Source organism: Pimephales promelas, chromosome 3, assembly GCF_988280905.1.
Source record: "Pimephales promelas chromosome 3, fPimPro1.hap1.1, whole genome shotgun sequence".
NCBI lineage: Eukaryota > Metazoa > Chordata > Actinopteri > Cypriniformes > Leuciscidae > Pimephales > Pimephales promelas.
In genome coordinates, this window is record NC_142771.1 from 41,512,407 (window position 1) to 41,656,585 (window position 144,179).

At 39.3% G+C, this 144,179-nt stretch overlaps 2 protein-coding genes across 8 annotated transcripts in view; both read left to right on the forward strand.

Moving 5' to 3' along the window:
- The first annotated feature begins 12,668 nt into the window (after positions 1 to 12,668).
- On the forward strand, positions 12,669 to 85,553 carry LOC120466836 (uncharacterized). The gene is given in 12 exon segments (XM_089128922.1): positions 12,669 to 12,745; positions 13,348 to 14,074; positions 20,061 to 20,171; positions 20,720 to 22,660; positions 23,525 to 23,698; positions 47,032 to 47,205; positions 49,343 to 49,516; positions 51,293 to 51,466; positions 60,282 to 60,455; positions 85,048 to 85,094; positions 85,168 to 85,369; positions 85,371 to 85,553. Coding segments are annotated over 11 exon segments (3,936 nt in total). The 5' UTR covers positions 12,669 to 12,745; positions 13,348 to 13,397; the 3' UTR covers positions 85,459 to 85,553.
- Positions 85,554 to 94,859: 9,306 nt separating this feature from the next.
- LOC120466852 (NACHT, LRR and PYD domains-containing protein 3-like) overlaps positions 94,860 to 144,179 on the forward strand; it is a 54,960-nt gene continuing 5,640 nt past the window's right edge. The window contains exons 1-10 of one of the 7 annotated variants that reach the window (XM_089128915.1): positions 94,860 to 94,967; positions 96,112 to 96,652; positions 100,338 to 100,448; positions 100,999 to 102,939; positions 108,443 to 108,616; positions 111,938 to 112,111; positions 114,814 to 114,987; positions 116,763 to 116,936; positions 119,340 to 119,513; positions 130,034 to 130,207. In XM_089128915.1, coding sequence (XP_088985041.1) covers positions 96,159 to 96,652; positions 100,338 to 100,448; positions 100,999 to 102,939; positions 108,443 to 108,616; positions 111,938 to 112,111; positions 114,814 to 114,987; positions 116,763 to 116,936; positions 119,340 to 119,513; positions 130,034 to 130,207 — 3,590 coding nt within the window. In that variant the 5' untranslated portion in view covers positions 94,860 to 94,967; positions 96,112 to 96,158. Of the gene's footprint in view, positions 94,968 to 96,111; positions 96,653 to 100,337; positions 100,449 to 100,998; positions 102,940 to 108,442; positions 108,617 to 111,937; positions 112,112 to 114,813; positions 114,988 to 116,762; positions 116,937 to 119,339; positions 119,514 to 130,033; positions 130,212 to 144,179 lie in introns of those variants that run through there. The other 6 variants (XM_089128919.1, XM_089128916.1, XM_089128917.1 and 3 more) reach the window with 6 other exon arrangements.

The following is a 144,179-nucleotide window of genomic DNA, read 5'->3' on the forward strand; positions in this document are numbered from 1 at the left end:
ACAGCACAAAAACGTAACTTATTTACGTATGAACAAATCCACCGACGTACACATTGTACGTATCACAATTTATGCATATTAATATCGTAGCATTATGTTTTGACTCTATTGCATCCCACTGTCTTATTAATGAAGTTTTCAGTCGCATTATTGATATAATACTCATAAATATTAACATTTTGCTCGTTTCGCCTGCATGGTGTTAAACAATACACTATAAAACCTTTAAAAATACATTCTTTAACGTTACTCGTTCAACCATTTTGTAAGTTTATTTACCTTGAGACACATAAAGCGTTTTCTCCTATAAAACACAACAAAAATTCACAAAAGACATCAATTTTAATAGTTTGATGTAATCCAAATCTTTAGAATCCATAGTTGTTTGCAAGAAACAACTCCTAATTCAGCGATTTCAGCCTCTTATTCAGAGCTCCATTCTCAGCAGCGACCGTAACGTTACAAGTCAAAGTCAAACCCCGCGCTGGTGATGAATTCAAATTCAAATATTGCGCCCATACGTCATCTTTTACGGCAGCGATATCAAACGTTCATTGGCTCTTCCCTGCTTCGTCACAGTTTGCGACATGAAGGACTGTAGACGGTTGGTTAGTTTAGTTCATTTGAATTTTGAAATGGAGAAGCGCGAACCAAGCCGGATTAACATTTTCATTAGTAATTTAATTTCTGCTCTGTACTTCATACAAAACTATTACAATACTGCCAGAGAGAAGACTGCGACTGCAACGCTTCATCATGTGAACGGCTTTTGGTATCGGTTTTGACATTTTCGCAATAAATAAATTATTGTGATTATACTTGTCTGTTAGTTATGTTTTTCTTCATAATTGTAGTTTTTTACGTAGTTTTAAGGAATTGTTATGGTAGGTTTAGGGGTAGGAGTAGGATTGGTGTCTCAAAATATATTTTAATGCTATATTGTTAATAAAACTGCCCTTTCCCAACACCTGTCTGTTACGTTTTATCCTTTTTTACATTAAGTATAAAATGGGTATGTTTAGGTTTGGGATTAGGGTTACGGGATCTTACATTTATCTATAAAATAGTAAAAAGGGAAATTATCCATATATCTTTATGATATAGAATATACGTAAATAGTTTACGTTTTGTAGCTGTAAAAACGTAATAATGTTACGTTTAAATGTTGCAGATACGTCTATATTATACGTTTCAGCATCTATCCAAACGTACTAAAAAGTACGTTTTCTATCTTTGCAAAAACGTAAAATAGCTACGTATTAACAATGAGACCAGGCTGTGTTCACACTGATAGAGAGATGTATAGATATGAATCAGCTTCACACTTTGTTCAACCACACTGTATCGCTATTTCTGTCTTACAAATATTCATATAATCACAGAAGTACTGGGCTAAAAGTTTATGTCTCGGATAAAAACACTGACGTCTAAGGTAAATATCAAAATAAAGCCAAGCACTTTTTGATAGTAACCTGGCGCTTAAAATAACGATTATATCAATTAAATCATCACCAATAGGTGGCGATAAGTGACTGTGAAAAATGTATTTGTCATTGAATCATTCATTCAATAGATTTGTTTAAAAAAATGCTGATTCATCCAGTAATGAAACAAGTGAAGCATTTATGAGTGAATCATTCATTCAAACCGAGTTTTAAAAAATAATAAAATTATTTAAATATTTAAAAAAAAATAATAGATGGCAGTAATTAACATTTTTCCAGAACCTTTAGTAACTTACACTTTATGTTGTTTTGTTGTCTATTCATAATCGTGGGACGATCTCTATTTGAAAAATAAAATAAAATCTTGATCCCCCAACTCTTCCAGAATCGTGCAAGCTCCAAATAAATAAATAAATAAAATACAGTAAACCTGTCTCTTGAATTACAGCCTTATCGGAGGGTTACCTACAGTGAGCTGATGTAAGGTATTGTGTTTGCGTTCTGCGAGAGCAATATGTCCTAAACACTCCCAGAAGGGGTTATTGGATATGGGAATATAGTAATCCAAACATCCCGCCATTAATGTGTCCATCTAACAGTAGCCTCTCTCCCCTGTGGTTTTCCAGGGTTTTCCTCTCCTCTCTGCATGGAGTCCCATAAGGTAACGTGGCTTTAATGGCAGGAGTGGCCCGTCATTAGCGGGAGTGTTGGGGTGGAAGAGGCCGTCGAGAGCTGTTTTCCACTGATGGAGCAGATGCTGGTGTTGGCTTACGACTGAAGATCAGCAGATCCTGTGCCAGCTTCACACCAGCTACACCTAAACAGCCTGAGAACAGTTTACTCCAATATAAATTTGGGAAGAAAGGATCAGGGGCCGGTTCCCAGCAGCAATTTTGCGTTTAAAAGACTTCTACTAGCGGTCCAAACACAGCCCTGACGTCTAGGCTAAAACAAGGCCAAATTTGGGCTATGGTTAAAATTGAATAGATGTCTAAACCATCGCCCAACAATAGACTAGTCATCAATTACATAACATGTCTACGGAATGAAACCCAGCAGCTTGTAATGATAGTTGACTTCGCTAACATGACGGAATATCATACGTCTCGCAAGTTATTTTGGTAAAAACGACGTGTAACCAAATTCAAGGTTATTTTAGCTAGAAGTGTGTTCCTCGCAGCCATAATCAATAAATGTTATTTCCTATGTTTTTTTGTATCATTACTGATTTATTTATCCTTATAAATTCGTTTTAAATACAGTTTCTGATTGTTAGTTACATATAAAAACACTTACGCTATTCATGATCAAGTGTCGTATTTAATGGAAAGGTATCTATACTGTAAGTTTAGTGAGGGAAAAGATGTTTGAGTGAAGGATAAACTGAAATTCTCAGCATTTAAACAACTTCTGCTCATGTATTTGAAGGCTGCTATATGACCATCACGGCTAAACGTCATACAAGTAAGTTACAACTAGCTAGTAGTTTCTAGTGTGGACTTTACAGGTGCAGCCCGACCCTGTTTACTAGAGCTAAACTCTTAAACACTGCATATGGAAAACAAATCTACTTTTAATTTTCTTTCTTTTCAGTTTAACCCTCAGGTGCTCTTCGGCCATTTCTGACCGAAAAATGTTCTGTTTTGAAATTTTAAAAATCACAGCTTCATCGGAATGTCACGAAACTTGGTGACTTTTATGGCATTGGGTATGTGAACAAAAAAAAAATTGAGGTCATGATCCGAGCAGGCTAAGTGGTCATAAAAAAATAGTCACACTTGTGCTCTTCGGTCAAAAATGACCGACCATAGGAAATGAATGGGAAATTGACAAAAACACAAAAACTTTGAGAATTTTTGTGTGTACAATCTACAAATCGGCCACGATGCAGAAACAAAGTGCTCAGCATTGAAGGGGTGACACTCTAAAATATCAACACACACACACACTTTTATACACAAAAACACCAATAAATTGTGATTAAAGAAATCTGTTTTGAATATTTAAAAATCACAGCTTCTTCAGAAAATTACGAAACTTGGTGACTTTTATGGCATTGGGTATGTGAACACACAAAAAAAATGAGGTCATGATTCGAGCAATTTAAGTGGTTGTAAAAAAATGAGTCACACTTTTGCTCTTCTGTCAAAAATGAGCGACCCATAGGAAATGAATGGGAAATTGACACCCAAAAAAAAAAAAAATTCTCTGAATTTTTGTATGTACAATCTACAAATCGGCCACAATTCTAAAAAAAAAAAGTACACCGCAAGAAAGGGGTGACACTCTACAACATCTAGAGTGCAAAACAGACAAACCCACCAACACACACACACATACAAACACACTTTTATACACGTACACACCAATAAATTTTGATTACAAAATGTATGTTTTGAATTTTTAAAAATCACAGCTTCATCGCGATGTTACGAAACTTGGTGACTTTTATGGCATTATGTATGTGAACGCACAAAAAAATTGAGGTCGTGATCTGAGCATGCTAAGTGGTCTTAAAAAAAATAGTTACACTTGTGGTCTTTGGTCAAAAATGACCCCATAGGAAATGAATTGGAAATTGTAAAAAAAAAAAAAAAAGAAAAAAAAAATTGTGAATATTTGTTTGTCATTTTTTTATAAGAAATAGTTTTTGAGATTGTTTCAACTATATATACAAATCCACCAACAAAAAAAATGTGTTCATAAACAGCTGGGGAATTCACATGCCTCTCCATAGAGAGCTGTACATGCCATCTAGTGGTTACACCATGACTCTACGCTTTTTCTCTATACTGTAACCAGATGGTGCTAATTTTCTTCAACAAATATTTTTTTTCTGAAGGCCTAGACTCTATATTAAACTAAAATACTGCATTAATATTTTTTGGAAAAAAATAAATATATATATAGAAAATAATATATATTTTTCCATGGCAAAAATAAACTATAAATATTGCATAAATATGAATAAATTCATTTAAATTGTCTCAAAATACTAAATTAAAAAGAATAAATATTATAGAACAAAAATAAATTGCATTGGTTTTACTGGGATGGAGAAAGTTTCATTTTTAGATGTCCGGTCACTTTTGAACGGGAAGATAACAAGTGTGACTCCGAAACGAAGAGCACCTGAGGGTTAAAGTTGGCATGAAATTAAAATTCACCATTTCTATTTTATAAATTCATAAATTGTGAACAAATCAGCCATGATATTCAACACGGAGTGATATCAACGAGTGAATGGATGGTGGAGGGGTTGAAAAGTATACGAGACGTCACGTCAACGGAACAAAGTCGTGTCAGAGTTGTTGACTTTATAATATTGTGCATTGAAGCAAGAATGAGCATTACGAAAGTAAATAATCACATGCTGATGTCATGTTGACTTGAAACGGTCCAGATCTGAATATGCACGCAGGCCTTATAAACTAAACTCACATATTCTGGATCTCATTTCAGGAACGGGACAAGGACCAAAAGCGGGACTCGAGTGTAACCCAGATTTCAGTGGTAAAAATAAGATACCTCCTGAACAAGGACAACTGATTTAACTCTCTCCCTCCTCCCTGCACTTTATCACAACACACGTGCAGCATTATTACTGGAGCATTACACACATTTTAATAAGTGATTCCTATTCTCTTATAATATTACAGATCAAGTAAGAGTCTGGCTATACTTTATATCAATGGTCCCCTTTAGTCATTCTACTTAATATAAGTAACTCGTCAAGTACGTCAACTAACTCTAATTGTAGTATAAGTTTAATATTCATCAATATTATTGATCTCCTGCATTGACAGCATTATATAAGAACTGAACTGAGCTGGACGATGACATCGCTGTTTCTCCAGAGCGGATATATGTAAATTAACTAAATTAATAACTTTTTTACAACAGAAATGAACCATCACTGAACTTACTTAAGCTGGACTGTGACACTATTTTCTTCTAGACGCAAACTTTGTTGATTTTCCTGTTATCTCTGTAAAGCTGCTTTGAAACACTCAGTTGGGGATCATCACAATAAAGAGTTAGCAGATATTAAGCAGAGAGACTACTAATACTCTAATGAGAGTTAATTGACATAAATGGAAAAGTACTTAATATTGGTAGTAACATTTCTAAAGTAGACCTTCCAATAAAGTGTAACCAACAGGTTTGACTTGAAAAAGACAACTGCTCTGCAAATTGTCACTCACTTGCACATTGGATTTTAAGAGTTTGCTGCCATCTACTGGTATCCATTATGATGCTTTTAGAAGGGCATGAAAGTATAGCCTATATGTGATAAAACCCTTGATTTTACCATTAAAGATATGACTAAAGTCTCCACATATTTTTAAATTCTAGTGAAAGACTAGCCATGAATTTATTAACTCACATGTTACAACAGTCTTTTTTAAAGATTCCCCCAATTACAAATGTCACTGCCGAACGACCATTTTCTGTGAATAAGCTCCATTGTGGTGGAGATGTATTTGCTTGCTCTGACATCTATATTCAGCCCTTTATGGATTGTCTAAATGAATTAGCACTTACAACACACAAAGCCTGAGAGTAAAAGGAGGGTGTCTCATGTTTAGCTTGAGGACAACATGATCCTTAATGTGAAGTCACAGTTTATCTGGGTGATATAAAAGCTGTGTAAATGACATATTATAAACTATACGATTTGAGATGATAATAATTTGTCTTGTTCACACTGTAAATGCTCAATGATTTAAAGTCCTCCTGTAGTCAATATTTTGATCCCTTAAAACTCATAATTGATCACCAAAATAAATGTTTTTTCCTTCTTCATACCTTAAAATATCTCTAATGTAACTCGACACCCTTGCCTCATTTAGTATGTGGGGTTCTATGAATATGCGAATGAGCCCCGCCTCCACTCACTCTTTGAAAATCTAGTGAGTGTCGATTAAAGGAGAATATATTCCCAATCTGAGTATCTTAGTCTTCAGAAGACTGATGATAAACTGATCCTGGGTCATTTGGTACTCAATTAATAATGTTGGGTTAAAAATAACTCAACGAGTAACCCACCACCATATGGGGTGGCATAGCACCTTGGTAAAAAGTAACCCAAACAGTAAAGTTAACTATTTTTATGCATGACATTATTGTAATAAATAAAATACACATTGTTTTCAAATGCAGACCGTTTATTTGTATGAAACAATAAATATGTCTCACTCTCAAAAAATATATATATTTAAATTAAAAACTAAATATCGGGGAGACAAGAACTTAGTGTACATAGTAGGCCTACTTAAAATTCCAAATAAACAAGTGAACACGCAACATGCGTATTTAACCCAACAGCTAGGTTATTATAACCCAACGATTTAAAAAAATGACCCAACATAGTAGCCCAATACGTGTAACCGTTATTTTGTTATTTTGTTTTTATTTTTTTACTGTGTCCACATCTATTGTGCGCTTGCAGAGAAGAAGGGAAGGAAGGCCTGTGTTTTCAGCAGGATCTGTAATGAGGACGCAGAGACGGGGAGCCGTTCTTACCAGAGGCGAATTAATATATGTAATCTGTTATGCAGCCCAATGTGACAAGACAAGGACATGTAGTGCTCTAATTAAAGTGACCTTTTCCCACAACTCCTCGAAGCACAGGCCATCTCTCATTAACGCCTGGTCTGGCACTGAGATATAATTCACTACACATCCAGAAAAGGCAGATTTCCCCTCTCTCTTCTCTGGGATATGTAGTGAATGCAGCAGTGCAGTCACACTTTTCCCCCAGTCATTTCTTCCATAAATAAACATTTGATTCGAAGCATTTGATTAAAAAATCCGACAGAAAGACAAAGATGCATCACTATGAAGTCTTTTCATATGGTAATTAATAACTCATCAGATGAAGCATTACAAATCATATCAGAAATGACCATTTACAATGTAAAACTACAAGTCATCATAATGTAAGAGGCTGTGCTTTACATAGCTGGCAGCTTTTGAGTTTAGCTTGGAGTGAGATTTTTGGATTTGGGGGGACACGGTGTAAAAAATAAATAAATAAATAAATAAATAAATAAAAACTAAGTGTTGGCTATTGTGGTTGTCAAAACATTTTGTAGCCTAAAACACATTTTATTAAGTTTGGTGACAGCATGGTGCAATAATTGGTATAGGACTTTCTGCACACTTCTTTGTCAAATTGTATCCTATTTTCCATATTACAGTCAACTACGCGCAGTGATATGGAACTGTAATGCGTTTAAGACCGGCTGGAACTACTTTAGCCGTGCGTTTCCCAGAAAATAATTGATTCAAGCATTCAACGGCCCTGTATGGGGAGCGCGGGGCACAACGTAACGACAGGGCTAGTTGTCTTGTTTTTAATACTTGCACACATGCTAGTGTGGTAGTCAAGCTTGTTACCTTCCCTTATAATTATATGAGGATCGTAGGCCAATTGGCTGTCTCCAGGAGTAGGGGGAGGCTGCAGACCTGGAGCCGGCAGTTTTACGCCCCTGACAGTTTTAAGCCCCTGTCGTTCCTGATGCGTCCAGTAGGGGGAGACTACACTAATGACGTTATATGAGCCTAGTCCTATTTCATTACAGATCGAAGCGACATGAATTGAGGTATTTTAAATAATCTGCTAAAGTTATTATTGTTGATTGAATTGTAATGATACAATATTGATGATTTCTAAACGATAAGCTAGATTCGATGTCAATTCAAAAGATAGGTCTATAATTTACAGTTTTTTTACAATCACTTTGCTATTTTCAGAACCTTGATGTCATTTTTCAAAACTCTAGACACAAAACTCAAAACGGTTATCACTTGTAACACAGGCTGTCTAATGTTCAAAACATTGCATAGTGCATTCACATCTTTAAAGAAATCTTGCACTTGCACAATCATTGGTTCAAAACACAAATTTACTGTGAAATAGGCCTAAACAAAACTATCACCCACACACAAGCAACCGATAGTTTCACTGTCATTTTTCGTACAATCATTAAATGTTGTAGAACAAAATAGGTGATACAGGTTTCATTATGGCACTACATGTACAGTAAACAACACATCTCTGTAAAGCAGTACTGCAGTAGTAGAGAGAATACACACATAGTGGAATCATTCAACAAAGTGTGTGATATATTGATGCAAAACACTACAATCACAACATAGGTTTATTGAATCTCATTATCTTGAAACTTTCATGATTTACTGTAAACATGGAAGATTGTGTGTCATGCATTAAGAGTAACGCAGCAGTTATTTATCATTTTGAGCAGTTCTATCATTTGATAGTTAGATCATTGTAAGGAAATGAATAGACACTCATTTGAAATGTAATGTGTGAATTGCCTTTTGAAATAGTACTTTGATGTTAAGTTGTGTCATATTGAACAGGTGATTTTTGTTGAATGAACAAATGATCTAAGTTTTATGTATATTGTATCCAAGCAATTGAGAAAAGGGTTAGAGTTTTTAAAATGTGCATTTTGATCATTGGTTGTGAGTTTTGTGTCTAGAGTTTTGAAAAATGACATCAAGGTTCTGAAAATAGTAACAAAGAGATTGTAAAAAAAAAGATTGTAATAAAGTCTATTATTTCGAGAGACAATAAAAGTAGGCATGGTCAGGTTGATGTTCTGTCTGGCTCAAAGTCAAACTTAGCAAACTTAACCACATATAGGTTTAAAGGCTGCCCTAGTCTTCCCTTTATCTGCTCGGTCTCACTCACTTTTAAAATTCATTTCATTTTTATTTTTATCTTGTCTGTCTTTACCTTGCGTGACATGGCATCTACTGGTAAGACCCAGTTTACTCCCTGCATTTAAACATAGCCTACTACTCCACGTGGTTTCTGGAGCAACATCACATTGGAAATGTGTTAATTACAGTTTATGATGTGTACAAAAAACACATTTATAAAAGGCATGTATGTATGTATGTATGTATGTATGTATTTGAATGAAAATCTCTCTAAGTAAAGATTCAAACGGCACACTCACATAATACATACAAATATAATGCATTATAAAGCCCACATTAAAAACTTTGGCCCATATGGTTTACATGTATATTTTGGTTTAAGTTGTTTTTTTTTTTGTTTTTGTTTTTTATATAAATGAGATGATCTAATTTTCTAATGTATATCATACAGTTTTCTTAAAATAGCTTACTGATCTGGACTAAAATGTATGTGCACTTAATGTGTGTTTTATCATACTCTGTCTTTAGTTCTTCTTTTTAACTTGTATCTCATTAAGGTGTGTGTCTGCTTTAGCTACTTAAAGGTGCCCTCTGGGATAAAAAATCAAATCATACACCATATTCCATACCAGATGGAGGCAGTATTCCTCCAGAAAAATATCTCCGCGGCCGCGCGCACTCATGTCTTCAAACAACACGGGCGAGCCGGGGCTAATAATTTAGCATGCTAATTTAGGTTATATCTCGGCAGCACTATAACTTGCCAGTTTTTTAATGACATCATTGCACTTATTTCTTCTCATTCTTTTGATGTGTGTAGCTCATTTTTTGGATATTTTTACCTCAATTATTCCATATGGCACCTTTAAGAAAATTAAAATCTCTGTCTCTAAACTTTTATAAACACCCATCTTTTGAACCCCCCAAAAAATCAACCATGACATTGTGCCATTATTTTATAACAATTGTTTCTACCACTATTCAACTTTAGCTTCTTTTATAAATAAATAACCTTTTTTGTGAAAAAAATATTGTCTCTTTCTTTTAAATGGCCCTTGGAATTTTAGAAAATGGTTAAATTGTGTTTGTCTTCATTAAATGTTATGTAGGACACTGTTCTAGCTGTATGATGACCAATTGTAAATATTTCAGCAGATATTTCATTAAGGATCCATATGATTAAGCATATATCAAGGCTAAATATGGTACATAAATGTAACTTTATATACTTCACAACAACATATATCAGGTAGTTTCCTGTATATAAAACAGTTTAAAATAATTATGTCTTCAGTAGGTCGGTCAAATATCATTACTTTGTCCATCTGATTCAAATATGTGTATTAGCCTAATATTTTCAAAAACAAATCTTTGGCTGAGTGAAGAGTGAAGCCCAACTGAACATCTGGATGTTTTAATCCTTATAGTGCAGATAAATCCACGGTCTATAACGTTTATTTAAATAAACAAATACATAAAAATTAGTTGAAGTCTAGACGGTTATTAATGTGTTTGTTTCCAGCGTCGTTTTACGTTATTTCGCCATATATCCTTCTCCCCCTACTGGACGCATCAGGAACAACAGGGGCTTAAAACTGTCAGGGGCGTAAAACTACGGAGAGCCTTGGCACTTCCTATTAGCCCCGTTGTGTATTATCTTGGTTGCAGTTCCATTAGAATTCCACTGGAGGTGATCGCGGGCGAGCGCAGAATGAATGGGAGTCTATGGGGCTAAACGGCTAAATGTGTCTCTTTCACCTGCTTGTCGTTAAATCAACAAAGATTTTATTGTTGATTCCGCAAGTTCAATATAGATTATAGGCCAAAAGTCGAATGAACGAGTACTTATGTCTTTTCGATGTCTCACAGGTTAGGCTGTTGTTGGCTGGAACACGCTAGCATTCTGCTATTGTGTGACGTCATCACATTTTTGAACGGATTTCTAGAACAGATAAGTGAACTTAAAATGCAATTTTCAGCTGAGTGTATTTTCTTAGCCCTCCCTTTTGAATGCAACTTTCAAATTACTTGACAAAAAATTACATCCTGAGAAAAGTGGATTTTTGGGGGTGAAACCCCATTGACTCCCATTCATTCTGCACTCGACCGCGAGCGCCCCCGCATGGACAGAAACGCGTTACTGCAGCCAGTCCAGAACCCGGAAGTAACCAGCCAGGAGCTCTCCCCATAGATATACATTATAATGTCTAGATGTCTCGTCCGCGCTGCTGGCCAATGGAAGTCGACGTCTTTTTTTTTATTGCAAATTAAAGAAACATACAATAACAGAGATCAGAAGAGAAAAAATAAAATAAAATAAAAAAAATACAATAACAATAAGAGAGGGGTTACAGACATCAAAATAGATTGCATTAAGTTATACAATACAATATAACAATTTGTTAAAATAGCAAAATTAAAGGTTCTTTACAACAGGCTCAATAATATTTAACCTTTAGTGTTTAGAGGTTTCGAAAGATTTTTAAAGGAAGAAAAAAGGGACTTTATATCTGATGAGAACATTTTAAAATCCGGCTTACAATGGTTCTGGCTTTGGAGGTCGACGTCTTGTCACAGGCAGCTTGCTAAACAACCATAACTTGCTAAATTTTCTACCGATTTTCAAACGGTTTGGTTTGTTATAAACGTCAGAGATGTTAAGACACTGAATACTTATTAATAATTAATGGACTTCCATATGAAAATGCAATAAATATACGCACGCACAGGTATGTTATTTATGTTATATATATATATATATATATATATATATATATATACACACACACTTTTATAATATGAATATTACTATTATAATTTAAATAATTTACATTTTTATTTCAGGATTATTTGATGAATAGAGAGTTCAAAAGCACAGCATTTATCTGAAATAGAATCTTTTTGTAACATTAAACACCACCGTTAAAAAGTTGGGGTCAGTAAGAATTTTTAGTAAGCTACTAAAAGGTCCTCCTAAAATCCTCCTAAATTCAGTGATGGACCTAAATGCAATCTCAAACTTTTGAACGGCAGTGTGTGTCCATAAAGAAATGCTGCGCTCACAGTTCTTGTTATTAGTCAGCTAATAACTACAACCACATCCACAAAGATTGTAATTTAGACAAAAGATTAGTTTTAAAAACCTATATATAATTGAACAGCTCGATTGTGGTCAGCCTTGATAACGTGCGCAAGTAGCCACCCGTGACACAACTGCACGATTAAGTCGGTTTTTTTTTTTCTTTTTTCGAAAAGAAAAGCTGCAATTTTAACATGTTCAAGCATCCAGAATTATAACCACCTTAATAAAATTTGTAAGAAACAAAACCGTTTGTAAATCCGTCAAGATTTCAACGAGATAAGAGGATTTGTGTTCGTGCAGATCACTGGACTTACATCAGGTAACACAGAGCACGCCAGAAAGCTTGCCTGTGACAAGATGGCCGCCGGTGATTACGTTTGAGACTCCGCCGTAAGAAATCTAGTCTTTATTATGTAATCTATGGCTCTCCCCATATCTGATTCAGACTTTCTAAAATTGAAACCGAAAGCAGACCGACGCCTATTCGGGAGATAGAAAATCAGCAATCGCTTCACATGTGACTGTAAGTTCGTTAAACTTTTCATATCTGTATTATCCATGGATTATTTACGACCAAACAGACATAATGACGACATTGGAAAATGATAAAGTGGAAAATTACTTTTATGATCACTTCTACTGTTAACACTCATTAAATGGCCGAAAATGGTTAAACTTACATTTTTTCCCTTTAACATGAGCATTTAAGTTTAACGTTTAAATCTTTGGTTGACTTGAAACAATTTCATTATTTACAATCTAGCTAGCTATAGGCTAATGTGTGTTCAGAGTGACGCAGTAAGACTGGTGAAAATAAATGTAACGTTAGGCCTAGTCGCAGAATACTCTCATAAACGCGTGAAAATAACCTCATATTTGCTTAATTCGAGACGGAAAACGGATTGGGAAAAACACCTGCAAGAGTTCAGCAGTGTTATTAAAGTGAATCCAGTGTTTTTAAACGAGGCTGCTGTGTTTTAAAGGTGGCCGACATGTTGCTGTATAAACCAACATTTACAGTAACTAGAGAAAAACTGTTGATGTTATTAAAGTAAAGTAAATGCTATTTAAATGAAATGTGTCAATTCAGTGAGTTCTGTGCATGTTTTCTGTGTCCACACACAGGTCTGGAATCAAGTCTCTCTTATATTGAGGAAGAGATCCGGACCTGTAAAATGAGTGTGTGTGAGGAGAGAGAGGAGGAGGCGTCTGTTCACACTCAGAGAGCAGAATCTCCAGTATCCAGCTGTGTGTCCATGAAGAGTAACATCTCCATGATTATTCCCCCTGAACTCAGTGGTCGGCCATCTTCACGATTCAGCTGTGTGTCCATGAAGAGTAACAACTCCATGATTATTCCCCCTGAACTCAGTGATCGGCCATCTTCAGGATTCAGCTGTGTGTCCATGAAGAGTAACAACTCCATGATTATTCCCCCTGAACTCAGTGATCGGCCATCTTCAGGATTCAGCTGTGTGTCCATGAAGAGTAACAACTCCATGATTATTCCCCCTGAACTCAGTGGTCGGCCATCTTCAGGATTCAGCTGTGTGTCCATGAAGAGTAACAACTCCATGATTATTCCCCCTGAACTCAGTGATCGGCCATCTTCAGGATTCAGCTGTGTGTCCATGAAGAGTAACAACTCCATGATTATTCCCCCTGAACTCAGTGGTCGGCCATCTTCAGGATTCAGCTGTGTGTCCATGAAGAGTAACAACTCCATGATTATTCCCCCTGAACTCAGTGGTCGGCCATCTTCAGGATTCAGCTGTGTGTCCATGAAGAGTGACCACTCCATGATCATTCCCCCTTTGTTCAGTGATGGACCTCCTGTGACCTCTTACCCTTTGTGAGTATCATGAAGTTCAAGGCCGGTCTAGATTCTGTTGGCGCCCTAGACAAGATATTATATTATATTATATTACATAGTGGTGCACTGAAATGAAAATTCTGGGCCGAACCCGAAACCGAAAATTTTGGATGCACTTGGCCGAAATCCGAAACTGAAGCTGAAAATGGCTTCTTTTAAAAACATATACTATTTATATAAATATATATATATTTAAATTGTATGAATTTAATGGATCTGAAACAAAACAAAACCTAAAAATTTTTTAACAATAAATAAATATAAATAATAATACCAAATAATATTATTCTTTAAGTTTTATGTTCCATCAAATAAAATTGTTTTAACAGTTGTGCAAAAAATATCCACAATTATCTGAATTAGGGCTGCAACAACTAATCAATAAAATCGATTATAATCGATTGTGAAAATCGTTGTCAACGAATATCGTTATCGATTAGTTGGTCTGATTACTTCACAGGGATTGTTTACATGCTACATGCGCTTCATGAGGCACACACACGTAAGATCTTTCTCCCTCGCGCGCAACACGGACGGTTTGGAGCACATTATCTTCTGTCTTCATGCGCGCTCCTGATTCCGTGAGTTTGAACTAATTTGCGGGCATCAGGAAACCGCTATCAATATGCCGCATACATGAAAATCACTCAACTTTCGGCGAAATTCGCCGTTTTGAAACCAATCCTGTATACTTTATACTATATGAAGCCATACTATAGTATAATGTGAGATAGAAATGTTGACGAAAGCTTTTCCCTCCGCTGCGGCTGTCAGCAGTGGTGTAGTCTAGTTTTTTGTAGTGAGTATACTGTGATATACCAGCAGCCCCCCCCACACCGCCGCCACCACCACCCATTTGCGAAAAATTTTCAAAATTTGTGTGCTATTCCTTTAAAATTCTGTTTCAATAGATTTGATTATTATTTTAAAAATTATATTTTACTATACAATTTTTTTCATAATTCCATCGAGTTACTTTATTTATCTCTATAAACTGTTGTAAATTAAAGACATTTGAGCTTCTGTGTGTTTTAATAAACTATTATTAGTATTATTAGGCCTACTTGAAGGCCTATAATCTACTGTGCAATAGTAACATATTTCTTTTATATTTTCTTCAAGTGATACAAAACGTTGATTTTGACAGGTTGCATGAAGCAGGGGCGTCATAGGATTTTGATCATCACTTAGGATTTTTTCTAAAAAAAAAAGACAAAAAAAGGTAACACTTTAGTTTAGGATCTAATGCTCACTATTAACCAGTTTCATTACATGCAAAGGCAGGGTTTTATAATCACTGTTGTCCCAAATGTGAGGTAGGTCAGTCATGGGGGTTCAGGGTTTCCCTGAGAATGTTTATTTCTCTGATCTACATATGTGCATTTTAGGATGTTTTAAAGGCCAAAAAAAAAAAAAAATAGATAACAGCTTTAAAACCGTGTCAGTGGGCACTGGGCAGCTGATTATTTCTCTCTCCTCATCAGCATCACCCTCTTTTTCTCTTTGTTTTTATCTTGCCCTGTCTCTTCCCCTCCTAAAGCTGAGCTTTGACTGATATAGGCTTTTCATTTTTATCAGTCAGTGAAGACAGTAAACATGGGGTCAACTAATAGGTGGATTTTCCCTATGAATAATTTTTCTCGGACACGTTTATTCACTGAAAGCTACTAAAGCTAGGTAATTAAGTTTATTAAATGCACATTCATTATTGATCTTATGACTACAGGGCTGTAGACAGGGCTTTATAATCAAAGAGGTCCTAAATTTGAGGTTGGTGCTTCAATTTTTTTTTTTTTAATTTCTCTGATGTGCATTTCAAGACGTTTGAAGACCAAAAAAGAATAAGAAATAGCTTTAAAACCATGTCAGTGGGCAGTACATTCTCTTCCCCTCCGAAGGCTGAGCTTTTTTAATGTACTAAAGGCTGCAATTTTTATTATATTCTCAATATGTACACATTCATTATTATTCTTGTGGCTAAAATGACGAAAACTGCTTTGTTAATGTTTCTTGTCCCCTCGTAATGACAGTAAACTATTAAATTGCATGAGTCACGTTACAGGCCTATTTATTTCAGTTCAAAATGGCAAAATTAGACAAAACAAAACTATATTAATTTGCCTGTTTTTTTTTTGTCATTCGTTTAACATTTATGACCTAAAAAATTTAAAATATGAAGTTAAGCCACTTGCTTTCGTGCTTTCAGTGAATGTCCTCCTGACACACACACACACACACACACACGAGGCTCAGAAAGACGCGCGCCAGTATCGTTTTCTTTTTCGTTCTCTTGAACGAACAATAACACACACATGTATGCCATATTGTCTGTTTTGTCGAGTATCCTCTCAAGAACAGTCTTAAATGAGTTAAATAAAATCTTAAATGGAAGTAAATAGTAGTGAGAGAATGAAATGCGTGAGATCCTGTCAGCAGCGGCAGATCTTAAAGTGACAGGAGCCATTAATTCTGTCAGTAAAGTTAACCTAAAGAACAGAGGGAACAGAGAAAATTCTTGACCAAAGACCGTTTGTAGCTTTGATAAGGATTAATCTATATTTCATTTATAATTTATGCAGTGCGAACTGTTTTATAACCTTATTCAATTTCTTTATGGTACAGTTAAATATGACACTTATTATGGGTTTAATGAGGATTGTCTTAAATTAAAAGTTTTTATAGTTTTTGAAGCCTAACGTTTAAAATTTTTGGGAAAATCATTTGCATCGAGATATCACTAGCTATAATATTAGTAATACTGGCTTTCATTCATAAAAAGATGCCATTAAGATACAGATGAAAACCATTATTTTCTCAGTAATGCCGCATGCTTTGGCACTATCATCTTCAAATTTCTTAGCCTTTTCAAAGAGTGTGGCCACCGAGGGTGTTTGTGATGAAGTTGAGGTACTTTTAATCAATGTTGTTTTGCGGCACTCCTCATGTTCAATAGGATATCGTGATTTCAGGTGGTGTATCAAACCTGTTGTTGAAAGGTTTTTTGGCACCGCACCCCCTCTTGAGATTTTTGCTGAACAAATGTTACATGTTGAAACTTTGGTGTCCTCATCTAAAACTTTAAAATACTTCCATACCGCTGACATGGTTAATCTTTAAAAGGCAGACGCGTGATAACAGCTCAACCGTGAGTGAAACCTAAGCGCTTGGACACGGATGGGAGGGGTGGGTGGGTGACATTAATTTTCGATATAGTTTTCAGCCGTTTTTTTTTTTTTTTTGCCCTGAAACCGATAATGCCATTTTCGGTGCACCCCTATTATATTATATTATATTATATTATATTATATTATATTATATTATATTATATTCACTGCCCCTAAAAACAACAATACTGGAAATAACACACAGAAACACAAGTGTGTGTATGAGTGCACAAATAGTTATTAAAATAAAGGGTAAAAAGGCTATATATGTATCCAAATTGAATATATATAGATGATAGTCTTGGAATCCAGAGAAGCATCATTAGCCTCTCTCCTGGTGACCCTATTCTTGAACATAGACTGGACAATTATCCAAACTTATGGTTGCTGAACTTAATGTGCTGCATACATTTATTTTTATTTTCTATTAATATTAAATCTGTGCCTGGACACCCAAAGCTGCAAGTCAAAGTAGTAAATCCAACCAAGTTGTCTTTGAAATTTGTCTCAAACTATCAATATCTGGGAGTTTTAGGCGCAGTAGCCAATATGGCCGCTAAGTGACATTCAAAGTCTATTTAGTGATTTAAAACCTTTAAGGATTTTATTTCATGAATGCTTTGGGCTACTGTCCTCTTTTGATAAAGACACTTAGGATTGTATTGCTGAAGTGAAAGCAATCAACAGTAAAAGTCAAAATAAAGTTTTACACTCAACTTGCGTTATTTGTAAATAAAATGTTCCGTTCCAGTTGAAAAATTCTAAAGTAGCTCCTCAAAATATCAAATAAACATCAATGACTCACAAATTGTAGTTATAATTCTTACTTCTATATTGTTTTTTTTTTCTGCTCTTCTTTGCCTCAAGGCCGGGATTGTCTAGCCTGGTAATACCAGACTGCTACTTCACTTTGCTTCGTAGACTGAGTCTGGAATGGCATAATAGAGAAGTGTTTTCTCTCATGCAAAGGGTTTTCTCTCATGAAGTATAAAATCATTGGTTACCTGTAAGCCAATCAGATGAGTTTATTTATGACGTATGTTAAGCGCTGACACAGCCGCATCGAACCACAGACATTATGCATCAAACTCGAATCTATGATCGAACTTCCTCTGTAAACAGGGAGCGGCGCTTTTGTAAGGGCTGCAAAATGTGTGTCAACCGGGAATGAACAATTCACAAACTAGGTTATTTATATGAATTACTGAGTTGCGGCCGCCCGCAGCATCGGCGTGCCCTGCTCTCACGAGTCATGACTGATTTAGCTTCCGCCGCCCCGCAGCGCCGCGAGGGCGAGACCGAGCCGCTGCTCTCGCGAGTCATGACTGGTTATTAGGAAGTTCATTTTACTGACTCTCTGAGTCATTCGAGTCATTTCGTTTATTTAAGTGGCTTTAAATGTTATAATTTTAACAGCCAAATTCCCCGATCACATCCACCTACGCAATGTTGATCATATTCTGAATTAAGAAATCATAATGCAGTAAAAAATGATTTACAGGGAACATAAATAATCACTTTACCTTCCGAGTCTTACATTCATTTGTCACGTGACATTCACAATGAACAGATCGTTCATGAATCACATATCTGGGACTAATGCAGCAGGATGTCGATACGAAATATGGTGGATTATTATTATGATAATAATAATATGATAATAAGAGCGCACCAGGAGTGTTCACAGCCGAGGAGACCGACTTACTTGTCATGGCTGTAAAAGACGGAGAACTGACGTTGAATGGGGGTAAGTTATGTCCTTAGAGTTATGCATATAGTTATGGCCAAACAGGTCTGATCCGTCATTACTACAATTAGCCTGAAAAAAATTGGGTAGTCTGAATGCCTAAGCTTGAAGTGTTAATATTTTTCCTTGTTATAATGATTTGCAAAAATAAAAACGGCTGCATCTGTGTTGATGAGAGAATCAAAAGTGTATGCGCGTTGTGCAAGCTACATAATGGCCAAGCATGCTGTTTTTTGCTGGTATACGTTGCAAATAGAGGGGCGGCTAAATTGTTTTTCGCCTACAGCGGCAGAAGTGCACGCGCCGGTCCTAGCTGTAAACACTGATGATGCGAGGGAAATACCGGAGTGAACATGGCTGTAAACGACCTTTGCTTCAGTTTGCAGTACCCCGGAATGTTCTCCATAACAGAGCGAATTGCATCCCGTGTCTTGTTTCCCATTTCTGCGGTCGTTTCGGTTTTCGATTTCTCTAACCTGCAATGTAAAACTCGGGCTTGGCGCTTAGCGTCTACGTCACGGCTCTCAGCCCGCCCTCTGTTCGTTGATTGGCCGGCTGTTTACAGACCGGTGGAAAACTGAAAGATAGGCCGCTATCTCAGACTCACTACAGGAGCGAAATGAAATTAGCGGAAGTAGGAAGTCTGACGTAGTCAGGCTAGGGATTGTCCATTGTCAAGGCAGAAAACGACAATTGCCCTTGTTGTTTGTGAAACAAACAAACAACACGGGCTTTCATTCTGCTCAACTTTTAATTCATAAACTTTACCCACTTATATTATAATTTCTATAAGAAAACATGTAAAACTCGATTTAGTGTGCTTGTGAGGGCCCTAACCAGGTAAACTTTCAGATGCCTGCTGAAAATCATCAGGATGACCTCTGAAATTAAAGCTTATTTCTAGGAAGGTCCGTTCGAATGAAGGAGAAATGGCAATTAGAAAATATTTTCAAAATGCTCCAATATATTTTTTTTAATTACATGTTTTACGGTCAAGCACTTTGTGACTTATCTATAATAAACAATTAAAAATATTTTTTTTGTTTTTCCTCAGTATCAACATCATGAAGAGAAAGAGAGCAGCTTCTCCAGTATCCAACTGTGTGTCCATGAAGAGGCAAGAGCCCCCACAATTCAGTGATGGAGCAGTAACCTTTGACCCTGTGTGAGTATCATCATGTAGACACATAAACACATATTTCATATCACTAAAACTCATTAACATGTATAAAAAGTAACAAGTGGAAGTCAAGATGCAAGACTGCTCAAACCAGACAGTGAGAGCAAATATCAAGGAACCTTTAAAAAGCAGGATTCATATCAGCTGATCAAAATAAAATTAAATCTGTGATTAGTATAAAATCTTTTTTTTTTTTATTTCTAAAGGAAAGTGGCAAGTTAATCTTCTCTGACTTCTCTGTCAAATGCTTCACTTGTGGCAAAGGGGACTTTAATGTGCAACTAGGAAATGCGGAAACAAACTGAGTTTGCAGTCTCTTATAATAAATCATCTGTCATCAGTCTCCATTTAGATGCTAATTAATTACATGTAACCATATCACACTACAGTAGATATACAGTTGTCTGAAAGAACAAACACTTATTTCTACATGTGGTATAATTTTCATATTAAACATATTTAAATAGTTTCTTTATTTTCACAAAGGTCTTTTCTGTTTTTTTTTTTGTGTCTCTGTCTTAATGTGTTTCCAGTGGTAGGATAGCTGAGCTGATCCGATATGCGTCGTCTCAGACCAGCACATCCTCCTCCTGTCAGAAACACATCAGTCATCATGACACAGAAGCAGGTCTGCAGCTCGATTCTCACCAGCCAGTGCATGATGATCTGCAGAGAGTCAAAGACCAGCACAAAACCAGCATGAAGAACAGATATGAGAGCGTATTTGAGGGAATCAAACTACAAGAGAATCAGACTCTCCTGAACAGGATTTACACACAGCTGTACATCATAGAGGGAGAGAGTGAAGGAGTGAATGAAGAACATGAGGTGCTACAGATGGAGAAAAGTTACAAGACCCTCCAAGACACTCCAATCCACTGCAATGACATCTTTGATCCTTCACCTGAACCAGGATATGAGGAGAAGAAAAGAGAGAAGAAAGACAAAATCAAGACTGTTCTTACTAAAGGCATCGCTGGAATCGGGAAAACCGTCTCTGTGCAGAAGTTCATTCTGGACTGGGCCGAGGGAAAAGCCAATCAGGATGTAGATTTCATGTTTGTGCTTCCATTTAGAGAGCTGAACTTGATTAAAGATCATCAGTACAGTCTTCACAGACTTCTGCTGGACTTTCATCCTGAACTTCGAGATCTGGACTCAGAGATGTATGATGAATGTACAGTTGTGTTGATCTTTGATGGTCTGGATGAAAGCAGATTGACACTGATGTTTTCAGACAGTGAGAAAGTTTCAGATGTGACTGAGTCTTCATCTGTGGGTGTGTTGATGTCAAACCTCATGAAAGGAGATCTGCTTCCCTCAGCTCTCATCTGGATCACCACCAGACCAGCAGCAGCCAATCAGATCCCCTCCAAATACATCAACCGTGTGACAGAAATTCAGGGATTCAATGAGCCTCAGAAGGAGGAATATTTCAGGAAGAGAATCAGTGATGAGGATCAAGCCAGCGGAATCATCTCTCACATCAGAAGAGCAAGAAGCCTCCACATCATGTGTCACATACCCGTCTTCTGCTGGATCTCAGCCACTGTGCTTCAAAACATCCTGAAACAAGATCTCAGTGCAGAAATCCCTCAAACTCTGACTGAAATGTACATACACTTCCTCCTCATTCAAACTCATATGAGGAACCAGAAGTATGAAGAGAGAGATCCAGAGAAACTCCTGCAGTCCAACAGAGACGTGATTGTGAAACTTGCTGAACTGGCTTTCAATCAGCTGATGAAGGGCAATGTGATGTTCTATGAGGAGGACCTGATTGAGAGCGGCATAGATGTCACTGACGCCTCAGTGTATTCTGGGATTTGCACTGAGATCTTTAGGGAGGAATCTGTGATTTATCACAGGAAGGTTTACAGCTTTGTACATCTCAGCTTTCAGGAGTTTTTTGCAGCACTGTATGTGTTTTTCTGTTATTTACACAAAAACAGTGAAGTTCTGAAAATGTTCTTATCAGGAAAGTCCAGAACCCAATCTGGAAATGTTTCGCTCGATGTCTTTCTGAAGGGAGCAATGAATAAAGCCTTGAAGAGTAAAAATGGACACCTGGATCTTTTCCTTCGATTCCTTCATGGCATCTCGCTGGAGTCCAACCAGAGACTCTTACAGGATGTGCTGATTCACACAGAGAACAACCCAGAGAGTCTCAAGAAAATAATCCACAACCTCAAACGAGGTCAAAAAAACAATGTCAGCCCTGAAAGATGGATGAATCTGTCACACTGCTTGATGGAGATGAAGAATAATTCTATTGTTGATGAAATTCAGACATTTTTAAAATCTGGAACAAACGACAAACGTCTTTCTTTTGCACAATGTTCAACTTTGGCAAACATGATCCTGATGTCAGAGGAGGTGATGGATGAGTTTGACCCTAAAACGTACAAGTTCATATCTTCACAAGAGGGTCTAAGGAGACTGTTACCTGCTCTGAGGAACTGCAGAAAAGCTCTGTGAGTGTGAAAATATTAATATAATATAAACTGAATTGAGCATACTACCCCCATCATTATAGATTTCCTGTGGCACTGTAATGGCAATTTAAAATGTTTCATTTATTTACATAATTTTGAAGTGTCCACAGATTAAAAGACTGAAAGTGTATCATTTCGCGGATGCAAACATTGCAATATCGATGCTGAAATGATACATACTACACACATTTATACTAGTAGCCCTAGTATAAATGTGTGTAGTATGAATGGAATCCAGACGAACTACATTCGCCATGTTGTCATTATTATGTGACCTACAAGCGTCAGTTACGTCGCTTCACTGCCATTCATAAAACCTCTCCCTTGCCAGAAGTAATAGGACATCTGTTTTTCAAGTATTCAGACATACTGCTCTGTTAACATACAGTTTTGGCATACTATATAGTAGGGAAGTGTTCGATTTCAGATTCTGTGTTTCTGTGTCCATATAAAGCATGTGGATTTGAGGCACTCGATTGGCCATCCATTTCTAATATCTAGCCGTAACATTCTAACACTGTATCGTGTCACACTGTGCAAGTGTGGCACTGCAATGCGGGGTGAACTCTAATCCTGCAAAACCCACTTCTAACTTACAAGTGAGAAATATTTCTTTACCCAGAGTTAAAAGCGGAGTTTAGAAAGACTATAACCAGTGGTTAATTTTAGTGTGAAAAACCTTGTAAGAACATGTATGTATATGTAATGTAAAATAAAAGTTCAACCCAGGCATTCCTGATCTCTAACATCTCTCCAATGCTCAGAAGCTTGTGCATTATTAACACAGGACCAGTATCTCATGACTGATCGTAACCTTTTAACCATAGTCATCTCTTTTTTCAGATTAACAGACTGTGATCTCACTGATCAGCAGTGTGAAGTTGTGGCTTCAGTTCTACAGTCATCAAACTCCTCCCTGAGAGAGTTGGACCTGAGTAACAATCACTTGCAGGATTCAGGACTGAAGCTGCTCTGTGCTGGACTGAAGAGTCCAAACTGTGGCGTCAACATACTGAGGTTTGAGTTTCACATTCATTCTGTAAAGTAGAAGAAAGCAGTTTCTGAGAAACACTGTCAATATTTGAAATCGACACCCCCTCCCTTCATTGCTCCACCCCTGAAAATAATTAACTCGCATGTCACATGTGCATAGGGTGACCACACGTCCTGTTTTTCCTGGGAAAGTCTTGTATTTTATCTCTCTTTTAAATGTCCCAAATTATTGTCACGCGAGAATAGCCTAATCAAAGGCAGCCAATCTCATCATTTTGGAGAACAAAAATAACATCCTATCACAATTCGTAATCGATTAACTTGCAGTTGGTGAAGGCAGGATATTAGATAGAGTGAAGGAGATCAAGTAAGACGTGAAGATGTCAAAGAAGCGTGTGTGTTAGGCTTGGGCGGTATTACGGTAATATCGTATACCGCGGGATCTAAAAATAGCAACGGTATCATTTTCAATATCGTCATACCATTTTAAATACCGTCATAACGGTATCATTTTCAATATCGTCATAAGTGCAATGTTTTAAATAAAATTTATTTAATGGCTAAAATGCTTATATCTGGTTCTCATGACGTGACAGTGTGGTGATGAGAGAGTGGGGGAGAGAGGGCAAAGATTGCAAGTTGCGCACCGAGTGACTTGGTCTCGAAGAAGAACACGACTTCTGCAGTTTGGCAGGGATGGGCATTTCAAGCAAAAATAATATTAAAAGATTGCCTGGTATTATTCGATTATTATTTGAAAATTGTGCCCCACCACCACATGCACGCCACATGCATGTAGTCTACAGCGGGACGGACCGTGTGACACTTAAATATAAGCTAGGTTTGAAAAAAAACGTATTCCTTTCATATTTTTTTAATAATATGATGTTTTTCTATGTATGTTGATTTTATGAAAAGGGAACTTCATGAGATGACTAAGATAAGATCATAAAATGCGCAATATCGGAAAACATTTGGAATGGGTCAGTCAGACATGATTATGACCACTTATTACGTTTTGTTTTGTAGAAATCCTTTCTTTAAAACGAATTTCGTTTTGAATAAATTGCATCTTCATTTTATTTTTTTTTCATCAACGAATTGCCTGGATTAATTAATAATAAGCAAATATAGTGATCAGGACACGCGCCGGCGCGTGACTGGAGCGCGACTCATACATGAACTGAACCTCGCATATAAGAAACAAGATCTGAGAAGTGTGTATATATATAGTAAGCTTGAAATGTCTTCTTTAACAATCTAAAAGAAATTGGCTGCCCTCTGCTTATGTTTAGGCTAATTCATATGAAGTGTGCATTACTCTTTATTCGCGTTCACTACCGCGAAGATGCGAGTTTGCATGCAATCTTTATCTTTGCAGCAATTGACATAAAAAAAAACGTTGGGTCAGTCAGACATGATTATGACCACTTATTACGTTTTGTTTTGTACAAAGCCTTTCTTTAAAACGAATTTCGTTTTGAATAAATTGCATCTTCATTTATTTATTTTTTTCATCAACGAATTGCCTTGATTAGGCTAATAAATAAAAAGCAAAGATAGTAATCAGGACACGCGCCGACGCGTGACTGGAGCGCGATTCATACATGCACTGAAACTCGGCATATAAGATACATGTCTTAATGATCTGAGAAGTGTATATATATGTAAGCTTGAAATGTCTATACTTTTAAACAAAACAATTACAAGCTAAAAGAAATGGGCTGCTCTCTGCTATAGGCTTATTCATATGAAGTGTGCATTAGGCTACTCTTTATTCGTGTTTTCATACCATGAAGATGCCAGTTTGCATCGTCAATGCAATCTTTATCTTTGCAGCAACTGACATAGAAAACACTAGTTTATTAATAAATAATTTTATCTCGGCTCCACTCGGCTCGCGTCGAGAGCTCGTGGCGCGTGATCTTCAGAAATGCGCTGCTCTCTCTAGAGGAAATATCACCACTCTGCTCACATTCTCTGGTGTGAGACAATGTGTATCTCCTGTTTTCTAATAGTTGATTGACAGCTTTTAGATGCATTATTGGAACCGACACTCTCTGGTTGAACGTGGCATCACGTGTGATGCCGTCTGAGCCTTGATCTCATCATTTTTAATTAGTCACCGTAATACCGTATACCGCGGTAAAATAGGGAGGAGGTTTGACGGTATGAAAATTTGGATACCGCCCATGCCTAGTGTGTGTACATTTAAAGAGGATCTTCAAAAAGAGTTATTATGTGGAGTAAGTTTTGAAAAAAGAACTCAATGCGGTATCGTGCTGAATGACACACCAGAAGTGCTCTCTCAGACAGTGCACAATCCCAAATCAGGGTTTTTATTACATTGAAGATTTTTTGCCTGTCTCCAAAACGATTTTTTTGTCTTTCCTGACATAAACCCCACTTTTAATAAACAAAAAAATCGCCTCGGGTTACGACTGTAACCTTTGTTCCCCGAGAAGGGAATGAGACACTGCGTCATCGTTATGACACTTTGGGGAATGCCCCAGCGTAGCGTATCTGAAGCATGAATGAAATCTGTCCGATCCTGATTGGTGCTGCGTCACGATGTAGTAAATGACGGCATAACCGGAAGTTACAAAGGGGACGCTGACATAAACAACACCAGCTCTTTTGCGATGAAGCAAGCGCTCTGATCGCGATAGGTGTGGCGATGAGACGCAGTGTCTCGTTCCCTTCTCGGGGAACAAGGAAACTCGCGGTAACCTTCGAGGGAACTCCCACAGCGTCATCGTTATGACACTTTGGGGAACGAAATGCCCACTATGCCACACCAAAATCATGCCCGTCCTAATATAAAGCTGGGAGACCAGGCACACTTAGGACGCGAGCACTCTAGCGCCAGGCGTCACGGGGAGTTGCAGACTGTAAAAACGTATGAAGGTGTGCGGGGTGGCCCACCCGGGCACATCGCAGATCGCTAAAGGCGAAACGCCAGAAAGGAGGGCCATCCGAGGAGGCCATGCCACCTGGTGGAATGAGCCCTCACAGCCATAGGTGGAGGCAAATTGTGCACCTGATAAGCCGCGGCTATAGCCTGGACAATCCAATTACTGATTGTCTGTTTAGATGCAGGCAGCCCTTTCTTGGGTGAACCAAAGCACACCAATAACTGGTCTGACTTCCTCCACTGGGAAGACTTCTCCAAGTAAACCCTTAGAGCTCTGACTGGGCAGAGCAAGTGAAGTCTCCCCTCTTCCGCCGTCTCATGAGGTGGAGGATGAAAGGCCTGAAGAACCACTGACCGTGCCGCACTGGATGGCACCTTGGGTACATAACCCGGTCTAGGATGTAAGATGGCCTTAACTCCGCCAGGGGCAAACTCCAAGCAAGTTGGCGATAAAGCCAAGGCCTGGAGATCCCCCACTCTCCTCAGAGAAGTTATGGCAAGGAGAAAGGCCACCTTAAAGGTCAGGTTCTTAGCCTCAGCCAACTCCAGTGGCTCAAAAGGGGCCTCAGCCAACCCTTCAAGAAACACTGCCCGGCCCCAGGTTGGGACTCTGGAATGAGCCGCAGGCCTCATCCTCCGAGCCCCACGGAGGAAACGTACAACCAAATGGTGCCTGCCCAACACCTATAGGCGAGTGGAAAGCCGCAATGGCAGCCACATACACCTTAAGTGTGGATGAGGTAAGACCGGCGGAGATACGATCTTGGAGGAACTCCAGCACCGAAGCCACTGGGCAGTTAACTGGGTCCACCTCACATTCTCTACACCAAGTAGAAAACACATTCCACTTTGGGCTGTACAGTCTCCTGGTAGAAGGAGCCTTGGAGCTAAGTAGGGTCTCGACAACACCTGCTGACAGGCCAGCCTCTAAGTACCGAGCCCCCTCAGGGGCCAGACCCAAACGTTCCATTTTTCCTGGGAAAAAACTCCTCAGAGCCTTGTAGACCACCAGCATTTCCAGGCAATTGATGTGCCAGGAAGAGTGCCAGGTCTCCCACAGACCTCTCGCAAAGCGGCCGTCCATGACCGCGCCCCAACCAGTGAGGGAAGCATCTGTTGAAACGGTTTTCCGGCAACATGACGCTCCCAACACCGGTCCCTGGGACAAGAACCAAGGTTTCCTCCATATGACAAGGGAACGAAGGCATCTGCGCGTTACCCTAATCATACGGAATGGATTTCCCCTTGGGGAAAACCCCTTGGCTCTCAACCACCACTGTAGGGGTCTTATGTGTAGCAGGCCAAAAGGTATGACACTGGACGTTGCTGCCATGAGCCCCAGCAGTCTCTGAAACTGCTTTCCAGTGAGGTTGTGGCCTAGCTTCACTCTGGAGACCATTGGCTGTATGGACTCCACGCGTGCGGGAGACATCTGTGTCCGCATTGTCGTGGAGTCCCATACAACTCCCAGGAACTTAGTCCTCTCGGATGGCGTCAAAACACTCTTTTTTGTGTTGAGTCTCAGCCCCAAGCACCTGATATGGGCCAGAATGACATCTTGATGCCGAACTGCCATCTCTCGCGACTTTGCCAATATTAGTCAGTCGTCGATGTAGTTGAGTATACAGATGCCCTGGAGTCTCAGCGGAGCCAGCGCCGCATCCATGCACTTGGTGAAGGTGCAAGGGGAGAGAGCTAGGCCGAAGGGAAGAACCTGATATTGGTACGCTTCGCCCCCAAAAGCGAACCTCAGGAACCTCCTGTGACTTGGAAGGATGGATATGTGAAAGTATGCGGCCTTCAGATCTATCGTGACGAACCAGTCCTTGAACTGGATCTGACTCACGATAGCTGGAATAGTGAGCATCTTGAACCTGAATCTCCTCAGAGAACGATTCAAGTGCCTGAGATCTATTATTGGACGTAACCCCCCATCCTTCTTGGGAACTATGAAGTATCGGCTGTAGAACCAGGACTCCCTGTCTGGCAGAGGAACACGTTCTATGGCCTCCTTGACCAACAGGGATTGAACTTCCTGTTCCATAACCCGAACCTGCTCTGGGCTGACCACAGTCCTGACCACCCCGTTGAACCTCGGGGGAGGGGAACTGAACTGCAGTCTGTAACCCCGCTCTACAGCACACAGGACCCATGCAGAAATATTCGGAAGGCAAAACCATGCGCCAAGATAATCCACTAAGGGAACCAGCCTCTCGAGGCTGGCCTCGGATGTTATTCGAGACTCGTTCCCGACCCCCTGAAGCCGCAGGTCTTAGTAGAGGTGGCTGGAGTGGAGTGCGTACGCGGGAAATCGGTGTGGCCCGAAGCGTACTGGACGGCGGGGACACAGCACTGATTCCCCGAGAGCTCCGGGGGGAAGGTGACCTTGATCGCTTCACCCCGGGGGGGACAGCTCTCAGCGGTCCGCCTGCAACTAGGACCACTTGGTGGAAGCATTCTTTGTCTGCAGGACGGTTCTCAAATCGACCTTAGGCTCAGAAGGCTTACCATGCAAGCGCCGTTTCCTTTGCCAGGCTCCCTCAGGAGGGGCGCGGGAGGCGACACTCTCCTTCTGTACATAACTGTTTGTCACACTTGCTACAAGCGGCTCCCTTGAGAGCCGCTCTAGCGTGCTGCACGCCCAAACAATGCACACACAGCTGGTGTGTGTCTGTGCCTGAAATATAGCGCGGACACGGATGCACACACTGTCTAAGATGCTCACTAGACATGCTTTCTTTTCAGTTTTTGAGATATAATGAAAAACAACAGTAAATAGCACAAACAATTCACACAGAGCGCTTAGCTGAAGAGCAAAAAAGCTAGTGTTTGTCTCAGCTTCCCCTTTGTATCTTCCAGTTGCGCCGTCATTTACTACGTCGTGACGCAGCACCAATCAGGATCGGACAGACTTCATTCATGCTTCAGATACGCTACGCTGGGGCATTCCTCAAAGTGTCATAACGATGACGCAGTGCGAATTCCCTCGAAGGGGAACTTATTAAGTGATGAAGTGTTTTCTGTGTTGAGACTAATCCTTTACAATTTCCTAACAGCCGGAATTAGCACACAACACGTCCACTAATGTCTGATTCGAGACCTAATGACTCATTTGAACCGATTTATTTTAATGAATGGTTAAAACAACTGATCTGTCCAACACTGAACTCACGAGACGTCACTGTCTGAATCGGTGTATAACAAATAATTTACTCAGAACACCTCTGAAAAATCTTAGCAAAAGTGTTTAGTAAGATTTAGCCTTAATAAGGCCACCCTTAAAAATATTCTTGTTTGCCGTAACCCGACCGACCCTGTCAATTTAGGGCCGACCCAATTTTTTTTTTTTTTTCCTTTTAGTCCGACCGACTTGCCGGTTGTAACCTGCGTTCAGCCCGACCGATTTTTTTTTTTTTTACTCTTCAAACGACCAATTCAAATTCAATAAAATAATATTAATTATATTTTAGTTAGTATTGTAAAAGTTGCTTGTGTCTACATAGCCAACAAACGTAGGCTACGTTCTTTCTTAAATAAAAACCCGTGGCGTCATAGTCATCCGATTATAGCCTACACCATTGGTTTAACGTTAAGCGTGTCACTATATGGCTTGTACGTTCGCTCGTTCCCGCTTGGTACCCGGTATTAAAAGGGCAACGGGGCTGAATATCAACCATTTCTATAATAAAAATATTAAACAATTTGTCTGTAATGCAATTTTGCTATTCGCAGTCCAGAAGAGAGAGCGATCTCTCACCCGGAGCCACAGCGCGCACAGCACGACAGCCCTGCTTAATGAGTGACAATGAGGACAAAACGTGGTTACACTTTAGATCTGGGATATTATTCTAATTGTATTTTAGATTTCCGCTTTCAAAGATTATAAAAAGAAGATATTTGAGATGAAACCATTACAGACGCATTGTGTCTAGCGCAACTTCCTTCCCTTCACAGCGCTGCGCTGTCATTTCTTCCTAAAACCCAAACGTACCGTCAGAATCAGCATGATCGGTGATTGTTGTAAAATGCAGTCTGTACTGTTGCTAAACTGCGGACGCGTTCAATCATTAAAAGAGCTATTAAAAGCACAAAAGTCTGCGCAAGAGAAGTTGTTCACGACGCGCGACACGCGCTCCGAAATGCACTAAAACGAGACAAGAAAAGTAGGCTATCGCCTCATTTTGGGCTTCATGTGCGCATCTAAACCATCAAATATACATAAAATATAAAATGACCTGATCTGAGATTCATTTAAACACAGTTTATGTCTTAATTGGATGTAAATTGGGAGAAAATGATGGTGCATCAGTCATCTACAGTAGAGTTCTGCATTCGGTCTTAAAGGGGCAGTAGTCTAATAAACGTGACGATTGAGCCAATGCGAATCAAACAACAAAAGGCAGATAAAAATCACTCACAGCTCTTGAATGAATAACTTAAACTTTAATAAGTATTAATCTAACTATGATAAACCATAGTGTCATTTTACATTTGATTACTAGCTAAATTAAATTTCTTTTCAGAGAGAGCGACAGACTTAACTGAAAAGCTAATTTTAGACCTTCCTGAAATTAAAGCACTGTGTATATAGGCTAATTTGTATCTTTGTTTAATTGTATTCTTTGTTTGACCATGTGTTTGTACTTGTTTTTGCTGATCTCATGTATATATGCATAACAAATAGATATTTTATACATTTTGTGACATTTTGAGCCTAAAATGTAACTGGTCGTATTTTGCATTAACACCTAGCGGTGGATGCACAGTTTGAAGACCCAGTCAGTGACGTCACAATATGCATTTTTTTTTTTTTAAATTCACGATCACCATCTCCAAAATTGTACCTTTTTTTTTACACTGAATCTTGGAAAAAAAAAATATAGACCTACCTACCGACCCTTTTTTTAAAAAAAATTGCTGTTACTGCAAACCAAAATATTTTTAAGGATGGCCTAATCCACAGTATTTTTAGGTCATTTATATTGACAATGTCTAGTAAATTGGCAATACAATAATTTAGTTTAGACTGGAGTGAGGTTAAACAATAAGCACAAAATAAGTTGTTGTTAGCTAGCTGCTAATTTTATTCTATTGTAAATGGTATAAAATGAGACTATTAGTTAAATTAATATTTTTAATGTTACTTTTTAATTTTTATACAATAAAATACCAAAATATTTATCAGGTCTAGCAAAAAAGAATCTTATTGTCACAGTCTGCGTCTGCACCATCCTGTCTGCATCTCCTTCACTACACTTCCCATGATCCTCTCGTCTGCACACCTGAACTCACTCCCTCATCAGCCTCCCATTCAGCGTCCTGTTTCATGTGTCTCACCTGTTTGCACCTCGTTATGTTTTATTCTTGCCTGTATTTAGTCCAGTTCAGTTCAGTTAGTCTTTGTCGGTCAATGTCTGATGTTACTGTGTGTTGCGCCCGTACTCCTGTCTTCTCTCCTGTATGTTGGAATTAAATGTTATCTTCACCGTTACTCCGGACTCCTCGTTCCTCTGCCTGCACCACACCCTGACACTTATCTTACCAAGTTTTGAAAACCAGTTGGAAAATCTCAGCTTTTTTGTGCAAATAGGGCAAGAAAGCATGACCGTGATGGTGACAGGTAATTAAGTGGGTATGCTACTTTTTACTGTGTGTGTGTGTGGGTGCCTATATCTGTCAGCCACCACCAAAGACCATTCCAGGAAAAACCCTGGAAATGTAAATGTCTTTGCACCCTGATGGTCAAAAACAGACATGGTTGTCAAAATGTCCATCATGTGGAGTATCTCACGTAAATACAGTCAATTATGGCTTAAGTAAACACAAAAACTGTACAAGACTTGTGTGTACGATCTGCAGTTCTGCAGAGTCAGCGCCGAGACGACGACAATGCAAAGAGTGACATTACGGTGCGATTTTAATGATGTGAATATTTTCCAGAAATAAAAGTTCCAGATTTTTTTCCAGATATTTATTTTTCATCAATTCTTGCACCAAACACAATAAGATGACATTTAATTATAGTAACAATAATTTAAGCTCCTTATTATGTAGCCGAATCTGTGCTGGTTTGTTTTAGCCGCCTCCAGTTTTCACTTTGTTTTGCCTCCAGCTAGCACCGTGACGTAACTGTGACGTCTGCGCAAAAGGGGTCTATAGTAATTACAATAACTGGGTACTAAATAGGTGCTAACCATGAACCCACCCCTAAACCTAATCTTAACCCATGCAGTTGTATTACCCAGTACTTTCTAAAGGAAGTACTGTAAGAACATGTAAGTGCATGTAATGTAAAATAAAAGTATGTATGGAAGAGAGAGGCCGCACTTTGCATATACAGTTTTATTATACACAAACGCGTTTCGGCGCGTGCCTTCTTCAGTGTGCAAAAGAACAATACCTTATCCAGTCTTAAATGCCCACACCAGTTAACACACCCATAATCACATCAACCAATGATTTAGAATGATGCACGTGTTACCAATGAATCCATTAATGACAGACAAATACACATAATTAGATAGGCTACAATATGTAATACAATTCTCATAGTATATTTTAAAGAAAACAGCTTAAAGATAGATCCTCGTTCATACCATTGGGAATGCATGTGTTGAAATTAAAAATATACCAAGCCTCCCTTTGGAGGAGGCGGTTCTCACGGTCTCCCCCTCTTGAAGACCGACCAACACACTCCAGACCCATAAATCTAAGCATATTGGCATTGTGTCCCTCAGAATTGAAATGTCTTGCAACTGAAGATTTCTCATCATTCTTTCTAATAGCACACTTATGCTCAAAAATTCGGGTCTTCAGTTGTCGCTTCGTTTTGCCCACATAAAGAAGCCCACAAGGACAAGTCAATAAATACACAATAAAGGTAGAGAGACATGTAATTCTGCCCTTAACTTTATAGACTCTGCCTGTTTTTGGATGTGTAAACGTATTGTCTGTCAGCATAAAGTTACATGCAGCACAATTCAAACACTTGAAATTACCGTGAGGAATTTTGAAAGGGAAAGGCGCCTGTGGATGCGCAGGAAGGTGCGAGCGCACTAATCGATCTCTCAGGCTGGGTGCTCGTTTATAGCAAGTTCGCGGTAAGTTTTGGAACGTGTGTCCTATGTGAGGATCGCTACTTAAAATGTGCCAATGACGTTGCACGATGTTCTTTAAACTATTCGAGATATGGCCATAAGTCGATACACAGGTGACCGGGGTGTTATTTGATTTTACCTGATCAGTGCGTTTAGTCATCAAGTCAGTGCGCTGTACACTGCGCGCGCACTCTACACAATCACGCACTAAATTGTGTGTATAGCCCCTATCTATAAATCTTTGACATAGCTCTCCTGCTTGTCGCTCAAAATCTTCATCATTACTACAAATACGGCGCACTCTCAGCAGTTGACTATACGGTAGACTACGTTTAAGAGAGGGTGGATGGAAACTCTGATAGTGTAAAAAAGAGTTACGATCAGTCTCTTTTCGATAAATTTCAGTCTGTATCGTGTTGTCCAACTTTTTCACTAATACATCCAAAAAAGGCAGAGTCCTGCAGTCATAGGTTAGTGTGAATTTAATCGAGGGCAATCTCGAATTTACATAATCATGGAAAACAATCAGTTCATCCTCCGAGCCCGACCATACAAAGAATATGTCATCTATATACCTATACCATACTTTCAAATACTGGTTAAAAGGATTAGATTCGTAGATAAAATCTTGTTCGAATTTGCCCATAAAAAGATTGGCATAATTTGGCGCCATGGGTGAACCCATGGCAGTGCCTTGAGTTTGTAGAAAAAAATTATTTTGAAAAATAAAATAATTTTTTGTAAGAACTTCATGAGCCAATGACAACAAAAACTCAGTGTGCGGAACTTCATTCATCTGCAAGAAATACTTTAAGGACGCCAAACCTGCATCATGCGGGATATTGGTATACAAGTTGGTCACATCCATAGAGCACAATAAATCAGTTGTACAAATCTCCCCAATACATGACAATTTCATCAGAAAATCATTAGTATCTTTTAAAAAAGAAGGCAGGTCATACACTAAACTCTTTATATGATGGTCAACAAATTTAGACAACGGCTCAGTTACGGATTGATTCCCAGAGACTATTGGACGCCCAGGCGGATTGTCCAGCCTTTTATGAATTTTTGGCAACGTATAAAACACCGGTCTCAATGGGTTAGTTTGTAACAGAAACCCGTATTCTTTTTCATTAATTGTTGCGTTAGATACAGCCCTCTTCAATATAGTTTTTATCTCTACACTAAACTTCATGGTGGGATCACATTGTAAGCTAGCATAAAAGTTAACGTCACCAAGTTGTCTCTCTATTTCTTGTACATAAGCAGACCTATCCTGGACAACAATTGAGCCTCCCTTGTCTGCAGGTTTAATGATTATATCATCATCAGCCATCAACGCATTTAGTGCTTCTTTCTCGGAAGGCAACAAATTGTGTCTAGTAAAATAGTCATCCGACTTAAAACAGGAGAAAACATCTTGCTCTACCAACCGACAAAATGTTTCCACTGATGCATTGTTCGTGGGAGGGAGAAAGGTACTTTTCGGTTTAAACAAAGTCTTTTCAGATAAAGGAGGAGAAGATTGCTCGAGAGAAATGTTCGTGTTCGTGTATTGTCTTACGATCCCTTTTGAATAGAAAGCCTTGAGACGAATAGTCCTAAAGAACTTAAACATTTCTATTTTAGTCACAAAAGGGTCATTTCCCTTTACGGGTACAAATGAAAGACCTTTGGATAAAACAGAAAGTTGATCTTGACTTAGCTGTTTTGTTGAAATATTGATGACACTGTCGTTTATCTCTGTCCTCTTGCGCTTCTTCCTCCCCCTCCGCGTTTTATAGTGCCGCCCTGCGTCCCTCGGGAAGAACCTAGAGGAGGTCCGCTGTTGGAGCGTAAAAAACGTCTGGTGGAAGACGAGTCGGTGTCAGTGCTCAAGTCTCCAGATGAGGCACTACTCACGGCATTGCGTTGTCTTTGTCTTTGTTTTGGCCTGCCTCCCAGCCCGTAGTTTTCCCGAAGCCAAGGATAGACATTGTTGTTACGATAATCCATAGTGTCTCTATGATACTTCTCCATTTTTTTATGTTGAGTCTCCGTTTTGTATGCACTTATCTGCGCGTCACATTTCTGTAGAAGTTCTTTAAGTTGCGCCGAGGAAAATTTTGTCGTCAGCTGCGCTTCTAGATCTGTAATCTCTTGTTTGATTGTAGCAAGTTTCTTGTTTTGATTGTCGACTATTAACAACATTAAGTCAAGAGAACACTTATTGAGGATATCGCACCATTTCTTACAAAATTCCGGATCATCACGGCCCAATGTTGGTTCCTTCATAATGCGTAATCCTCTGGGTATGCGTTTATTCCTCCAATATTGGGAGAGTACGCTACCATGAAGCAGTGCTCTTGTTTCTTTCTTGCGTAGATTCTCCAGTTGATTAAATTGTGTCTCCCAAGTGTCGGTCGGCATTTCAATCGTTGATATTGGGAAAAGGATTTGCTCAGAGTCTTTATCAGTGTAGGCAAACGTGCTAGCTCTCACATCAGTGAGACGCTCCACTTCTTCGTAAGACATCTTTAGAGGAGCTCCGCTCAAAACGGAGACTCAACATAAAAAAATGGAGAAGTATCGTAGAGACACTATGGATTATCGTAACAACAATGTCTATCCTTGGCTTCGGGAAAACTACGGGCTGGGAGGCAGGCCAAAACAAAGACAAAGACAACGCAATGCCGTGAGTAGTGCCTCATCTGGAGACTTGAGCACTGACACCGACTCGTCTTCCACCAGACGTTTTTTACGCTCCAACACCGGACCTCCTCTAGGTTCTTCCCGAGGGACGCAGGGCGGCACTATAAAACGCGGAGGGGGAGGAAGAAGCGCAAGAGGACAGAGATAAACGACAGTGTCATCAATATTTCAACAAAACAGCTAAGTCAAGATCAACTTTCTGTTTTATCCAAAGGTCTTTCATTTGTACCCGTAAAGGGAAATGACCCTTTTGTGACTAAAATAGAAATGTTTAAGTTCTTTAGGACTATTCGTCTCAAGGCTTTCTATTCAAAAGGGATCGTAAGACAATACACGAACACGAACATTTCTCTCGAGCAATATTCTCCTCCTTTATCTGAAAAGACTTTGTTTAAACCGAAAAGTACCTTTCTCCCTCCCACGAACAATGCATCAGTGGAAACATTTTGTCGGTTGGTAGAGCAAGATGTTTTCTCCTGTTTTAAGTCGGATGACTATTTTACTAGACACAATTTGTTGCCTTCCGAGAAAGAAGCACTAAATGCGTTGATGGCTGATGATGATATAATCATTAAACCTGCAGACAAGGGAGGCTCAATTGTTGTCCAGGATAGGTCTGCTTATGTACAAGAAATAGAGAGACAACTTGGTGACGTTAACTTTTATGCTAGCTTACAATGTGATCCCACCATGAAGTTTAGTGTAGAGATAAAAACTAAATTGAAGAGGGCTGTATCTAACGCAACAATTAATGAAAAAGAATACGGGTTTCTGTTACAAACTAACCCATTGAGACCGGTGTTTTATACGTTGCCAAAAATTCATAAAAGGCTGGACAATCCGCCTGGGCGTCCAATAGTCTCTGGGAATCAATCCGTAACTGAGCCGTTGTCTAAATTTGTTGACCATCATATAAAGAGTTTAGTGTATGACCTGCCTTCTTTTTTAAAAGATACTACTGATTTTCTGATGAAATTGTCATGTATTGGGGAGATTTGTACAACTGATTTATTGTGCTCTATGGATGTGACCAACTTGTATACCAATATCCCGCATGATGCAGGTTTGGCGTCCTTAAAGTATTTCTTGCAGATGAATGAAGTTCCGCACACTGAGTTTTTGTTGTCATTGGCTCATGAAGTTCTTACAAAAAATTATTTTATTTTTCAAAATAATTTTTTTCTACAAACTCAAGGCACTGCCATGGGTTCACCCATGGCGCCAAATTATGCCAATCTTTTTATGGGCAAATTCGATTTTATCTACGAATCTAATCCTTTTAACCAGTATTTGAAAGTATGGTATAGGTATATAGATGACATATTCTTTGTATGGTCGGGCTCGGAGGATGAACTGATTGTTTTCCATGATTATGTAAATTCGAGATTGCCCTCGATTAAATTCACACTAACTGTCAAGTTTCCCACTTTTTTATTCAGCTCTGCCCAAACTTGATAAGGCGTTCAAACATTGAAGGACGCAAGAGAAAGCAACTCATTGACTTGACTGTTTATTTTCTGGGATTGCAGAGGTATTTGCAGAAGCAGTAGTCAGCAATAGGTCAGAAATAGATCAGCAATAGATCTGCAACAGATCTGCAATAGGTCTGCAATAGGTTGATAATCTTTAAAGATAAAAATAAACAAAAGAAACACACATTAATATAAAAAAGATGTTATTTAAAGTAACATTTTAACATCACCATATTACCTACAATGTAAATCAACTAAATCAAAATGCTTTGACAAGAAATAATAAATGTTAACAAACTTAAACACCTTTCCCTCAAATCACACCAAATCATACAAAATCTTAGCATCAATCAGTAATGTAGCAAGCAAACTAGAAAAATCCATCAAATATGCTAAAACACAATACTGATCTCTTACAACTTATAGATTACATCAAAAATAAATAAATAAATTCATGTTCATACCAGTTGCGTCTTCAAGTTTGAATTAGTTTTAACTGAATGTGGGTGAAATTCGTTGCAAGCCCAGCAAGAGATCTTCTCCAAACTTTTCACCTGCATGTGCTCTTGTGGTGCACCACTTTATTGTGCCCCCTTGGAAACAAACCCTCTCAATGGTTCCTGCCCAGTCACCACACTACACTGCCCTCTACAGGAATTTTTGAGTATGACAGAATTTAAAGAAAAACCTCATTGTTTTGACGAAACACCTCCCACTTGACCTCCTGGTTCATGAACCTAAGGAGGTCACTCCAATCACCTTCAACACTTTCACTTTTGTTCTTGATTTTGTTCTTCTAAAGGAAGCAAAACGATCAGTCGTCTTACATCCCTATGAAGGATTGTAGAAGGGATTTTGGTTGACAGTTTCTTTACTTTATCTCTTTGGACAGGCTTCACAGTTGGGACTGGATAGCTGGGAAAAGTTCTGACATGTACATCTCTGACGATGCCCTTTTTGTCAATACTGACACTGATGACTCTAGCAAGTTTGTACTGGCCCCTCCAGGCATTTTGGTCAGCAAGCCAGACAACATCTCCAACAGTCACGTTCCTATGGGTTGTGTGCCATTTACTTCTCACAAATAGATTGGGCCCAGCTAACTGCCTCCACTTCCTCCAGAACCGGTCAACTTCTGTTTGGATAGCTCTCAGCCTCTTGTATGGGTAGTTTTCAAAGTCAAAGCATCCAAAATCTCCTCTGGGTCCAGTTCGTCCAAGTAAAAGGGAATTTGGGCTGACATATTCTATGCAGTCTTCCCGGCTTTGAGTTCTGGCATCTACAGGCCTTTCATTGGCCAGGTTAGCAGCCATATATATAAATGTCTGAAACTCACTCCATGTAAAGAGTCCTTCTCCTCCCAGGTTGTGCAAAGCCCGCTTCACTGTGTGAACAGCTGCTTCTGCAGCTCCATTTCTGTGAGGGGAGTCTGCTGGGTGGATTTTCCAGCTCCATTCTGTTCCATGCAAGGAAGCTTCATTCTCAAGCTCAGACTTATTTAGTCGATCCAGGAAGAGATAGAGTTCTTTCAGTGCAGGTCTGGCACCCACAAAATTCTTTCCAGGATCTGACCACAGTTTCTTTGGGTGCCCTCTCAGTGCTGTGAATCTCTGGTAAGCCATTAGGAAGCCTTCAGTTGACTGGTCACTGACAACATCTGTGTGTATAGCTCTGGATGACATGCAACAGAAGACAATTCCCCACACCTTGAGCTTTGTTTTCTTCTTCACCTCGTCCTTGACTTCATACGGTCCAAACAAGTCCACCGTTGTAAACTCAAATGGTCTGGCCGGTGTTATCCGCTCAGATGGAAGGTCACTCATGATCTGTTGGCACTTTCTGGCCCTAGCCTTTCTACACACAATACAGCTATCAACACTCTTTTTAGCCAGCTTTCGACCTTTCACTATCCAGGCTTTTTTCCTCATCCGGAGAAGTGTGCCGGCTATTTCTTCATGATTTTCACTATGAGCCTCTTGAGCTAGGAGAGTGGATATCCACGCATCATAGGGTAGAATGGGTACAGCAGTTTTGTCCTCATCAAAAGTCTGGAACCTTCCTCCACAAACTAAAAGCCCAGTCTCTTTCTCTTTATAAACAGCGAGTCTGTTGAGAGTGGTGTCTTGAAAGGTTATACCTTCTTGAGCTGCAAGGAACAGGTCTCTTAGTGCATCTCTACACTCCCCGACAGTGAGTACAGCTTGTTTGGCTCTGGACCTCCAATTTGTTGAAAAAGCTCCCTCCCACTTTGGTTTATCTGAGGCTGAATTCTTGTTCAACAACTTTTTCCATCTTCTTGCAGCTCTCCAAACCCAGGCAATGACCCGGATCAGCCTGGTCAGATTGCTGAATTTCTTGATGTCAATCAGATTAGTTACTGCAGAGCCGCTTGGTAATCTTCGGATCTGAATCTTAGATTCATCTGGATTAGCTTGCTGTACATCCCTCTTGTCTTTCTTGGCCTGCATTCTAGTCAGTGCTGCTGAGAAAGCTTTCCTCTGAAGTTTATTTATGCCTTCTTTGGCATATGTGGCGACTTCTTTGGCTGACTTATGTGGCCATTCTCCCACAGGTTGTCGCAGAAACGCTGGTCCATCCTGCCACATGGAACCTTCCTGGAGGTCTTCTGGGGCTGCCCCTCTTGTTATAGCATCAGCACTGTTCAGGTATCCCGGAATCCACCACCAGTCTTCGACTGATGTGGATTTTTGGATCTCCCCAACTCTATTTGCGAAAAAAGTTTGATATCCATAGCTGTCTCTCTGGATTGCTCCCAGCACAGTTTGACTATCCAGCAGATGGAGCCATCGTTCAACTTCTATTCGACTGTGCTTCTCAACATAATTTCTCAGTCGTGCTGCATAGACAGCGCCACAGATTTCAGCTTTTACTGGTTCTCCCTTTTGGTCCAATGGTGTGAGTTTTGCCTTAGACTCCACCAATCTGACTTGGGTGCCTTGCTCAGTCTCCCATCTGAAATACACTACGGCTCCATAGCTCTTGTCACTTCCATCAGAGAATGTTATTCCCCAAGGTTTTCCAATCCAGTTGACTGGTGTGAGACTTCTGTGGAAAGTGATTTGTCCAAGACGTGTGTATTCCTCAAAGAATTGGATGGCTTCTTCCCTCAATTTTTCCGACAAAGGTTTGTCCCAAGTGTCGCGGGTCGAAGTTTTGCCTCCAGCTTCCTGAAATGCCTTTCTGACAAGAATGGCACCCCTCTGTTTGACAGGTGTGACAAGGCCTATTGGGTCATACAAGCTAGCTACTTGGCTCAGCAGTTCTCTTCTTGTCAGTGGGTTTGGAGTTTTCTCTCTCACCTCTTTATCAAGGAGATTTTGTCCAACTCTCATTCTATTTTTCCTCTTTGAAAAATTGATTGAAGTCATGAGATACAGTTTATCCTCTTCAACAAGGTATCCGACTCCAAGAGCTTTATTATCTCCTTCCCTCATCTGGTTTGGAAGAATAAGTACTGTGCTTGACTCCGCTCTTTGTTCTCCTGGTACAATCTCCTGCCTCCCACTTTGACTTGACCAGACCCAGGGCTTGAGGAAGAACCCACCTGCCTTCAGGATCTCCTCAACTCCTTCGATGTTCTGGCCCAGCTTTTTCAAGTCATTATGGGAAGTTAGGATGTCATCGACATAGGCATCCTCTTCAAGAATCCTACGTTCCTCTTCCAGGTGAGCGAACATGGGTAATTTGGCAGTCTCTCTCATGGCCAATTGTGCTATGCACCCTGCTGGTCGATCGCCAATGTTGACTCTGGTAATCACATACTCTTCAATCTCTTCCTCTTCAGTGTCTCTCCAGAGAAATCTGTGGAGGTGCATCTCCAGATCTTTCAACCACACAGAATTGTACATTTTCCTGATGTCACCAAGGGCAGCATGGACGCCTCTTCTGAACCTGAGTAGTACTGCTCGGATGGGATTGAGGACATCAGGCCCTTTCAGCAGAAGGTCATTCATGCTGATCCCTTTAAACTTCTGGCTGCTGTTCCATACCAGCCGCACGGGTGTTGTGAGAGAATGTGGATTTGGTGCCACCAAGTGGCTGACATACCATACTGGCCCTTTCCAGCTGGCAATGATCTCTTTAGTGAGTTTCTTCGCTGCCCTTCTCTCCACCATCTCATGGACTTGTGCGGTGTATGCTATTTTCCACTCTGGCTCTTTTTTGAGTTGTTTCTCTGTTCTCATGAAGGTGGCTTCCACTCCACTCCTGTTGTTGGGAAGGGAACTTGGATCTTGAATCCACGGGTATCTTGTGTCCCAATGTGGCTTCTCACTGTGAGAATCTGCTTTGACGTAGGTGAGGCCCTTCTTTATGACTTCTAATTCTCTTTCTTCATTTAGAGTCATCTCCTTACCTCCTGGCTGGCAATTGCCACACCGGCATCCTCCACACTTGGGCTCGCAGGCTGCTCCAATGCTGTCCCATTTCCACCAGTTTAGAAACTCTTTACTAGCTAATTTGGTTTTAGCTTTGAACTCTTGTGCTTCTGTGATCTCTTGATACCTCACTGCCGATGCCCTCATGGATCGAGCAAAATGCGTTTCTGAATTGTGCATCGCTATATCTATCTCTTCAAAAAGATCTGGATGCGCTCCACCAACAGTCTTTCCCAGTGGGCTTTCCCATAAGACAAGGTCTCCAATCACCTTCACTCTTTGTGGAGCAAGTCTTCCCTCGCGGTGGCTTACCAGTAGCTCAATACTCTCCGGTCTCCTCAGATCTTCTAAATTGACTTCTGGGAAGAACCTCTTGAGTTGCTCAGGCTTGATGACTTTGTGGATGTTGGCAATTTCATTCAACCCATAGCAGATAAGCTCATGAGCTCTCTCCGTGCCCATAGGCATCTTGATCCTCACTTTAAGAAAGTATCTTCTAGTTTTAACATTCATGTTCATTCCTCCAACTCCATGAATAATTAAAGAAATGTTTTCACTTCGAAGATTTAATCTCCTGGCGGCTTTGTGGGTGATGTAGTTTGTATCTGATGCTAAGTCGATCAGAGTCCCAATCTTTTCTCCTGCATTAGCAGTTACCTCGAGCAGCATTAGTATAACTGGCAATTCTTTTATAGCACTTGAATCAGTCACTCCAAGCTGACTCTTCTCACCACAGTTTGTCTTCCCAGTAATGTTAGTGAATGCTTTCTTGAATTTCTCTGCCATCTCTGGGGAGAGCTTAGATACAAATTCCTCTTGCTCCTCCGTAAGCTTATGCCTTCTCACATGGGATCTTCTGTCTGAGTCAGTTCTCTTGAAATCTCCCTTCAGACAAAGAAAGAAGTGATGATCTCTTTTACAGTCTCTGTTCCTGCACAGGTAAGTATCTTTGCATTCATCATCTTCACCATGACAGACTAAACACCTTTTGCATGCCCCCAGCTTTTCTACAGCAGCCAACTTTTCCACAGGCTTCAGTTCTTTGAAACGCTTGCAAAAGAAGATCTTTTCTCCATGCTTTTCATCTCCACAGACAACACATCCGCCTTTCCTTGTGGAACGTGTGGACGCATATCTTCTCTCCATACAAGCATATTTCTTTTCTGGCTTTTCACTAACTCCCAACTGCTCTAACTTCTCTAGAATTTCTTCTTGTGTTTTCAGAAATTTAAGAAGATTCTCAAAGTGATTGTCCGGTGTTACGCCATTTGCTGGGTTAACCATGAAGACAAGCCAATCTCTTTTCATGTTGTCAGGTAACTTACTTTCTATTGATTTGATCACCAGAGGGTTGTTAATGGCTCCCGTGTTTCCAAGTTCTGTGAGGTCATCCAGGGCCTTCTCTATATTTTGAATTAAATCAATGACTTTTCTTGGCTGATTTGCTCTTAAAACAGGAATCTTCTCAAGATCTTCAATAATTTCCAAAGCAATTGTGGACTTGTTTCCATATCTATTCTCAAGCACTCGGAATATGTCTTCAGCAGTGTTGTAGGTAGACAAACGGAGCTCTCTGCACATCCTGTCGTCTATGCTGTCAAAGAGTTGTATCTTTTTAACTTCAGCTGAGCCAGTTGGTTCTCCCTGCTTTTGTAGACTTTCCCAGTCTTTCCTCCATCGATGGAAATTCCTTTTACATCCATTGAATTTGGGTAGACTGGTTGGCTTTATTCTCAGCGTTGGTTGTGGTTGTGGAACTGGCATGGGTATCTGGGGAACCCTCGCTCTGTCTCTTTCTTCTTCTGCTATTCTTTGTGCGATGATGAACTCCACCTTTCGTGCTTCAAGGTTGCTACTGCATCCTTTCAGATTCTTTACTCTAGTTTCCAGACTGGATTTTTCTGCTTCTGGAATCCACATCTCCCAAGCTGCTAGGGTAGTGATTACACCTTGGATCATTCTTTTTGCGCCATCCAGCTGGAACTCAAATCCATCTCTGTTTACAGCGACAACGGGTGTTGCAGCAGCTCTATCACAGGCTGTCTCTGCTTCCTGGATTGCTGTTCCCATCTCATCTTTACCATATCTTGACCATAAGTTGAACAGGACAATTTGTTTGACCTCTTCCAATCTTACCTCACATTCATGGATTGTCTTCTCGAAATCAGCCTGCTGCTGCTTATCAAGTTCAGCTTCTTCACCATCTGACATGTCCGCTTCAATGTCTGCCAGTAAACCAGCTCTATACTCATCATTTGTCTCGCCGACACTCCTTGCCTCAGAAATGAGTTTTTTGAACTCCTCTTGTAGTTCACTTTTCATCAAGTTTTTGGCTCCTCTGCTGAGGAAGTTTGCCTGCCTGGTGAATGCACTCTTAGCCAAGGTCCTCTCTTGCTTCAGCTGCTTCACTGCTTTTCCAAAAGCTTCCTCTGCCATTGCGAGACGATTTCAGATGATTCTCTTTCACTGCGTCGACACTTTGAGACGTTTAGGCCTTTGATCCTTCTGTCTTCATTGCCACGCTGATTATCAACTGTCAAGTTTCCCACTTTTTTATTCAGCTCTGCCCAAACTTGATAAGGCGTTCAAACATTGAAGGACGCAAGAGAAAGCAACTCATTGACTTGACTGTTTATTTTCTGGGATTGCAGAGGTATTTGCAGAAGCAGTAGTCAGCAATAGGTCAGAAATAGATCAGCAATAGATCTGCAACAGATCTGCAATAGGTCTGCAATAGGTTGATAATCTTTAAAGATAAAAATAAACAAAAGAAACACACATTAATATAAAAAAGATGTTATTTAAAGTAACATTTTAACATCACCATATTACCTACAATGTAAATCAACTAAATCAAAATGCTTTGACAAGAAATAATAAATGTTAACAAACTTAAACACCTTTCCCTCAAATCACACCAAATCATACAAAATCTTAGCATCAATCAGTAATGTAGCAAGCAAACTAGAAAAATCCATCAAATATGCTAAAACACAATACTGATCTCTTACAACTTATAGATTACATCAAAAATAAATAAATAAATTCATGTTCATACCAGTTGCGTCTTCAAGTTTGAATTAGTTTTAACTGAATGTGGGTGAAATTCGTTGCAAGCCCAGCAAGAGATCTTCTCCAAACTTTTCACCTGCATGTGCTCTTGTGGTGCACCACTTTATTGTGCCCCCTTGGAAACAAACCCTCTCAATGGTTCCTGCCCAGTCACCACACTACACTGCCCTCTACAGGAATTTTTGAGTATGACAGAATTTAAAGAAAAACCTCATTGTTTTGACGAAACACTAACCTATGACTGCAGGACTCTGCCTTTTTTGGATGTATTAGTGAAAAAGTTGGACAACACGATACAGACTGAAATTTATCGAAAAGAGACTGATCGTAACTCTTTTTTACACTATCAGAGTTTCCATCCACCCTCTCTTAAACGTAGTCTACCGTATAGTCAACTGCTGAGAGTGCGCCGTATTTGTAGTAATGATGAAGATTTTGAGCGACAAGCAGGAGAGCTATGTCAAAGATTTATAGATAGGGGCTATACACACAATTTAGTGCGTGATTGTGTAGAGCGCGCGCGCAGTGTACAGCGCACTGACTTGATGACTAAACGCACTGATCAGGTAAAATCAAATAACACCCCGGTCACCTGTGTATCGACTTATGGCCATATCTCGAATAGTTTAAAGAACATCGTGCAACGTCATTGGCACATTTTAAGTAGCGATCCTCACATAGGACACACGTTCCAAAACTTACCGCGAACTTGCTATAAACGAGCACCCAGCCTGAGAGATCGATTAGTGCGCTCGCACCTTCCTGCGCATCCACAGGCGCCTTTCCCTTTCAAAATTCCTCACGGTAATTTCAAGTGTTTGAATTGTGCTGCATGTAACTTTATGCTGACAGACAATACGTTTACACATCCAAAAACAGGCAGAGTCTATAAAGTTAAGGGCAGAATTACATGTCTCTCTACCTTTATTGTGTATTTATTGACTTGTCCTTGTGGGCTTCTTTATGTGGGCAAAACGAAGCGACAACTGAAGACCCGAATTTTTGAGCATAAGTGTGCTATTAGAAAGAATGATGAGAAATCTTCAGTTGCAAGACATTTCAATTCTGAGGGACACAATGCCAATATGCTTAGATTTATGGGTCTGGAGTGTGTTGGTCGGTCTTCAAGAGGGGGAGACCGTGAGAACCGCCTCCTCCAAAGGGAGGCTTGGTATATTTTTAATTTCAACACATGCATTCCCAATGGTATGAACGAGGATCTATCTTTAAGCTGTTTTCTTTAAAATATACTATGAGAATTGTATTACATATTGTAGCCTATCTAATTATGTGTATTTGTCTGTCATTAATGGATTCATTGGTAACACGTGCATCATTCTAAATCATTGGTTGATGTGATTATGGGTGTGTTAACTGGTGTGGGCATTTAAGACTGGATAAGGTATTGTTCTTTTGCACACTGAAGAAGGCACGCGCCGAAACGCGTTTGTGTATAATAAAACTGTATATGCAAAGTGCGGCCTCTCTCTTCCATACATGCATTGTCATTATTAGGCCAGCACTCTTAAAACAATTTGAGATATAAACTTTGAGTGAAGCCTGCTCCAACCTCCATTTATTCAATGTAAAATAAAAGTGCAACCCAGGCCTTCCCGCTCTCTAACGTCTCTCCAGTGCTCGGTAGCTTCTCCATTATTAACAAGCTCTTGACTGATCATAACCTTTTAACAAGAGTCCTCTCTTTTTTCAGATTAACAGCCTGTAATCAAATTGATCAGCAGTGTGAAGTTGTGGCTTCAGTTCTACAGTCATCAAACTCCTCCCTGAGAGAACTGGACCTGAGCAACAATCACTTGCAGGATTCAGGACTGAAGCTGCTCTGTGCTGGACTGAAGAGTCCAAACTGTGGCGTCAACATACTGAGGTTTGAGTTTGATTTTCATTCATTAATTAATGTTAAAAATAATGTGTGTATCAATGTATACTACGGGGCTGTTGAATGCATGAATCTGATTGGTTGATTGGTGGTGGGAAAAAAAAAACGATTCACATATGAATTGTGGTTCAATCTTCTGCCGATTCGCATCGATTCACAAATTTTACAAATCAATATTCTAAAGTGTTATATTTCCTAAACTTCACTGTACTACTTAAAGTAATTGACATGTTAGAGTGTTATTAATCACAATAAGCCACGCAAAAGGGACTCAAAGTGGTGCTGAAAGTGTGTCCGACTGCGGCCCGCAGTACTACAAACTACACCCCTAATAAACACGCCCCCTATCTTAAATCACAATGAAACAGCAATTCAGAATGTCATCAGAGACCTTCCCTCTGAAATCGCTGATGTCGTCACTACTGCTTTTCTCCTACTTCAATTTCCTTGCTATTTAAGCTTCACTATCGCCACCTAGTGATTAGGCATACAGATCATAAAACATAGATCACCAGTCGTATAACATAGATCACCAGACTTTGTAAGTAATCATTTTTGTTTTAATCAGTTTTTAAAGTATTTTAATTATGAAACTCTACAGTAAATTTAAATGTTATGGATAGGTTAGGTTTAAGCTAAGGTGTAGGTTTGGGGGTGGGTTTTTTGCTATTATTAACTGTATTCTGTATTCATTTAATTGTAGATATGTGCCGGTTTTTGGTAATGCGATAAATCGCGTTAATGAATATGCACAATGTTTTTTTCGCGGGCACTTAAAAATACCATGAAAAATAATTGATCCTAATTAAGATTTTTACAACGCGCATTAGCTTATTTTCCATCAACCGTGGAAAAAAACACTGTGTATATGTTGCGCAAAAGATGTGCGCACTCTGATGTAAAAAATCCCCACATGTAAATAAACCTATATGTGGTCCTACAATACAGCCTATTATTATTAGGATTGTTTTTTAGGCTATTTTGTGTGTGTGTGTGTGTGTGTGTGTGTTTGTTTTAAAATGCTTAGATCGGTTGGACGAAACCCATAGCTTTGAAAGTAAAGAAGAATGTACAGCCTGTATAAACGAGAGCGTTTGTTGGGATTTTTCAGTATTTGGCAGATATCAGTTATATTTTTGTAGTGTGTGGTGTGCTCAGGTGCGCGATTGTGATTGTCACTACAGGCCTAGGATTGAGCTCCTGACTTTGCAGTTAAAAAAATCACTTAATTTGCAAAGAATTATTATTATAGTTTTATGTATTTTTGATGTTTTTTCATTGTTGTTTTATAAAATCTCTATGACAATTGTTAAAAAAAATGTTCAATCAAAACATCCCGTCTTCTTTTTTTTTGGTCGACTAATCATTGCGCCGGACAAGACTTTGGTCGACTAAGGATTTCTTTGGTTGACTACAGCCCTATCTCTATTATGCCATTCCAGACTCTGTCTATGAAGCAAAGTGAAGTAGCAGAGTCTGGTATTACCAGGCTAGTCATTTATGCCCCACTTGCCAAAATGTAGGGTGTGCAGTAAGGGGTTTAGGAAATCAGTTTCCACACACTGAAATAATATTGTCTTGGTTTAACTAAAATCATTTAGGCTACTATTTGCTTCAGAATTATGAATATTTTGAACTGAACTAATTTGGTGACCAATTAGATTACATGTTTTCAACACGCACCCTTGATTAACTTTACACACAAACTCACTTTGAGTGACAGAAACAACTCAATTGAGTGAAAGTAACTCATAACATAAAAAACATAAAAAAATAGTTTATATATTGCATATAATATATTTTAATATATTAACTCAATATATTATTTCATTTAATTTTTAATATATAGTTATTATATGAATTATACATGTATGGAAATATATTTTCATTACATTTACAATTACATTTAGCTGACGCTTTTATCCAAAGCGACTTATAATTGCTATATATGTCGGAGGTTGCACGCCTCTGGAGCAGCTAGGGGTTAAGCGTCTTGCTCAGGGACACATTCGTGTCCCACAGTGGATTCGAACCCGGGTCTCTCACACCAAAGGCATGTGTCTTATCCACTACTTATCCAAAATTTTCATTTCATCAGGGTTTTAATCAGAACTCTTTTTTTCAGATTAACAGCCTGCAATCTAAGTGATCAGCACTGTGAAATTGTGGCTTCAGTTCTGCAATCATCAAACTCATCCCTGAAAGAGCTGGACATGAGGAACAATGACCTGAAGGATTCAGGAGTGAAGCTGCTCTGTGCTGCACTAAAGAGTCCAAACTGTCAACTCAACATATTGAGGTACTTACAATACGTTTTATGTATATAGTTCCCTTCCATAGCTCAAGGTCACTTTACATTGTACATTACATTTACACACTCAAACAAATTGCAAATATATAAGGATACATAGAGCCAAATTATCGAAATGAAATGTTAAATAGATATGTTTTTTTTAGCTGAGTTTCGAGGATAGCCATATATTATATATAACAAAGTGTAAGGGGTAGTGAATTCCATAATTTAGGAGCATTAACACTAAATGACTTTCCTCCTGCAGTGGACAAAAAAAACAAAAAAAAAAAACAAGTTCAGCTGATCTAAGAGACCGGGCAGGGTTGTAGGAGTAAAGTAGATTAGATAGATTAATATTACCTGTATTCTGTATTCATTTGATTTATGTTTTTGATCAGTGTTTCATACTTCATACTCATACTTTCATACATGCAATGAAAAGATAGATTTATAAACATTTCATACATAAAACATAACGTTCCAGTTACTTACTAAAATAATGTGATACTAACACAAGTGATACTAACGGTTACTTGGTTCCCTGAGATAATGGGAATGAGCATTTGCATCAGAGGTATTCCAGATGCTTATGGGGAAACTCCGTTTTCTCCAAAATACTGAAGCCCGATTGGTTCACTTCTGTACACCTGCACAGACAAATGGCTTTTCAGCCCGCCAAAACAGGCGGAGCCGACTGCCTATTTAAGTTGCGCTCTGAGCCATTTTCTTCTTTTATTTGTGTACACTCACAATAACGACAAGACTTTGCGATTTAGTGAAATAAAGAAAACAAACAGGGTGTGCTTTCTGCATACGCAAGGTCTCTCGCTCGCTTACTTCCACGGGCGTCAGTTTGGTTTGAAATATGCTGGGGACAGAGACGCATTCGGAAGTGCATTTTCAAAAGTGCTGGGTACAAACTTGTCAAAGTGTGCTGCCTTTCTGCTCAACCCATAGATAAATGCATAGATCCGCAAGTATTTGTTTGAGATTTTCAATGGTCTTGTGTTAGATCTTTTGCCAAGAGTGTCAGAGGTCAGAGATCTTTTGCAAAGAGTGTTTTTTTTCTCTCTCTCATCAATACCGAATATGTTCATCAGTGTCTATATCAAGCAGGGACATGTTTGTGTGCATTTTATTTTGTGATTTCACCGGAATTAATAGATTCTCCGCAACGGCGATTGAAGTGCACGTCGAGTGAAGACTACGCGAACCATGCAGCTGACAGCAGCAACACGCGCTCAGCTTGATTTCAAAAACAAAACATTTTAGCGCTAGATCTCTTATTTAAGAGCGAACTAAATTAATGCTCTGCTAGTTAACTGGAAATGTTTTATTTGTATTAGGTACATCCGTGCCTCAGTGTTTTCAAAAGTGTGCCGGATACAAAATGACTAATGACAAAATCGCTGTGCATGTGCGCGACATCGAGCACAACATCTGTCTCGCATGCACGCTCGCTCTAGATTACGGGATATTTAACTAATTTGCGGTAAAACTAGTCGATCACGAGTGGCTCAACAGGTAGATCTATAGATAAACTCATCTTTCAGGCATTTGACTGACCGGGTTGACACTTCAGCGTGAGAAATTGGGGGTATGGCGTGAGAGTGTGAGAACTGGGTCAGAGAGTTGAAAGCCCTGCGGGTGTGTCTGTCATCCAACAGCTCCTGCAAATTGACAGAATAGTAGCGATTTCACAAGATATGGGGTCTATATGCTGAGCAACAGCCAGGAAATATATTTTCAGGGTTATAATCAGAACTGTTTTTTTTTTTTCAGATTAGCAACCTGCAATCTAAGTGATCAGTGCTGTGAAATTGTGGCTTCTGCTCTACAATCATCAAACTCACCCCTGAGAGAGCTGGACCTGAGTAACAATGACCTGCAGGATTCAGGAATGGAGCTGCTCTCTGCTGGACTGAAGAGTCCAAACTGTCAACTCAACATACTGAGGTACGTAGAATAAGGTTTATGTATATAGTGCCTTTCCATAGCTCAAGGTCACTTTACATTGTACATTACAATAGACCATTTCACAAGATGTAAACAACACTGGTCCAGAAGCACTTCCTGTTTCAGTTTGTAACTGTTTTCTTTATTTCACGTGTAAAGAAAACATCTTAAAGATGTTTGTTTAACTTTTTGATTCAGTTTTAAATGTTCTGTTGGTTGTATTTTATCCCAGCTTTTATGTAGTGTTAAAAAACTGAAACAGGAAGTGCTTCTGGACCAGTGTTGTTTACATCTTGTGAAATGGTCTATACATTTACACACTCACACACATTGCAAACATATATAGCCACATTATCAAATGTTAGAAGTAATATTTTAAAGTGAATAGGTAGTGCCACGATTAACCAGTGAAGATCATGTAGCAGAGGAGTGATGTGAGCAGAATGCCTAGTTATGGTGTGAACATAATGTAATTGACTGATGCATAAATTACTGTGTCAGCAACAGCTAGAGTGAGAGAAGATCGAAGATGTGCAATATTACAAAAATGGAAAAAAAAAAAAGAAAAATGAGTAAACAGAAATATAAGAGCAAAAAGATAGTTGAGTCCAAAACTACACCAAGGTTAAGGATGGATGAAGAAGGCTTAACATGAACCCCATCAACTTCAAAGGATAAGTCCATCCTTTTGACTGAGCCAGCAGAGCCAATCATCAATATTTTGTTGTTATTTAGCTTGAGGAAATTCAAGGACATCCAATGATATCCCTGATACATGACGTACATGAGTTGGGCAAAGATGCCCTATTAGAGCATGGTAAATTTGAATGTCATCAGCATACCAGTGCATGTGTGCATGCATGTGTATAATGTCACCAATATATGCATGTGTCCATGCATGTGTATAATGTCACCAATATATGCATGTGTCCATGCATGTGTATAATGTCACTAATGTCACCAATATATGCAAAATGTCACCAATATATGCATGTGTCCATGCATGTGTATAATGTCACCAATATATGCATGTGTCTATGCATGTGTATAATGTCACCAAGTGGATATATATATAAATGATGAACAATAGTTTTTAGTAGCCAAGAACTGAACCTTAAAGAATACCCAGTGTAAGCGGAGCAGTGACAGATCTATACCCTTGTATAGCGATATAAAACTTTTTGCCGTGATGTAGAAATTATCCAGGAAAGACCCGAACCAGTGATGCCAATATCAGAAAAGGTGAGAGATGGGTATTTAATGGCAGACTGTGTGAAATGCTGCACTGGTTTATTAACCCTGAATCCATGGACCATCTGAAGAAGTGCAGTTTCAGTGCTATGATGTGGGCGAAATGCTGACTGAAAAGGTTCAAAAGACCTTTAGGATCTACAGGTGAAACTTGAAAAATTTGAATATTGTGCAAAAGTTATAATTTTGATGATTAAATCTTACAGCTTATTCCCCAAATTCAAAATATCAGAAAATTAGAATATTATAATAAACAAAGGATTTTAAATACAGAAATGTTGGCCCTCTGAAAAGTATAATAATGTGTATATGTATATAGTTATATACACAAAATATAGTAGTTTCACCTTTTAATTTTAATTACTAAAAAACAACTTTTGCACAATATTCTAATTTTCCGAGTTTCACCTGTAAGTGTCATGATTCTGCCTTCTTGTCCTTGATTTTCACCTGACAGTAAGCATAATCTCAATTGTGAAGCCACAACTTTTTCAAGTATTTTGCTTAAGAATGGTAAATTAGATATTGGCCTAAAAGCTGGCAGGATGTGGAATTAGATTTCACAATTAGATCACTAATGGCAGCAGATATCGTCAGAGTGAAAGCAGACATCTTGTTGAATGAGCTGAATCAGCTTACATAAAATGAACATTTGAGTCACTTGTATGAGGTGTATCTTTGTTCATGGTTCGTGATTGACTTCATTTTTTCTGAAAAAATCCACCTCAACATGTTATTTTAGGCTCTGTGGTGCTTGTGAATAGCTTTTCTCAATTTTTCTTAGACAAGTTGAAGTCAATCAACTGAATTCATCACCAAAAACACTCATCATACAAGTGACTCAAATTTAATGTAATCTGACTCAGCTCACTCAACAAACTCTCTTTCTCTGCGTTTACTCTGACTACTCCTGTTGCCATAAGTGATCTAATTGTGAAGTCAAATTCCACATCCTGTTGGCTTGATCCTACACCTACTGTTTTGCTTAAGATGTGTGTCCCCGATGTTGTACCCTTCATAACACATATGATAAAATGCGGTGACCCCCATTCTTAAAGGTGCCCTCTGGGATAAAAAATTAAATCATAGAACGTATTCCATACCAGATGGGGGCAGTATACCTCCAGAAAAATACCTCCGCGGCCGCGCACACTCATGTCTTCAAACAACACGGGCGAGTGCTGTGTTGCATGTCTCCCTCGCGCATATTAATCAAATCAATTGACACGATAGTAAAAGTTTGGAAGACCGCAGTTTCACGTGGATCATTTGGAGATTTTCAGAGATTAGAGACTAAATGAACAACATCTCAATACTAAATTATAAAGGCCGTCTCATAGACAAGCCGGTGCATTTCGACGAAATGGGAAAATTAAAGCCCTGGCATTTTTAGTTTATGGTATTCGTTTTGTTCATGTTACATTTTTATCATTAGTTTGAATTAATTTGACAGACAGCATTCCCTGATGTGGACCAAGCTTGCGCCTTTCAGAGCTGCCAACTCTCACAAATTCACCGTGAGACACACAACTTTTCACACACTCTCACACCACATCCATTTTGTCCATTTTTGCACAGAAAAGGACACAGAGACCGATCTCAGCTCTCAGATTCTGTTAATTTTATTACGCAATTCAAACAATAAATGCAGTTTTGGTGCTTGTAAATGTTAGACGACAGATCCCTAGCGCACGTGAACCGATCATCTCTACTAGCTAATGGTAAAAGAACACGAACACTGTTGAAAGATATGTTACAACTTACCAAAATGTATTCCTCATGCATAATATCGACCAATCATTTATTTAACTCATCCCTGAACTGAAATTTAGTAGTGGGCTGCATTTCCAAACGACATCACGACATGACATCAGGTTCAAGTACACACAAGCCTGCGCGACTTACTCGTGTTACTGCAGTTTGGCTGGTGGTAACGTTGCCCGCCCGCATACCGCCTCCCATGGCCGAAACTAATATTACGACACCTGCCGGGCCGGGGCTAGTAATTTAGCATGCTAATTTAGGTTATATCTCGGAAGCACTATAACTTGTCAGTTTTTGAATGACATCATTGCACTTATTTCTTCTCATTCTTTTGATGTGTGTAGCTCATTTTTTGGATATTTTTTCAATTATTCAATATGGCACCTTGACCATCTAACCATAGGCCATGACCATCTAAACATGGACAATTACAGACCAATATCCAATTTAACATTTTTAAGCAAAATCCTAGAAAGGGTTGTTGCTTCGCAATTGCGATCATATTTGGATGTTAATGGTCTTTTTGAACCATTTCAGTCAGGATTTTGCCCATCTCATAGCACTGAAACTGCTCTTCTTCGGGTGGTTAACGACATTCTTTTGTCCATGGATTCAGGGTTAATAAACATCTTGATGCTCCTTGATCTAAGCGCTGCTTTTGACAGTCTGCCATGAAATACTGATCTCTCGGCTTTCTGATATTGGCACCGCTGGTTGCAATCTTTCCTGGCTCATTTCCTACATCAGCGACAGAAAGTATTATATCAGCACACAAGGCTATAGATCTGCCACTGTTTCGCTTACACAGGGTGTTCCTCAAGGTTCAGATCTTGGCCCACTACTGTTCACCATCTATATATATCCACTTGGTAACATCAGACGCAGACATGGACTTCAAATCCATTGCTATGCTGATGACATTCAAATGTATCTTACCACCAGCTCCGATAGGCCATCCCTGCCTGACTCACTCACTGCATGTATCAGGGACATCAAGCATTGGATGTCTCTTAATTTCCTCAAATTAAATGATAAAAAACTGAGATATTAGTGATTGGCTCTACTGCCTCGGTCAAAAGGATGGACCAGTCCTTTGATATTGATGGAATTCATGTTAAGGCTTCATCATTGATTCGTAACCTTATTCGACTCAACTCTATCTTTTGGATCTCATACACAGTAAATTCCCCGGTGTTAAATTAACACAGCTCTGTGTTCATATGGGAACCACCAGCAGGGTGTTAAAAGTAACACTGAGGCAGTGTTAGAGTTAATGAGATAATTAAGTGATTAATTGAGTGATGATTGAGCATTATTCAAGACACCTAAAGCAGAATTACAAGGAGAAAACCTAACTTTCAGGTCACCGTTATGGAGGTGAGTGTTTGCTTTAGTTGGGCTCTTGATCTTTTCATTATTAACTTTATATTTTAATTATTACTAAGGGCCTGAGCATTTATTTCCCAATAGAAATGTACTAAATTCCCCATATTTGAATCTTTAAAGGTTTCTCAAAATGAGTTTTTTGTCATTCTCCAGTACAAACGTCTCAGCCTATGTAGCACCTATTTACACCAAACTTTCCAGTTATACAGCCTTTGTTTTGTTCTTTTTGTGATATCTGGCAACCCATCACCTGGAGCTTTAATCAAGAGACGTTCAAGTTCAGAAGTTACTAGACGGAGCAGTATGAACCGAACAGCAGCTACTGTTAGTGTTGACTAAGTAGTTTAAATTATACTCACCTTGTAACTGCATCATTATTTGACTATCTGATCAGTGCATGTGCATGCACACGTCTTTTGCATCAGTAAAATGCAATGGGTTAATTTGATTGTCAAGCTGTAATCACGTATCGAGTCAAAGGAAGATTTTATAAGCTGGTTCAGTGGATAATTGTTTGGAGTTAGAAATGTATAACTCACGCTACATATTTAGTCATTTTGCCTCAGATACAGGATTATACATTCGGTTTAACTAGCACGTTGTTCATTACCATGGCAACCACTTGCATGTCATGCTGAATGCGATTTTCATGTTTAAAAAGTAACTATACATAAGAGAAAGAAAGATGCAGATAACTGTGCATTATTTATGGTTATTTCTATTCGTTACTATATTGATAGGCTTATATGTTTTCAAGTAAGCTTCATGCTTTCCCCGTTGCAAATGTGCACTTAAACTGTAGCCTACTGGTGTTGCACTGCTATAGTTGACTGCTGAGCCTTTACTGCCGAAAATATCACTTTAACTAGCCTGGCTAACGTAAGACCATGTCTCATTGACATAGAGATGTGGTCTGGGAACCACATGTTCATTTTCTCGTATTTGAGGCATGGTTTACGAATGCCCAGAGCCGTTTATTGGGTGCTACGAATGTCTATCAAATGCACCTGTCCGTAGCTCATAGCCAATCGTTTCAATTATACCAGATGACGTATGTAGAGCGAAAGAAATTAGACGAGGAAGAAGACGATGGGTCAGAGATTTATTTGCGTTCTAAACTACTTAGAACTAGGGTTGTAACGGTATACCGGTATGACGGTTTATCGCGATATTGACATGTACGATTATCATATCGTGCACATTTGCTTATCCGCGGTAAAAAAAAAAAAAAAAAACAGAATTCACCTACACTGCCGCATGCAACTTCTTTCAGCTTGACTGCTTACTCCATATCCGTACAGCGCTGAAAATGTCAGAGACAGAGGCTGCGAATCTCTATCTCCCGCCAAGTATGGGAATATTTTGTAACTTATATCCGAAAAACGATCGTGATGTTGTCCTTGAAGATGGATATCCAGTTTGCAAGATATGTGGACGAAGAGTGGCTGCAAAAGGAGTAAACACGTCGAATAGGTTCTCCCATATTTAGGAACACCATCCCTCCGTGAAGATAAAGGTTATTCATAACTTTTATAACTTAAGGCCATATTATTTCTGTCATGCTAAGGGAAACCCGGTCTGTCAAAAAGACGCACACATGCGTCTTTTTGCGTTACAAAACAGATGCCACGTAAAATGTGCGATTTAAAAAGATAGATGGATAAATAAAGCAAAATATAGCTATGCAGTAGCCTAAATCAAATCGCGATGTGCGTGTCTGTGAATATACAACGCAAAAAGACTGGTGTGCAAGCCCCTTCTATATTCAGCGTGTCTCTGAATGAGCAGCGCCGTTTCGTCTAGTAGATCTAGTAGGCCTACACACTCAAGTACGCATGACGCTCATGGTTTTTAAAGCTGTCTCAGCCACTACGAAGACGTGAACACATGAACATATCTAGACAGAGAACACTTAATGTGCACTTTATAATTATTTTTTTTAAAGAATAATCATCAAATACACTGACTGAAACTCATAGGTGTTCAGTAGGTGTTAACGCGGGGTTAAATGTAACACGGACCGTTTACACAGTTCGTCAGGATCAAGCAGGCTGTCTTTCCGCTATTTTTCTCTTGCTGCAGAAGACGGTCTCCCGCGAATTTGCGGAAAGTTTTGATTATATTTCGTGAAGATACTGGACAAAGAGTGTTTTGACACCATGAAAGTAATTTTTTTCATCATAGGTTTTTTTCGGTTTCTGAGTTGGGTGTATACGTTTCCAAATCTAACTTTATATTGCCTTAATCACCGTCTTGTTGGCTCAAACATAGCACCGTTTTGAAACATGTCAGCAATTCCTAGCGACTGTTAGCTAGGTTTAAAATATGTAATACACAGCGGGGTTAATTCTAACAGAGTGGTACAACTAAGCCTCCAAGTGTAGCCTACAATGATAATCAAATGAAAACGGAGCCACACAACTTTTCAGGTTTGAGTATACATTTAACTTTGTTAGACGTTCACAAACAATGTTGGGATTTAAAATGTTTAAAATTTAGTGTTCTATGAATGATAACTTGTTTATTTATTAAAAATATGGCCTGTTATTAATGCAATAAACCCTTTAAATTTTTATTTTAAGCTAATTTGTATTATCATTACTGTTATTATTAATAATAATAATAATAATTGTACATCATGCAGCTGCCACACACAAATCTAATTTAATTGCAATTACAATATTTATAATTTTATTTATTATTATTTATTGCAAAACTATGCAGCCCTTTTCTATGTCTCTATCCATGATATTGATCCATAATAGAAGGATGATTGGATGAGGGATATGTATGGATATCTGTCTATACAGATGCACAAACAATACTAAACTATACAAATAAAATAGTACTGAATTATGTGTGTTACACACAAGTGTTACAACTAACCCCTCTCTCTGTTACAATTAACCCCGCATATGGGGTAAGTTGTAACATTTGCACTTCTGTCACTTTCAGTCCAACTGTACGAAAATGGTAGGTCCTAGAAAAAAACTTTAAGTGTTCATTTGTAGCAGAGATGTGCATGTTGCTTGTGTAAAAAAAGTATTAATCTAACCTAATTATTTTTTAATTAATTGAGCCAAAAGCAAAAAGTGTTAGGTTGTGCCCCGCTCTCCCCTACAACCTGGAAAAAAAAAGTTTGGTTTAGCCTATGATTAAAATATATTACTATTGTGTATAGTTTTTTTGTCCATGTTTTAATTTATTAAACTTCTCTTGTGTAGACAAACTAAAGTTGTTACATTTTATCTGATTGCATTCTCAAAAATACATTTTGTATTCAATCACAGAATCCAGATCAGTTATTTCAGACAACCCAGAATTTCTGAGGAAATAAATATACATTTCATAAAGACTCTATTGAAAAAACCTTTGTTACAATAAACCATGTTCAACCAAAAACATTATATGTTTTTATTCATTTTAGGGCCATTGTAGCTGATGCTGATTATAATAATGATAGTTTTAATATCGTATACCGTGAAACCGTGATATTTTCTGAGACGATTATCATACCGTGAAAATCTCATACCGTTGCAACCCTACTTAGAACAATATCCAAGGCTGCATCGAAAGGTAACTTCGCGTCTGCTGCCATGTTGGATCCATAGGTATAAACAAACTGCTTCGGTGTGTCGCATAGACGTCATTATCGTCTTGCTGCTCCATCCCCGTTCTGTGATTGGTCCCCTCGCTGAGGTGAAAATTTGGTCCATGGTATCCAGACTACCTAGCAGCGTAAATAAAATTGACTGCGCAAAGGCAGTATGGGGAAAACCAAGCTACACGTTAACAACAACCCTTTAGAAAACGTAATTCCTTTGTGGATCCTCTTGATCCTTGTTTCTTTGACAAGTCTCAGTGTCTCAGTCTCCCGCACGCTGCACGGGAGTTAACCACGCCCAATTATTAACATGTTGTGGTACACACGGAATAAAAAAATCTGTTACGGTTGACATTTTCTACCACAGTAATGATATATACCGTCATACCACCATAAAGTACAGACATAATCTTAATTCAATAATGTCCTTAAACACAACAATATTGCTGGCCATAAACGGAGAAAGTGCGCGTCTGGTTGCGACACCTCGAGTTGTCTTATGCCCTCTCACATGCGCTGAAAGTTCATGCTTTTCTCGCACCCTGCCTTACCTAGACAATCAACTTGAACTCGGCTGCTATAGTAACAGCCTCACAGAGTACCCAGACACATTTTTTTTTTACCATAGCTTCCAATTTCTTACTGTTTAATAACGTGGCCATCGTAATCACGGTCAATTTTGAAATGGGATAATCTACAATCAATCAGAGGTCCTTGTAAAGATAATTGATGGGTTTAAGAGCTGTGTTGTTTCTCTAAAATTCTCTAAAAAAGAGAGCATACTGACATTAACACTTCCTGTTGTTGTAGATTATCTCAGTGTTTGGTGACAGAGGAAGGTTGTGCTGCTCTGGCTTCAGCTCTGAGTTCAAACCCTTCACATCTGAGAGAGCTGGATCTGAGCTACAATCACCCAGGAGAATCAGGAGTGAAGCTGCTCTCTGATATAATGAAGCATCCAGACTGCACACTGGACAAACTCAAGTAAGTGGATCAGTAAGAATCATCCTGTCTGGTGTGCATGGGAGACTCAGAGTTTTTAATAGTTTTTGTGGTTGTCAAGAGATACTTCTTTATTAACTTCTTTATTCATGCCTTTTAAATCGTCATTAATACCAGAGTGTTAAAAAGTGACACCAAGCAGTCCTGACAAAGCATCCAGATGAGTTGTTAGTAAGAATGTGTTGAGAAAATAATGTATAGACTCTAATACTATAGAAGCCATAGAAACCTCACAAAGACATAGTACTGGAACTTCCTTTTGCATTTCTTCTTAAACATACTCTTTAAGACACACACCCATCACCCAAACAGATAACCTTCTCGAACATGTATGCGAATCCATTTATGACACGGCGTGTGTTAAAAGAAAAAAAAAACTTTATTTCACAGTCAATTTACAAATAAATCAAATTAAAAAAATCAAATCCCCAGAGAAATGTTATTATAGCAGCACGCCATTTCAAAAGATGTCATATTGTTCATTACTATAATTACTATAGTTAAAGATCAACAACAATCCTAGACATTAACATGAACAGTCAGCCACAATTGTTGTTTTGAAAGCAATTTTCAGATTTTTTTTTCACCAATCCAAGCTTTTGCCTTCAAACAGTTTCACTTCTCACATTTATTAAAAACTGTAACAAACATTTTTAATCATGATCGCGGTTTCTGCTTCTCTCAATTATGCAGAACAGCCCACTGATTATTTTTTTTATTATTTATTATTATTTTATTTTTAATTTGATATTTTCGATATTGCACATTGGTAACAATCCTCCATTAACAAGGAAAATTGATGCTTGTGTTTTCAGAAGTCAAGAGCCTAAATTCCTCCAGTTAGAGCTTTTCTCTTAAAAGGATATTTTCTGCCATGTGTTTTACTTGATCTCCCAAACCCCAAACTGGCAACTATGCTCTCTCTGCACTGCACAAAAATAAAGATTTTGTGGTGATTACGTTCCATCACGTTGAAAAACACAGACAAACATGTATGTTGGAGTTTAGTACTTTCTCTATTGGGATATTCTGTCCAAATGAAAGGGTCATTCCTTTACAAGGCCACTTGGGCAGTTTGCAGAGACTAAACTGTAATAAATTAAGCATAAATCTCAACTATATTGTTTGGGATTGTGGTTGCTGACTAAATGCACTCACGTAACCTTTGTGCTGCAATACAAAGGTTTATTTGTTGTTTTAATTACTTATATTTAACATTACATAAAAAAATATTGGAAATAATGTTAGGAAGTCCAGTTTTAGCTTTTGAGAGAAGCTTAATAAGGTTTTTCCAGTTTTCATAATGTGTATATCAAAAGTAAAATATACCCTTCATATGAGTTTGAAGTTCTCTTAAATTTATGCTTGCATGAAAGTGCAATAATTCTGAATTCAAATGAGAATATTCATGATTAATAATGTGTGATTATAATTTTTGAGCAAAATAATTATGCAGGGATGTGATTCTTCTGTAAATCAGGGATGGTGTGCTTGTAAGTTTCGGAAAATGTTATTTACTGAATGAGATTGATCGGTATTGGAAGCACAGTTGTTTTATTCACAGATCTACAGAATAGCACTTATCACCCTTACATTTTCCCCTAAGATGTTTAGATGCTTTTCAATATTATAGCTGTTAAATATATTTCCAAGTGTCAGTCTTCACAGTTCCTGATAGTTCATGGCTGATTCAGTTGTTTAAAGGGGGGGTTGACTGCTTTTTTTTTTTGCATGATTGTGTTTATGGGGTGCAATATAACATGTATTCGTGTTTTTTCTTTTTTTTAAAGTCTTATTTTTCATAAACTTCACCTTTATTGTCAGCCGCGCTCTCCTCTGTCCTCGCACGAGCGGTTCACTTCCTGAGTCTATGAAAACACTCCCTCAGAAACATGTAGTGGGCTCAGATTGGTTAGTTTGGGCCGGTGTGTTGTGGTTGGCTAAACTGTCGCTCACGTTGTCCGGAAGGTTAACGCCCATTACCTTTACAGGCGAAACATGTATGTCATGAGCTTCGGTTCAGATGTAAATATGTGTCGAACTGCAGTTTCAGTTTGAGGCAGAATCAGACCGAGAAAACTGCGATGAAGAGAGTCAAACAGAACCTGACCTTACTAAACATTTCTGAATGATAATTTGCTACATTTTTTAACTTTATACACGTTTGTTTTATACAATAGCATCTGACTGGCAACAATAGCAACTGACTGGCTACTAATGTCATACTCAAACAGCGTTGGCATGTTTACATTCTTGATCAAATCGAAAATAACGTCATAAAACATATATACATGAAAAATACGTTTAAAACATTAGTACTTGTAGAAAATTCAGGTCCATAATGTTTATACGCGTTTGTCATAGACACAAAATAGCAACTGACTGGCTACTAATGTCATACTCAAACAGCGTTGGCATGTTTACATTCTTGATCAAATCGAAAATAACGTCATAAAACATATATACATGAAAAATACGTTTAAAACATTAGTACTTGTAGAAAATTCAGGTCCATAATGTTTATACGCGTTTGTCATAGACACAAAATAGCATAGGCTAACTAGTAGTGGTTATAAAGCCAGCGCTGGCATTTGAAAAAAATAAAACACAAGGCTATGTCTGAAATTATACATGCAAATACATTTAAAATGATTAAGTCTTAGGCTACTTACAGGTTGTGGCCCAACACAACAACTGCTGCCTCTTGTTTTAAAGTCGGAACTGCTTCATGTTTAGTAACAGTTTCTTGTTGAATCCGGTGTTGAACTCGTGGAGATTCTGGAAGCTGTCTTCCGTAAAATGCGCAGCACAGAGAGCTTCGTCATTTTCAGGAACATAATTAAACTTAAATTGTATCCATTGTTGAGGAAGACACACTCGAGTCGACGTGCCTCAGAAATATGCGCATGCCATTTTCTGCATATTCCGGAGGGAGGGGTTGATGCAAATGTGTGGGTCAGTGACGTACCATAACCCAGCTGTAGTCCCAATCCAGTCGTTTTTGTAGGCAATATACTTCCTGATTTTTAAAAGACGATATCTCTGCTTACACAGAACTTTCAGTGCTGCAACTTTGCAGATACTGTTCATGCACCAACAGCAACATTACACACTATTTAAAATGAAAAAAGTGAAATCGCAGTCAACCCCCCCTTTAAAAAACAAAAAGTGTTTGATGCTGGGTCTTTTTTACACTCACAAAATCACATCCCTGATTGTGACTATCAGTTTAACCATTATTGTGTGTCAAGTGTTTTTCTCATTTAGTTGTGCTTAACCCTCACTTGATAGGGAGGTACCAATCTTGAACATTAAACTGTTTCACTTAATAACCAGGCCTCAATTTGGATCTTTGTCCTTTTCTTTTATTTGTCATCACTTCTTGAAGCCCAGACATTACAGGTGAAAAACCTTCAAAACCAGAAAACACCAACGATTTACTATTTTGCATGTTTGTGGTAAAAACAGACACACAGAGCTCAAAAATGATTAATTATCAAACTCGGCACTAGACACATATATAAATACAAATACACAAATTTCTCCATGAACTATTTGAGTTTAAATTCATCACAAACATTAAATTACTATTTAAACTACAGGAGGCACAATGAATTGCATGAGTATTTAAATATCCAAACAGTGAATTTAACACATTTTTTACCCATACAAAATATTTTCAGTACATAATCACTCCCTTTAAAAATTGTACAAACTACTATTCCAACATTTAAATATTTACTTTTTTTTTTTTCTTTTTGATTTCCATTTTAGGCAAATGTTATATAAAAATAGGACCATGCACGACTTTGAACCATGTCTTTACAAGCCAATAATATCCCGTATATCTGAGTACATATCAGAATTAAATCACTAAATTAAGTGATTCCGTAAATACCACGTGAATGTTTACAACACACAACTACTACAGCGCACAAACATGAATGCCTTCTTCCACCCGCACCTCAACACCTCATCAGCGTGCAACAAAGTCTAATTTGTGTGGCGATCTTACCGGCTGTCTGTTCAGTCTTTTGATTTGGCACCAATATCTGCACAGCTTCAGTGAAGTCTGATTAGAAAGCCGCTTTCCTTTCTCGCGCTTTACTGGCGTCGTTGCTGGTACTAGCCGACACACTGAATAGGAAATGTGCGTGTCTTTCCTGCTTGATTGCCCACAGGTGAGTGATAATTTGTTCCGCCTGATCGCTGACGAAAAGGGGCGTTCGCCGCAACACCTTCCACTCAACCTTTTTGTTCTTGGATGGAAAGGTTGCAGAACTTTAAGTTAATCACTACAGAGACTGCTCCTCTACAGGCAAAAGTACTACAAGTCGTCTGACGTCTCTGCGCAATATCACTCCATTAGACCTCTTAGCCTGGTCACTAGGAACTAAGGACTGGGTCGCTGGCTCTTGATACTGGACTGAGCAACAATTTCCTGGTGTGACAAGAATCTCAACATCTCTCACAATGCCCTTTGAGTCTGGAGCTACAGAAACGACTCTGCCAAGCCTAAACTGACCCCGCAGAGCGTTCTGGTCGCAAAGCCAAACAACATCCCCAACAGCGACATTTCTTTCCGTAGTGTGCCATTTGGTTCTAACGAAAAGACTTGGGCCAGCAAGCTGGCACCACGCTTTCCAAAACTCGTTAACCTGGGCTTGAACTTCACGAAGGCGCTTGTAGGGGTAGTTGTTAAAGTCAAAAGACTTGAAGTCGCCACTGTGAGATGCTCGCCCTAAGAGAAGCGAGTTTGGTGTTACATACCAGATTAGCTGCCAAATGGAGGGTTGTCAGGAACTCACTGAAAGTAAGATTTGCCGATTTGCTTAAACTTTGAAGAGCTTTCTTAGCAACCCTAACACCAGCTTCAGCAGCTCCATTTCGATGTGGTGAATCAGCAGGGAGCACTTTCCACGTCCAGCTTGTCCCAATTTTTGCAGCATACTCCTCCAGGCTTACTGTATCTTGGCTTCGCAGAAAGGCATACAAATCCTTCAGAAAAGATCTTGCCCCAATAAAATTAGTCCCAGGGTCTGACCAAACCTTAAGGGGATGGCCCCTGATGGCAACACATCTTTGGTAGGCCATTAAGAAGCTCTCTGTGGACATACTACTGGCAAGATCTACGTATAGTGCCCGGCTTGCCATGCAGCAGAAGATGATGCCCCAGACCTTCATGGACACTCTTCTTTTGATGTCATCTTTCACCAGATATGGTCCAAACAAGTCAACAGAAGTAAACTGGAATGGCGCAGCGGGTCTTGACCTTTCTACTGGTAGATCACCCATTACTTGGTTGCATACTTGAGCTCTAGCCTTCCGACAGTGAATGCACTGGTTGACAACTTTCTGGGCCAGCCTTCTACCTTGTATGACCCAAGCCTTTTGCCGCATTCTTAACAGAGTCCCAGCAACCCCTTCATGCCCTTCCTGGTGACTTTGGCGTGTTAGTAGGGTACCCAGCCAGGTGTCAAAGGGAATTAGTGGAACAGCCCAGCAGTCTTCTTTGAAATACTGTATTCGGCCTCCGCACAGTAACAACCCACTAGTTTCATCCCTGTACACAACCAGCCAGTCTGTTGTGGTGCTGGGGAAAGTAACTCCTTCTTGCGCTGCTAGACACAAATCTCGGAAGGCGTCCTCCCTTTCGGCCATAGTAACAATCCCAACCAACGGGACTGCCTCCCACTTTAATCTTCCCCTGGCTCTGCCATGAAGAAACTTCTTTGCCGCTCTCCAGACCAGCGCTAGTGACTTTATCAGTTGCACTAGGCTACTGAACCGCTTGATATCCAGAAGGCTTGTGGCTGCAACCCCAATGGGTGGCCTATGCAGATTCATGGAGGGCTCCTTTTTTGCTTCAACCCGGGTAAGAGCAGCAACAAAAGCTTTCTTCTGGATACGTGTGAGGTTCTCTCTTGCTTCAACAGCAACATCCTTAGCGGACTTAACTGGCCACTCACTCTGCGGGAGACTTAAGAACTTAGGACCCAGCTGCCATTCTGTGCCTTCGTCCAATTCCTTGGGGCTTGCCCCTCTGGAAATAATATCCGCTATGTTGAGTGGTCCAGGAACCCACCACCAGTCTTGGACATTTGTGCTGCCTTGAATTTCCCCAATTCTGTTAGCAAAGAATGTCTGGTAGTCATAGCTTTCACGTTGGACCGCTCCCAGGACTGTCTGGCTGTCAACCAGGTGGTACCACGTCTCTACACGAATTCTGCAGTGCTTCTGGAAATGCTTCTTTAGACGGGCAGCATAGACAGCTCCACAAACTTCAGCCTTGACAACATCCCCCTTGTGGTCTAAAGGCGTCAGTCTGGCCTTCGATTCGACCAGCCGTATGATCACATCATGTGGTAATTTCCACCGTAGATACAATACAGCACCGTATGAGCGTTCACTGCCATCAGAGAATGTGATACCGCAGGGCTCGGCGGCAGGGTCGGAAGGTGTTAAAGCCCTGGTGAATCTCAACCGAACTCAGCATAATCTTCAAGGAGGCAGATGGCGTTTTCCCGGAGGTCCTCAGACAAAGGCACGTCCCATGTGTTTTCTGATGGACTATATTTGACCTTCGCTTCTTGAAAAGCTCTCCTCACCAAGATAGCTCCCTTTTGCTTGACGGGTGTCGCAAGACCGAGGGGATCATACAACCCAGAAACCTGACTTAGGAGCTCTCTACGGGTTAGCGGATTTGGCACCTGCGCCCTTACTTCCTTTTTCAACAGATTTTCTCCCAATCTCATTTTCTTTTTCTTTTTGGAGAAGTTCACAGCTACCATCAAGCGAAGTTTGTCACTTTCTGGATCATAACCAAGACCCAGAGCTTTATTGTTCTCTTCGGAGAGTTGGTTTGGAAGGACCATCACTGAGGATTCTTTCCTTCCCAGGTCTTTGGGTTCTGGCCTCCCACTTTGGCCAGAGTAAACCCACGGCTTCAAGTAAAAACCGCCGGCTTCCAAGATTTGCACAACATTTGCTGTTATTTGCTTGAGCTTGCCCAGGTCATTGTGCGAGGTCAGGATGTCATCTACATACGCATCTTGTTCCAGCACACAGCGCTCTTCTGCAAAATGGTTGAACATTGGCAGATTCGCTGTCTCACGCATGGTAACTTGTGCAATGCACCCAGCTGGTTTGTCTCCGATATTAACCCTCGTAATTGCAAATTCCTGAACATCCTCTTCTTCAGAGTCTCTCCACAAGAACCGATGAAGATGTACCTCCTGGTCCTCAAGCCATACAGAATTATAAATTTTTCTGATGTCCCCAAGCGCAGCAAAAACACCTTGCCGGAACCGTATGAGGACCGCACGGATGTCATTGAGGACATCTGGACCCTTGATGAGTAGGTCATTCAGGTTATGGCCTCTGAATTTCTGACTACTATTCCACACAAGGCGAACCGGTGTGGTAACAGAGTGGGGGTTTGGTGCAATTAGATGACTGATGTACCACACCGGTCCAGTCCAGCCCTCCAGTTCTTCAGCTGACAGCTTGACAGCAGCATTTCTCTCAACCATATAATGGATTTGTGCTTTATAGGCTACCTTCCATTCCAGCTCTCTTGCCAATTGCTTTTCGGTCCTCCGGAATGTTGCTTCGACAGCCCTTCTATTGTTGGGCAATGTCACCGGATTCTCCAACCAGGGGTACTTTACATGCCAATGTGGCTTCTCACTGTGACGATCTCCAGTTACATACGTCAATCCACTCTTTATTTGCTCCAGCTCTCGCTCCTCGGAAATGGTCATCTCCTTCCCCCCAGGTTGACAATTTCCACATCTACAGCCACCACACCTGGGCTCACAGGCAGCCCCGATACTGTCCCATCTCCACCAATCCATGAAATCTCGCCTGGCAACACATGAAGTGGCTTGGGTAAGTAGAGATGACTGGACTGAACCATTACAGATGATTTCCTTGTACTCCGCAGCTGCTGTCCTCCTGGAGCGTGCAAAATGCGTTCTGGAGCTATGGGCAGTGACTGTAACATCTTCCAAGAGATCCGGGTGAGAACCACCCACCGTTTTCCCAAGGGGACCATCCCATAGGACAAGGTCACCGACTGAACGCACCTTCTGAGGGACGAGCCGGCCTTCTTTATGACTGATGAGGAGCTCGATCTTAGTAGGACGGACCAGTTCATGAAGGGGAACGTCTGGGAATATTTTTTGCAGTCTCTTGGGTGGCACATGCCGATTGACTTCAGCGATGCTATCCAGCCCGTAACACACAAGCTGGTGGGATCTCAGGGTTCCCTTTGAAGTTGTGACCCGGATCTTCAATAGATATCGCTTAGTCTCGACCGTTACTTGCATCCCACCGACTCCATGGACTATAAGCGTGACATCCTCACTTCTCAAATTCAGCTCACTTGCAGCCTCATGAGTGATGTAATTGGTGTCAGATGCCAGGTCTAACAAGGTCCCAATCTTTTGCCCAGCATTTGCAGTGACTTTGAGGATCATCATTATGACCGGAAACTCCTCAAGGCCGTTCTCCACTATGGCTGGACTAAACGTTCTTGAGACAGAATTACAGAACGCATCCCTGCACCGCTGAGCCAAGTCAGGGGCCAGGCTTGTCAGGAACTCCTCCTGGGTCTCAGTGTACTTTCTCAATTTGCCTCTTGCTGGGCTGGGCTTCTCTCTTCTCAGCCCATCCCCTTTGCTTCCAACCTTGGGACAGAGGTAATAATGATGGGCCAGACCTTGAGTATCCTTACATCCCTCGTTTTTGCACAGAAAGTTGGTCTTGCACTCTGCATCGTTGTGGTGAACCTCGAGACACCTCCCACAAGCACCAAGTTCCTTAACTGCTTCTTTCTTGTCTGCTACTCTGAGCATTTTAAACTTCTTACAATAATACAGCTTCCTCCCGTGGGCCCTCTCTCCACAGACAACGCACAATCCTTGGGACTTTGAGGAATTGGTAGACCTTGTCCGGGCGTGCTTTTGCGGAATTTTTGCCTCCCTCTTACCAGAGTCATCATCCCTTAATTGATCTAATTGCTCGTAAATCTTCTCCTGACTTCTTCGAAACTTAAGGAGTATGTCGAACCTGTCTTCAGGTGATACAGCCTCCTCTCCTTTTGACACATAGACCAGACACTCCTTTTTTAAAATTTCAGGTAGCTTGCTCTCCAGGGACTTCGTTACGAGTGGATTTTTCAAGGCGCCCGTGTTCCCCAACTCACTGAGATCGTACAAGGCTTTTTCTACAACCTGGATCAAGTCCACAATCTTCCTGGGTTGGTGGCTTCTTACTGGTGGCAGCGCTTGCAGCTCCTCAACAATTTCCAGAGCGATTGCTGTTTTGTTTCCAAATCGGAAAAAATACGAAAAATTTCATCCGCCGTTCCGTAAGTTGACAGTCGAAGGTCCCTTGCTACCTTTTCCTCAAGGCTATCCAACAGCTGGAATTTCCTCACTTCCTTGGAGCCGGTAGGTTCCCCTTGCTCTTGGAGTGCCTCCCATTCCTTTTTCCAGAGATGGAAATTTCGCTTGTTTCCATCAAACTGCGGGAGTGCTGTTGGCCTCAATTTGATAGCAGGTGGTCGGTGTGGGGCTTCTCCAGGGGACCCCACGTTTTCTAATTTCGCTTGTAATAAGGTCGCTTTCTCTGAAATCAAGTCAAGCAGCCGCCCTTCCGCATCCCTTATGCGCTGCCGAAAGTCAGGTCGCTCTTCATCTGGGACCCAGCGAGCCCATCGGCGAATGGCTTCCTTTGCTGCTTTCACCAACACCTCAAGATTATCAAGCATTAAGTCATATACCTCCAATTTCAGGCCAGATTTATTTCTCTCCAGCCGCTTGCACTCCTTTTCAGCTGCCTCCAATACCAGGGACAATTCAGGGTACCCAAACCCTTGCCACAGAACACTCCGGACTGCCTCCTCTACTTCCCCAAGCTTTTGCTCGCACTCCTCTGCTGTCCTTTTAACGTCTTGCGCTTCACCCTCTTTGGAGGTAGCCGCAAGCTCCTCTTCCTCAGTCCAAACAGCATCCACCTCCTCATTTGCCTCCAAAACCCGGTTAGCCTCCAGCGCGACCTTGCTGAAGGCTTCCTCCAGTTCTTCCGCCGACATCTTCTTGCAAGACTTCATCACTGAGTTTGCTAGTCGGGAAAACCGCTGTTTGGCAGTCGTTCTCTCTTTCTTTAACTGCTGCAGAGACTTTGACTCAGCCATGTTGGGCTTTGGAATGAACTTTAACTTGGCACACTGGGCTTGGCTTGGCGGGAGCCGTGGGTAGCTTGGACAAGCAGCGGGGCTGGGGACTCAGCTACAGGGACTCAGCTACAGGTGAGCTTGGCGGGCTGATGGGCCAGCTTGATCAGAGTTTCTTCAAGCAGTCTCAGCGGTTTTTCACTGTCAAGTGTTTTTCTCATTTAGTTGTGCTTAACCCTCACTTGATAGGGAGGTACCAATCTTGAACATTAAAGTGTTTCACTCAATAACCAGGCCTCAATTTGGATCTTTGTCCTTTTCTTTTATTTGTCATCACTTCTTGAAGCCCAGACATTACAGGTGAAAAACCTTCAAAACCAGAAAACACCAACGATTTACTATTTTGCATGTTTGTGGTAAAAACAGACACACAGAGCTCAAAAATGATTAATTATCAAACTCGGCACTAGACACATATATAAATACAAATACACAAATTTCTCCATGAACTATTTGAGTTTAAATTCATCACAAACATTAAATTACTATTTAAACTACAGGAGGCACAATGAATTGCATGAGTATTTAAATATCCAAACAGTGAATTTAACACATTTTTTACCCATACAAAATATTTTCAGTACATAATCACTCCCTTTAAAAATTGTACAAACTACTATTCCAACATTTAAATATTTACTTATTTATTTATTTTTTCTTTTTGATTTCCATTTTAGGCAAATGTTATATAAAAATAGGACCATGCACGACTTTGAACCATGTCTTTACAAGCCAATAATATCCCGTATATCTGAGTACATATCAGAATTAAATCACTAAATTAAGTGATTCCGTAAATACCACGTGAATGTTTACAACACACAACTCCTACAGCGCACAAACATGAATGCCTTCTTCCACCCGCATCTCAACGCCTCATCAGCGTGCAACAAAGTCTGATTTGTGTGGCGATCTTACCGGCTGTCTGTTCTGTCTTTTGATTTGGCACCAATATCTGCACAGCTTCAGTGAAGTCTGATTAGAAAGCCGCTTTCCTTTCTCGCGCTTTACTGGCGTCGTTGCTGGTACTAGCCGACACACTGAATAGGAAATGTGCGTGTCTTTCCTGCTTGATTGCCCACAGGTGAGTGATAATTTGTTCCGCCTGATCGCTGACGAAAAGGGGCGTTCGCCGCAACATTGTGCAACCCTAATTTGTCTAAATACTTTCCCTTACTGAGTACTAGGACTTTAAGTTTTTTGGTTCCTTTATATCAGGAGGAAAAAGTCCAGTGCCATTGTTTGTTAGCAATGTGATCTCATTTGTGAGCTTTGTTAGATTTTTGCTGCATTTGGCCGAGTGGTTATTAGGGTGGCTCGTCAATGTATTAGTTTTCTCTAGTACATAAAATAAGTCAGCTTCTTATTCTTATTCTTAGTCAGTTCTTATGGGGAGAAGAATTTAATGAAGGTAGTAGTGTAGCACTGATTCTTCAGCAGCAATGTTAGCATGTCAGCCTTCAAAGAATCTTAACCCAAAGTTTAAATTTAACATTTGAGCAGAAACTGGCTAACAAAAACTTATTTGATGTCTATTTTATAGTAAAAACTATAGCAACTGGATGTTTTTACCTTTTCACACCATTCTTTGTAAACCCTAGAAATGGTTGTGCTTGAATATCCCATATCCCATGGATATCATCATATTTAAACAGTCTTTATTCAGTTTACAGACACTATTCAATAATGTGATTAGAACAAAGCACTTAAGAATAAAGAACTTACCGCATCGCATAGCTGAGCCTGATGATTCTTAAGAGCCAGCGGGACAGATAGGAAAGCTATTGAACCAGCGGGATCATTTGAACCACAAACATACCCACGATGGGGTAGCGAATGACTAGCCCAGACGTGGGAGGCAGACCGTTCCGATGTGGGAGCTCAGTCATATGTCACATCCTGACAGTGGAAGGCTAGGCTAGGACCAGCCTTCCATGGGGGCCTACTCTGTCAGGGGTGCAATGGTGCCTTCTTGTGACTACCTCCACGGCGCGGCCCTGTGCTGCTGGGGCCGGGTGGGAGGGACGGAAGTCACAGGAGGGTGTGTTCGGCGGCAAGCGGACTGAGGCGTCTAAGCCGGCGGCTGGGTGGAAAAGCTGGCCGTGGGTTCAGAACATGTTTGGTAGCCTCAGTCTGCTTCTGGGCGGCCGAGAACTTTTGGGCAGAATTCTCGACCACGCCGCCGAAGAGTGGGGATATGGGGGAGTTGAGGTAGGGTTCGCTCAGCCTTGCGTATATCAACCAGGTTAAGGCAGAGATGTCTGACCATGCATGTGGACATCACCTGACCCAGGGAGCGTGCGGTCACCTTCGTCGCTTGAGGTCGGTGACGACAGGTAGCTCTTGGATTATCCCTGAATCAGCTCAACTCTTGTGCATGCCATTGAGCACCCTGAAGGATGGCAGCCTGCCCCGCAGCCCTATGGGTGTTTGCCACCAGAGCAGACAAAAAACCTACAGGCATTGAAGGGATGCTTAGGGTCGCCACTCCAGGTGGAGGCACTGTGGGGACACAGATGTGGTGTCCTCTAACACAGCTCTGGTCAGCGAACTCATTCAGAACCGCACGGGTGAAAGAGGCGGTGTGGACCAAGGATATTTTGTCGGTTTAGTTCCAGAACAGCTGTCTTAGGTCACCCTGGCCACCTGGCCTGGCCATCTCGCGTGGAGAAAATAGATTGAGGTGTGGATGAGGGGACTCTTGCTATATTGAGCTCATCGAATCTCGAACGTTACATTGCGATGGTCATGTTCCTACTTGGAGAACGTGACGCATTCACGAGCGCTGTCTGAGCGTGATCGAAGCCCAGACAAGTCCAAACAGCGCTCGTGCCCATCAGCTGAATCTATCAGAATACCGCACTCAGAAATACACGGGCAGATCGTCTTTAGAAAGACGTGCCACGTGCACGCTATTTTTGTGAGAGAAAAGCTTGCAGCAGTGCTGAAGCGCCCAGGGAAAAACACGCACGCTGCACAGATCAGCAGGCAGGAATGTGCAACTCTCTGGAACACGCCATCACACCAACACCGACTGGAAGCTGCTTGTCTAGGAGATTCTCGAAGATAGTCAGAGAATAGGCTGCAGGAGTGAAGAGAACTTCTTTGCTCCGAAGCAAAAACACATCTGCATATTGCCGGCATACTTCCTTATATTCCCACGGGGTGGGGCGGAGTCACGCTATGCAAAATCCGCAGACCCATGGCATTTCTTTGCCATTGACTCGTTTTGTAATGCTCGGAGCTCATAGGCTTTCTAAGTGAAACCCCATTTCGTCGTCATTCAACGTAACTTGAAGTGACTACGAAAGGGAACTCAATATAATATACAATATAATGCACTAAATAAACCACAGGCAACATATATAATGTACAGAATATTGACAGAGTCTTTTATTTGTGATACAACAGTCGTTGTTCCCCCATATCTCCTCTGAGTGAAGTAATCTGCCAGAGAAGTCAGTAGACACTTGCACTGAGCTTCGTGACGCACTTACGTTTAGAAATAGTACATCTCGCTTATTTCCGGTTATGTTTACTTTCAATGTACTGTGGTCATTGAGTTGACCAAACGCACTTAAAATGAGTGTCCACAATAAGATTTAAAAATGCGGAGATTGTTATTGAAAGGAAAAGGGATATTCTGATGTTTACTGTGTGCAGAATTTCCCAAACTCATCAACATGAAGTTTTAATCCAACAGAAGCCGATCTGAGAAAGCAGCGGCTGTTAAAAATACGCCATTATTTTGGTGTGTTCGTCTAAACCAGTGACCGCGACACTGAAGTGTGTGAGAATAGAGGAATAACATCAGTGTGAACCACCAACATTTATTTATTTGGATTCAATATTTTAATTATTCTGTGTCATTTTTCAATGTCAGTCTTTTTAATATTTACATGTTTATGCCCAAAATGCTTAATTAATATTCAAAGTTGACTGTCATTCTCCTCTACACTGTGTGTGTTACTGTTTAAGATTAATTAAATATCCAGTAGCCTTTTTAATAGAGCATTCATTCGTTCCACTATTTTAAAAGACTGGAATAAAGCACCAACGCACACAAGCAATCCTTTTTATTAGTCAAATTAATTTAAAAATGTAAACTCAGTAGGTATGAAATATCAGTTAGAGAAAAGCACAGTTAATGAGAAGACGAGCATTGGACAGTTGGAAATAAATTATATTTATTGGAACATTTTTTTTTTATTTATTCAGCAGGCTTGAGGTGATTAATATCATTATTCACTGTTTTAAACAATTGGCAGCCATAAAACATAGTGATAATCTGGATTCTCATGCGTGTGTGTGCGCGTGTGTGCTGAACGCTCTTACCGGAAACTCCCGATATGTGCTAAGTAGAACGAGGAAGTAGTTGTAAGAGTAGTCCATTAATAATCCACGGAGCAACAGCAAGAAATCACCGTTATCATCTTCATGATGAAGGTTTCTCACGGTCTCCCTCCACAGAGGAAATGTACTCATATTTCACTCTTGGTTTATTAGTCTTTTCTTTCCTCATTCTGTTCCTCAATCCTGGAAAGTCCTTCACGTCAGATGATGTAATGTCTCTCTGAATTTTTCCTTTTGGTGAGATTTGTATTGATCAATTACAGTTGTAGACGATACAGAAATAACATGCATAAACAGGGTTCATAGAAAAGAAACTGTATATCTAAATCCATCTATACAAGTCCCACAACAAGCGTTCATTTATAAAGCTGTCTTATGTCAGATGATTATCATTAAAAATGCCTTTATCATAAAAATGCTGAAAGTTGTCTGTGATGGTTGTGTTTAGTTTAAGTTTGTACTGCTTAAAAACAATGGTGAGTGAGTGAGTGAGTGTCAGTGAGTGAGTGAGTGTCAGTGAGTGTGTGAGTGTCAGTGAGTGAGTAGTCTCGCGTAGCCAGACCTTCAGACTGACGGCTGAAGGTCTGGAATTCATAGCAGCTTTCTTTGGCCAAGGCCCGCCCATAAGGCCGTTTGACTGACATGTCAAACAACCAATTACAGTTCGTTTCGTTCAGCGTCATGTTTCAGGGCGTGGAAATGTCCCCACAACAACAGATCGGCGTGCAACAAGTCAGTCAGCAGTCAGCAGCAGTTACTGGAGTGCCTTATGGATCAATTCGTTAACAACGCTCCGCGCTATTAAATTCGCCCAGGAACTCGCGCTCATGTCCATCTAATGCCCGCTTTGTCAACGCCGCACATTGAATACTCACACGAGTCAGGCTGCGAATGTAAGTTACGTCCCCGCCACAGCGCGCTCACGCCTACTAAATAAACGCCTAACCTCCGGCGCCGCGTACTCGCTATTCCCTTTAGCCTTTAGTTTAGCACATCTAGTGGATAGATAATAGATAGGAGGGGACATACAACTACGTTTAGCTGATCTTGATAAATGCTCATTGTCACCTTTTACTGTCTATGATTGTCATTTATAAACACAACAGTTTTTATTCCGCAATCACACATCTGAGCTTTGTTTCCCGGCGGACCGAAAATAAACGCGACACCCGGAAATCCGATAAAATTCAACCAATCAGGTGACGACTTCGACATTCCTGAAGTGTTTCCAGTTAAGTGTACCATATGCATCAGACGTTTAGCCAACGTTCCGTGGGCGTGACGTCTGAGGCTGAGACTAGTGAGTGAGTGAGTGTCAGTAAGTGTGTGAGTGTCAATGAGTGAGTGAGAATCAGTGAGTGAGTGAGAATCAGTGAGTGAGTGAGAATCAGTGAGTGAGTGTCAGTGAGTGAGTGAGAAACAGTGAGTGAGTGAGTGTCAGTGAGTGAGTGTGTTTGAATGAGGTGCCCCCTGGGACATTATTCACAATTACCATGCACATACACATGTGAAACTAAATTCATTCACAACATACTATACTGAAATGCTCACATATACACAAGTGAAACGCGCTCACACACACAACTGAAATTATTACGCTCTCACACACACAACTAAAACACGCTCACACACACAACTGAAACGCGCTCACACACACAACTGAAATTATTACGCGCTCACACACACAACTGAACTTGCTCACACACACAACTGAAAACGCTCTCTCACACACACACACAACCGAAATGCTCTCACACACACAACTGAAACGCCCTCACACACACAACTGAAACGCTCTCACACACACATGACATATTTAGTAATAATAATTTAACCTCCTTATTATGTAGCCGAATCTGTGCTGGTTTGTATTGGGTGCATAGCTAGCTACATCTGTCAAAGTAACGGTAATGGGTCATTCTACAGAAACGTCCACTTTTGGTATGGCAAGATGTCTTAAAATATATTTCTTTTTGTAACATTTAAACTTAGACCACATTATTATATTGCCTTTTGACTTTACGAATACACATAAATGGCAGCTTAATGATTTTTAATATTTTGTGTGAATTTATTTAAAGACTGCATGTAGCCTACCATTTAAAAAAAATTGTCACTGGTGTTACCTTACTTTGCCAATATTAAAGGTTTTTATGAAATATTTCTATTGTAATCAGCACATGCATTCAGAGTTACAGAATAATAATAATAATGCAACAAATAAGGAGATTATGTTTTATTTATTTTAAAGGGCACCTATTATGCCCCTTTTTACAAGATGTAAAATTGGTCTCTGGTGTCCCCAGAATGTATTTGTGAAGTTTCAGCTCAAAATACCCTCAGTTAACTTATTATAACCATTTGAAAATGTCATTTTTTGGGCCTATTTTAAAATGAGCTGTTTTGGTGTATACGACCTTAAATGCAAATGAGCTGCATATCCCCGCCCTGCCTTTGGATGAGGGCGTAACTTGATACCTATGGCAGTCGGTAAGCAGAAGGGCTGAGAGAGTGAGAGACCTGCTGTTTTGAATGTCATTCAGCGTACGTTTGAATCGGAATATATAAATAGTCTCTGATCAGACCCAGATGACGAAGAGACTTCGGAAGAATAAATACAAATGAGAATGGACCAGTACGTCTCGGTATGGTTATTTGATACATTTTATGTACTTATAGAGTTGTAATCGCGTCCTCTTTGAAATTATGGATGTGCAACACACACAGACACACACAAACACTAACGTTTGTGCAATTTTTTGAAACTACAAACACATACTGTGATAAAGTTTGATACGTACAAGCGAAATTACATTTATGCGAGGGACCTGTTGCGTCATGTTTACATTACTGTCATACAGGTGCTTCTGTGGCAAATGTGAGATGATGGCTAACTTACAGAACAAGAACATATATGCAGTAGGCATGTGCCGGTATCAAATTTTCATGCTGCGGTTAATTGATTGAGCTTTTATCACGGTATACGGTATTATCACGATATTTTAATGAAATTATATTTTAATGCTCAAGAAAAACTGATGCATTGTGGGTATCTAAAAAAACGTGAACTTGCATCACAATGTGTAATTGTGCAAAACATATGGTAACTAAACCAAATTGTTTAAAGTTTAGTGACAACATGTTACAATGTTTACGTGGTACAATGACTGGTAGGTTACTGTTTGTATTATTCAATTAAATTCTTGGATTTGAATTCAGTCTTAATTCAATATTGACTCATTTGGATAAATATTAGGTAGGCCCCAGTCTGTTAATGTTTCTCAAGAAAAAAAAATCTCTCACATAATGCTGTAAACATACAAAGAGAGAAATTAAATATAATATTTAGCAAAATACTTCTTGCTATTTTTTTTCTAGTCAACTATTGTGCTCAGGGCCGGCCCTGACCAATTTGCTGCCCTAGGCAAGATTTTACCTGGTGGCGCCCCATGCATTACAGCCCACTTCACCCCATCATTTGTGTTGTTGATTCATCTAGCTAGCATTCAAGTCAAGTCCCCCTTTATTTTTATATAGTGCTTTTTAGCCTACAATACAGATATTTCAAGCAGCCTTACAGTGATAACAGGAAAATAATGCAACAAAGTTTTTTTCTCCTGTACAGCAGATCTAGAAGAAAATAGTGTCATAATCAAGCTTAAGTATGTTCAGTGAAGGTTTATTTTATTGTATTTTTTTATATTTATTTCTTTCATTTATATATAGCCGCTCTAGTTATAACAGTGATGTCATGTTCCAAATGTAATTCATGCACAAACTATTCATTGAGCACAAGCAAAAGTGTCTGTTTGGGAATTGATGGCAGCAATCTTCCACTAAATTATGGCACGTTTCATGTTTTCAACATTAATGAAATTGCTAAATGTCTTTAATGTGAATGTTACGTGAAACATTAGCTACTTTTAATAAACCTGTAGCCTATAAATATCATTATTAATTTTGGCAAATAAATAAAAAATGCCATATCTCCCAACTGTATAGTAAAACATTAAATAATAAAAGTGATAGTATGCATATAAAAAAGACTGACGTGTTTGTTACAAATCGCATTGTCTGTCTGGGGGCTCTGAAGAACTCAAAACTAACTTACTGTTAACATAAAGTTATAAGGTATACAAATAACTGCTATTAAATTATAGCATCTTAATACTATGCAATTAGATAAACTGTTTATTCATTACATCACTTTACCTCTGTCTTTATCCCATTGTATCCTCTTCTTTTTGGCACTGTATCTATCGCAGCAGACTATAAGACCCCATTTACACCTGGTATTAAAATGCGATCTGTATCCAGATAAATTATCCGGATAATAAAAAACGCATGTTAATGCAAGGTGTAAATGCGTTGTGATCGGATCGCGATCGGATCTGCCTGACCACATCTGGAGGTAGTCTGGCTCGCATTGTGTCCGGATCTTTACTAGGTGTAAACGCAATCTGGTTGTTGAAACCACATATGTATATTTTACTCCTCCCAAAAAGGCAAAAAATAAACGAGTGAGCTTGTTCTATAGGCTATATGTCATGTTATAGTCAGATATGACGGCGCTACTGCGACACGGATCACCCATCACCGCAGATGAGCAGCTGAGCGTCTATTCATCGAGCCAACGTGCAAATATAGCAAATAAAAGTGAAAGTAAGTCACAGACGCTTAACACACAATCATCTTCAAGTAAAGAAATGAAATTATCTTACCAGCGCTGTTGCCACTCTTTTATTGATGTCTTTGATTTGGAAATTAGCTGATGATCAACGAAATGCAGCTCAAATCTGTTGCTTTTGGTGGCGTGCAATCCATTAAATCTGCATACGCGGGAGTTTAAGATCGGATTTATATCCGTTTTGCAAAAACACATTTATGTGGCCAGGTGTAAATGGAATCGGTACTTATTATCCGGATAACTTATCTGGATACAGATCGCATTTTAATACCAGGTGTAAATGGGGTCTAATGCTAACTTAAATGTGTCATGAAAATTCGGCCATCCGTCACAATGAGGAAACTTTCACCGTGTCTAGATGGCTGCCAGGCCCATTTCTAAGAGAGTGCTTTAGTGTAAGCGCCCTCAAACGAAAGCAATGTTGTCTACATTGGATGCGGCGAGGGGCGACGCTAAAAAACAAATGACCAACAGTAAACTGATCGCGCGCGCTCTGTTTCTGGCGCACTTCAAGCACTAGCAGTGGGCGGGGGGAGATTGATGCACCGGACCGGAGTCGGGGGACTTAGTTAAGATTTTGTGGGGCTGTTTTGCTTTATTTTGTAGTATTTCGAATTAATGGTTTTAAAATAGTATTAGTATTAGCATTTGCCTATACCGCCTATGCCATGGGCCGGCCCTGATTGTGCTGGTCATCATTAAATGGGTTTCCTGAGGTAAATGTAACGTTTTGTGACACAACTGTTCTCCTGCAGTGTTACTGACCTCTTTCCGTGTTTGAAAACACTGATTGATCGTTATTATGTACAAGTAAATATACCTTTCGGTAAGTTGTACTGTATCTTTAAATAAAAACTAAAGTAACATGATCGGTTTACTTGAACTGAGGAGCAACGATCTGTGATCAGAACCTAAGAGCTGATTTATCAACAACTTTATCAATTTATCAATGACAACTTTCATATCAAAAGTAACCTGCTCTGTCTAGTCTGTCGGTGTCAGTGTCCTCTTTGCTCTGTGATTTTTCTCTGTGGGAGAGCCTGTGAAAAATGCCAAATGCGTTAATCGCCTTTCAGGCAGGACGCGGAATGCGCGACGCTGACCGCTTGGTTCAACATTGCCCTTCAGATACAACGTGATTTATCATTTTACAAATAAAAAGTTGAACTATTTTGAACTTTAACACCGGCGTGATCGATGCAGGTCGACGCAGCAACAAAACATCCCTGCGAGTTGCGCGCGTATTCCGCGTCCTGTCTGAAAGTGTCAAGCTGAATGTGTGAGAGTTGGCAGCCCTGCGGAGATAAATCGCCGGGAGCGTTTCGCCATGCTTCTTCATCATGTGAGGATTGTTTACATTAGACTAGTGCGCACTGCCGCATGCACACAGTGCTTATACAGTACATGTGGGGATTGTTTACATCAGAGTGTGCGCGTTTTGCGCAGCACGCAGTGTTTGAGCGGATGAAGGAAAATAAGTAATGCACGCTCTAAAAGTCTAAATTCGAATCTATTATTTTTCACTGTATTTTAAAAGAGCCCGCGATAACAATATTGTGCATATTCATTACCGCGATTTATCGCATTACCAAATACCGGCACATGTCTAATATTCAGTTTTTAATAGAATATCTTTAAAAAAAATCAAATAAATAAATATATTTATATATATTTATAAACGTGTGGTTACACACTATACAAACAAGGTTTAAATTATATACACAGACATCCTACAACGACAACAACTTTAGACGCATTTGTTGTTGAATTGGCTGACATCGACTGAAAAGACTATTTGCTCAAAAATCATAAAATACACTTACTGTTACTGGAGGTGACGACAGTAGACGACGATCCACACTTGAGGATTAACTTTGAAACCAGACTTGCTTTGAATTGACCCTCGTTCACAAAACAGTCAGTCAGAAAATGATTCGCTCAAACATAAACTTATTTACGAAGGAAAGGCGCCAATTAAACATCCAAAATACAATACATCCACTGTGTTTTCAGTGGCTCTGATGTCGAAATAAGTGAAAACTTATGTAATTATTACATCTCATCCCACAACAGAACACTTATGTTTCCAAGAGATATTACTGGCTGTCGTTGAAACAATGGAGGATGGCGTACAAATCACCGAAGGCGGGGTCTATGGCACAACCACACTGTCAATCAAACCCCTTGCTCAATTCTACGTCACAAAGAGCTGAATCTTAGAACAGCTCGTTCTGATTTATTGAGATTGTAAAAAAAAAACACTGGGTGGATTTTTATCATTCTAGGGTGGTTTTGCTCACACACTGCCAACACACATTTGTGTTCAAACACCATGTAAAAGTGTATTTTCCATAATAGGTGCCCTTTAATCAGGTAGGTTTGAATATGAACTGTGATCATGCTCAACGAAAAACATGCAAGAATTAAATCAATAGATTAATAGGGTAGGCTAATTTATATCAGCCTCTCTTGAACCACAGATTGATTGAAAAGTTAAACCATCATAGAAACTTTTCATAGAAGTTTTACTGCTGCTGTTAAGTTAAAGTAATAATGTTAGCGTTACATCGCGATGCTGAGCTACAGTGAAATGATAGAAAAGACAGATGCATTATCTATGTTAGTCAATTCACCTCATTTGCGGGAACTGGTATGGAATGCCAAAGCTGACTTAATTAAAAATAAATAATACATAAATAAATAAATATATGAAGAAATGTAAAAAAGAAAAAAATACATAAATAAATACATAAATAAATATACAAAAAATGTTTAAAAAAGTACAAATAAATTAGTATTTATATTTTTATTTCCTTATTTATTTATAATTGTATTTTTCACACATTTATTTATTTATTTATTTCTACATTTATTCATTTATTTTTTTCCACTTTTATTTATTTCTACATTCTTCTACATTCTTTTGTGTATTTATATTTTTATGTCAACATTTATTTTCACATTTATTTATTTCTACATTTTATTTATTTCCACATTTATTTATTCCAACATTTCTTTCTCCGTATGCTAATGAGGGGGGCGTGTTTTAACTCAGACATGAGCAATCAAACTCAGAGTGGCAGTGCTGAAGCTTTGAGGCTACAGTGACACCTTGTGGTGTGTGACCAAACGAAACGCAAGTACTGTGTGGGCAATATCACATTTTAAGTTGTGTATATCACCCTAACTGTATCTATAGGGTAGGCTATATAGGGTTAACACACATAGCACACATGAATATGATAGCTGATAGCTTGCTTTTTTGGCTTGTGATTATTGACGACAAGACTCTCACACCAGTGCAGAACGTGGAGAGGAACCAGCGCACAGTTCACTGACTCCCAAGCAAGCATATTGATCAGTTTGAAACACGACACGCCCCCCTCATTAGCATACGGAGAAAGAAATGTTGGAATAAATAAATGTGGAAATAAATAAATGTGAAAATAAATAAATGTAGACATAAAAACATAAATACACAAAAGAATGTAGAAATAAATAAAAGTGGAAATAAATAAATGAATAAATGTAGAAATAAATAAATAAATGTGTGAAACAATACAATTATACATAAATAAGGTAATAAATAAAAGTATAAATACTCATTTATTTGTACTTTTTTTTACGTTTCTTTATATATTTATTTTTGTATTTATTTGTGTATTTTTGCTTTTTTACATTTCTTTGTATATTTATTTATGTATTTATTTATTTTTAATTAAGTCAGCTTTGGCATTCCATAAAGTGGAAGCGCGAAACACATATAACTATATTTAAGTAGATGAGTCTAAATTGTTAAATTTGGCATACAATGTAAATGAATAGCTTTGAATAAAGTTTATCTACTACTACACTTTCTTTCAACAACTTCTAGTTATTCGTCTTGAGGTGCACTACTGCCACCAACTGGACTGGAGTGGGTACTTTAACCACCTTCCGTTTCAACTGAAATACTGTCATACAACATACTGAAATACTTTTTAGTTGTGTGTGTGAGCGCATTTCAGTTGTGTGTGTGAGTGTGTTTCAGTTGTGTGTGTGAGTGTGTTTCAGTTGTGTGTGAGCGCATTTCAGTTGTGTGTGTGAGCGCATTTCAGTTGTGTGTGTGAGCACATTTCAGTTGTGTGTGTGAGAGCGATTCAGTTGTGTGTGTGTGAGTGTGTTTCAGTTGTGTGTGTGAGTGTGTTTCAGTTGTGTGTGTGAGAGTGATTCAGTTGTGTGTGTGAGTGTGTTTCAGTTGTGTGTGTGAGAGTGTTTCAGTTGTGTGTGTGAGAGTGTTTCAGTTGTGTGTGTGAGAGTGATTCAGTTGTGTGTGTGAGTGTGTTTCAGTTGTGTGTGTGAGTGTGTTTCAGTTGTGTGTGTGAGTGTGTTTCAGTTGTGTGTGTGAGTGTGTTTCAGTTGTGTGTGTGAGAGCGATTCAGTTGTGTGTGTGTGAGTGTGTTTCAGTTGTGTGTGTGAGTGTGTTTCAGTTGTGTGTGTGAGAGTGATTCAGTTGTGTGTGTGAGTGTGTTTCAGTTGTGTGTGTGAGAGTGTTTCAGTTGTGTGTGTGAGAGTGTTTCAGTTGTGTGTGTGAGAGTGATTCAGTTGTGTGTGTGAGTGTGTTTCAGTTGTGTGTGTGAGTGTGTTTCAGTTGTGTGTGTGAGTGTGTTTCAGTTGTGTGTGTGAGTGTGTTTCAGTTGTGTGTGTGAGTGTGTTTCAGTTGTGTGTGTGAGAGTGTTTCAGTTGTGTGTGTGAGAGCGATTCAGTTGTGTGTGTGAGTGTGTTTCAGTTGTGTGTGTGAGTGTGTTTCAGTTGTGTGTGTGTGTGAGTGTGTTTCAGTTGTGTGTGTGTGTGAGAGTGTTTCAGTTGTGTGTGTGAGAGCGATTCAGTTGTGTGTGCGAGTGTGTTTCAGTTGTGTGTGTGAGTGTGTTTCAGTTGTGTGTGTGTGTGAGTGTGTTCAGTTGTGTGTGTGTGAGAGAGTGTTTCAGTTGTGTGTGTGTGTGTGTTTCAGTTGTGTGTGTGAGTGTGTTTCAGTTGTGTGTGTGAGAGTGTTTCAGTTGTGTGTGTGTGTGTGAGAGTGTTTCAGTTGTGTGTGTGTGAGAGTGTTTCGGTTGTGTGTGTGTGAGAGTGTTTCAGTTGTGTGTGTGTGTGTGTGAGTGTGTCCATGCTTGTCTGGTGTAAAAAGCTTGACGTGTGTCATAATTTTACATTATTACATTAAGGTTATTTTATGTTTCATATATTGTTATATTGATATAGGAACTGTTGTTGTCAAGTAAGATTCATGTGTGTGTGTGTGTGTGTGTGTGTTCTAGTGTGGATCATGGAGGAGAGTTCAGGATTACATCAAGACTACACAGATGTAAGTCCTCAAACACAGTTTTAGTGTGTGTTGTTGTAAATGTTGCTGTTGTAATGTGTGTTCTTGTGTTCAGACGCCGTTGATCTCACACTGGATCCAAACACAGCACACACTCATCTCACTCTGTCTGAGGAGAACAGAAAGGTGACGTGTGTGGAAGAGAGTCAGTCGTATCCTGATCATCCAGACAGATTTGATGTGTGGTATCAGGTTCTGTGTAGAGAGAGTCTGACTGGACGCTGTTACTGGGAGGCTGAATGGAGTGGAGATGATGTTCATATATCAGTGTCATATAAAGGAATCAAGAGGAAAGGAGGAGGGAGTGACTGTTGGTTTGGATGTAATGAGAAGTCCTGGAGTCTGATCTGCTCTGGTCATCACAGTCTCTCTGTCCGTCACAATAATATCTCCACTGATGTTTCTGCTGATCCAGGATCCTGTAAGAGAGTAGGAGTGTTTCTGGACGAGTCGGCCGGCACTCTGACCTTCTACAGCGTCTCTGACACACACACACTCACACACTTACACACATTCACACACACATTCACTGAACCACTTTATGCTGGATTTAGATTTTATAATGTTTATAATGTTAACTCTTCAGTGTCTCTGTGTCAGATTCAAAGAAAATGAGGAAACATTTAACAATTTCTCAATTTTAATTTTTGAAATACATAAATACACACACACACACGCACACACACACACACACGCACACATTAACTCAGCCCTTCAGGCTCTCTCACACACACACACACACACACACACACTCCACGGCCCTGCTGGAAGAACGCGCTTCTGTGGTTCCTGATTTTCACCGCACTTTTGCTGTTGCTGTACAGAGATCTTATTAAATCAAACGTTTTCCCGCCAATTTTTAGGATTTTATACAGTAGTCCATCATGCCGAATTGAATCGAATGCCTTTTTAAAGTCTACAAAACATGCAAGTATTTGTCTTTGTTTGTCGTTGATGTTGTTGTTGATGAGTGTGTGGAGTGAATAGATGTGGACGGACGTGCGCTGTTGCCGCGGTAACTGTTGGGGTCGAGACGATCACCTTTCTTAAACACGGGTGTGATGAGTCCCTCAGACCAGCTCTCAGAGACTCTTCCGGACCACAACACCAGATTAAAGAGTTTGGCCAGAGTTTAATCATGCTGCCACTGCTGAGTTTAAGCATTTCATTACTAATGTGATCCTGTCCACATGCTTTCTTTAATTTAAAGATTTTTAATATGTTATCTCTCGCTTTCTCTCTCTCTCTTTTATTTCTTTGTGTTGAAATGATCATAAAGCGGCGTTTGCCATAAGTGTTTTAAATCATAATGCATTGTAAAAGTATAGAAGTATATCTATATTGAAAAAAATTCTGATTTCAGAGTCACACTGACACACACTCACACACACTGACTGTTCAATCACTACGATTCAAAACGTCAATTATTATTAGTCTTATTTCCCATGCTCAAAGGTGCATCAATGAATGGTGGTGGTTGTTTTGAATGGAAAGAGTTTCTCATTTCCCCAGATGAGTGTGTGAACATTACAAGATCAGTGTGTATTATTAATAATTGTGCAATAACAGTGGAAGTGTGTGTAGAAATGAAGCAGATGTTGACTGGAGTAAAGTGTGTGTTCTGCTCTCGGTCTCGCATCTGGTGTCGTCAGACCTCAGGTGTGTGTGAATAAAGCTAAAAATCAAGGAAATACTCAGCTGATGTGTGTCTCTCTGCTGGAATCACACACACACACACATCTAGTTTAACAAGTAAAATCTCATGCAAGTGTTAACTGTAATAACAGAAAATAGGACACAAATCATAATAAGAAAAAACACGCAGCCCCATGCGCTTTATCTGCCATTTTCGATGTCTAACTTCACAATCAATGGACACATACAGTTTAATTTAATAATTAAAGCATGTAGTCCTATCTATAATAGTGTCACAGTGTGTGTGCAGGCAGAAGAGGACGAGGAGTCAGGATTCCAATGAAGACAATATATTTAATACCAATTACAGGTAGGAAGACGGGGTACACAGAGTAACATGCAACATTGACCGACAATAACTGAATGAAACAGAGGGAACTAAATACAGGGAGGAATCAAACATAACGATGTGAAGACAGGTGATACTGATGAACAAGACGAGGAACAGGTGGCTGATGAGGGAGTGAGTTCAGGAGTGGAGACAAGAGGATCCTGGGAAGTGTAGTGCTGATGACAAGACAGGACGGTGCAGACGAAGACTGTGACAAATAGGCTATTAGAAAATTAAACTGAATAGGCTATAAATAAATTGATAGTCCTGCTGCACGGATTTTCGTAATTATTCCAGATAATATAACAAATAAATAATTATTGATAGGCGTACTTGTTAAAAGGGCTTTGTGTGTTTCGTTTATGGGTTATCTACTGTCAATTATAGAAAACAAGAATGAATTAATTAATTAAAACGAATTTGATTAAAACTAATTTAAATCATAAATAAATAATAATAATATTGACACATGCTTTTCTGTGTCATTATTTCATCTCTCTCTCTCTCTCTCTCTGTAGTAGGATGTGGGTTCATCGCCTGTAAATACATGATTCTAGTTTGAATAAAGCCTTGTTTCTTGTGTTGTTGATTTGTTTGCATTTGTTTATTGTGATGGTTACTTTTATTTACGATTTCACGGATTTATTCATGTTTCCTATTGTTGTCAGTAAATAAAATACATTTATTTAATATATATGCTTTAATTCATTGCTTGACTATAACTGTTTTTCACTGCATTTATCTAGTGTGTATAGGCCTATTCATGCTGCATGCATATCTATGTCATATGACAAAACAAATTACATTTAGCTTGTTTTGCCAAAATGTATAGCCTAATGTTCAGTTAAAAAAGTTTTGGGGTGGGCTAGCGATGCAATTAATTCTGGGGTAATCTTGTTTTTTAAGGAGTGATACTTACATTTTTCAAGTATAATCAACGGTCTTCTCCAAAGGCGAGATCTTCTCGAGATCTTCTGTGAGCAATGTGCAGACATTACAAACACTGATGAAAACCGTTTTAGGCACGGCTGTCAAGTTACTGATGCTATGAGGTGTTAGTGCACCGGTCACTCATATCATTTTTTATTGCAGAATTATTTTTTACATACATTTACATTTAATCATTTAGCAGACACTTTTATCCAAAGCGACTTACAGCTGAGGACTAAACCAAGCGAGTCATCATGAAGAGGCAAAAACAACACAAGAAGTGCTCAAAATACAAAGTTCAGACATTGCTCGGAGTAGCATAAGCCAGACAATCTTTCCTTTTTTTTTTTTTTTTTTTTTATATTTATGTTAAGTGCTCATGGAAGAGATGAGTTTTCAGTTGTCTTTTGAATGCTCAGATCATTTTCACCAGCATGGGGCCATGAATGAGAATGTTCTGGAGAGTGATTTAGTGGCTTTCTGTGATGGTACCACGAGCCGTCGCTCATTGACTGAACGCAGGCTTCTGGTAGAGATGTAGACTCGTAGGAGCGAGTGAAAGTAGGAGGGTAGGAAACAAATTATCAGGAAATGTTACTTCTGAAGTGAACTAATCCTAATAGCATAAATAAACAGTTAGTCACACAGGTTTGCTTAAGAACATCCATCTTTATTTAGAAATGTAGATGATCTGAATGTAAAATGTAAATGTACATCTTTCCATACAAAAAGGTATAGTTAAAAATAAACAACAATCTTTTAAAATGCAATCTGAGTTCGAACAGCACGCAAGAAAACCTCGGCAGGGTCTCGAAGGCCTGACGCCTGGATGAGCAACCAGCTTTACTTCTCCACGCATTCGTTACAGCACTGCAAACTAACCAACACAATATTCTGCCATGTTTCATATGCCTCCCGACTACAAATGTGCACAGCTGAGTTGCTTTAAGTGGTCCGAATCAATATCTTTTGATCAACAAGTGCAAATACCCCCACTAAAATGTTTCTTTATTCTCAATACAGCTGAAAAAACCCAAATCGAATACACACAGTGTGAAAGTCACAAAAGTTTGCATCATAGTCAAGCCGTTATTGCTTACAATGAACACTTTTGTGCTCTAGTTAGTCAGAGAGCGTACAGTACCAGGGTGTGTTTTCCATCCGATGACAATTCAACATAACAGAGGAGAGAGAGAGAGAGAGAGGGGATAGAGGAGAGAAGAGAGAGAGAGATCAAAGAAAGCAGGTTTGAATGAGGATGGAGATGAAGAGGTTTTACCCTGTCGCTCCTGGGATTGTAGTGCTGTCAAAAGTACCGACTTCGGTACAAAGTCAGTACTGACATTTTAATCATTTGACGCTTTGAGCATAATCATAAACACCTCTGCTCTGATTGGACATTGTACTTACACACTCATCAAATATGTCTGTGATTGGCTACATGTTGTGAACATACATCAATAACACTCTTCAGCAAACGCTTAGACACACACGTGGGCGTTTGAAAACAGGCGTCGATCCGTTCGTTGATCATTGTAGCCAATCACAGACAAATCCGACGAGCTCATGAACACAGCGGCCAATCAGAAGCGTATATGATTACGCTCAACACATTTTTAAAATTTCAGTAGCGACTTGGTGCCGAAGTCGGTACTTCTGACCACACTGTGGGATTGTGTTTTCCTGAAAGTCATCTGTGCTTGGCCTGGGCTCGGCTCTGTAAGCTGTGGAAGTGGGCTTCCCGCAGGACTCGGTTGATGTGCTGGTAGGACAGCGGGTCCATGTGTCCCGACTGCTTGGAGGCACTGATGGGACTGATGGGCCCGATGAGGTCCGGTCCACTGTTGCTCCCGGTGGCGGACTGATCTGGACTGCTGATCCAGCTCTCGCTACTGGACGACTGTGAAGAACAAGAACCACCGCAAGATCAGGTCAGCGACATCTTTGAGAAATTTGGTCCCTTTGAGAACCTCGGCAGGGACTATATCTTGTGGCGTAAGAATATTACCAAAATCCCTTTACGATGAGTGATTTCACTAGGCGGCCATCTTAGAAACGCAAGTGCAGCTCATATCTTTTTGAACGGGGAAACATCGAATTCTCCGAAAATGTTCGCCAAGTTTACTATTAAATCTCTATATTTGAAATCACCAATTAAATCTGACAACAACGGTCTCAAGTTTTGATTCTAAACGCTCGAACCATGACAGAAACTACATTTTTTGTGATGACTTTACCAATCTGTGATTGGCTCTTATTTAGAAGGCGGGACTTATTCCGCCATATGGAATTTTGCAGTTTTCCCCATTCAAAACCACACAAGTGATGCGTCTTGTGTTATTCTACAGTATTTGGTTCAAGTTTGGAGTTTCATGTCCCGATGCCATTCCTACACTTCACTTTCTCAACTGTATTACAATACAAGCCAAAGGCAGTTTTTTAAAATCTAATATCTAAACATACATTTTGTTTTCCATTTTCTGGCTTTGTGGCGCTCACACACAAACTGCAGGGTAGCTGTCGGGTTCAATATACACTGCCTGTCCCAAAGAAAGAAGTCGCTGTTTCTAAATAGGAAAATGCTAAACAGTCTATGATTCGATCATTATTTAATCACTTTGCAATGTGGAATTGACCCTTCGGGAGTTTGATTGACAGGCGATCTGACCAATCATAATCTGCCATTTTTGTCCAGCACAGCAGTCAAGAGAGTTAGTAGATTAATACTGGAGGATTTGAACTTGGAAAAACTGTGTGTACTGACGTCCTCGGTTAAAACCCACTCCTTCTGATGTTCAATCATGTTTATTTGATGCTATAAATGACTAGAAAGTAGAGATGATCGGGTCACGAGCAGCTTTAACTGAGGCAGTGATTTGTCAGACACATTAAAGAGCCACAAAACGGTATTTATTGTTTAAATTTAGTTAAAAAAAGATTAAATTTGAAAGGTGAGTCTTTGTTTCATATTAAAAGTGAGCTGGTCTGTCCGTGAGAACATGGTGTGTGTGAGCCGCAACCCGATCTCACGACCAAGTCGTACGAATTCGACGAATGATTAAAAAGTGGCTAATTCGTAACAATTCATACGACCTCACTCGTACGAATTAATACGATTTTGCTAAATCGTACATATTTTACGAATTGGCCAATTCGTATGAATTCATACGAATGACCTACCCCTTACCCCGCCCCTAAACTTAACCATCACGTGGGTTTAGACAAATCGTACGAATTAGTACGAGTGAGGTCGTACGAATTAGTACGAATTAGACACTTTTTAATCATGCGTCGAATTCGTACGAATTGGTCGTGAGATAGTGTTGGAGCGGCGTGCCTTGTCGGACATAGCAACAGTAACTAAAGGGGGTGGGGCTTTGTGAACGGTCAATTGTGACAATATTCGCAATTTAATATATATATATATATATATATATATGAAGAGTTCAGATGCAAAAGCCTCTAAGTGCCATTTGAAATTTTGTTCTAAAATGACCATTTTTATCAAGATTGTGTATTTAAGTTCAGTAATTTCACTTAAATGACAATTAATAATAAGTAATCTTCATTGCCATTTAAGTGAAATTACTGAACTTAAATATACAAGCTTGATAAAAATGATAATTTTAGAAGAAAATTTCAAATGGCACTTAGAGGCTTTTGCATCTGAACTCTTCATATATATGGGTAGTTGACAAATGGCCAAGAAAAAGTACTTTTTTAGGAAAACATAACTTTTAAGAAAAAAAAAAATTTATGGAGTATGAAAACTGCAGTTTCAGAAAATAGTAGTGGTAACTCATTTTGTCAATGACTTCACATATTATTTTCACGTTTTCACTCAACGATACTGTAAATATGTCCTATGGTGTGACATTTAAAAAGTACTGAAAAATTATATTATATAACATTTAAAAAAATTGAGAGAATTGTTCACATTATTAAAACATTTTTTTATGAAAGTGATATTTATATTATATGAAAGTAAAAATTTGAATAATTTTTACCATGAATAGATTAACTTGATAAACTTTTCCTTACGAATGTCAATAAAACTTTTTCGCCAACCTTACAAAACTTATTGAAATTGTACCCATCTAAAAGGAGATATTATTGAAACTCCCCTAATGCCAAACTTGACTCTTTTTTAAAAACATATTTTGAAATAAGTATATTTTTCTGTTGTTTTATGTTTGTCACACCATAGGACAAAATGTCACACCAAAGGACAAAGATAGTCATTGCATAAAAAGAGTCAGACTATATAGTGTTTATAGTAACAATTATAAAGGAGGACATTTGTTTTTATTTTTCTGCAATATAAACTGTGCAAAACATATCACACCTAAAGAAACTTTGATAATTATAGATCCATCAAAACATAATATCTTTGAGAAATAGGCTACAGTAAAATGACATCGTCATTGTTCATCAGTTAAACAGTAACAATAGTTATGTTTCCATCCACACGTTTTTATCCGAACAAAGTGATATCGAATGAAAAATGCATTATGGAAAACAGTAAAATTCAATTGAATTTCATGAATATCGACTTAAATGAAATCGATCATTTCGATTTTTGAAATCGTTCGGTCTCATTGGATTTTATCTTGATCGATATTGTACTAATGCGATAAATGCTGGTGGAAACGTTATTATGGCACGATCCATTTTGTCTAGCAAAACTTTGTTCTCAAATGTTTTCTTGAACGTTGAGCGATTCAGAGCGAAAAAGAATAGGAACACCTTAAAATGTCTCAAACCAAATCGATATACCAATTTGATCGTAACACAGCAGGTGACGTCATTACGCACAGGTTTTTATTCGCTTTAAAGCTGTTGGATGGAAACACACTTTCACCAGCTTTATTCACATGAGTTTTTTTTTTTTTTTTTATTTTATTTTTTTTTTACCGAACTTCAGATAATTTGATTGACAAGTGTATGGGAACTTGGCTTCTGACATGAAAATAAAATCCATTGCAAAGGTAAAAATGAAATTTCCAATTCCCTGAGAGCCTTCTTTTCATGATATCTGTTTGAAATAATGATAGATGAATGGATCAACAGGGAAATTAATGTAATGAGTACTCAATTATGAATCATGACCTAATGTGTTTTCCCAACAAAACCACTTTCTTATAAAACACAATATAGATTATTACCCTGTAATAACAAGCTTATTATGTTGAACCTGAACCTCACACAGGTCTATTCTGATACTGAATAATAAGTCATTCAGTCACTCAGCAAAATCCCTAAATTATTTTAAGATGTAGGCTATATGAAGTATATGGAAACATTCAGTTTGATTTTCTTTCTCTGTCGTTTTCTTAGGATCCTTTTAAATTCGCTCCCTATACTGTCTGGTCCCCTCTTTTGCACTCATCTCTCCCTCAGTTTTTTTTTTTCTTCTAAAAAAAGTTAAATAGCATTATAAGTAGTAGCACTGTATTTATGAACTTTATATTTGATTATAGTTGTTATATTATACATTATTTTAGTAACACTCCAAAAAAACGGCAATAAACATTAAAATTTAAGTCATTATTGAATTTAAGCATTCAAAAAAGAATGAAAAGAATGTTAACAAACTTTATCTATTTGTTTTAATAGCTTCTTAAGGAGGTCTTGTCCTATTGTGTGACATCTGTGTCCTATGGTGTGACAGGCCAAAGTGTCACACCGAAGGACATTTCCTGTCACACCAAAGGACATTTGAGCTTTTTGTGGCATGTTAATAACTATGGTAATGTTTGCTGAACTGTTAGCAATTGGCATGATACATTTGCATAATATTACATAGTCCTGCTGTTAAAAATACAAATTTAAATTAAAAAAATAAATTTAGGGGCGTCACACCAAAGGACAAAAAAACTTAACAACTTCAGTGGTCTGAAAACATAGTTAAATATTTGAGCAATTCTGAGAGAAATAATTACTATGTGCACTGCTCATGGGCTTCATAGGGGTCTTCAGTCACATGACCTTGAATGGGGTCTTTCTACTAAATGTAGTTGTCCATGATATTGCCCAACATAATATCAGGTTATTGAGTAACACCAAAGGACATTTTTTTTCTGTCACAAACTTTATGAAATTCCCATACATTTAGAAATGTATGTATAGGAAAATGATTGGCCACTTAGTGAAATAGACACTTGCACAATTATGCCAGGAGTGCTCATTAAGATTTTTAAACATCATTTTCTTTATTTATTAAAGGTAATGTTTATGAAAAAATGTTGTCTCCCGTCACACCATAGGACGAGTTTGAGATGTGGCTCAAAGTTGTAAAAAAAATAAAAAGTAACTCTGGTATTAAAACAATAAATTCATGTAAAACAAGAAAATGCTTAACCATTTACAGTATTCTAAATGATGAAAATGTGAAATAAATAATTTTTTATCTTCTGTGACGGTGAAAAAGCCACGTCACGTCAACTACCCATATACAAAAAGAGATAACCGGAGTATCCATGACTTTTAAATGACTATAAAAATGTACAGTACATGTTGCCATAATGAGGGCAATCAGTGGTGGGCTGTTCTTGTCTTCTGTGGGGCAGCAGAACGTGCTGAGTGACCCAAACAAACATTCAAGAACGTTCTGTTCCATTTGCAGAAGAACGTCCTCTCGTCCTCGGGAGTTCGTTCTCCTGAGTCGAACTTGGCAAGTCCGAACAACCAAGGACGCAAGAAGAAGTTTGCTTAAGTTTGGTATTGAGAAACGGCCAGATATTATTGATTTACTTACTAAACCCGGAAGTGTGAAAAGACTACATTCAAGGTGGAGCTGCCGCATATCTCACAGAGTGAAACCGAAAGCAGCCGACGACTGTAACGTTAAAGACGCCATTACAGGAGATAGAACATCAGCAATCGCTTCACATGTTACAGTAAGTTCGTTAAACTTTCGTTAAAGTTCGTTAAACTTTTCATCTCTGTATTATCGATGGAGTAAATTTGCGTCTAAACAAACAGACATAATGACGTAACGTTACTCATGATAAAGTGGAAAATTACTTTACGTCTACTGTAACACTCATTAAATGGCCGAAAATTGTTAAACTTTTTACACTTATGCTTTTTTTCCCCTTTAACATGATATTTTAAGTTTAATGTTTAGCCTAAATCTTTGGTTGAATTTAAACTACTCATTTATAATATAGGCTATTGTGTGTGTTAAGAGTGGTGAAAAGAAGTGTGGCCTAGTTGCAGGATCTCATAAAAGCGTAAAATTAAAACCATATTTGCTTAATTCGAGACGGAAAACGGACTGTGAAAAACACCTGCAAGAGTTAAGCAGTTATTAAAGTGAAGGAGAATCCAGTGTTTAAACTTTTTTTTAATCCAGTGTTTTTAAACGAGGCTGCTGTGTTTGAAAGCGTGGCCGACATGTTGCTCTAAAAAACAGTAATTGGAGAAAAACTGTTGATGTTAAGATAAAGTAAAATAAATTTATTTTATTTATTTATTATATTTATTTAACAGGGACAGTGTATGGCATGGCATACCAGAATTAGCTACAAGCTAAATTTCATCTGTAGTCCCTGGGCAGGAAAGGAAAACATACAACCAACAATCCAGCAACACATATTAAACCATAAAACATCATCATACAAGCTTCATGGAACAATTGACAATCAACAGACACATATATACCATAAAAACATCATACAAATCGCCTCGGACAACAAGTTTCACATGATCAATGGGTACATGATTGTATAGATTTTAACCATAATTTCACTTTATATTTAAAACAATTGAATGTACTAATGTCTCTAAACTCCTTTGGGACTAAATTCCAGTGTTTAGAGGCACTGATAGAGAAGGCTGATCTGCCAAACTCGGTACGTCTGTGTTGAATGGCACAGTGGCCACTACTGGATGCCCTAGTTGTTCTCTGGCTATCTGAGAGCAATATTATTAACTCCTCTAATGGGGGCGCAGCCAAATTAATTGTTAAATTTAAATGTTATTTAAATAAAATGTGTCAATTCAGTGTGTTATGTGTATGTTTTCTGTGTCCACATACAGGTCTGGAATCAAGTCTCTCATAAAATGAGGAGAACAGTACCTGTAAAATGAGTGTGTGTGAGGAGAGAGAGGAGAACCGTAGCTGTGAAATGAGTGTGTGTGAGGAGAGAGAGGAGGCGGCGTCTGTTCACACTCAAAGAGCAGCATCTCCAGTATTCAGCTGTGTGTCTATGAAGAGTAACAACTCCATGCTTCAACCTCCTACACTCAGTAATGGCCAATCTTCAGGATTCAGCTGTGTGTCCATGAAGAGTAACAGATCCATGCTTGAACCTCCTACACTCAGTGATGGACCATCTTCAGGATTCAGCTGTGTGTCCATGAAGAGTAACATCTCCATGCGTGAACCTCCTACACTCAGTGATGGACCATCTTCAGGATTCAGCTGTGTGTCCATGAAGAGTAACAGATCCATGCTTGAACCTCCTACACTCAGTGATGGACCATCTTCAGGATTCAGCTGTGTGTCCATAAAGAGTAACAACTCCATGTTTATTCCCCCTGATCTCAGTGATGGACCTGCTGTGACCTCTCACCCCGTGTGAGTATCATGAAGTTCAGGGCTGGTCCAGATTCTGTTGGCGCCAAGATATTATATAATATTATATTATATTTACTGCCCCTAAAAACAACAATACTGGAAATGACATACACAAACACAAGTGTGTGTATGGGTGCATATATAGTTCAAATAAAGGGTAAAAAGGCTATATAAAATATGTATCCAAATTGAATATATCTATATAGATGATAGTCTTGCAATCCAGATAAGTTAGCATCATTAGCCTCTCTCCTGGTGACCCTATTCTTGAACATAGACTGGACAATTATCCAAACTTATGGTTGCTGAACTTAATGTGCTGCATACATTTATTTTTTTATTTTCTATTAATATAAAGCCTGTGCCTGGACACCCTAAAACTGCAAGTCAAAGTAGTAAATCCAACCAAGTTGTCTTCCAAATTTGTCTCAAACTATCTATATCTGGGAGTTTTAGGCGCAGTAGCCAATATGGCCGCTAGGTGACATTCAAACTCCATTTGGCGATTTAAAACCTTTAAGAGTTTTAATTCATGAATGCTTTGGGCTACTTTTTTATATAAGACACTTAGGATTTTATTGCTGAAGTGAAAGCAATCAACAGCAAAAGTCAAAATAAAGTTTTACATTCAACTTGCATTAAATGTAAATAAAATGAAAAAGTTCCCACTAGTGGTCCGTTCCAGTTCTAAAGTAGCTCCTCAAAATATCACATAAACATCAATGACTCACACAAATTGTAGTTATAATTCTTACTTCTATATTGTTTTTTTCTGCTCTTCTTCTTTGCCTCAAGACCAGTATTGTTCATTGTCAAGGCAGAAACCAACAATCACCCTTGTTGTTTGTGAACACAACCCAATAAGTCCATTTTAGCCAATCAGCGCACAATAGTCATGGTCAGGTGACAAGGCTGCTAGTCACTTCAAAAAAGATGCGCTAGCACTCAAGCCGTGTTCACATTACAGCCCTTAATTCCCTATTTGTGGACAAATTAATTTATATTCCTCTAAAATAACTATATTTCCTATATAAATGATGCTTATTTTTATGATATATTTAATATTTCTTTAACTTTACTAAAAAAAAAAAATCATTCCAGTAAGTTCAGACAGCCAAAACCTAAAATGTGGTGTCTTATGCTGGTATGAAATTAACAGAAAAGCAGCAATATCAATATCACTAGATGGCTATAGTACGCAGTGGCTGCATTTAGGCTGAACTCTAAAACACTATTATAACCACCTCTTAATGTAAGATGAGACTATAAAAAGATGCCAAAATATGCAAATATGAACATGTTATATATATATATATATATATATATATATATATATATATATATACACTGTATATATTAGGCAAAGTAGTGCATCATGGATCATTTACTTACCAAACAGGTAAGAATAAACGAAGAGTTCAGATGCAAAATCTTCTAAGTGCCATTTGAAATTTTCTTCTAGAATGATAATTTTTTATCAAGCTTCTATATTAAAGTTCAGTAATTTCACTTAAATGGCAATGAAGATTACCTATTAATTGTCATTTAAGTGAAATTACTGAACTTAAATATACAAGCTTGATAAAAATGATCATTCTAGAAGAAAATTTCAAATGGCACTTAGAGGCTTTTGCATTTGAACTCTTCAAACATAACAATAACTAAAAAAAGTAAGTTTTAGGTATGAATAAACAGGTTAGAACAAACAATAATCATAGTCATAGCTTTCTGTTTTTTAATTTTATCAACAGCTTCTGTTGAGCTGTTTATACTTTAGATGAATTGAGCTCGTTTCATAACTGATGAACTTGAAACTTGTGGCTCAATATAATAAACCCACTAATCTCAGAAACCATTGAACCGCATCAACTTTCATTCTGCTCAACTTTTAATTCATAAACTTTACCCACTTTATTATCATTTCTATAAGAAAACATGTAAAACTTGACTGAGTGTGCTTGCGAGGGCCCTAACCAGGTAAACTTTCAGATGCCTGCTGATAATCATCAGGGTGACCTCTGACATTAAAGCTTAGTACTAGAAAGGTCAGTTTGACTGAAGGAGAAATGGCAATTGGAAAATATTTGCAAAATGCTCCAATATTTTTTTATTTATTTAATTTTTTTACTGTAAAGCACTTTATGACCCTTCCTTGTCTTTAAAAGTCTGTCTATATAAATAAACATTACTTACTTACAATAATAAGTTGCCACTCCTAAAAACCAAATCAGAGGTTCTCAAACTTCTCAGATCAAGTACTGTCTACCAAATCCAAACATGTTCGATGTTATTTCAGGACAAAACAAATCTTGATCCATTTCTCTTTTTCGTTTCAAGAAGCAAAAAATTGGGATTATACGGTCAGTGAGGCACTTGCAATGAAAGTGTTTTTGTTTTGTTTAAATTAAGAGAAGAGGTATTTTTGTGGTAATAAACATTATCCCAAAAATGTCAATTGAGCATCACTTTTACTGAATCCGCAATATTCCTTTGCCGTTAAGTCATCCTCATTTATGTAGCGCTTTTAACAATGTATATTGTTTCATATCATTTAAGCTAACAGAGATTGGTTTGGTTTTATAGCGGTTTTTGAATAATTAAATTTTTTAATGTTTATGATAATTTGTTATTAAATTAGGGTCCGCTAAGACGACACCGTTCTCTCTAAACTGAACCCGTGATAAACGCTGATGGTGTTCACATGCGCAGTAACAAACTGCTTGTCTTGCCTATAAATTTTGATACAGAATTTTTTATTTTATCACTTCGCGGTTGGTACGTGAACCGTAATTTCCACAGTGCTTTATCTGTAGAGAGGGAAAGGGATCCTCCATAGGGAGAGGCTAGTTGGCACTTCAGCACTGCGTTGTCATCGGGTCCAGGTGAAGCTCCTCGTCAGATCTGGATACGGCCTGGATCCGGCAGACTGCGGAAAAACCTCGGGATAAACAGAGAGACTAAAATTAGCGTAGATGCCATTCTTCTTATGATGTTACGAGTACATCAGGATTTAAGGGACGTGTTCCCAGTTCCGGCTGACCTAACCTATGCAGCCTAACATTGAATTATAGCAGTCTATAGTGTATGATGTATGCTAGGGTAAAGAGATGTGTCTTTAATCGATCTTTTAACTGACAGAGTGTCTGCTTCCCGGACAAGTTTAGGAAGACTATTCCGCGGTTTTGGTGCTAAATAGGAAAAGGATCTCCCGCCTGCAGTCGATTTTGATATTCTAGGTATTATCAACTGGCCGGAGTTTCGAGATCGCAATAGACGTGAAGGACTGTAATGCGTTATAATGATCCATCCCTCTTTTACGTTGCAAAAAGCAAAAAATTGGGATTACGCTGAGGCACTTACAATGGAAGTGTCCTCAAAAAAATATGCAATAATTTTTGTGATTCTCAACGCCTAATTAAATCAATAACACTTTAAAAACAATGAAATATTAGATACATTTAGCACAGAATCAACTTTGTATTGATGCCTTCACGATCGCATGATCGCGCTCCTTTAGCCCTGTTTACCCTGCCATTAATAACGCATGTTTTCTCTCTAAAACTATGCATAATGCATATATACTGCTCTATAAATTACAACAGTTTTGCTCAGTGTTAATTTAGTGGAGCAGACAAAAAAAATGCACAAACATTTTTTTTAAATATTTTTTTTTGTTTTTCCTCAGTATCAACATCAGGAAGAGAAAGAGAACAGCTTCTCCAGTATCCAACTGTGTGTCCATGAAGAGGCAAGAGCCCCCACAATTCAGTGATGGAGCAGTGACCTTTGACCCTGTGTGAGTACAATCAGGTAGACACATGGACACATTTCATATGGCTAAAGCTCTTTAACATGTATTACAAGTAACAAGTGGAAGTCAAGATTCAAGACTGCTCAAACCAGACAGTGAGAGCAAATATGAAGGAACTTTTAAAAAGCAGGATTCATATCAGCTGATCAAGATCAAATTAAATCTGTGATTAGAAATAGAAAAATCACAAATTTTTGATACGAAAGGAAAGTGGCAAGTTCTTTAGACATATAATCTTCTCTGACTTTTCAAATGCTTCACTTGTGGCAAAGGGGACTTTAATGTGCAACTAGGAAATGTAGAAACTGAGTTTGCAGTCTCTTATAATAAATCATCTCTCATCAGTCTCCATTTAGATGCTAATTAATTACATGTAACCATATCACACTACAATAGATATACATTTGTCTGAAAGAGCAAACACTTATTTCTACATGTGGTATGATTTTCATATTAAACATATTTAAATAGTTTCTTTATTTTCACTAAGGTCTTTTCTGTTTGTTTTTGTGTCTCTGTCTTACTGTGTTTTCAGTGGTGGGAGAGCTGAGCAGATCCGATATGTGTCCTGTCAGACCAGCACATCCTCCACCTGTCAGAAACACATCAGTCATCATGACACAGAAGCAGCCCTGCAGCTCGATTCTCACCAGCCAGTGCTTGATGATCTTCAGAGAGTCAAAGACCAGCACAAAACCAGCATGAAGAACAGATATGAGAGTTTATTTGAGGGAATCAAACTACAAGAGAATCAGACTCTCCTGAACAGGATTTACACACAGCTGTACATCATAGAGGGAGAGAGTGAAGGAGTGAATGAAGAACATGAGGTGCTACAGATGGAGAAAAGTTACAAGAACCTCCAAGACACTCCAATCCACTGCAATGACATCTTTGATCCTTCACCTGAACCAGGATATGAGGAGAAGAGAAGAGAGAAGAAAGACAAAATCAAGACTGTTCTTACTAAAGGCATCGCTGGAATCGGGAAAACCGTCTCTGTGCAGAAGTTCATTCTGGACTGGGCCGAGGGAAAAGCCAATCAGGATGTAGATTTCATGTTTGTGCTTCCATTTAGAGAGCTGAACTTGATTAACGATCATCAGTACAGTCTTCACAGACTTCTGCTGGACTTTCATCCTGAACTTCGAGATCTGGACTCAGAGATGTATGATGAATGTACAGTTGTGTTGATCTTTGATGGTCTGGATGAAAGCAGATTGACACTGATGTTTTCAGACAGTGAGAAAGTTTCTGATGTGACTGAGTCTTCATCTGTGGGTGTGTTGATGTCAAACCTCATGAAAGGAGATCTGCTTCCCTCTTCTCTCATCTGGATCACCACCAGACCAGCAGCAGCCAATCAGATCCCCTCCAAATACATCAACCGTGTGACAGAAATTCAGGGATTCAATGAGCCTCAGAAGGAGGAATATTTCAGGAAGAGAATCAGTGATGAGCATCAAGCCAGCAGAATCATCTCTCACATCAGAAGAGCAAGAAGCCTCCACATCATGTGTCACATACCCGTCTTCTGCTGGATCTCATCCACTGTGATTCAAAACATCCTGAAACAAGATCTCAGTGCAGAAATCCCTCAAACTCTGACTGAAATGTACATACACTTCCTCCTCATTCAAACTCATAAGAGGAACCAGAAGTATGAAGAGAGAGATCCAGAGAAACTCCTGCAGTCCAACAGAGACGTGATTGTGAAACTTGCTGAACTGGCTTTCAATCAGCTGATGAAGGGCAATGTGATGTTCTATGAGGAGGACCTGATTGAGAGCGGCATAGACGTCACTGACGCCTCAGTGTATTCTGGGATTTGCACTGAGATCTTTAGGGAGGAATCTGTAATTTATCACAGGAAGGTTTACAGCTTTGTACATCTCAGCTTTCAGGAGTTTTTTGCAGCACTGTATGTGTTTTTCTGTTATTTACACAAAAACAGTGAAGTTCTGAAAATGTTCCTCACTGGAAAGTCCAGAACCCAATCTGGGAATGTTTCTCTTGATGTGTTTCTGAAGGGAGCAATGAGTAAAGCCTTGAAGAGTAAAAATGGACACCTGGATCTTTTCCTTCGATTCCTTCATGGCATCTCACTGGAGTCCAACCAGAGACTCTTACAGGATGTGCTGATTCACACAGAGAACAACCCAGAGAGCATCAAGAACATAATCCACAACCTCAAACGAGGTCAAAAAAACAATGTCAGTCCTGAAAGATGGATGAATCTGTCACACTGCTTGATTGAGATGAAGAATAATTCTATTGTTGATGAAATTCAGACATTTTTACAATCTGGAACAAACGACAAACGTCTTTCTTTTGCACAATGTTCAACTTTAGCAAACATGATCCTGATGTCAGAGGAGGTGATGGATGAGTTTGACCCTAAAAAGTACAAGTTCATATCTTCACAAGAGGGTCTAAGGAGACTGTTACCTGCTCTGAGGAACTGCAGAAAAGCTCTGTGAGTGTGAAAATATTAATATAATATAAACTGAATTGAAATATGAGCATACTACCCCCATCATTATAGATTTCCTGTGGCACTGTAATGGCAATTTAAAATGTTTCATTTATTTACATAATTTTGAAGTGTCCACAGATTAAAAGACTAAAAGTTTATCATTTCACGGATGCAAACATTGCAATATCGATGCTGAAACGATACATTGTGTAGCCCTAGTATAAATGTGTGTAGTATGAATGGAATCCAGACGCACTACATTCGCCATGTTGTCAATATTATGTGACCTACAAGCGTCAGTTACGTCACTTCACTGCTATTCATAAAACCTCTCCTTATCGGCCGGCCGATATATCGGACCGATATTTGTGGTTTTTACGTGTATCGGAATCGGCCGATACGCGGCTGCTGCGTTCGCCGATAGTTTTTTTCCCGGCATTATTTATAGACAGGCAACACCGGCAGCTCTGTGCTGCTGCTGGAGACTGCAGTTCACGTGCCCCGCCCTCCCCCACTAGCAGAGTGCAACCTGCTCTTCACAAGAATGGTAACCTAAACTTTCAAAGGATCTTTTAAATGTTTGACTGCTGAAATATTGCCAAACACTTTGAAAATTGAAACATGTTGCTCTATAACTGTTATGTGCTTGCAACTATATAGCTAAGCAAGTTTGTGGGTCCAAATGGAAAACATGAATGCCTCGTCTATAAAACTTAACTGCTTGCCATTGTATTAGGGAGCTGCAAATAGCTAAAGGCGGGCGTACACGGTGCGATTTTTTGCTGTTTTACGAGCTCGCAGATGATTTTTTTCACTCGGGGGAAATCGCGTGTAAATCGGTTATGCTCGCATGTCGCGGCACGTATCGTGTGCGAGGAAGATACGAGCCGAGCCGAGCACCTCTCGACCTCCCGATAATTTTTAAGCATGTCGAAAAAGTTCGGGAGCTGTTGGCTTGCATTCGTGAGGTGTATGCGGTTGAATGAGCCGATTTGTCGATCTATCTGAATTTGACCAATCGGGAGCTGAGGAAATCCACAGAAGAAATACGAAAATGGTGTGGACTACTAGAAACACTGCTTCAATTAATGTTTTTATGATGACTTTGTGAAAGGTTAACTAAACAGCATCTGCCGTGTTCCTACTGGCCAGTATTTGGCATATTTCATTCTGAAACAACTGTAGGCTATGCTATTGTTTTTGATAGTGTTATACATTTCTTACAGATTCTTACACATCACGATGATCATTAGGTTATGTTTGTATCCTCCTAAAAGCAATAACAGTTTGTCTACAGCCTAAGCTTTTTTTTATTAATGCCGACAGAACAATGTTGCCAGATATTGCTACGAAAAACAAGCAAAAACTAACAAAAACAAAGAAATTATATAAAAATCCAAAATAAGTTCAAAGCTTGTGTTTTGAAAATAAGATAAATATATTACAAACCACTTTAATAACTTCCTAAAGCGTGACATTAATCCAAAAAACAAGTCCAGATACTGGCACCTTTCCATTATGTGGATCTTGCAACACGGGATCTGGCACCCGCGCCCTCACTCTCACAACGCGCTCAAGCTCACTCAAGCCCCGTTCACGGCGATAGCTTCTCGCAGCAAAATGAATTGCAAACGCTCACATGAGGTGGTTTAAACGGCTAATTAATCATTCAGAGAGCTTGAAATTTATTTTTGAATGTGTAGCCTACCGTAACTATGTCCGTCCGGACGTCCGTTTCGCGGTGCTGAAAACGAGCCTATAGCAAAATAACCACGGCTTGTATCAATGTTTTATATGCAGTTATGAGAGTTTTTAGTGCGGAACTTTGTGCGATTTCTTCGGAATTCAGCAGGTCGTAAAATCGTGTCGTATATCACTGCCTCCATACGATTTTTGTATAAACGCACTCGTAAAGTGTGCCTGGGCATACGATCTTCCGACCGTCAGAATTCGTACCGTGTACGCCCGCCTTAAGGTGTAGGCCAGGGGTCCCCAACTAAATTGGCAAGAGGTCCACTAACCAGATCAGCCCAGTAAACGAGGGTCCGGAGATGCAAAAACACCCGACAAAATAAGTTTGCTTTCATTTTATTAAATTGTAACAATGTCAACAAATTGGCAAAATCTTTGACAATAAAATCTTTATCTTGAATACTTGAATACAGTTGAATACATTCAACTGATTTTGTTGAAATTCATTCAAGTATTATTCCATTTTAGTGCAAATATTCAAATATCAAACCTTTGAACGTCAATAACAGCAACAGGAAGCATAAAAATAAAGACTGAAAATTACAATCTTAATATATTAGGAGCAAATGATTTACCTTCATAACTACTCAAAGAAAAATGCATTCAGTGTTGTGAACAGCTGCTATTGCACATAAACTTGCAAACATTGCACTTCAAAAGTGCAAAAGGGAACAAATAATGCACCTCATAATACATTATATAAAAAAAATTACACAATACTTCTATTAGTGCAACAAAATGACTATAAAACATTTGACAATAAAATCTTTGTTTAAATCTATTCAACTGATTTTGTTGAAATTCATTTAAGTATTATTTCATTTTAGTGCAAATATTCAAATGTCAAACCTTTGAACATCAATAACAGAAACAGAAGCATAAAAATAAAGACTGAAAGTCACAATCTTTTTATATTAAGTGCAAATGATTTACCTTCATAACTACTCAAGAAAAACACATTCAGTGTTGTGAACAGCTATTGCACATAAACTTGCAAACATTGCACTTCAAAAGTGCAAAAGGGAACAAATAATGCACCTCATAATGCATTATGTAAAAAATATTAAACAATACTTCTATTAGTGCAACAAAAAATAAAGTAAACATTTTTGTAAACAAGCAAGTTTTTAAACTTAGCTCAGTGTGAGAAATTTGCATGGGCACTGGCAGCCAATCTCTTAAATCTGGGAAGGAATGGAGTCAAAGCAATTCTCAGACATCCATGCACATGGTCATTGGTCAGTTGTGAGCGGTACTTATTCTTAATGATGTTTAGCGTAGAGAAGGCTGACTCACAGCTATAGGTAGAGCCAAACATTGTTAATGTGTACACTGCCACTTTGCTAAGTACAGGAAACTTTGCCTTTGGCACAGTCTGCAGCCAAAATGTGACCGGGTCAGAGGATTCACATTGCTCTCTTAACACTACATCAGCCTGTAAATCTAATAGCTCCATTTGAAGGGCCTGTGCATTAACCCATTTGTACATATGTACTGCCTCCTTTGAGAAAGAAATAACATTCTTAACAAAAAATGGACTCCTAACAAAGAGCATCAGCTGATCTCCCAATGGAAAGCCATCAAAGCGAGCCTTAAAGTTTTCAATCAACTTTTGGATAAAGTCAGAATGAGCAGTGACATTGATCTCCTGTATCTCCTTCACTGAAGGAAAATGTGTACAGTCCTGCTCAAGATCCATTTTCAGAATGTCCAGTTTCCTCTGAAAAGCCTGGACTGCAGCCACCAAGTCACACACAGAATTGTCTTTCCCTTGAAGCTTCAGATTGAGGTCATTTAAATGCCCTGTGATGTCAACCAGAAAGGCCAGTGTGTCCATGTTTCTTTCCTCTTCTAAAAAGTGCAAAAACACATGAGCCTTGTGATTTTTTTGTTGTGCAAGGAAATCTTTAATTTCTTTTCTTAGCTTCCAAAAGCGAGCCAGCACTTTTCCTTTACTCAACCATCTGACATTGGAGTGCAAGAGCAGGTCATTGGCAGGAGCATCTACTTCTGCTAAAAACTCCCTGAGCAGACGATGCTGGTGAGCTGATGAAGCCCTCAGAAAGTTAACTAGTTTGGTGATGGTGTTCATAACTTCTGCGTGGTGCTCTGAAAGTGTGGAGCAGAGAACAGACAAGTGGATAATGCAGTGATATGACAAGAGCTCTGGGTTGTCCTCTTTCAGTCGACTGACTGCACCTTTTTCTCTTCCCATCATAGACGGGGCCCCGTCAGTGGTGATGGAGACAACATTTTTTAGATCGATTCTCCTCTGTGTCAGCATTTCCTTAATGGCCAAATATATGTCCTCTCCCCTGGTGTGCGTTTTTAAAGCTGTGACACCTAAAATGTCCTCTACAAATGTTTTAGTCTCCTCACGATAGAATCGGACATACACCAAGAGCTGAGCGTTATCACTTACGTCAGTTGATTCATCAGCAGCTAACGCAATGCACGGGGCACTTTGGATGGCGCTGTCAAGCTGGGACTGCACATCTTCCGACAGTAGCTCAGCTCTTCTTGTTGTTGTTGTGGATGATAAAGGAATCTGACGAACCTTTTGTTTTAGCTGCTGTCCTTCTTTACCCTCGAACAACGTGTCTGCCAACGCCTCCATACATTCTTTCACCATTCCGGAGTCAGTAAAAGGCTTTTTGTGTTTGCCTAAAATCCACTGTACTCGAAGTGAGCACTCGTAGGCTCGTTGCTGTGCTGTAAGGGACTGTGTTATCACCCGTGTTGCGCGCTCATACTGTCCTTTCAGTTCACAAATTTTCCTCGTCCTCGCGGGTGATCCTGGCGGGTAATTTTCATTGAAAGTTTTGTGTCTTGTCTCGAAATGCCGCTTGATGTTTCCACTTTTAACAACAGCAACAGACTCCGAACAAATAAGACACACGGGCCTCGTAGAGCTCGATGACGGCAAAATGAACGCATACGCTTCAGTCCACTCATCTCGAAAGATGCGGTTTTCTGAGTCCACTTTTCTTATTTTGGATAAAGCCATAATAATCCATTCACGAATGTCTTAGTAATGTGTTGTGTACAAGCCAAAGTTTGTGATCTCTCCGGACCCCGGCTCTTGCAGCTGCCCGCGCGCACGCCTGTTCAAAAATTACTTTCGGTAATTTTTTTTTTTTTTCAAAACTTTTAAACAAAAATGTTTAGAGGTCCGGATAAAAAGGTATCGGGGTCCGGACCTGGACCCCGGTCCGCCAGTTGGGGACCCCCGGTGTAGGCTATCCGTTCAGTATGCATTAGGGCTGTCTATGAATATTCTACATTCGAATATGTATTAATTTTGAAGGTGAAAATTAATATTTGAACGTGGAAAAACACGCCCGCGGTTGCAGACTAATAACGTTACCACAGCTGCACAGCTCGCTCTAATTATTTAATTTATGCTTAAATATTTATTTTCAGCACTGAACTTTTTTTTGTTCTACCTCATGTTTTTAATATTTGTTAAAAATATTTTTTTTGAAGTTAATTAAATGTTACTTTTATTAAATTGAGACCTGTAACATTTGTTAACATCATGTCATTTTTATGATGTAAATTGAGGGAGCAAAATGTATCGGCTCCAAATATCGGCTCAAGAAAATCGGCAGCCCGTATCGGTCATCGGTTAAGGCTGATGGGTACAAAATCGGTATCGGCACTAAAAATTCCATATCGGTCGATCCCTAATTATCAACACAGGACCAGGATGATCATAACCTTTTAACAAGAATCCTCTCTTTTTTTTCAGATTAACAGCCTGTAATCTCACTGATCAGCAGTGTGAAGTTGTGGCTTCAGTTCTACAGTCATCAAACTCCTCCCTGAGAGAGTTGGACCTGAGTAACAATCACTTGCAGGATTCAGGACTGAAGCTGCTCTGTGCTGGACTGAAGAGTCCAAACTGTGGCGTCAACATACTGAGGTTTGAGTTTCACATTCATTCTGTAAAGTAGCAGAAAGCAGTTTCTGAGAAACACTGTCAATATATGAAATCAACACCCCCTCCCTTCATTGCTCCACCGCTGAAAATAATTAACTCACACGTCACATGTGCATAGGGTGACCACACGTCCTGTCTTTCATCTCTATTTTAAATTTCCCAAATTATAATGAGAAAATCATGTTTTGTGATCATCAAAGTGAATAGTAGTTTTCTGTCTCGTGAGAATTTCCTAATCAAAGGCAGCCAATCTCATCATTTTGGAGAACAAAAATAACATCCTATCACAATTCGTAATCGATTAACTTGCAGTTGGTGAAGGCAGCATATTAGAGAGAGCGAAGGAGATCAAGTCAGATGTGAATATGTCAAAGAAGCGTGTGTGTACATTTAAAGAGGATCTTCAAAAAGAGTTATTATGTGGAGTAAGTTTTGAAAAAAGAACTCAATGCGGTATCGTGCTGAATGACACACCAGAAGTGCTCTCTCACACAGTGCACAATCCCAAATCAGGGTTTTTATTACATTGAAGATTTTTTTGTGCTGCCAAAACCTTAATTGATCAGTGATTTAGTTGTGACAGGGTGCATGTTGACTGAGAGAGAGAGAGAGAGAGAGAGCAAAGAGCTGAACCCCCTTCCCCCGCACACACTTTTACTGTCTTTCAACTAAGCAATGTCTTTGTTTTCGCATGGATCCGACCGTCTCTGTCCGTACGTTACAAAACCTGCTGTAGTTTATTCAATTTTTATCACTGTCGAATTTGTCATATTGTTTGTCACTTTGCTTTGTTCTTTTTTATGTAACAAAAATAAAATAGCTATATGATGTCATTATTATGGAATAATTTCTCAAATCATGAAATGTTTAGTCATATTGCCATTTTGTCAAGCAAAATTTTGTCATGCGAAGTTGTGATAGATACTTTTATTTGTGTGTGTGTGTGAGGGGGGGGGGGGGGGGCTTGCCTGCCCATCCCATCTTGTATTCCTCCATAAAAAATCTGGTTACCCTACACGCACAACATCTAACAGCTGGTGCATCAGACAGTTTGAGTAAAATGGATAAAATAGCTGTACTTTAGCAACATCATACCTTCTGTAAAACAGCAAAATAATAATAATAATAAATCAGAAATAAAGCAACCTCGGCATTCGTTATCAGGATTTGAAATCACTTTATTTTAGAGTACTTTTTTCATGTACATACTATTAACTTATTACATATACTAATTAATATGTTATAATAGACCCCTTTTCAGTTGGTAAACATGGTGACGTTTTTTTGTGGGCGGAGCTTAGGTGGAGGCAGAATGATCCCTCTGGCCGCTTTACTAACGCTAGTTAGCAAGTATTGTTAGCTTGTTTTTTACCAATGACTGGAGAAAATCAGATTTTATCTTAATGTGTAATGCTACGTTCGCGCCTGACGCGTCTAGTTTGACGCTTGACCACTTTGTGTTATTTCGCATGTCAAGAGCGAAACTGGCATAACCAAACATAAAAACAATGGCCGCCAACGGATTTCGATTCTGACGCGCGTAAATTTCGCTTCAAACTTTTGTTTTTACGCGCGTCAGAATCGAAATCCGTTGGCGGCCATTGTTTTTATGTCGACCGAGCATTCATCAAGAGAGTTACCGCTCTGTATTTACTCTGGAGAGCAGAACAGCGGCGTGGGGATCATCGTCGCCGTATATTTGTGTCCACCGGACCCTTCGGAGCCGAACCGTTTGGCAAGTTTCACCATTTGCTCGCTCCAGGAGCTGCGCTGGATGAGGGCCGCTGTCAGCGGTACTTCCGCCTGTCACGCGCCCAGTTTGATGACATGGTGTCCCGCATCGGAGCGAGGATCACCCTCGCCCTCATCCATCTAATCTAGCTGTCATTTATTTTGATGATAAATAGAGCCAGCCTTCAAAAGTTATTAACCTGTCCTGTGATTTTTTTTTTTCTCTCTCTCTCTCACGTCCAGACACAAATTTATGCACATATGTTGATTGTCTTTACAACATAATACTATTTTATATAATCTAGCTATGGAATGAATAACATTCAATACAAAATGAACATGTCTCGTATATAGAAATATTGTTTTAAGTGATAAAACATTTGCTTTGTTGTGCATAATCCCACTAGTCATATTAACAAAATAATTTTTTGAAGCATCCAGACACTTCACACATGAGCAAGCAGCTAGGCTCCTGATTGGTTAACGCGGCGCGAATTCACGCCAAAGTTCAGATTTTTCAACTCGTGCGGCAGACGCGAATTCGCGTCAAACGCGTGAATGCACAAATGGCACATTCGCGCGTAACGCGCTTAACGCACCAGACGCTCAATTCGCGCATTCGCGCGAATGAGGCGTATTCGCGTCTTCCGCGCCGCGCTCCACGGCTCATTCGTGCCGCAGGAATTTTTCACGCGCGTAAAGCGTCTTTGCATTGACTTAACATTGAAATAATTCGCGCCTGACACCCTTTTCGCGTCCGGTGTGAACGTAGCATAAGGTCACTCAGTGTCCAGGACCGCGATTGTTATTTCCAAAAGTTATTTTTAACGGATAGAACCAGATTTGCCGACCCGTAGCCGCCTACAAGCTCACTCAATGCATGGACGATCTGACAGGATTAACGTACGTTACCTCGGTTGAGTGGCCTGACTTCTACACCTACCTTATAGAGAAACCGATCATGAAGAGAAACTGATGGCATATAAATCTTTAGATGCCTATATGGACCTGTACAAGACTTGTGTGTACGATCCGCAGTTCTGCCGAGCCAGTGCCGAGACGACGACAATGCAAAGAGTGACATTACGGTGTGATTTTAATGATGTGAATATTTTCTAGAAATAAAAATTCCAGATACAGCATATTCATTTTTCATCAATTCTTGCACCAAACAACACAACAAGATGACATTTAATAAAAGTAACAATAATTTAAGCTCCTTATTACGTAGCCGAATCTGTGCTGGTTTGTGTTAGCCGCCTCCAGTTTTCACTTTGTAACTGTGACGTCGCCGCAAAAGGGGTCTATAGTAATTACAATAACTGGGTACTAAATAGGTGCTAACCATGAACCCACCCCTAAACCTAATCTTAACCCATGCAGTTACCTTGTATCACCCAGTACTTTCTAAAGGAAGTACTGTAAGAACATGTAAGTGCATGTAATGTAAAATAAAAATGCAACCCAGGCCTTCCTGCTCTCTAACGTCTCTCCAGTGCTCAGAAGCTTCTCCATTATTAACAAGCTCTTGACTGATCATAACCTTTTAACAAGAGTCCTCTCTTTTTTCAGATTAACAGCATGTAAGCAAATTGATCAGCAGTGTGAAGTTGTGGCTTCAGTTCTACAGTCATCAAACTCCTCCCTGAGAGAGCTGGACCTGAGAAACAATCACTTGCAGGATTCAGGACTGAAGCTGCTCTGTGCTGGACTGAAGAGTCCAAACTGCGGCGTCAACATACTGAGGTTTGAGTTTGATTTTCATTCATTAATTAATGTTAAGAATAATGTGTGCTTTATATAAATGTATACTACGGGGCTGTTGAATGCATGAATCTGATTGGTTGATTGGTGGTGGGAAAAAAACAATTCACATATGAATTGTGGTTCTATCTTCTGCCGATTCGCATCGATTCACAAATTTTACAAATCAATATTCTAAAGTGTTATATTTCCTAAATTTCATTGTACTACTTAAAGTAATTGACATGTTAGAGTGTTATTAATCACAATATGCCACGCAAAAGGGACTCAATGTGGTGCTCAGAGTGTGTCCGACTGCGGCCCGCAGTACTACAAACTACACCCCTAATAAACACGCCCCTTATCTCAAATCACAATGAAACAGCCATTCAGAATGTCATCAGAGACCTCCCCTCTGAAATCGCTGATGTCGTCACTACTGCTCTTCTCCTACTTCACTTTCCTTGCTATTTAAGCTTCACTATCGCCACCTAGGGATTAGGCATACAGATCATAAAACATAGATCACCAGTCGTATAACATAGATCACCAGACTTTGTAAGTAATCATTTTTGTTTTAATCAGTTTTTAAAGTATTTTAATTATGAAACTCTACAGTAAATTTAAATGTTATGGATAGGTTAGGTTTAAGCTTAAGGCCAATTTATACTTCTGCGTAGGGTGCGCGCAGTAGGTACGGCGTAGCACACGCACAGACGCGTCCCATACCGCGTACCCTTCCGCGTTGCCTGACGCGCACCTCTTCAAAAATGTAACTACACGTCGCAACGACGCGGACCGCAAGATCGGTGATTGGTCGGCTTGGTATCATCGTATTTCCTCATACGCATTTCCGCATGTACCTTCTCACACATTTCCACACGTACCATCTCCTCTGACGTCTTCTCTCATTTCTGCCTTTCAGTTTTAGTAATTTCACTAAAATGAACTGTTTTTCCACCCCAATAAGCTCCAACTCCAACATGATCCACTCTCTTTCAGTCGCTATTGCTTGTAGTAACCTAGCCGCGAGGAATCTAAACACAGTGGAACATTAAAACCCTCCGCCGCCTACTAGCGTTTCGGAGCAGTAATGCAGAGCAACCAAGACCTGAACGCAGAAGTATAAATGCTCACAACGGCGTCGCCTACGTGCGAAGCCAACGCCGTACACTACGGCGTACCCTCGACGCAGAAGTATAAATTGGCCTTAAGGTGTAGGTTTGGGGGTGGGTTTTTTGCTATTATTACCTGTATTCTGTATTCATTTAATTGTAGATATGTGCCGGTTTTTGGTAATGCGATAAATCGCGTTAATGAATATGCACATGTTTTTTTCGCGGGCACTTAAAAATACCATGAAAAATAATTGATCCGAATTTAGATTTTTGCAACGCGCATTAGCTTATTTTCCATCAACCGTGGAAAAAAACGCTGTGTATATGTTGCGCAAAAGATGTGCGCACTCTGATGTAAAAAATCCCCACATGTAAATAAACCTATATATGCGGTCCTACAATACAGACTATTATTATTAGGATTGTTTTTTAGGCTATTTTGTGTGTGTGTGTGTTTGTTTTAAAATGCTTAGATCAGTTGGACGAAACCCATAGCTTTGAAAGTAAAGAAGAATATACAGCCTGTATAAATGAGAGCGTTTGTTGAGATTTTTCAGTATTTGGCAGATATCAGTTATATTTTTGTAGTGTGTGGTGTGCTCAGGTGCGCGATTGTGATTGTCACTACAGGCCTAGGATGGAGCTCCTCACTTTGCAGTTAAAAAAAAATCACTTAATTTGCAAAGAATTATTATTATAGTTTTATGTATTTTTGATGTTTTTTCATTGTTGTTTTATAAAATCTCTATGACAATTGTTAAAAAAATGTTCAATCAAAACATCCCGTCTTCTTTTTTTTGGTCGACTAATCATTGCACAGGACAAGACTTTGGTCGACTAAGGATTTCTTTGGTTGACTACAGCCCTATCTCTATTATGCCATTCCAGACTCTGTCTATGAAGCAAAGTGAAGTAGCAGAGTCTGGTATTACCAGGCTAGTCATTTATGCCCCACTTGCCAAAATGTAGGGTGTGCAGTAAGGGGTTTAGGAAATCAGTTTCCACACATTGTAAAAATATTGTCTTGGTTTAACTAAAATCATTTAGGCTACTATTTGCTTCAGAATTATGAATATTTTGAACTGAACTAATTTGGTGACCAATTAGACTACATGTTTTCAACACGCACCCTTAATTAACTTTACACACAAACTCAACTCATTACTTTGAGTGACAGAAACAACTCAATTGATTGAAAGTAACTCAGGAATACACACTAGTCTAACATAAAAAAAATAGTTTATATATTGCATATAATATATTTTAATATATTAACTCAATATATTATTTCATTTAATTTTCAATATATAGTTATTATATGAATTATAAATGTATGGAAATATATTTTCATTACATTTACAATTACATTTAGCTGACGCTTTTATCCAAAGCGACTTATAATTGCTATATATGTCAGAGGTTGCACGCCTCTGGAGCAGCTAGGGGTTAAGTGTCTTGCTCAGGGACACATTCGTGTCCCACAGTGGATTCGAACCCGGGTCTCTCACACCAAAGGCATGTGTCTTATCCACTACTTATCCACAATTTTCATTTCATCAGGGTTTTAATCAGAACTCTTTTTTTCAGATTAACAGCCTGCAATCTAAGTGATCAGCACTGTGAAGTTGTGGCTTCTGCTCTACAATCCTCAAACTCACCCCTGAGAGAGCTGGACCTGAGTAACAATGACCTACAGGATTCAGGAGTGGCGCTGCTCTGTGCTGGACTGAAGAGTCCAAACTGTCAACTCAACATATTGAGGTACTTACAATACGTTTTATGTATATAGTTCCCTTCCATAGCTCAAGGTCACTTTACATTGTACATTACATTTACACACTCAAACAAATTGCAAATATATAAGGATACATAGAGCCACATTATCGAAATGACATGTTAAATAGATATGTTTTTTTAGCTGAGTTTCGAGGGTAGCCATATATTATATATAACAAAGTGTAAGGGGTAGTGAATTCCATAATTTAGGAGCATTAACACTAAATGACTTTCCTCCTCCAGTGGACAAAAAAACAAAACAAAAACAAGTTCCGCTTGATCTAAGAGACTGGGCAGGGTTGTAGGAGTAAAGTAGATCAGATAGATTAGTATTACCTGTATTCTGTATTCATTTGATTTATGTTTTTGATCAGTGTTTCATACTTCATACTCATACTTTCATACATGCAATAAACAGATAGATTTATAAACATTTCATACATAAAACATAACGTTCCAGTTACTTACTAAAATAATGTGATACTAACACAAGTGATACTAACGGTTACTTGGTTCACTGAGATAATGGGAATGAGCATTTGCATCAGAGTTATTCCAGATGCTTATGGGGAAACTCCGTTTTCTCCAAAATACTGAAGCCCGATTGGTTCACTTCTGTACACCTGCACAGACAAATGGCTTTTCAGCCCGCCAAAACAGGCGGAGCTGACTGCCTATTTAAGTTGCGCTCTGAGCCATTTTCTTCTTTTATTTGTGTACACTCACAATAACGACAAGACTTTGCGATTTAGTAAAATAAAGAAAACAAACAGGAAGTGCTTTCTGCATACGCAAGGTCTCTCGCTCGCTTACTTCCACGGGCGTCAGTTTGGTTTGAAATATGCTGGGGACAGAGACGCATTCGGAAGTGCATTTTCAAAAGTGCTGGGTACAAACTTGTCAAAGTGTGCTGCCTTTCTGCTCAACCCATAGATAAATGCATAGATCCGCAAGTATTTGTTTGAGATTTTCAATGGTCTTGTGTTAGATCTTTTGCCAAGAGTGTCAGAGGTCAGAGATCTTTTGCAAAGAGTGTTTTTTTTCTCTCGCTCATCAATACCGAATATGTTCATCAGTGTCTATTTCAAGCAGGGACATGTTTGTGTGCATTTTATTTTGTGATTTCACCGGAATTAATAGATTCTCCGCAACGGCCATTGAAGTGCACGTCGAGTGAAGACTACGCGAACCATGCAGCTGACAGCAGCAACACGCGCTCAGCTTGATTTCAAAAACAAAACATTTTAGCGCTAGATCTCTTATTTAAGAGCGAACTAAATTAATGCTCTGCTAGTTAACTGGAAATGTTTTATTTGTATTAGGTACATCCGTGCCTCAGTGTTTTCAAAAGTGTGCCGGATACAAAATGACTAATGACAAAATCGCTGTGCATGCACGCCACATCGAGCACAACATCTGTCTCGCATGCACGCTCGCTCTAGATTACGGGATATTTAACTAATTTGCGGTAAAACTAGTCGATCACGAGTGGCTCAACAGGTAGATCTATAGATAAACTCATCTTTCAGGCATTTGACTGACCGGGTTGACACTTCAGCGTGAGAAATTGGGGGTATGGCGTGAGAGTGTGAGAACTGGGTCAGAGAGTTGAAAGCCCTGCGGGTGTGTCTGTCATCCAACAGCTCCTGCAAATTGACAGAATAGTAGCGATTTCACAAGATATGGGGTCTATATGCTGAGCAACAGCCAGGAAATATATTTTCAGGGTTATAATCAGAACTCTTTTTTTTTTCCTTCAGATTAGCAACCTGCAATCTAAGTGATCAGTGCTGTGAAATTGTGGCTTCTGCTCTACAATCATCAAACTCACCCCTGAGAGAGCTGGACCTGAGTAACAATGACCTGCAGGATTCAGGAATGGAGCTGCTCTCTGCTGGACTGAAGAGTCCAAACTGTCAACTCAACATACTGAGGTACGTAGAATAAGTTTTATGTATATAGTGCCTTTCCATAGCTCAAGGTCACTTTACATTGTACATTACAATACATTTACACACTCACGCACATTGCAAACATATATAGCCACATTATCAAATGTTAGAAGTAATATTTTAAAATGAATAGGTAGTGCCACGGTTAACCAGTGAAGATCATGTAGCAGAGGAGTGATGTGAGCAGAATGCCTAGTTATGGTGAGAATATACTGTAATTGACGCATAAATTAAGGTGTCAGCAACAGCTAGAGTGAGAGAAGATCGAAGATGTGCAATATTACAAAAATGGAAAAAAAAAACAGAAAAATGAGTAAACAGAAATATAAGAGCAAAAAGATAGTTGAGTCCAAAACTACACCAAGGTTAAGGATGGATGAATAAGGCTTAACATGAACCCCATCAACTTCAAAGGATAAGTCCATCCTTTTGACTGAGCCAGCAGAGCCAATCATCAATATTTTGTTGTTATTTAGCTTGAGGAAATTCAAGGACATCCAATGATATCCCTGATACATGACGTACATGAGTTGGGCAAAGATGCCCTATTAGAGCATGGTAAATTTGAATGTCATCAGCATACCAGTGAAATTGAAGTCCATGCATGTGTATAATGTCACCAATATATGCATGTGTCCATGCATGTGTATAATGTCACCAATATATGCATGTGTTCATGCATGTGTATAATGTCACCAATATATGCATGTGTTCATGCATGTGTATAATGTCACCAATATATGCATGTGTCCATGCATGTGTATAATGTCACCAATATATGCATGTGTCCATGCATGTGTATAATGTCACCAATATATGCATGTGTTCATGCATGTGTATAATGTCACCAATATATGCATGTGTCCATGTATAATGTCACCAATATATGCATGTGTCCATGTATAATGTCACCAATATATGCATGTGTCCATGCATGTGTATAATGTCACCAATATATGCATGTGTCCATGCATGTGTATAATGTCACCAATATATGCATGTGTCTATGCATGTGTATAATGTCACCAAGTGGATATATATATATATATATATATATATAAATGATGAACAATAGTTTTTAGTAGCCAAGAACTGAACCTTAAAGAATACCCAGTGTAAGCGGAGCAGTGACAGATCAATACCCTTGTTTAGTGATATAAAACTTTTTGCCGTGATGTAGGAAATTATCCAGGAAAGACCTGAACCAGTGATGCCAATATCAGAAAAGGTGAGAGATGGGTATTTAATGGCAGACTGTGTGAAATGCTGCACTTGTTTATTAACTCTGAATTCATGGACCATCTGAAGAAGAGCAGTTTCAGTGCTATGAGGTGGGCGAAATGCTGACTGAAAAGGTTCAAAAAGACCTTTAGGATCTACAGGTGAAACTTGAAAAATTTGAATATTGTGCAAAAGATATAATTTTGATGATTAAATCTTACAGCTTATGAAAACCCCAAATTAAAAAATATCAGAAAATTAGAGTATTATAATCAATAAAAAAAGGATTTTAAATACAGAAATGTCGGCCCTCTGAAAAGTATAATAATGCGTATATGTATATAGCTATATACACAAAATATAGTAGTTTCACCTTTTAATTTTAATTACTAAAATTCATGAACTTTTGCACAATATTCTAATTTTCTGAGTTTCACCTGTAAGCATAATCTCAAATGTGAAGCGAATATGTTCATCAGTGTCTATATCAAGCAGGGACATGTTTGTGTGCATTTTATTTTGTGATTTCACCGGAATTAATAGATTCTCCGCAACGGCGATTGAAGTGCACGTCGAGTGAAGACTACGCGAACCATGCAGCTGACAGCAGCAACACGCGCTCAGCTTGATTTCAAAAACAAAACATTTTAGCGCTAGATCTCTTATTTAAGAGCGAACTAAATTAATGCTCTGCTAGTTAACTGGAAATGTTTTATTTGTATTAGGTACATCCGTGCCTCAGTGTTTTCAAAAGTGTGCCGGATACAAAATGACTAATGACAAAATCGCTGTGCATGCACGCCACATCGAGCACAACATCTGTCTCGCATGCACGCTCACTCTAGATTACGGGATATTTAACTAATTTGCGGTAAAACTAGTCGATCACGAGTGGTTCAACAAGTAGATCTATAGATAAACTCATCTTTCAGGCATTTGACTGACCGGGTTGACACTTCAGCGTGAGAAATTGGGGGTGTGGAGTGAGAGTGTGAGAATTGGGTGAGAAAGTTGGCAGCCCTGCGGGTGTGTCTGTCATCCAACAGGTCCTGCAAATTGACAGAATAGTAGCGATTTCACAAGATATGGGGTCTATGCACCGGGCTGAGCAACAGCCAGGAAATATATTTTCAGGGTTTAAATCAGAACTCTTTTTTTTTTCAGATTAGCAACCTGTAATCTAACTGATCAGTGCTGTGAAATTGTGGCTTCAGCTCTACAATCATCAAACTCACCCCTGAGAGAGCTGGACCTGAGTAACAATGACCTGCAGGATTCAGGAATGGAGCTGCTCTGTGCTGGACTGAAGAGTCCATACTGTCAACTCAACATACTGAGGTACGTAGAATAAGGTTTATGTATATAGTGCCTTTCCATAGCTCAAGGTCACTTTACATTGTACATTACAATAGACCATTTCACAAGATGTAAACACTGGTCCAGAAGCACTTCCTGTTTCAGTTTGTAACTGTTTTCTTTATTTCACGTGTAAAGAAAACATCTTAAAGAAGTTTGTTTAACTTTTTGATTCAGTTTTAAATGTTCTGTTGGTTGTATTTTATCCCAGCTTTTATGTAGTGTTAAAAAACTGAAACAGGAAGTGCTTCTGGACCAGTGTTGTTTACATCTTGTGAAATGGTCTATACATTTACACACTCACACACATTGCAAACATATATAGCCACATTATCAAATGTTAGAAGTAATATTTTAAAGTGAATAGGTAGTGCCACGATTAACCAGTGAAGATCATGTAGCAGAGGAGTGATGTGAGCAGAATGCCTAGTTATGGTGAGAACATAATGTAATTGACTGATGCATAAATTAAGGTGTCAGCAACAGCTAGAGTGAGAGAAGATCGAAGATGTGCAATATTACAAAAATGGAAAAAAAAACAGAAAAATGAGTAAACAGAAATATAAGAGCAAAAAGATAGTTGAGTCCAAAACTACACCAAGGTTAAGGATGGATGAAGAAGGCTTAACATGAACCCCATCAACTTCAAAGGATAAGTCCATCCTTTTGACTGAGCCAGCAGAGCCAATCATCAATATTTTGTTGTTATTTAGCTTGAGGAAATTCAAGGACATCCAATGATATCCCTGATACATGACGTACATGAGTTGGGCAAAGATGCCCTATTAGAGCATGGTAAATTTGAATGTCATCAGCATACCAGTGAAATTGAAGTCCATGCATGTGTATAATGTCACCAATATATGCATGTGTCCATGCATGTGTATAATGTCACCAATATATGCATGTGCCCATGCATGTGTATAATGTCACTAATGTCACCAATATATGCAAAATGTCACCAATATATGCATGTGTCCATGCATGTGTATAATGTCACCAATATATGCATGTGTCTATGCATGTGTATAATGTCACCAAGTGGATATATATATAAATGATGAACAATAGTTTTTAGTAGCCAAGAACTGAACCTTAAAGAATACCCAGTGTAAGCGGAGCAGTGACAGATCTATACCCTTGTATAGCGATATAAAACTTTTTGCCGTGATGTAGAAATTATCCAGGAAAGTCCTGAACCAGTGATGCCAATATCAGAAAAGGTGAGAGATGGGTATTTAATGGCAGACTGTGTGAAATGCTGCACTGGTTTATTAACCCTGAATCCATGGACCATCTGAAGAAGTGCAGTTTCAGTGCTATGATGTGGGCGAAATGCTGACTGAAAAGGTTCAAAAGACCTTTAGGATCTACAGGTGAAACTTGAAAATTTTGAATATTGTGCAAAAGTTATAATTTTGATGATTAAATCTTACAGCTTATTCCCCAAATTCAAAATATCAGAAAATTAGAATATTATAATAAACAAAGGATTTTAAATACAGAAATGTTGGCCCTCTGAAAAGTATAATAATGTGTATATGTATATAGTTATATACACAAAATATAGTAGTTTCACCTTTTAATTTTAATTACTAAAAAACAACTTTTGCCCAATATTCTAATTTTCCGAGTTTCACCTGTAAGTGTCATGATTCTGCCTTCTTGTCCTTGATTTTCACCTGACAGTAAGCATAATCTCAATTGTGAAGCCACAACTTTTTCAAGTATTTTGCTTAAGAATGGTAAATTAGATATTGGCCTAAAAGCTGGCAGGATGTGGAATTAGATTTCACAATTAGATCACTAATGGCAGCAGATATCGTCAGAGTGAAAGCAGACATCTTGTTGAATGAGCTGAATCAGCTTACATAAAATGAACATTTGAGTCACTTGTATGAGGTGTATCTTTGTTCATGGTTCGTGATTGACTTCATTTTTTCTGAAAAAATCCACCTCAACATGTTATTTTAGGCTCTGTGGTGCTTGTGAATAGCTTTTCTCAATTCTTCTCAGACAAGTTGAAGTCAATCAACTGAATTCATCACCAAAAACACTCATCATACAAGTGACTCAAATTTAATGTAATCTGACTCAGCTCACTCAACAAACTCTCTTTCTCTGCGTTTACTCTGACTACTCCTGTTGCCATAAGTGATCTAATTGTGAAGTCAAATTCCACATCCTGTTGGCTTGATCCTACACCTACTGTTTTGCTTAAGATGTGTGTCCCCGATGTTGTACCCTTCATAACACATATGATAAAATGCGGTGACCCCCATTCTTAAAGGTGCCCTCTGGGATAAAAAATTAAATCATAGAACGTATTCCATACCAGATGGGGGCAGTATACCTCCAGAAAAATACCTCCGCGGCCGCGCACACTCATGTCTTCAAACAACACGGGCGAGTGCTGTGTTGCATGTCTCCCTCGCGCATATTAATCAAATCAATTGACACGATAGTAAAAGTTTGGAAGACCGCAGTTTCACGTGGATCATTTGGAGATTTTCAGAGATTAGAGACTAAATGAACAACATCTCAATACTAAATTATAAAGGCCGTCTCATAGACAAGTCGGTGCATTTCGACGATATGGGAAAATTAAAGCCCAGGCATTTTTAGTTTATGGTATTCGTTTTGTTCATGTTACATTTTTATCATTAGTTTGAATTAATTTGACAGACAGCATTCCCTGATGTGGACCAAGCTTGCGCCTTTCAGAGCTGCCAACTCTCACAAATTCACCGTGAGACACACAACTTTTCACACACTCTCACGCCACATCCATTTTGTCCATTTTTGCACAGAGACCGATCTCAGCTCTCAGATTCTGTTAATTTTATTACGCAATTCAAACAATAAATGCAGTTTTGGCGCTTGTAAATGTTAGACGACAGATCCCTAGCGCACGTGAACCGATCATCTCTACTAGCTAATGGTAAAAGAACACGAACACTGTTGAAAGATATGTTACAACTTACCAAAATGTATTCCTCATCCATAATATCGACCATTCATTTATTTAACTCATCCCTGAACTGAAATTTAGTAGTGGGCTGTATTTCCAAACGACATCACGACATGACATCAGGTTCAAGTACACACAAGCCGGCACGACTTACTCGTGTTACTGCAGTTTGGCTGGTGGTAACGTTGCCCGCCCACATACCGCCTCCCATGGCCGAAACTGGTATTACGACACCTGCCGGGCCGGGGCTAGTAATTTAGCATGCTAATTTAGGTTATATCTCGGCAGCACTATAACTTGCCAGTTTTTTAATGACATCATTGCACTTATTTCTTCTCATTCTTTTGATGTGTGTAGCTCATTTTTTGGATATTTTTACCTCAATTATTCCATATGGCACCTTGACCATCTAACCATAGGCCATGACCATCTAAACATGGACAATTAGAGACCAATATCCAATTTAACATTTTTAAGCAAAATCCTAGAAAGGGCTGTTGCTTCGCAATTGCGATCATATTTGGATGTTAATGGTCTTTTTGAACCTTTTCAGTCAGGATTTTGCCCATCTCATAGCACTGAAACTGCTCTTCTTCGGGTGGTTAACGACATTCTTTTGTCAATGAATTCAGGGTTAATAAACATCTTGATGCTCCTTGATCTAAGCGCTGCTTTTGACAGTCTGCCATGAAATACTGATCTCTCGGCTTTCTGATATTGGCATCGCTGGTTCCACTCTTTCCTGGCTCATTTCCTACATCAGCGACAGAAAGTATTATATCAGCACACAAGGGTATAGATCTGCCACTGTTTCGCTTACACAGGGTGTTCCTCAAGGTTCAGATCTTGGCCCACTATTGTTCATCATCTATATATATATCCACTTGGTAACATCAGACGCAGACATGGACTTCAAATCCATTGCTATGCTGATGACATTCAAATTTATCTTACCACCAGCTCCGATAGGCCATCCCTGCCTGACTCACTCACTGCATGTATCAGGGACATCAAGCATTGGATGTCTCTTAATTTCCTCAAATTAAATGATAAAAAAAGGATGGACCAGTCCTTTGATATTGATGGAATTCATGTTAAGGCTTCATCATTGATTCGTAACCTTGGTGTCTTATTCGACTCAACTCTATCTTTTGGATCTCACACAGTAAATTCCCCGGTGTTAAATTAACACCGCTCGGTGTTCATATGGGAACCACCAGCAGGGTGTTAAAAGTAACACTGAGGCAGTGTTAGAGTTAATGAGAAAATTAAGTGATTAATTGAGTGATGATTGAGCATTATTCAAGACACCTAAAGCAGAATTACAAAGAGAAAACCTAACTTTCAGGTCACCGTTATGGAGGTGAGTGTTTGCTTTAGTTGGGCTCTTGATCTTTTCATTATTAACTTTATATTTTAATTGGCTGTTGCATCTGAGTTATACCTGCCAGATGAGCAAAGAAACAATTTATATGATGGTGTTAGTCGTATTATGACATTCATCATTTGAAATATATGTTTGTGGTTAATTTTGTAGGTCACAGCATAACTGAGATTCTGCATAAATATCCAGAATGTTAGATATAATATAATGGATTTCTACAAGTTGTTTAAAAAATAATAATTTTCTTATAGGCACACACAAACCTCAAGATTCAGTCAATGCTTCTCAACGATGGTGACGAGCAGAATATTAAATTAGGAAAAGTAAATTACATAGACAATTCAGATCATAATTTATTCACACCGCAATGCATGATGGGAGACATTAATGAGTTGTGATTGGTGGCAACAAGGATTATTAATGTCACCATGGTTGAGATACACAGGCTAATTATTGATGTCTTTGTTTTTAAATAGAGATTAAAGTGATTTGATCAAAATAATTTTTATTGAATATTTTAGGTTATAAGAAAAATACGGATATGCTGCCAATTCAATAAGCCAATTCATCTGAAAAGTTTCATTTTTCAGATCATAGCATGATTATGTCATAACATAACATAACCAACAATCTCAGATCACAGTTTTCTTTGTTCATTTGACTGTTATAAATCAATAACAGCAGACAAACAAAGTTTAAAGTGAAAGTATAAGGGTCAATAGCCCAACTAAAGCAAACACTGATCACCATAACGGTGGCTTACAATTTGTGATTTTCTCCTTCGGTGATTCTGCTTGTTATCATCAGGTGTCTTCGATAATGCTCAATCATCACTAAATTAATCACTTAATTATCTCATTAACTCTAACACTGTATCAGTGTTACTTTTAACACCCTGCTGGTGGTTCCCATATAAACGCCGAGCGGTGTTAAATTTAACACCAGGGAATTTACTATTTTTTTTCATCTTCGTAATATTGCTCATCTACGATATTCTCTCACCTTAGCTGATGCTCTGAAACCTTAATTCATGCATTAATCACATCACCTCTGGATTATTGCAATGCTTTATTTCTTGGTCTGCCCAAAAATATATTGCAAGATTACAGTATGTTCAAAACTCAGCTGCAAGAGTTCTCACCTCCACCAGGCGTTCTGCTCACATAGACCTTCACTGGCTACCCGTGGCATCACGTATCCACTTTAAGGTATTGCTTCTAATGTTCAATGCATTTAATGGTCTTGCACCCCCATATCTGTCTAATCTACTTTACACTTACTGCCCTGCCGGTCCCTTAGATCAGCTGAACTTGGTTTATTGTCCATCCCTTGTTTCCGGTAGTCTACTGTAGGTGGAAGGTCATTTAGTGTTAATGCTCTAAAATGATGGAATTCACTACCCCTTACACTTCGCAATATCTCATCTGTGGCTACATTCAAGACTGTTAAAAAATATCTATTTAACATTTATTTTATATAATGTGACTATATATCGTATGTGACTGTAATGTGTGTGCGGGTTTGTAAATGTGTTGTAATGTACAATGTAGAGCAATCTTGAGCTACGGAAAGGCACTATATAAATAAAACAACAACTTCTTCTTCTTGAAAAGAATAGAGAAAAGCTATCCACAAGCACTCCAGATCCAGAAATAACATGCTGTGGTTCATTAGTGAGATTGTCAACAGCAAAGAGTGATTTGGGCCTGCAAATTAAATTCTAAAAATCATTTATTTTTCATGCAGTGGTCAGTTTTGTGATTTTTGGGTTAGTTTACTCCTTTAATATATGTTCTTTTAAGCTACTATAAAAAATGCTGAAAATATACATTTAAAATGTTTATTTTTTTGTTTACTTGCGGCTCTAAGTTTCTCCCGAATTTATCAAGAAGTTAGCATTCCAACGCGTCATGCCGCGCTCCGTCTGTTTACTGACGTCTGTCTTGATCTCATTGGCTACTGCTGGTTTCTGCTAACGTGATTGGCTCAGACACGTCATGTGGATTACTTTGACACTTTCAGACAAGAAAGTGAAAAGGCACCAACAAGAGATGTCATAGGGACCTACATATGGTGCTGGAATGGATAATTAGACTTTTAGAAAGTGACGGCTACTGTTGGTCTTGTTCTGTGTTCAGACAACTGTCTAGCGTGGGTTTTGTCGGCAACTTTGTGCATGTTAATTAATGTTAGTTACTGCAGTTATAGGCCTTATATGCCTGCCATGTTATTAAATAATCATTTTTCACAAGCTTTAAATATTGTAGATTATTATTACTAAGGGCCTGAGCATTTATTTCCCAATAGAAATTGACTAAATTTCCCATATTTGAATCTTTAAAGGTTTCTCAAAATGAGTTTTTTGTCATTCTCCAGTACAAACGTCTCAGCCTATGTAGCACCTATTTACACCAAACTTTCCAGTTATACAGCCTTTGTTTTGCTCTTTTTGTGATATCTGGCAACCCATCACCTGGAGCTTTAATCAAGAGACGTTCAAGTTCAGAAGTTACTAGACGGAGCAGTATGAACCGAACAGCAGGTTTAACAAGCAGGTTGTTCATTACCACGGCAACCACTTGCATGTCATGCTGAATGCGATTTTCGTGTTTAAAAAGTAACTATACATAAGAGAAGGAAAGATGCAGATAACTGTGCATTATTTATGGTTATTTCTATTCGTTACTATATTGATAGGCTTATATGTTGTCAAGTAAGCTTCATGCTTTCCCCGTTGCAAATGTGCACTTAAACTGTAGCCTACTGGTGCTGCACTGCTATAGTTGACTGCTGAGCCTTTACTGCCGAAAATATCACTTTAACTAGCCTGGCTAACGTAAGACCATGTCTCATTGACATAGAGACGTGGTCTGGGAACCACATGTTCATTTTCTCGTATTTGAGGTGTGGTTTACGAATGCCCACAGCCGTTTATTGGGTGCTACGAATGTCTATCAAATGCACCTGTCCGTAGCTCATAGCCAATCGTTTCAATTATACCAGATGACGTATGTAGAGCGAAAGAAATTAGACGAGGAAGAAGACGATGTGTCAGAGATTTATTTGCGTTCTAAGCTACTTAGAACAATATCCAAGGCTGCATCGAAAGGTAACTTCGCGTCTGCTGCCATGTTGGATCCATAGGTATAGGGGTCGGGAACCTTTTTACCAAGAAGAGCCAAACAAACAAAACAAAATTGAGAATTTTTTCAAAAGAGCCAGAGCAAAGTTTACACTCGTATATTAGACAAATTTGCAACAGTAATATATAATAACAACAGTAGTAATATTCGACTTGCACTTGTAGCAGTTCTGGTAGTTAAAGGAGCTGTATGTAAGATTGTGGCCAAAACTGGTACTGCAATCAGTTTCAAATTACTGTAGAGCGGTGTGTCCCCTCCCCCTCCCCCCTGACTCGAGGTTGCCAAATAGGCTGCAGGATACAACATTTTTTTATCCCACACGTTTGTATCTGCAGCTGTGGTAACTAGAGCAGAGCTGGCAACCCGAATGCTGCAACACTACTGACTTCGTGATTGGTAGATCGGTGGAGGGCGGAGCATCAGACCAAAACACAACATGACAGTTGAGGGCACTTCACTTTTTAAATGACAATATCCTGGCCAGACTACTGTTGTCAGTGATATAAGTATTTGAAATGAACATGATTTCTTAATGTATAGTGACATATCAGGGCATAATTTATGATTATTTGAAATAAATTTCTTACATACAGCTCCTTTATCGTTACAACAACAACACTTTTTTTTCCACACACACACAAAAAAAGTTTTTTGTGTGTGTGGGGTGGGGTTGACTAGCTTTCGCGAGGCACATAACGCAGCATGTTCTATCTCGCTCTATTCCGGGAGATTTTAACAAATTTTCGCTTCGGGCATCAGGGAGATGATCTTGGGATGTCTGAATGCTGATTTCTTAGCACACTGGACGAGAAGCGCCACTTCATGCGTTTTCTGAGATTGGATAGCGATCCGATCGTGAAAAGACCAGGAGTAAATGCCCCCCTGAAACGCATTTGAGACGGATTTAAATCCAATCGCTCAAACCACTTCAGGAGGTGGTCTGGGCCGCATTCCAGACGAAACTGGACATGTGTAAATGCATCTGGTTGTTGAGACCACATATGTAAATTTTACTCCTCCCAAAAATGCTAAAAAAAAAAAAAACGTGTGAGAGCGTATTATAGGCTTTATGTCATGTTATTTTAGTCAGATATGACGATGCTACTGCGACACGCATCACCTCAGATGAGCAGCTGAACGTCTATCAAGCCAACGCGCCGCAATCTATCGCAAATCAAAGTGAAAGTAAGACGCAGACGATTAATACTACCATAAAAGTAGTCTAAAGAAAAGAAATGATCTTACCAGTACTGTTGCCGCTCTCTTTATTGCTATCTTTGCTTTTTTTTAAATTAGCCAAAGATCAAATTCGGCTCATATCTGTTGCTTTCGGTGACGTGCACTTCATTAAATCTGCATATAGCGCGTGAATTGAAGATCGGATTTATATCCGTTTGGCAAAAACACATTTATGTGACCAGTGTGTAAATGGAATCGTTTTGATAAATCAGATAGCTATCCGATCTGAGAACGCATGAAGTGGCCGTAAACAGCCCCCTAGGAGTGTATACACCGGTGACCGGCGGCACATTCAGTGTCTGTCCGCGGCACCCAGCAACGGCTCAGCAGGACCTTGCTCAAATTCCTGCCTCGCCACAGAGCGCCATTTAGGCCTACATAGTTTTATATAAAATTTACTTTTATTTGTCTCAAACCGTCGTTAATGTAGGCTACATACTGAGTTCACCGTGTGCTGCAATTTATATTTACTTTTACATTCATTTCAGAAATCAGCGAAATGAGAATTGCTGAGGTAAAGTGTTCTGCAGACTTAGCAACGATTGTATTTAATTGTACAGTACAATTATAACACAGGCTAGTACAGACATTATCTTAATTCCATAATGTCTTTAGTTTAAACAAAACAATATTGCCGGCCATAAAGAGAAAGTGCGCGTCCGGTGCAATAGGCTACCTCTTTCCTAGATGTGCGCGCTTCTCGTCCGGTGTGCGATACTTCTGTCCTAGACGCGGCGCGCGCTTCTCGTCCGGTGTTATGACACCACACAAATTGAGGCATCATAAATAAGTGATTAACAAGTGCTGCATGGTGCATCTCAAATTGTCTCTTAATATTTTACTTTTTGAGAGACTTTTTCTGTCAGCATTTGAAAATTGGGAGAGCCATATAAAATCCTGAAAAGAGCCATATATGGCTCGCGAGCCATAGGTTCCCGACCCCTGGTATAAACAAACTGCTTCGGTGTGTGACATAGACGTCACCATCGTCTTGCGGCTCCATCCCTGTTCTGTGATTGGTCCCCTCGCTGAGGTGAAAATTTGGTCCATGGTATCCAACTGCCTAGCAGCGTGAATAAAATTGCACTGCGCAAAGGCAGTATGGGGAAACCCAAGCTACGTTAACAACAACCCTTTAGAAAAAGTAATTCCTTTGTAAAAACTTTGTAAAAGTAAAATCTCAGTGTCTCAGTCTCACGCACGCTGCACGGGAGTTAACCACGCCCAATTATTAACATGTTGTGGTATACATGGAATAAAAAAATCTGTTACTGTTGACTTTTTCTACCACGGTAGTGATATATACCGTCATACCACCATAAAGTACAGACATAATCTTAATTCAATAATGTCCTTAAACACAACAATATTGCTGGCCATAAACGGAGAAAGTGCGCGTCTGGTTGCGACACCTCGAGTTGTCTTATGCCCTCTCACATGCGCTGAAAGTTCATGCTTTTCTCGCACCCTGCGTTACCTAGACAATCAACTAGTGAACTCGGCTACTATAGTAACAGCCTCACAAAGTATCCAGACACTATACTCCACACTCAAGTCGGAAAGACTTGAGTTTTTTTTTTTTTTTTACCATAGCTTCCAATTTCTTACTGTTTAATAACTTGACAATCATAATCACAGTCAATTTTGAAATGGGATAATCTACAATCAATCAGTAAAGATAATTGATGGGTTTAAGAGCTGTGTTGTTTCCGTAAAATTCTCTAAAAAAAGAGCATACTAATATTAACACTTCCTGTTGTTGTAGATTATCTCACTGTGTGGTGACAGAGGAAGGTTGTTCTGCTCTCGCTTCAGCTCTGAGTTCAAACCCTTCACACCTGAGAGAGTTGGATCTGAGCTACAATAACCCAGAAGAATCAGGAGTGAAGCTGCTCTCTGATATAATGAAGCATCCAGACTGCACACTGGACAAACTCAAGTAAGTGGATCAGTAAGAATCATCCTGTCTGGTTTGAATGTGAGACTGAGTTTTTTTAATAGTTTTTGAACACTGAAGGGGTAACTTAGTGTGTCAAAAAGTGACACCAAGCAGTCCTGACAAAGCATCCAGATGAGTTGTTAGTGGGAATGTGTTGAGAAAATAATGTATAGACTCTGGTACTATAGAAGCCATAGAAACATCACAAAGACATAGTACTAGAACTTCCTCCTTTAATTCCCAACATACTCTTTAAGAGATCCCCACACCCATCACCCAAACAGATAACCTTTTCGAACATGTATGTGAACCCATTTATGGGTTCACGTTTAAAAAAAGAAAAAATAAAATTTAAAAAAACTTATTTCACAGTCAATTTACAAATAAATCAAATAAAAAAAAAAATCAAATCCCCAGAGAAATGTTTATAACATTTCAAAAGATATCATATTGTTCATTACTATAATGTTAAAGATCAACAACAATCCTAGACATAAACATGAACAGCCACAATTGTTGTTTTGAAATCAATTTTCAGATTTTTTTTTCACCGACCCAAACATTTGCCTTCGAACAGTATCACTTCTCACATTTATTAAAAACTACAACGAAACATTTTTAATCATGCAAAACAGCCCACTGATTATTTATTATTATTATTTTATTTAATTTGATATTTTCGATATTGCGCATTGGTAACAATCCTCCAATAACGAGGTTACGGGGAAAATTGATGCTTGTGTTTCCAGAAGTCAAGAGCATAATTTCCTCCAGTTAGAGATTTTCTCTTAAAAGAATATATTTTCTGTCATGTGTTTTACTTGATCTCCCAATCTGGCAACTATGCGCTCTCTGCACTGCACAAAAATAAAGATTTTGTGCTGATTACGTTCTATCACGTTGAAAAACACAGACAAAAATGTATGTTGGAGTTTAGTACTCTCTATTGGGATATTCTGTCCAAATGAAAGAGTCATTCCTTCACAAAGCCACTCGGGCAGTTTGCTGAGACTAAACTGTAATAAATTAAGCATAAATATCAACTATATTTTTTGGGTTTGGGTTTGGGATTGTGGTTACTGACTAAATGTACTTACGCAACCTTTGTGCTAGAATACAAAGGCTTATTTTTTGTTTTAATTACTTATATTTAACATTACATAAAAAAATATCGGAAATAATGTTAGGAAGTCCAGTTTTAGCTTTTGAGAGAAGCTTAATAAGGTTTTGCCAGTTTTCATAATGTGTATATCAAAAGTAAAATATACCCTTCATATGAGTTTGAAGTTCTCTTAAATTTATGCTTGCATGAAAGTGCAATAATTCTGAAGAAATGTAAAATTAAATTTCTCAAATGAGAATATTTATGAGCAATTAATTTTTGAGCAAAATAATTGTGCAGGGATGTGATTCTTCTGTAAATCAGGGATGGTGTGCTTGTAAGTTTTGGAAAATGTTATTTACTGAATGAGATTGATCGGTATTGGAACCACAGTTGTTTTATTCACAGATCTACAGAATAGCACTTATCACCCTTACATTTTCCCCTAAGATGTTTAGATGCTGTTAAATATTATAGCTGTTAAATATATTTCCATGTGTCAGTCTTCACAGTTCCTGATAGGCTGATTCAGTTGTTTAAAAAACAAAAAGTGTTTGATGCTGGGTCTTTTTTTCCACTCACACAATCACATCCCTGATTGTGACTATCAGTTTAACCATTATTGTGCAACCCTAATTTGTCTAATACTTTCCCTTACTGAGTACAGGACTTTAAGTTTTTTGGTTCCTTTATATCAGGAGGAAAAAGTCCAGTGCCATTGTTTGTTAGCAACGTGATCTCATTTGTGAGCTTTGTTAGATTTTTGCTGCATTTGGCCGAGTGGTTATTAGGGTGGCTCGTCAATGTATTAGTTCCCTTTCGAGGGAACTCTACACTGCGTCGAGAATCGACACTTTGGGGACGCTCCCTAAGCGTGCGCCTCTGAAGTATGAATGAAACTAATCCAATCCTGATTGGTGTTGCGTCGTGACGTAACATGTGACGGCATACCCGGAAGTATAAAAGTGACGTTGTCACAACACACACTAGCTTTCGCTCTTCAGCAAGCGCTTTATGTTGAAACTGTCTGTCTTATTTGGTGTTGTTTGTCACTCAGTTTGAACTGGAAATGGCCAGCGAGCAATTTAAAAAGATGTGTGCATCTCTGCCCTCGTTATGTCACAGGTGGGGACGCACATGCTTTGTGTGTAAATTGTTTGGGAGCGCAGCATGACTTGTGCAGACTGTAAAGCACTTCCTATTTTAAGGTCTGCATTGCAATACGGAAACTTTGACTCGGATCTCTCGTTTGTCGAGGCAAATTTTCTCTCGTGAAAATTACGAGTCTACTTTCCAATAAGGGAAACTGGCCTGTTCTCCGGCGCTGTAACTTCAATCGTCGACAGGTTTAGGAATAAATAAATTATATATATATATATATATATATATATAGTAAATAAATAAATATATATAAGATATATATATATAAAATATATATGTTGTCCCGCCGTTTTGAACATTTCGGGCTACATCGATTTCCAGCGAACGCACACTGTGGCGTTCACCCCGACTGTGGTCACAAAATTTTTCTCGACTTTTTCCTGCCGGTCATCCGCTTCAGGGACTCGAAAGACACCCGAGGTCGGTCTCAAGGGGCTGGTTCCCTTAGTAGATTTTGCAGAATGGCTACACCTTCCAATATATCTATATGGGGCCTGAATATTTTTAAACAGGAAACGATGTATGTTGCCCGCCGTCAGCGACGCTTCGGGCCACATCGGTTTCCAGCGAAAATATTATAACGAAGCATCGTTTATGGTCAAAACATCCATATCGACTACAGCCTGCCGGTATTCCGCTTCAGGAAGTCGAGAAAGATGCTCTCGAAAGACAAAAAAAAAAAAAAAAAAAAAAAAACCAGAGGCCAGTCTCCAGAGGCTGGTACCCCTAGTATATTTTGTAGAGGCATGGTATCATCTTCCCAACATATCTGCATGGGTCCTACATATAATAGAATTAGGGTACAGACTGCAGTTTGCACACCGCCCCCCAAGTTCTCTGGGGTGGTACAGACTACAGTGGTCCCAGAGCAGGCTCAGGTGATGGAACAAGAAGTTCAAACTCTGCTGCTAAAGGAAGCCATAGAACGTGTTCTTCCTTCAGACAGGGGGTCCGCGTTTTACAGCCGGTACTTTATAGTTCCAAAGAAGGATTGGGGGTTAAGGCCAATTCTAGATCTCGGGGTTTTGTACCGATCTCTAAATAGGGAGGTGCAGGTTCGAACGGTTAACTCCAGTAATCGTGAGTCAGATCAGAGGACTGATTTGTCACGATAGATCTAAAAGACGCCTATTTTCACTCCATCCTTCCATGTCACAGGAGATACCTGAGGTTCGCTTTCGAAGCTTACCAATATCGGGTTCTTCCGTTCGGCCTAGCACGCTCTCCCTGCACATTCACCAAATTTATGGATGTAGCCCTTGCTCCACTGAGACTTCAAGACATCCATATATTGATTCATCTCGACGACTGGCTCATTCTGGCTCAGTCTCGGGAAATGGCAGTTCGGCATCGAAATGTCGTCCTTGGCCACATTCTGAAATTGGGGTTGAGACTCAATGCAAAGAGGAGTGTGCTAGAACCATCCCAGTGTACGACATTTTTGGGAGTCATATGGAACTCGATTACGATGTAGGCACGCATGTCTCCCGCACGTATCGAGTCAATTTTGACGATGGTATCCAGGGTAAAGCTAGGCCAGGCCATCACTGTGAAGCAATTTCAAAGAATGCTGGCCCTCATGGCAGTGACATCCAACATCATTCCTTTGGGGCCTGCTACACATGAGGCCCCTTCAGTGGTGGTTAAAAACCAAGGGGTTTTCTCCCGAGGGGAATCCGCTTCGTATGATCAGAGTAACGCGCAGATGCCTTTGTTCTCTGAGAATATGGAAGAAACCTTGGGCCAGTGTTGGGAGTGTCATGTCGCCGGGAAACCGTTTCGACAGACTCCTCCCTCACTGGCTGGGGCGCGGTCATGGACAACCGTTTGCCAGGGGTCTATGGCAGGACCATCATCTTTCTTGGCATATAAACTGCCTAGAGATGATGGCTGTGTTCAGGGCTTTGAGGAGCTTCCTCCCAGACATCAAAGGTCACCACGTCCTAGTACGGTCAGTGGTAGCCTATCTGAACCGACAAGGGGGAATCAGATCGCGCCCTCTGTGCAGACTGACGCATCAGATTATCCTTTGGTCCCAAGGGAAAATACTCTCTATCAGAGCAATGTATATTCCGGGGGTTCAGAATCAGGGGGCAGACATCCTGTTGAGAAAACCATACTTAGCTCTAGGGCTCCATCCACCAGGAGATTATATGACCTCAAGTGGAATGTGTTTGTCACTTGGTGTAGAGAACTTGGGTTAAATCCAGTAAACTGCCCGGTGGCTTCAGTTCTGGGATTTCTCCAAGATCGTTTCTCTAAGGGTCTCTCCCCGTCCACGCTTAGGGTGTACGTGGCTGCCATTGCGGTTTTCCACGCACCGTTAAGTGATGGGCCTCTGGGGAGGCACCAGTTGGTCATTCGGTTTCTCCTTGGTACTTGGAGGATGAGGCCGGCAGCCAGGTCCAGGGTTCCTGCCTGGGACCTGGCAATAGTTCTGGAGGGGTTATCCCTGCCCCCTTCGAACCTTTAGAGTCGGCTTCGCCTAAGGACTTAACACTGAAAATGGCTTTTCTCTTAGCAATTACCTCACTTAAGAGGGTGGGAGATTTCCAAGCCCTGGCAGTAATGCCAGCTTGCTTGGAGTTTGCCCCTGGCAGAGTGAAGGCCTTTTTACACCCGAGTCCGGGCTACGTGCCTAAAGTTCCATCGAATACGGCTCATTCTATAGTCCCCCTCATGTGTTGGCGGAAGTGGAGAGGCTTCACTTGCTCTGCCCAGTCAGAGCTTGAGCTTGTACCTTGAGGGGTCCTCTTCTTGGAGAAGGTTGGAACAATTGGACTAGTATGTTCTGGGTCACCTAAGAGGGGGCTCCCGGCAACCAAACAAACTATTAGCAACTGGATCGTCCAGGCTATTACTGAGGCTTACAAGGTGCGCGGTTTGCCTTCACCTTTTACCTTGTGGGCACAGTCAACTAGAGGCATGGCTTCCTCTAGGGCCCTTCTTTCGGGAGTACCTCTTCAGGAGATCTGTGAGGCAGCCGGCTGGGCTACCCCACATACTTTCATAAAATTTTACAGTCTCCACCTTCCCAGTACACCCGGTGCACAGGTGCTCAGTCCTTGCTGAGTGCCTAAACAGTTTCACTCCAGGACAGGCCTATTCGGTGCGTGGCCTAGTGGGCACTCGTTCCCCAAAGTGTCGATTCTCGACGCAGTGTAGAGTTCCCTCGAAAGGGAACATCTCGGGTTATGACTATAACCCTTGTTCCCTGAGAAGGGAACGAGACACTGCATCGTTCTGCCACGCCCCCTTTAGGCCTTAGAGCGTCTTGCTTCATCGCGAGGCTAGTGTGTGTTGTGACAACGTCACTTTTATACTTCCGGGTATGCCGTCACATGTTACGTCACGACGCAACACCATTCAGGATTGGATTAGTTTCATTCATACTTCAGAGGCGCACGCTTAGGGAGCGTCCCCAAAGTGTTGATTCTCGACGCAGTGTCTCGTTCCCTACTCAGGGAACAAGGGTTATAGTCATAACCCGAGACGTTTTCTCTAGTACATAAAATAAGTCAGCTTGACCCGAGTTCTTATGGGGAGAAGAATTTAATGAAGGTAGTAGTGTAGCACTGATTCTTCAGCAGCAATGTTAGCATGTCGGCCTTCAAAGAATCTTAACCCAAAGTTCAAATTTAACATTTGAGCAGAAACTGGCTAACAAAAACTTATTTGATGTCTATTATATAGTAAAAACTTTATAGTCTATCCAAAACTAGTCAACAGTCTTTTTTGGTTTTACAGATAATATTCTACACTGACCTAAAGGATTATTAGGAACACCATACTAATACTGTGTTTGACCTTTCGCCTTCAGAACTGCCTTAATTCTACGTGGCATTGATTCAACAAGGTGCTGAAAGCATTCTTTAGAAATGTTGGCCCATATTGATAGGATAGCATCTTGCAGTTGATGGAGATTTGTGGGATGCACATCCAGGGCACGAAGCTCCCGTTCCACCACATCCCAAAGATGCTCTATTGGGTTGAGATCTGGTGACTGTGGGGCCATTTTAGTACAGTCAACTCATTGTCATGTTCAAGAAACCAATTTGAAATGATTTGAGCTTTGTGACATGGTGCATTATCTTGCTGGAAGTAGCCATCAGAGGATGGGGACATGGTGGCCATAAAGGGATGGACATGGTCAGAAACAATGCTCAGGTAGGCTGTGACATTTAAACGATGCCCAATTGGCACTAAGGGGCCTAAAGTATGCCAAGAAAACATCCCCCACACCATTACACCTCAGTGGTAACAAGGCATGCTGGATCCATGTTCTCATTCTGTTTACGTCAAATTCTGACTCTACCATCTGAACAGAAATCGAGACTCATCAGACCAGGCAACATTTTTTCAGTCTTCAACTGTCCAATTTTAGTGAGCTCTTGCAAATTGTATCCTCTTTTTCCTATTTGTAGTGGAGATGAGTGGTACCCGGTGGGGTCTTCTGCTGTTGTAGCCCATCCGCCTCGCGTTTCTGGCTTCACAAATGGTTGTACCTCGGTTGTAACGAGTGGTTATTTCAGTCAAAGTTGCTCTTCTATCAGCTTGAATCAGTCTGCCCATTCTCCTCTAGCATCAACAAGGCATTTTCGCCCACAGGACTGCCGCATACTGGATGTTTTTCCCTTTTCACACCATTCTTTGTAAACCCTAGAAATGGTTGTGCGTGAATATCCCATATCCCATGAATATCATCATATTTAAACAGTCTTTATTTATTTTATAGACACTATTCAATAATGTGATTAGAACACACTTAAGAATAAAGAACTTACCGCATCGCATAGCCGAGCCTGATGATTCTTGTGAGCCAGCGGGACAGATAGGAAAGCTATTGAACCAGCTGGATCATTTGAACCACAGACATACCCACAATGGGGCAGCGAATGACAGGCCCAGACGTGGGAGGCAGACCGTTCCGATGTGGGGGCACAGTCATATGTCACATCCTGACAGTGGAAGGCTAGGGAAGGACCAGCCTTCCATGGGGGCCTACTCTGTCAGGGGTCTGGTGACAGAGAGGGACGAGAGTGGCGAGGCTTGTAAACGGTGCGCGCTGCCATCCATGCCCTCTGGGGGCTCAGAGATGGGATGTCAGTTCTTTGGAGAAGAGTTCTCCCCGACCCTCCACCGGGGGAAGTATTGGCCCTGCAACCACTTCCTGAAAGAACTGCAACCCACCTCTGAGCTGCCTGAAACGTGAGCGCCATATCGCCTGACGTTCGGCAGGCTGTGGGACTGGTACGGGTGCAATGGTGCCTTCTTGTGACGACCTCCACGGTGCGGCCCTGTGCTGCTGGGGCCGGGTGGGAGGGACGGAAGTCACAGGTGGGTGTGTTCGGCAGCAAGCGGACTGAGGCGTCTAAGCCGGCGGCTGGGTGGAAAAGCTGGCCGCGGGTTCAGAACATGTTTGGTAGCCTCAGTCTGCTTCTGGGCGGCCGAGAACTTTTGGGCAGAATTCTCGACCACGCCGCCGAAGAGTGGGGATATGGGGGAGTTGAGGTAGGGTTCGCTCAGCCTCGCGCATATCAACCAGGTTAAGGCAGAGATGTCTGACCACGCATGTGCACATCACCTGACCCAGGGAGCGTGCGGTCACCTTCGTCGCTTGAGGTCGGTGGCAGCAGGTAGCTCTTGGATGATGCCTGGATCAGCTCTACACTTGTGCATGCCATTGAGCACCCTGAAGGATGGCAGCCTGCCCCGCAGCTCTATGGGTGTTTGCCACCAGAGCAGACAAAAAAACTACAGGCATTGTAGGGATGCTTAGGGTCGCCACTCCAGGTGGAGGCACTGTGGGGACACAGATGTGGTGTCCTCTAACGCAGCTCTGGTCAGCGAACTCATTCAGAACCGCACGGGTGAAAGAGGCGGTGTGGACCAAGGATATTTCGTCGGTGTAGTTCCAGAACAGCCGTCTTAGGTCACCCTGGCCACCTGGCCTGGCCATCTCGCGTGCAGAAAATAGATTGGGGTGTGGATGAGGGGACTCTTGCTATATTTAGCTCATTGAATCTCGAACGTTGCATTTCATTTTTGAGGGAACTATCTCTTTAGTGTTAATAAAACAAAAAAAACACAAGGAGAAAATCACTCACTGACTGAGAACTTTAATAAGAATCAATAATTTATTCAGTAAAGTTTATGTAGTCTTTTAATTTCATATTTGTTAATTTAATTACTTTCTTCAATGCTACTGCTAAATACACCTACTGCATCTGAAAAAATAAAGCACTATTTATTTAATTTGAATATTAATTTGTGTAATGTTTATCCTGTCTTATTTTTTTAATAACAAAGAAAATAATGACAAAGATTTTTATCTTCGCCACTTTCTTTTTTCTTTTGTTACCTAAGTCTTTGTTTATAAAATAGTGATATTAGTTTGGCTGTAATGAACAGCCACTTGCAAAATATTAAAACCAACTTGAAAAAGAATCGTGATAAAAAATCGTGATCGTGATTTTCCTAAAAAAATCGTGATATGATATTTTTGCCATATCGCCCACCCCTATGTGCAACACACACACAAACACTAACGTTTGTGCAATTTTTTGAAACTACAAACACATACTGTGATAAAGTTTGATACGTACAAGCGAAATTACATTTATGCGAGGGACCTGTTGCGTCATGTTTACATTACTGTCATACAGGTGCTTCTGTGGCAAATGTGAGATGATGGCTAACTTACAGAACAAGAACATTTATGCAGTAGGCATGTGCCGGTATCAAATTTTCATGCTGCGGTTAATTGATTGAGCTTTTATCACGGTGTACGGTATTATCACGATATTTTAATGAAATTATATTTGAATGCTCAAGAAAAACTGATGCATTGTGGGTATCTAAAAAAACGTCAACTTGCATCACAATGTGTAATTGTGCAAAACATATGGTAACTAAACCAAATTGTTTAAAGTTTAGTGACAACATGTTACAATGTTTACATGGTACAATGACTGGTAGGTTACTGTTTGTATTATTCAATTAAATTCTTGGATTTGAATTCAGTCTTAATTCAATATTGACTCATTTGGATAAATATTAGGTAGGCCCCAGTCTGTTAATGTTTCTCAAGAAAAAAAATCTCTCACATAATGCTGTAAACATACAAAGAGAGAAATTAAATATAATATTTAGCAAAATACTTCTTGCTATTTTTTTCTAGTCAACTATTGTGCTCAGGGCCGGCCCTGACCAATTTGCTGCCCTAGGCAAGATTTTACCTGGTGGCGCCCCATGCATTACAGCCCACTTCACCCCATCATTTGTGTTGTTGATTATTTAGTCATATATATATATATATATATATATATATATATATATATATATATATATATATATATATATATAGCAAGAGCATTACATCTAGCTAGCATTCAAGTCAAGTCCCCCTTTATTTTTATATAGTGCTTTTTAGCCTACAATACAGATATTTCAAGCAGCCTTACAGTGATAACAGGAAAATAATGCAACAAAGTTTTTTTCTCCTGTACAGCAGATCTAGAAGAAAATAGTGTCATAATCAAGCTTAAGTATGTTCAGTGAAGGTTTATTTTATTGTATTTTTTTTATTTATTTATTTCATTTATATATAGCCGCTCTAGATAAAACAGTGATGTCATGTTCCAAATGTAATTCATGCACAAACTATTCATTGAGCACAAGCAAAGGTGTTTGTTTGGGAATTGATGGCAGCAATCTTCCACTAAATTATGGCACGTTTCATGTTTTCAACATGAATGAAATTGCTAAATGTCTTTAATGTGAATGTTACGTGAAACATTAGCTACTTTTAATAAACCTGTAGCCTATAAATATCATTATTAATTTTGGCAAATAAATAAAAAATGCCATATCTCCCAACTGTATAGTAAAACATTAAATAATAAAAGTGATAGTATGCATCTAAAAAAGACTGACGTGTTTGTTACAAATCGCATTGTCTGTCTGGGGGCTCTGAAGAACTCAGAACTAACTTACTGTTAACATAAACTTATAAGGTATACAAATAACTGCTATTAAATTATAGCATCTTAATACTATGCAATTAGATAAACTGTTCATTCATTACATCACTTTACCTCTGTCTTTATCCCATTGTATCCTCTTCTTTTTGGCACTGTATCTATCGCAGCAGACTATATATATAGCAGACTGGATACAGATCGCATTTTAATACCAGGTGTAAATGGGGTCTAATGCTAATTTAAATGTGTCATGAAAATTCGGCCATCCGTCACAATGAGGAAACTTTCACCGTGTCTAGATGGCTGCCAGGCCAATTTCTAAGAGAGTGCTTTAGTGTAAGCGCCCTCAAACGAAAGCAATGTTGTCTACATTGGATGCGGCGAGGGGCGACGCTAAAAAACAAATGACCAACAGTAAACTGATCGCGCGTGCTCTGTTTCTGGCGCACTTCAAGCACTAGCAGTGCAGGGGGAGATTGATGCACCGGACCGGAGTCGGGGGACTTAGTTAAGATTTTGTGGAGCTGTTTTGCTTTATTTTGTAGTATTTCGAATTAATGGTTTTAAAATAGTATTAGTATTAGCATTTGCCTATACCGCCTATGCCATGGGCCGGCCCTGATTGTGCTGGTCATCATTAAATGGGTTTCCTGAGGTAAATGTAACATTTTGTGACACAACTGTTCTCCTGCAGTGTTACTGACCTCTTTCCGTGTTTGAAAACACTGATTGATCGTTATTATGTACAAGTAAATATACCTTTCGGTAAGTAGTACTGTATCTTTAAATAAAAACTAAAGTAACATGATCGGTTTACTTGAACTGAGGAGCAACGATCTGTGATCAGAAGAGCTGATTTATCAACAACTTTATCAATTTATCAATGACAACTTTCATATCAAAAGTAACCTGCTCTGTCTAGTCTGTCGGTGTCAGTGTCCTCTTTGCTCTGTGATTTTTCTCTGTGGGAGAGCGTGTGAAAAATGCCAAATGCGTTAATCGCCTTTCAGGCAGGACGCGGAATGCGCGACGCTGGCTGCTTGGTTCAACATTGCCCTTCAGATACAACGTGATTTATCATTTTACAAATAAAAAGTTGAACTATTTTGAACTTTAAACCCGGCGTGGTCGATGCAGGTCGACGCAGCAACAAAACATCCCTGCGAGTTGCGCGCGTATTCCGCGTCCTGTCTGAAAGTCTCAAGCTGAATGTGTGAGAGTTGGCAGCCCTGCAGGGATAAATCGCCGGGAGCGTTCCGCCATGCTTCTTCATCATGTGAGGATTGTTTACATTAGACTAGTGCGCACTGCCGCATGCACACAGTGCTTATACAGTACATGTGGGGATTGTTTACATCAGAGTGTGCGCGTTTTGCGCAGCACGCAGTGTTTGAGCGGATGAAGGAAAATAAGTAATGCACGCTCTAAAAGTCTAAATTCGAATCTATTATTTTTCACGGTATTTTAAAAGAGCCCGCGATAACAATATCGTGCATATTCATTACCGCGATTTATCGCATTACCAAATACCGGCACATGTCTAATATTCAGTTTTTAATACAATATCTTTAAAAAATAAATAAATAAATAAATATATATTTATATATATTTATAAACGTGTGGTTACACACTATACAAACAAGGTTTAAATTATATACACAGACATCCTACGACGACAACAACTTTAGACGCATTTGTTGTTGAATTGGCTGACATCGACTGAAAAGACTATTTGCTCAAAAATCATAAAATACACTTACTGTTACTGGAGGTGACGACAGTAGACGACGATCCACACTTGAGGATTAACTTTGAAACCAGACTTGCTTTGAATTGACCCTCGTTCACAAAACAGTCAGTCAGAAAATGATTCGCTCAAACATAAACTTATTTACGAAGGAAAGGCGCCAATTAAACATCCAAAATACAATACATCCAATGTGTTTTCAGTGGCTCTGATGTCGAAATAAGTGAAAACTTATGTAATTATTACATCTCATCCCACAACAGAACACTTATGTTTCCAAGAGATATTACCGGCTGTCGTTGAAACAATGGAGGATGGCGTACAAATCACCGAAGGCGGGGTCTATGCCACAACCACACTGTCAATCAAACTCCTTGCTCAATTCTACGTCACAAAGAGCTGAATCTTAGAACAGCTCATTCTGATTTATTGAGATTGTAAAAAAAAAACACTTGGTGGATTTTTATCATTCTAGGGTGGATTTGCTCACACACTGCCAACACACATTTGTGTTCAAACACCAGGTAAAAGTGTATTTTCCATAATAGGTGCCCTTTAATCAGGTAGGTTTGAATATGAACTGTGATCATGCTCAATGAAAAACATGCAATAATTAAATCAATAGATTAATAGGGTAGGCTAATTTATATCAGCCTCTCTTGAACCACAGATTGATTGAAAAGTTAAACCATCATAGAAACTTTTCATAGAAGTTTTACTGCTGCTGTTAAGTTAAAGTAATAATGTTAGCGTTACATCGCGATGCTGAGCTACAGTGAAATGATAGAAAAGACAGATGCATTATCTATGTTAGTCAATTCACCTCATTTGCGGGAACTGGTATGGAATGCCAAAGCTGACTTAATTAAAAATAAATAAATACATAAATAAATAAATATATTAAGAAATGTAAAAAAGAAAAAAATACATAAATAAATACATAAATAAATATACAAAAATGTTTAAAAAAGTACAAATAAATTAGTATTTATATTTTTATTTCCTTATTTATGTATAATTTTTCACACATTTATTTATTTATTTCTACATTTATTCATTTATTTTTTTCCACTTTTATTTATTTCTACATTTTATTAATTTCCACATTTATTTATTCCAACATTTCTTTCTCCATATGCTAATGAGGGGGGCGTGTTTTAACTCAGACATGAGCAATCAAACTCAGAGTGGCAGTGCTGAAGCTTTGAGGCTATAGTGACACTTTGTGGTGTGTAACCAAACGAAATGCAAGTGCTGTTTGGGCAATATCACATTTTAAGTCGTGTATATCACCCTAACTGTATGTATAGGGTAGGCTATATAGGGTTAACACGCATAGCACACATGAATATGATAGCTGATAGCTTGCTTTTTTGGCTTGTGATTATTGACGATGAGACTCTCGCACCAGTGCAGAACGTGGAGAGAAACCAGCGCACAGTTCACTGACTCCCAAGCAAGCATATTGATCAGTTTGAAACGCGACACGCCCCCCTCATTAGCATATGGACAAAGAAATGTTGAAATAAATAAATGTGGAAATAAATAAATGTGAAAATAAATAAATGTAGACATAAAAACATAAATACACAAAAGAATGTAGAAATAAATAAAAGTGGAAATAAATAAATGAATAAATGTAGAAATAAATAAATAAATGTGTGAAACAATACAAATATACATAAATAAGGTAATAAATAAAAGTATAAATACTCATTTATTTGTACTTTTTTTACGTTTCTTTATATATTTATTTTTGTATTTATTTGTGTATTTTTGCTTTTTTACATTTCTTTGTATATTTATTTATGTATTTATTTATTTTTAATTAAGTCAGCTTTGGCATTCCATAAAGTGGAAGCGCGAAACACATATAACTATATTTAAGTAGATGAGTCTAAATTGTTAAATTTGGCATACAATGTAAATGAATAGCTTTGAATAAAGTTTATCTACTACTATACTTTCTTTCAACAACTT